At 35.4% G+C, this 135,433-nt stretch overlaps 8 protein-coding genes across 14 annotated transcripts in view; 4 read left to right on the forward strand and 4 right to left on the reverse strand.

The window, feature by feature from the left end:
* The window catches only part of LOC128243181 (uncharacterized), a 10,317-nt gene extending 7,055 nt beyond the window's left edge, over positions 1 to 3,262 (forward strand). Inside the window, exon 8 of the mRNA XM_052960781.1 lies at positions 1 to 3,262. This exon is cut by the window's left edge and continues 998 nt beyond it. The gene's annotated coding sequence lies outside the window, so the exon portion shown is untranslated.
* Positions 3,263 to 11,835: 8,573 nt separating this feature from the next.
* Positions 11,836 to 19,753, forward strand: LOC128244898 (uncharacterized). 2 transcript variants are annotated; one of them, XM_052963017.1, is made up of 8 exons: positions 11,836 to 11,890; positions 12,256 to 12,344; positions 12,707 to 12,781; positions 13,403 to 13,472; positions 13,660 to 13,755; positions 15,923 to 16,024; positions 16,308 to 18,482; positions 19,589 to 19,753. In XM_052963017.1, the coding sequence occupies exons 1-8, from the start codon at positions 11,851 to 11,853 to the stop codon at positions 19,672 to 19,674; spliced, it is 2,733 nt and encodes a 910-aa protein (XP_052818977.1). In that variant the 5' UTR covers positions 11,836 to 11,850; the 3' UTR covers positions 19,675 to 19,753. The 2 variants fall into 2 exon arrangements, with proteins under 2 accessions (XP_052818977.1, XP_052818978.1); XM_052963018.1 differs by having other exon boundaries at positions 15,926 to 16,024.
* A 4,368-nt stretch (positions 19,754 to 24,121) lies between these two features.
* On the reverse strand, positions 24,122 to 68,533 carry LOC128242920 (uncharacterized). Of its 3 annotated transcripts, XM_052960355.1 has the most exons (27): positions 68,418 to 68,533; positions 62,283 to 62,378; positions 61,667 to 61,857; positions 59,108 to 59,217; positions 58,254 to 58,337; positions 57,406 to 57,525; positions 51,025 to 55,157; positions 50,463 to 50,546; positions 49,412 to 49,637; positions 48,384 to 48,596; positions 46,996 to 47,190; positions 46,131 to 46,312; positions 45,651 to 45,864; positions 45,242 to 45,364; positions 44,425 to 44,544; positions 43,980 to 44,168; positions 42,277 to 42,435; positions 41,128 to 41,328; positions 40,681 to 40,859; positions 37,096 to 37,255; positions 31,822 to 32,064; positions 29,141 to 29,264; positions 28,693 to 28,926; positions 28,019 to 28,153; positions 27,237 to 27,421; positions 26,441 to 26,783; positions 24,122 to 26,199 (listed from the first exon to the last, which is right to left on the reverse strand). In XM_052960355.1, the coding sequence occupies exons 2-27, from the start codon at positions 62,369 to 62,371 to the stop codon at positions 26,171 to 26,173; spliced, it is 8,265 nt and encodes a 2,754-aa protein (XP_052816315.1). In that variant the 5' UTR covers positions 62,372 to 62,378; positions 68,418 to 68,533; the 3' UTR covers positions 24,122 to 26,170. The 3 variants fall into 3 exon arrangements, with proteins under 3 accessions (XP_052816315.1, XP_052816313.1, XP_052816314.1); XM_052960353.1 differs by having other exon boundaries at positions 26,441 to 27,421; XM_052960354.1 differs by lacking the exon at positions 68,418 to 68,533 and adding an exon at positions 68,239 to 68,300 and having other exon boundaries at positions 26,441 to 27,421.
* Positions 68,534 to 71,846: 3,313 nt separating this feature from the next.
* Positions 71,847 to 92,651, forward strand: LOC128244618 (AKT-interacting protein-like). Of its 3 annotated transcripts, XM_052962632.1 has the most exons (11): positions 71,847 to 71,896; positions 78,446 to 78,604; positions 84,748 to 84,886; positions 85,697 to 85,865; positions 86,195 to 86,259; positions 86,733 to 86,833; positions 87,249 to 87,337; positions 88,055 to 88,153; positions 88,781 to 88,888; positions 89,309 to 89,369; positions 90,085 to 92,651. In XM_052962632.1, exons 2-11 carry the CDS (start codon positions 78,575 to 78,577, stop codon positions 90,196 to 90,198), a joined length of 975 nt encoding a protein of 324 aa, XP_052818592.1. In that variant the 5' UTR covers positions 71,847 to 71,896; positions 78,446 to 78,574; the 3' UTR covers positions 90,199 to 92,651. The 3 variants fall into 3 exon arrangements, with proteins under 3 accessions (XP_052818592.1, XP_052818590.1, XP_052818589.1); XM_052962630.1 differs by lacking the exons at positions 71,847 to 71,896; positions 78,446 to 78,604 and adding an exon at positions 82,101 to 82,699 and having other exon boundaries at positions 89,309 to 89,397; XM_052962629.1 differs by lacking the exons at positions 71,847 to 71,896; positions 78,446 to 78,604 and adding an exon at positions 82,101 to 82,699.
* Positions 92,652 to 93,889: 1,238 nt separating this feature from the next.
* LOC128242117 (uncharacterized) lies at positions 93,890 to 96,478 on the reverse strand. The gene is made up of 3 exons (XM_052959158.1): positions 96,079 to 96,478; positions 95,746 to 95,886; positions 93,890 to 94,769 (listed from the first exon to the last, which is right to left on the reverse strand). The coding sequence occupies exons 1-3, from the start codon at positions 96,335 to 96,337 to the stop codon at positions 94,576 to 94,578; spliced, it is 594 nt and encodes a 197-aa protein (XP_052815118.1). The 5' UTR covers positions 96,338 to 96,478; the 3' UTR covers positions 93,890 to 94,575.
* Positions 96,479 to 100,163: 3,685 nt separating this feature from the next.
* Positions 100,164 to 107,782, forward strand: LOC128242507 (uncharacterized). Its single transcript, XM_052959677.1, has 4 exons — positions 100,164 to 100,528; positions 103,347 to 103,487; positions 104,330 to 104,621; positions 106,996 to 107,782. Exons 1-4 carry the CDS (start codon positions 100,285 to 100,287, stop codon positions 107,048 to 107,050), a joined length of 732 nt encoding a protein of 243 aa, XP_052815637.1. The 5' UTR covers positions 100,164 to 100,284; the 3' UTR covers positions 107,051 to 107,782.
* A 3,898-nt stretch (positions 107,783 to 111,680) lies between these two features.
* Positions 111,681 to 118,467, reverse strand: LOC128242282 (uncharacterized). Of its 2 annotated transcripts, none has more exons than XM_052959375.1 (4): positions 118,328 to 118,467; positions 114,593 to 114,842; positions 113,876 to 114,016; positions 111,681 to 112,487 (listed from the first exon to the last, which is right to left on the reverse strand). In XM_052959375.1, exons 2-4 carry the CDS (start codon positions 114,828 to 114,830, stop codon positions 112,021 to 112,023), a joined length of 846 nt encoding a protein of 281 aa, XP_052815335.1. In that variant the 5' UTR covers positions 114,831 to 114,842; positions 118,328 to 118,467; the 3' UTR covers positions 111,681 to 112,020. The 2 variants fall into 2 exon arrangements, with proteins under 2 accessions (XP_052815335.1, XP_052815334.1); XM_052959374.1 differs by having other exon boundaries at positions 114,593 to 114,854; positions 118,328 to 118,458.
* A 6,856-nt stretch (positions 118,468 to 125,323) lies between these two features.
* Positions 125,324 to 131,350, reverse strand: LOC128242603 (uncharacterized). The gene is made up of 3 exons (XM_052959826.1): positions 131,040 to 131,350; positions 129,133 to 129,279; positions 125,324 to 127,955 (listed from the first exon to the last, which is right to left on the reverse strand). The coding sequence occupies exons 1-3, from the start codon at positions 131,269 to 131,271 to the stop codon at positions 127,567 to 127,569; spliced, it is 768 nt and encodes a 255-aa protein (XP_052815786.1). The 5' UTR covers positions 131,272 to 131,350; the 3' UTR covers positions 125,324 to 127,566.
* Positions 131,351 to 135,433: the final 4,083 nt, after the last annotated feature.

Consider the following 135,433-nt stretch of genomic DNA (forward strand, 5'->3'; position numbering starts at 1 on the left):
TTCAGCTTCCCGCAATAACCAAATGTGACGTCACAAACCACGTGGTATATTCACTCTATGTGTACCAGCTTTAGGTGGTCTTCTTCATGGTAAATCTGTTGCAAGCACCTCGTGGATAGACAATCCATTACATTTGAAGGCATGACTAGCAGAAGTAGTTCTTGAAAATATGACTTCGTACCTTGCTGTTGATTTCACAAATTGTTTGTTGCAGTATTTGTTAAGTATATCTTTAGTGATCTTAATATTTTGCTGTCAATGTTATGATGTAGATAAAAGTAAGGAATGATATTTTTATGCCCCCGAAGGTGGGCATATTAAAATCGCACCGGTCCGTCTGTCCGTCCGTCCTTCCGTCCGTCCGTGTGTCCGGCTCAATAACTCGTGTCCGGGCTGTAACTTTCCCTTGTATGGACAGATTTTAAAATAACTTGCCACATGTGTTCCACATACCAAGACGACGTGTCGCGTGCAAGACCCGTGCCCCTACCTCAAAGGTCAAGGTCACACTTGGGTCTTTATTCACAATGGAGTGCTGCATATATGACATAGAGTATAGGTTGTCGTGTCCGGGCTGTAACTTTCCCTTGTATGGACAGATTTTAAATAACTTGCCACATGTGTTCCACATACCAAGACGGCGCGTCGCGTGCAAGACCCGTGCCCGTACCTCTAAGGTCAAGGTCACACTTAGTGTTTATTCACAATGGAGTGCTGCATATAGGACATAGAGTATAGGTTGTCGTGTCCGGGCTGTTACTTTCCCATGTATTGACAGATTTTAAAATAACTTGCCACATGTGTTCCATATACCAAGACGACGTGTCGCGTGCAAGACCCGTGTCCCTATCTCAAAGGTCAAGGTCACACTTAGTCTTTATTCACAATGGAGTGCTGCATATAGGACATAGAGTATAGGTTGTCGTGTCCGGGCTGTAACATTCCCTTGTATGGACAGATTTTAAAATAACTTGCCACATGTGTTCCACATACCAAGACGACGTGTCGCGTGCAAGAACCATGCCTCTACCTCTAAGATCAAGGTCACACTTAGAGTTAATTCACAATGCAGTGCTGCATTTAGGACATAGAGTATAGGTTGTCGTGTCCGGGCTGTAAATTTCCCATGTATGGACAGATTTTAAAATAACTTGCCACATGTGTTCCACATACCAAGACGACGTGTCGCGTGCAAGAACCGTGTCCCTACCTCTAAGGTCAAGGTCACACTTAGTCTTTATTCACAACGGAGTGCTGCATATAAGGACATAGATTATAAGTTGTTTTGTCCGGGCTGTAACTTTCCCTTGTATGGACAGATTTTAAAATAACTTGCCAAATGTGTTCCACATACCAAGACGACGTGTCGCGTGCACGACCCGTGTCCCGACCTCTTAGGTCAAGGTCACACTTAAGTGCTTATTCACAACGGAGTGCTGCATATAAAGATATAGTGTATAGGTTGTCATGTCCGGGCTGTAACTTTCCCTTGTATGGACAGATTTTAAAATAACTTGCCACATGTGTTCCACATACCAAGACGATGTGTCGCATGACAGACCCGTGTCCCTATCTCTAAGGTCAGGGTCACACTTGGGTGTTTATACACAATGGAATGCTGCATATATAAGGACATAACAGTGTCGGTTGTCAAGTATGGGTGGTATTTTTTATGTTTAGAGGCAATTTAAAATAACTTGCCATATGTATTTGACATGTAAAGGCAAAATCAACTTTTCATGTACTGACCTTGTTCATAGGTCAATGTCACAATCGGGGGCATTCGTCACATACTGTGACAGCTCTTGTTTCTTGTGTATATTACTTCTGCAACATTTTATGTTTAATGTGCTTTTATCACCATAAATTGTTGGTTTTTAAGGATGCTTTATATAATTTCTTTGAAAAGAACAATATTGAATATACAAGTGATTTAACCCACTCCTTACAATTGAATGAATGTGAACACTTGGAATGCAGACATGCCTTATTTTAGTGTTATGGTCCCTTTGATCTTATTTATAAATGTTATATCAATTGTCAAACAGGTGTACTCATGTTTTTCTGATATTGTTCAACTAGTATGTTTTATTAAAATGGCATTATACTTTTAATAGGATGTTGATTAGTTTTAGTTTTTTTACCAATTTAATTTCAGCATTAAATGAAATCACGTTATTAATTAGCAGTTAAAATCAGTGTTATCGTTCTTCTAAAATAGTCATTGTAACTGTTAATATATATATATAATATAAATATTTATGTAATTCACCACAATTTGATCACTTTTCAAATTGAATTGTTGTTCATTTTATTCTGTAATCTTCACTTGGTATGTCGTCTTAGTTCGGTTTAGATTGTTGCTGGTTTGCCATATATAATTGTGGTCCTTTGTGTTGTGTATTAATCTTTTACCTGTCCAATACAAAAGCGATTCGAAAGTTTCCTTAATAATTATTATTTGCTTTAAATTGTTTATTCTTTCAATAAAAAGTCGTTCCATTTTGTACAAGAAGCTTACATAACAAGTGCCATGTTGGTTAAGAAAGCCAATTTGAGTATACAATAATTTATTTGAACCAATCTGTTGACAATTGAATAGATAATATTATTAATATTTTTTTTATAAATAAACCTGTTCGGAAATGTATTCCACAGTATTTCAAAAAAGGGAGGTATCTGTGTTATTCTATAAATATAACAGCGACCATTCGCAGTTTAATATTAATTATAATGAAGTCGTTAGAAAGGTGCGAACGCCGTCCATCGGTGACTTTTTCAGCGATTACTACTACTACAATAAACTTCGTCCTATAATTTATGGAGATTTTTAAGTTTGTAGAAAATAATTTACGGATGAAAAGGTCCTATCGAATATCATCTGATGTCCATTTATAATCCTTCATTGTTATAATATAGAGTTTTATAATTCTTATCCTTCTTCCAACATATATTATGGAAGTGGCGTGTATTGATCAATACAGACAGAACCAAGTGAATCCACTTCCGAAGGAGCGGACGTCCGCGACATCAGACGAATTGGTAATAAACTGTTAGAAGTTGTTGACACTTACAAAAACCTTGGTCATCTTTCAATCTAAAGGCGATTTTACAAACAAAGCTAACGCATTGGCGAAGGGCGCCGGAAGAGCCTAGGGAAGCAGTATTCATAACACCATTCATACTTTGTAATTTTATAATATATGTGTATGATCATGTTTGTATATAGCGCATGTCACGTCAATAAATATTTACTAACTTACCTTCTTATATTACAATTACCCCTTAAATAATTACAGATACCAAATCGTTATACAGAAAGTTTGTGTTTGTTCCAGCACACAACGCTGCTAATAGTATTGTAATTGTCTCTCGAGCATACTTTGTAATTGCTCCAATTCAAGAATAATAATGTACTAGTACTTACATTCCTTGCCAACTGGTGTAATTAAACACCATACTGAATCCAATGCTCAATTCCAAGTAGTGTCAAATTCCTAGCCAACTAGTGTAATTAAACACCATACTGAATCCAATGCTCAATTCCAAGTAGTGTTGAAATCCTAGCCAACTAGTGTAATTAAACACCATACTGAATCCGAAGCTCAATTCCAAGTAGTGTTGAATTTCTAGCCAACTAGTGTAATTAAACACCATACTGTATCCAATGCTCAATTCCAAGTAGTGTTGAAATCCTAGCCAACTAGTGTAATTAAACACCATACTGAATCCAATGCTCAATTCCAAGAAGTGTTGAATTCCTAGCCAACTAGTGTAATTAAACACCATACTGAATCCAATGCTCAATTCCAAGTAGTGTTAAATTCATAGCCAACTAGTGTAATTAAACGCCATACTGAATGCTCAATTCCAAGTAGTGTTAAATTCCTAGCCAACTAGTGTAATTAAACACCATACTGAATCCAATGCTCAATTCCAAGTAGTGTCAAATTCCTAGCCAACTAGTGTAATTAAACACCATACTGAATCCAATGCTCAATTCCAAGTAGTGTTGAAATCCTAGCCAACTAGTGTAATTAAACACCATACTGAATCCGAAGCTCAATTCCAAGTAGTGTTGAATTTCTAGCCAACTAGTGTAATTAAACACCATACTGTATCCAATGCTCAATTCCAAGTAGTGTTGAAATCCTAGCCAACTAGTGTAATTAAACACCATACTGAATCCAATGCTCAATTCCAAGTAGTGTTGAATTCCTAGCCAACGAGTGTAATTAAACACCATACTGAATCCAATGCTCAATTCCAAGTAGTGTTGAATTCCTAACCAACTAGTGTAATTAAACACCATACTGAATCCAGTCCTCAATTCCAAGTAGTGTTGAATTCTGAGCCAACTAGTGTAATTAATCAATCTATTATACCATTTTGAAATAAAATATTTTTACATCAAACACGTCTGATGAAGATGCTTTGTGTTTATTTCTTCAGCTTGGGAAATAGCGGGACAAGCGGGATGATTTTAACTTTAAAATTGTAAACATTTCTTCTTTGGACGGCGATGTTTTAATTTACCAGACATACAGTATATTTATTTATTCGCAAGACTATTTCTTAAAACCGACAAACCTTTTCACAATACGGTCTTCTGACGAACCATTGTCAAAACATATTTTTTGAAAACAGGTTTGACGAAGTGTTTGGTGGAACTAATCACTTTATCAAACCCCGGTAATAAAATGAAGGCATGGCTCTTTAAGCGGCATAGACTGCCTTTTGACTTGTTTTATTTAAAATGGTGTAGTTAAAATGGTGTTCCTAATTTTATTTTGTGTTCTTTTTATATTTTCATTTTTTTTCCTCCTGGTTTGTACACTGATGCATTAATTATTAGACAAGTTTAAGACATAGTTTTAACCTTGAATTTGCTAGGACGTGCTATATCAGATAGCTTTCTTTGAATAACTGCATCGCACCTTTTAAGAGTTAGCTTTCGATCCGCCTTAATTCATTCTTCTACATGTAATGTTTGTATGTAGTGAATGAGTACTCGAAATTACTTTATAAATTTATTTGTTATATTTACCATATTTTTTACATTGGTTAAAGCTGGCTCTCATGGGGCTTATATGTTTAATTATTGATAAAAGTTGGGACGAGTATAAGGCTACGGAAATATAAAGTACTTTGAACCCTAAGCTGGAAAGCGTTCCATTGAACTTGAGTTTCACTGACCCTTTCAAGGCGGTTCTCCCAAAATCTCCTGGAAAGCTATGTCGGTGCGTTTGGGGCCTGTTTGTGGTGTTTGTAAGTTTGTGTCTCACGTTTCGTCTGAACCATTACCTTCTGTCTCCACAAATGCTTGCCATTGGAATGTTTGGGCCAGAACCTTGCATCTCTACAAATGCTTTTCACTGGAATATATAGGCCTGTATCGTGTGTGTCTAAACGTGGTTGTTATTGGAATGTTTGGGCCATAACTTTGTGTCTTTAAACACGGTTTTCATTTAATATATGGGCCATAACCTTGTGCCTCTAAACAAGGTTGTCATTGTAATGTTTGGCCATTCACTTGTGCCACTTAAGAGGGTCGTCATTGTAATGTTTGGGCCAGTACCTTGTGCCTCTAAACAGGGTCGTCATTGTAATGTTTGGGCCAGTACCCTGTAACGGTTGTCCTTGCTATATTTTGCCAGTACCTTGTGCCCCTCAACACTTTTGTCGTTGTAATGTTTGACCAGTACTGTGTACCTCTAAAAAAATGGTCGTCATTGTAATGTGTATGCCAGTACCATGTGCCTCTAAACAGAGTCGTCATTGTAATGTGTAGGCCAGTACCATGTGCCTCTAAACAGAGTTGTCATTGTAATGTGTTGGCCCATGCCATGTGCCTCCAAACGGGGTTGTCATTGTAATGTTCGGGCCAGTACCTTGTGCCTCTTAACAGGGTCGTCATTGTAATGTTTGGGCCAGTACCTTGTGCCTCTTAACAGAGTTGTCATTGTAATGTGTGGGCCAGTACCTTGTGCCTCTAAACACGGTTGTCATTGTTATGTTTTGGGCCAGTACCTTGTGCCTCACAACATGGTTGTCATTGTGATGTTGTGGCCAGTACCTTGTGCCTCTTAACAGGGTTGTCATTGTAATGATGGGGTCAGTACCTTGTACCTCTTAACAGGGTTGCCATTGTAATGTTTGGGCCGGTACCTTGTGCCTCACAACGTGGTTGTCATTGTGATGTTTGGGCCAGTACCTTGTGCCTCACAACATGGTTGTCATTGTGATGTTGTGGCCAGTACCTTGTGCCTCTTAACAGGGTTGTCATTGTAATGATGGGGTCAGTACCTTGTACCTCTCAACAGGGTTGCCATTGTAATGTTTGGGCCGGTACCTTGTGCCTCACAACATGGTTGTCATTGTGATGTTGTGGCCAGTACCTTCAGTACATTGTGCCTCTCAACAGGGTTGTCATTGTAATGATGGGGTCAGTACCTTGTACCTCTCAACAGGGTTGCCATTGTAATGATGGGGTCAGTACCTTGTACCTCTCAACAGGGTTGTCATTGTAATGATGGGGTCAGTACCTTGTACCTCTCAACAGGGTTGTCATTGTAATGTTGGGCCAGTACTGTGTGCCTTTAAACGAGGCTGTAATTATAATGTTGGGACTCGTACCATGTGCCTCTAAACACGGTCGTCATTGTAATGTTGGGGCCTGTACCCTGTGTCTTTAAACAAGGTTGTCATTGTAATGGTTGGGCCATACCCTGGTGCCTCTCAATAGGTATGTCATTGTTATGTGTGGGCGATTACCATGTGACTCCTAACAGGGTTGTAATTGTAATGTTTGGGCCAGTACCTTATGTCCCTACTCAGGGTCGTCATTGCAATCTTTGGTCCTGTACCTTGTGCCTTTAAACAGGGAAGTCATTGTAATGTATTGGCCAATACCTTGTGTCCCTGCACAAGGTTGTACTTGTAATGTTTGGGTAAGTACCTTGTGTATCTAAACAGGGTGGTCATTGGCATTTTAGGGTCATAACCTTGTAACACTTAACACGATTGTCCTTGTTATCTTTTGCCAGTGCCTTCTGCTTCTCAACACGGTTTTCATTCTAATGTTTGGCCATATCCTGGTGCCTCTAAACAGTGTTGTCTTTGTAATGTTCGGACATTACCTTGTGTCTCTAAACAGGGTCGTAACTGTAATGTTTGGGCCATTAACTTGTGAACCCACACAGAGTCGTCATTGCAATCTTTGGGCCTTTACCTTGTGCCTTTAAGCAGGAGAGTCATTGAAAATTCCGGGCCATTACCTTGTGTCGCCACAAATGCATGTCATTGTAATGTTTGGGCAAGTACCTTGCGCCAATCAACATGGTTGTCATTATAATGTTCGGGCGAGTACCTTGTGCCACTCAACATGGTTGTCATTGTGATGTTTGGGCAATTACCATGTGACACTCAACATGGTTGTCATTGTAATGTTTGGGCAAGTACCTTGTGACACTCAACATGGTTGTCATTGTAATGTTTGGGCAAGTACCTTGTGCCTCTCAACATGGTTGTCATTATAATGTTCATGCCAGTACCTTGTGCCACTCAACATGGTTGTCATATGTAATGTTTGGGCCAGTACCTTGTGCCTCTCAACATGGTTGTCATTATAATGTTCGGGCGAGTACCTTGTGCCACTCAACTTGGTTGTCATTGTAATGTTTGGGCAAGTACCTTGTGCCACTCAACATGGTTGTTATTGTAATGTTTGGGCAAGTACCTTGTGCCACTCAATATGGTTGTCATTGTAATGTTTGAGCAAGTACCTTGTGCAACTCAACATGGTTGTCATTGTAATGTTTGGGCCAGTACCTTGTGCAACTCAACATGGTTGTCATTGTAATGTTTGGGCAAGTACCTTGTGCAACTCAACACGGTTGTCATTGTAATGTTTGGGCAAGTACCTTGTGCAACTCAACATGGTTGTCATTGTAATGTTTGGGCAAGTACCTTGTGCAACTCAACATGGTTGTCATATGTAATGTTTGGGCCAGTACCTTGTGCCTCTCAACATGGTTGTCATTGTAATGTTTGGGACAGTTCCTTGTTCCTCTCAACATGGTTGTCATTATAATGTTCATGCCAGTACCTTGTGTCACACAACATGGTTGCCATATGTAATGTTTGGGCCTGTACCTTGTGCCTTTCAACATGGTTGTCATTGTAATGTTTGGGCAAGTACCTTGTGCCACTCAACATGGTTGTCATTGTAATGTTTGGGCCAGTGCCTTGTACCTCTCAACATGGTTGTCATTGTAATGTTTGGGCAAGTACCTTGTACCACTCAACATGGTTGTCATTGTAATGTTTGGGCAAGTACCTTGTACCTCTCAACATGGTTGTCATTGTAATGTTTGGGCAAGTACCTTGTGCCACTCAACATGGTTGTCATTGTAATGTTTGGGCCAGTACCTTGTGCCACTCAACATGGTTGTCATTGTAATGTTTGGGCCATGTACCTTATTCCTCTCAACATGGTTGTCATTGTAATGTTTGGGCAAGTACCTTGTACCACTCAACATGGTTGTCATTGTAATGTTTGGGCAAGTACCTTGTACCACTCAACATGGTTGTCATTGTAATGTTTGGGCAAGTACCTTGTGCCACTCAACATGGTTGTCATTGTAATGTTTGGGCCAGTACCTTGTGCCACTCAACATGGTTGTCATTGTAATGTTTGGGCCAGTACCTTGTGCCTCTCAACATGGTTGTCATTGTAATGTTTGGGCAAGTACCTTGTACCTCTCAACATGGTTGTCATTGTAATGTTTGGGCCAGTACCTTGTGCCACTCAACATGGTTGTCATTGTAATGTTTGGGCCAGTACCTTGTGCCACTCAACATGGTTGTCATTGTAATGTTTGGGCCAGTACCTTGTGCCACTCAACATGGTTGTCATTGTAATGTTTGGGCAAGTACCTTGTGCCACTCAACATGGTTGTCATTGTAATGTTTGGGCAAGTACCTTGTACCACTCAACATGGTTGTCATTGTAATGTTTGGGCAAGTACCTTGTACCTCTCAACATGGTTGTCATTGTAATGTTTGGGCAAGTACCTTGTGCCACTCAACATGGTTGTCATTGTAATGTTTGGGCCAGTACCTTGTGCCACTCAACATGGTTGTCATTGTAATGTTTGGGCCAGTACCTTGTACCACTCAACATGGTTGTCATTGTAATGTTTGGGCCAGTACCTTGTACCACTCAACATGGTTGTCATTGTAATGTTTGGGCAAGTACCTTGTGCCACTCAACATGGTTGTCATTGTAATGTTTGGGCAAGTACCTTGTGCCACTCAACATGGTTGTCATTGTAATGTTTGGGCCAGTACCTTGCGCCTCCCAACATGGTTGTCATTGTAATGTTTGGGCAAGTACCTTGTACCTCTCAACATGGTTGTCATTGTAATGTTTGGGCCAGTACCCTGTACCTCTTCACATAGATTTCAAGTGTTAGCATCTAAACACGGTTTTCATTCTTATGTTTTGCCAGTACCTTATGCCTCCTAACAGGGTTGTCATTGTAATGTTTGGGCCTGTACCTTTTTTCCTTTCTACATGGTTGGCATTGTAATGTTTGGGACATTATCATGTGCTTCTAAACACGGATAGTATTGAAATGTTTGGTACATAACCTTGTGTCTCTAAACAGGGTTGTTATTGTAATGTGTGGCCATTACATTGTGTAACAAAACAGGTCTGTTATTGAAATGAGTGGTCATTACCTTGTGCCGCTAAACCTTATACCTCTAAACCTTTTGCCTCTAAAACCTTGTGCCTCCAAACAGGGTTGTTATTGCAATTGTTGGCTACTCGGCTTGTATCTTCATTGCATTACCTCTTTTTAAAAGGGTATTTCTAAGTAATAGTGTTTATTTTTATTTTCCTTGATCATTGAGTCGGTAAACTGTGCACAGTCCGGCACCGACTTTGTTATTAAGAAGGCAAAACATAAATACTAACTGTCTTAGTTTTGAGCGCGAAATGCCTCCATACTAGCAAGCGCATGAATAACCTAAATTATAAAAAGAATGAATGGCTAAATATAAATTTGGCGCTTGTATTCTGCTTATTGCATTTCTGGTGGTTTTGGTTTCGTTAGGGCTATTCTTAATGATTAAAGGTTAATCTGTCTGGTGATATCATTGGTGGAGGCATAAGTCTGGGGCTGTATTCAAAAAGCTTCTTAGTGATTCTTTTTTCAACTTATTGAAATACTTTGAATCTTTAACACTGAATATTATGAATACTCTCTATTTTTCATCAGATTTATTCATATGCCTATATTATTTGGAACTTTATTCTTGCGTATTTTCAAGATTTTTATTTAGAGGGGAGTTGGGGCATAAACACATTCTTAGTTTCCTTTAAATTTATCTTAGAAAAAAAGATTGTGTTCACTAAGATGAATTATTAATCTAAGATACTTGATGAATACGGCCCCTTAACACTCGGTGCTCCTTCCGGTGTTGTCAAACCTGACCTCAATTCCTGTATTTGAATATATTTAATTGTTTTAGAAGCGCACAGTTGACTACCTCATCTGAAAACAATAGGCATATCATATCTGGTATGTTATTGCTTATTAAGATCCCAGCTTTAAAAGTGCATATAACTAATTAGAAAGAAGACAAAGATTGTTGATTTTGTCTTGTCCCCTTTCCTTATTATAATTTTGTGGAAACGGATTAGTTACACCATCTGGTGTCATAACACATAAATTTAAATTCAAATACATATAAAACGTAAATCTTCTGAAAACAGAAAAAGCGCCCTCTATTGAAATATGTTTATGTGCCATGGCTTATAGACGAAACATAAACTTTGCAAAACATGCCTTCTGTCTCTTTAACTTCTGTCTCTTTACTCAAAATGTAAAAGTTAAGATTAACATAACTGTTCTACTTACGAGCAAAGCATACTACGATATTATTTTGTTGTTGTTGTTTTTTCACCCGGAACCAAACTATCGTTTTCACTCTTTTTCCTTTTTCTATAATTAACCTACCTTTATATTCTTTAAATAATCTCCTTTCTTAGCAACAGCTTTAAATATTGTTCACATGTATATAACTGAATATATCACTTGTTCAATACCATTATGTGTATACTATTTACTGACGTCAATATGTATACAAAAATTGATAAAAAATGAAACACGATAGGCACATAAAACAGCGTGCAAATTGAATGGCTGGTCTGCACTGGTACGAGAGACGAAAAAAATTTTGGTCACAACTTTTTACGAATTACTTATCATTTGGAACTCCTCGGCCATTCTTATCGAAAACAACCTCGGATGTATGTCAGTACATCAGTAGATGTAGTTCGTAATTTTTTTTAATTATATGATTAATGAAATGGAGTGTTTAAGAGTTGTATTTAATGATCCAAGTTTAATTTATTGCCAGTGAAGTATATTATTGCAAACACAATGAAGATTCCTTATAGTAAAGTCATAAAGTTGAACTGCTAAATAAATTACTACGCGGTCTACTTGCAGCGGACTTAAACGTACCGCTTTTGAGTATGTATCCAAATACATCCGAGGTTGTTTTCGATAAAAGTGGCCGAGGAGTTACGAATGATTACTTATTTGACGATCCGTTTACGTTCTTGTTGATTTCGACGTATCTACAAGGCTAGCCCCTGCATACATCACTGAGTTGTTGAACAATTTATTAAGGTGAAATAATAAGTGTACAAATGCATAATAGATTAGGTATTTGAACTTATTAAATGACCTACAGTCTACACACAGGTTCAAGACACTATTTTCGATAAGAGATTTATTTTACAAGCTCAAAATAGGACAGGAGCTTGTCGTTATTATGACAATGTGTTGGCTGATACTTGTTTTTCTCAGCTGCCGTAAGTTTCTTAGTTGTTTCCTTATTAAATATTTGTTCTCAATGAACACGGATTAAGTGTTTGTGTCAAGGGGGGGAGCAGGCTCCTATTTAAGCTAATATGATATAAAAAAAATTAGCAGAACTAAAAGTACATAAATATGCATAAAACTCTTCACTTAGATCAACACAATGTGTGTTGAAGGGGCTGAGCATCAAAACCTCATCGTTTGTTGATGTATCTATTAGAATGCTACAATGTTATCAAATGTATATAGGCGGTCATTTTGGCTCCCATTTAGGTTTAAGGCAGACCATATTTACCACTTTCCGCAAACACCGAAGCCCGCTTTTTAGAATTTAAAAAAAATAGAGCGCCTTTTGCAGTCCGGGCTGCAGCGTCCCTGGAATGTCGGCAGTGTAATGACGCCCTGACTTGGACTGACTGCTTGGCTCCGGTGCACTGTCATCACGAGGTAGGGACTACTTTACTGTGCAATTTATTGTATAGGACGTATTAACTGCACCGATTCATTAATGCTATTAATACACAGTCGATAAAAACATTAATTAAATTGAACAACACTGCCAAAAACTATCGTTGTGCATTTAATACACGGTACTTCCCGGTCAAGGTTCAAACACATAAGATAAAAGAATATTACCCTCAATATGACGAGTTAGTGTAACAAGTCTAGTCTGATTCAAAGCAATGTTGTTTTTATACAAATGTATATAAAATGGACACAATATGCATCTGTAGCAATCGCTTTTGTGTAGCCTAAGAGTGCTTTGTCGAGTACTTCTTCTGGCATTTACAAAATTAATGTACTTTTAGGATGAGTGCATTATGACAGTGACACTGGAACATCACGGGAACGCCTTCTCTGTACACTGTGGTAAACTTGACCACGTATGTTACACTTCGATTATAATATCAAAACGATCTTCATAATTGTACACACATATTACTATTTTTAATTACTAAGTATACTAACTCTGTTAAATGTTAACACATTTTCGCTTTTCATATATGTTGTTTTTTCAGGTGCTAATGTTGCAAGGGCATTTTCTTTCTAAGTTTGAACATAATACACTATTATCCATGACATCACGCAAAACGGGTTGAATGTTTAAGTGTGGACTACTCTTAACGTAATACGTCATCAAGTTATGTGTATTATTTATATATTGATTTATAACTGACTTGTTTATCTCATTGATATTAGAGTAGCATCGAACAAACGGATATATTTTGTAACGACCTCCATTACAAAAACAACTGGGAAAGACAAACCAGCAAGAAATTTAAAACAACAATACACTGTTTTTACAGTTTACCAAAAGTGATTTTAAATAGATAATGTGCAAAAGAAGAACCTGATATGACGAATCCTGTCCACAAGCTTACAAGATACATTTACTGATCCTGGTACTTTATAATGTCCAAACAATTTTGCACGGTTAAAGTATTGAACGCTGTAATTGTTGCCACAACAATTTTACGTTGAATGTCTTTACAATCCACCCGAAGGTTCACCACGAAAAGCACACAGTCTGTGTGGACTCCTGTAACACGCCGGGCTGCGAACACACCCTATGTCGTATGTATTACCTCTCTACCATATGAAACATATACAAAATAAACTTCAAATAACCTCAATACACATACTATATTTTATAATAAAGTATTGTTGATAATGGTAATAAAAAATGGCTGGACATTATTTGAAAGTATATGGTCCTAAACAATTGCGTATCCTTACCATCATTGAATTGTTTGAAATACAGCTGAGTGGTTAATCGAAGCATCACTTGGGCAAGGCCACAATGCGCACGTCCACAACACACATGCCCCGAAAGAGACCGTGGCACCAACTACAGACGGTAGGTGTAGTTCATTATGCGCCTTACGCTCTTTCATATCAGACGACGTTACTATGTGTGCAGTACTTAATTTTATTATATACCCGTCATAAATCCACACGCAATACATATCGCAAAATACGGTAGTCCGTATTCCTCTCCAGTGCAATACGGCCGTCATAACAAGTATCGTTGCGCGATGTTAAAATGACATCATAAAACAAAACACTGCGTCGTTAAAATGACATTTACCATGAAAACATGTGGCTTTTAAGTGATCTAACCGGTAATGTATATATTAAAAGGGTTATTAGTGCTGCGTTTTGATCCGGAATGTTGTATTCGACCGTCGAGGATTTTTTCAGATTTTGATTATACTCGGCTTACGCGTGAAATCCGATTCTGAAAAAATCCACTCGAGTCGAATACAACCTCCCGGATCAAAACGCAGTACAAATAACCCTAATATATATGTTTGATCTTTTACTCATGCGACAGAGCGTTTAAATATCGATATTTCAAAACATGTATCTATCTGTAACAAGTGGTATATATACACCTTATGTAGGGGAAATGATATTCATTAATCATTTACAGCTTCAAAAACAAATTTGATATGGGTAAGGGTCTGGCTTAAAACGTCAAGAATTTTAAGTTATTTCTATATAAAAACAGCATCTGTAGCAAAATTCTAGGATTGTACCATGTAATGGTTTTGAGGCTATTTGGATATACTATTTTATTTGTCATAGATTTGATCATATACATATCGAGGGGGTGAAAGCGAAAAGGTTCTAAGTGACATTAAATAAAGAAGCAGATAGAACCTTATTATTAAGTTATTTTATTGTATTAGTAATTGCCGTGACAAGCATAGGATGTATTCAGTGTTGTTTCAATGTTATGCGTTGCAAGCAACATATTGAAACTACTCAATGCAGCCGTAATTAGCGGTTTAATAAAAAAAGATGACAGCTTTGTTGAAAAATGGCTTATGTATGGTTCAAGATCCACTTCCATTCACGGACTTGAAGAAGACATCCTCTTGTTAGCCAGTACCGCTAAAACATGCAATTCCACCCTTTCATTATGTACAGCGATCAACCACCATTATCACAATGGCAATTTCATTGAATATTACAAGTATCAAAGGTCGTTCGTCGTGGATGGGAAACACATCAATATACTTCGTATACTACGTCTGGACTAACTGATTGATAACATTTAAGTCGCTAGTATTAACATATTTCTTTGAATGGACTTCTGCACGCGAGTTAGCATACATGTATGGGCTTGTAGTTGTCATCAAGTGGACACAGTAATCAAAAGTCTGTGAAAGTGTGTTGAAGGGGCGAGGCATGAATCAAAACCACATCGTTCACTGATGTATTTATTAGAATGCTACAGTTCAACGGAATAAATATTTGCTCCCATTTAGGTTTCAGGCAAACCATTATTACCACTTTCCGCCAAAACCGAGATCTGATTTTTGAGCATGTAGTTGTCATCAAGTGAACACAATAATCAAAAGTCTGTAAAAGTGTGTCAGTTTTAACATTTAACACCTACTCCATACTTTTGTTAATGATTAAGCTACTAACATATCTACTTACATACATATCGCTTTATTGGAAAGCCGAATATTCGTAAAAAGTGTGAACCTATCACTTATATGACTGACATACTTCAAAGATATTTTTGTGAATGCATAACGGCGAAAAGACTACGTTAAAACACCTTTGGAGTGCTAAATCAGAATGCTCAAAGATGTTAGCGCGATACGAATTGGGCTTATGATCGAGCTTATTTACATTACGCCTTTTTATTTACATAAACCGAACGTTCACTTTAGTTCATGAAGCGTCAACTTGTCTGTAAACAGGCAGATCTAACGACAATCATGACATCTTTCTTGTTATACTAACGTTGTACATAGTAAACCGTTGACGGGGAGGTCGCTTTAAAATGTTTACGAACGCAACATTCAAACTAATACAATTCATGGAATTTAAATACTTCCGACCGCAATGTTTCCAGGCAATTGCCATGCCACCACGGTGACTAAAATGAGGTTTAAAAGTTTCCCCTTACAATTCAGTTGTTTACAGTAAAACGTTATAACCAACAATATAAATAATCCAATACAAGACTGTAGCTTCCTCTGTTGTATTCGTTGTTATATCGACAGCAGCGACACCGGCCCAAACACAAGCGATGACAACGACGGAAACGACCAAAACAACAGCTTCCCGATTGCAAACAACGAATGTTCAGTACATTTTAACAACTGGTAAACAATATGTGTTTATGAAATAAAACTTTTTGTTTTTGAATGCATTCAATTTCAAAATATCAAATTTCTGGGATATTAAAATAGACACTGGAGATATTTTAAAACAAACATGTATCCATTCAAATAGTCCGAAGATATTTTGTCATACAAAACGAACTTAGGTTTAACACATTTCCCCCACTTTTGATGACATTTGAATAAGACAACGACTTTGATGCCATTTAGTGTGTGCACCACACGTGCATTAATTACAGTTAACATTGTTCTAATTTATTTGCAGACAATCAGTGCACCGACCACGAAACTGACATCTTTAAATGTGAAATGTTCAACCACACATACAACGCATGTCAAAGCAGCCAGTTGTATCTAAAAAGCATCGTACTTTCAAAATGTCTGAGGTATTGTGGACTTTGTGATGCCATTAAAATAGACTCCAAGCAGCTCACAACAATTTCCAATCCTGGTACGACTACACAGAAATACACATTCGAAACAACAACAGAAAACTACTTCACTGATACCACGAGAGTAAAGTACAATTTTGACACTACGACAGGGAATTACTTTCCTGATACCACTACCGAAAATGATATTTTTGACACTACGACAGGGAACTACTTCCCCGATACCACTACAGAAAGGAAGATTTTTGACACAACGACAGGGAACTACTTCCCCGATACCACTACAGAAAGGAAGATTTTTGACACAACGACAGGGAACTTCATTCCTGATACCACTACCGAAAGGAAGATTTTTGACACAACGACAGGGAACTACTTCCCCGATACCACTACAGAAAGGAAGATTATTGACACAACGACAGGGAACTACTTCCCCGATACCACTACCGAAAGGAAGATTTTTGACACAACGACCGGGAACTACTTGCCCGATACCACTACAGAAAGGAAGATTTTTGACACAACGACAGGGAACTACTTCCCCGATACCACTACCGAAAGGAAGATTTTTGACACAACGACAGGGAACTACTTCCCCGATACCACTACAGAAAGGAAGATTTTTGACACAACGACAGGGAACTACTTTCCCGATACCACTACCGAAAGGAAGATTTTTGACACAACGACCGGGAACTTCTTCCCCGATACCACTACAGAAAGGAAGATTTTTGACACAACGACAGGGAACTACTTCCCCGATACCACTACCGAAAGGAAGATTTTTGACACAACGACAGGGAACTACTTCCCCGATACCACTACCGAAAGGAAGAGTTTTGACACAACGACAGGGAACTACTTCCCCGATACCACTACCGAAAGGAAGATTTTTGACACAACGACCGGGAACTACTTCCCCGATACCACTACCGAAAGGAAGAGTTTTGACACAACGACAGGGAACTACTTCCCCGATACCACTACCAAAAGGAAGATTTTTGACACTACGACAGGGAACTTTATTCCTGATACCACTACAGAAAGGAAGATTTTTGAAACTACGACAGGAAAATATGTTCCTTACACTACCACTGAAAATATCTTTTCGGACACTACGACATGGAACTATCTTCTTTACGGCACAACTGAAAAACACTTTATTGACACTACGACAGGGAACTATGTTCCTCACAGCACAACTCTAAAGAGTTTTGTTGACACAACGACAGGGAACTATGTTCCTTACAGCACAACTGCAAATAACTTTTTTGACACTACGACATGGAATTATCTTCTTTACGGCACAACAGAAAATAACTTTTATGACACTACGACATGGCACTATGTTCCTCACAGCACAACTCAAAATATTTATTTTGACACAACGACAGGACACTATGTTCCTTACAGCACAACTGAAAATAACTTTTATGACACTACGACATGGAACTATCTTCTTTATGGCACAACAGAAAAAAACTTTTATGACACTACGACATGGCACTATATTCCTCACAGCACAACTCAAAAGAGTTTTGGTGACGCAACGACATGGAACTATCTTCTTTTCGGCACAACTGAAAAGAACTTCTATGACACTACGACATGGCACTATATTCCGTACAGCACAACTGAAAATAGTCTTTTGGACACTACGACAGGAAACTATTTTCCTTACACGACTACTAGAAAATACATGTTTGACACTACGACAGGCAAATATGTTCCTGACACCACAACTGAAAAGAACTATTTTGACACTACGACATGGCACTATATTCCTTACACAACAACTGAAAAAGACTTTTTTGACACTACGACAGAAAACTATTTTCCATACACGACTTCTAGAAAATACATGTTTGACACAACGACAGGCAAATATGTTCCTGACACCACTACAGAAAAACGAACCACAAGTGCAACACTGAAAACAACCTCCCGGCTTCATGGTTCACAGACATCTGATTATATTGAGACCGCAACCTCCGCTATTCGAGACCAGACTGCTGCTAACACCCCTTCACTACCAGCCGACGGGTTCGGTAAACCAAACTATTCTTCATAGGTTTTTAATTAATTGGTACATTTTTACATTATGTTGACCTTGCATATCGATTCCCTTGATATAACGATATAACGATGAGGATTATGTTCAGTTCGTTTCAAGATGGTGTTGTATGCAAAAAGTTTTGGACCGGAGTATATGATCAGTAAATAGTTTTTGTACGAATCGTGTAACCCCAATGTCGTCTCTTCCAATAGTTGAGGTAGGATTTTAAACTCTCACAGGACACCACCAGCACCCATTTGTATAAATCTTGGACAAGATGTCCACAGGTTATCGTTTGGCTCGTTTGCACATTTAAAGGTTAATAGAAGTTATTGGATAACTCCTGGCCAATCAAAAAGCGTTTTGGCTAACTTTGACCAGACCAAAGAATAAACCAGCTTTATACAATTGGTTGCAGGCAATTAATAGTGTGTGTGTACCACGTGATAAATTACGTCATATATGCTACGTCAGAAGGCAGTATTTTAAGCAAAAAGAAGATTTTAAACCAAGATAACTTTTCTTTTTCCTCACCATTTTAAATGAAACAAAGGACAGTCTATGACGCTAAAAGAGCCAGTCTATGACGCTAAAAGAGCCACGCCTTCGTTTTATAACCGGAGTTTGATAAGGTGATTAGTTTCATCAAACACTTCGACAAACCTGTTTCAAAACTAATTTATGACAGTGTTCCATCAGGCGGCGGTTAAATGTAAGAAGGTTTGTCGAAGTGTTTTAAGAAACTAAATCCTCAATCAAACTCTGGTAAAAGACCGAAGGCGAGGCTCTGTAAGTGACTGCGCAATTTTTCATTTAAAATGGTGAAGAAATTGTAAAGTTATCTGTGTTTAAAGTCTTCATTCAGATCAAAATAGTGCCTCCCGGCGTAGCATTTATGACGCAATTTATCACGTGGTATACACACACTGATTAACAGTGTGCTGGAATGCACTAATGTGCAGCCACCTTGGCATGATGCACCATCACACTCAGTGATAGCTAGCCAAACTAACGCTACTTTGTTAAATACTACGTCTGATGCCCCGATTACCACTACAAGCCGCTCCAAAGCTCCAATATTCACTGTTTCCTCATCAGAAACTTCCACAGCCGTTGATTCAACAACACCGTTTCCTTCGAAATCAACTTCAAGCTCCGACAAAACGACGACAGACACTCATTGAAGATGGCGAATTCAACTGTAATCAGTGACAGTCATTGGGTTTCTTCGAGCCTAGTTCTTAGACGATATATATTATAGGAACCTAGTCGTGAATTTGCTTTATCGTTTTTTAAATGAATAATAAAAGAAAAAATGGCATTTTTACTCCTCTCTATATATAGTTCTTAAGTGAAAGTGGTCGTATCACTGCGCCGAATCCTCAAGTTTCTTGCATACCGGACATGTGTGTTCGTTCAATTGGAATTGGCTTGTACACTGGTATTTGTAAAATACTGTCGGCCGGATCCCTTCGAGAAATGTTGATATATGGTCAAGTATTGTCTTTGAAGTCCACAAGTTTGAAATGCGTTACTAATGCGATTCAACAAAGGCTTAAAAGTGGTTGGTAATGTTACTAATGTTTTCAGTACATGTTTAAATATCCGTGGGTTTAGTTTGAGCCGCTATTGGCGACTGGATATGGTATCAGCTTTCTTTTTTCTTTTCGCGGTACCGGCATGGGTTCGCTCCCCACTACAAACAGAGTTTTTAAGTACCTCAATAATAATTGTATTTTATTCTGCAATCTCGGCATCAAAGAGTAAAATAATTATAAGTTTTTAAGTGCTTTTAGATGCATTACCGGTGGAATTATGAGAAAGGACATCGGATGGGGTAACTAATTCGTTTCCATGTAATATAGGTATGAAACAGTGGGACTGGCGAACTTCGACAATCCTGTCCTCTTTTTAATGTGTTGTCAACCCTTTTAAAGGATAATTGTTGTTCTGGTATCTTCATAATCAATAAAATACCAGATACTATGTGTTTAATGTTTGCACATGAGGAGGACAACTGTGCAGAAACCGCTTGTAAATTAAAACAATTTAATATAGTGGGTAACTTTTCCTCAAAGAGAGGAATGGAGATCAACATTGAGCATTGACAAGACCAAAATAACTGCTTTTAGAAACGGTGGCCATTACGAAATAATGCAAATTGTATATTCGTGGTATAAACGCTAAAACAACATCTGTTTATAAATACCTTGGGCTACTGTTCAGTCCACACATGTCTTAGACACATGTTCAAGAGGGTTTGTTTGTTTATTTGAGTTTATCAACGTCTGCCCGCGCCCATTGGCTGCATTATGGCTTGAACCCGCCGTAACGCCATGACAAGTTAAATTGTGTTTTAATATGCCATGATAAGTGACATGAGATAGAAGTGACAGCAATTCGCAGTGAAATCCAGACATTGGAAGACTTGAAGAAACAGAGTGAGATACAAGAGATCCAGGTGCGATACCCTAGCTCTTTGCGAAGAGACCTCTTGATTCTTTAACGTGCTCGCACCGATTCACGGGATACAACTTTCCTGGGTTGAACCAGTACTGAGTACACCATTTTTTCAAGCACTACCCTTTAATTGCCGAGCGCCATGCTAAAGAGGGTGGTGTGTAAGCTTATTTATACTCGCACTCCGGCCCATTTAGCGAATGCCCCAATAATAGTGTTAGTCATGTAAGGTTTTTGGAGCATTCTTAAGACTGACAGCTCAAGCTTAAAAAGCTAAGGTGTTGCCATTAACCTACTATTTCAGCCCATGAAAATGCAGATAGGCAATCAACAAATAATAGGCTTAATCATTAATAATTTCAACTTACGCGGGTTTTTTAAAGGTCCGCCTAGTGCCACATGTGTCAGCCAATGGGATTGCATTCTAAGTCAGTAAGATGAACTGAAGTAAAATCTTACTCATTAACAATGGGCAAAGTGTGAGCGCAGCCAACGAACCCTTCTTAATCATTATTTTTTTCCTTCATGTCATCGAACAAATAAAAAATGCATTCGGTTATATTTTCAAACAACATAGTTGTTCAAGGTTCATCCATCATCAGTGCAAAAAAGCTGACGGTAAAGTATCATTTAAAAGTTACATGATGTTAAGTTTGAACTTTTTTCACCGAGAGTTTTTCATAGAGGCATATATATGTTTTTCTAGAAATTAATAAAATTGCTATATTGTGAACTTGTGTTCTATTAACTCATTCAATATATCATATCATAATTGTAGCGTCATTATGACGTTATTAAAAATGTTATCCATGCAAAAATAATATAATGGCTTAACAAAATAAATAGATCATATGAATAAGCTTAATGTTAATATCAAAAAGGCACTAGCACATCTCTGCATCTTAAAAATGGATGGCTTACTTAAATTATTTAACACAATGATTAAAGCTATATTATATTTCTGGTCCCTGATCTGGGAGTATGAAGTCTTAATATTGTATTACAAACAAATTTATAATTCGCAGGAAACATCTTTGCGTTAATAGAAGTACTAATACGAGTATGGTTCTTGGAGAGTGATAAAGATTGTTTATATTTTTTTAACTGTACCAGATATATTAAGGCTGTACTCTAACAGATTAACCGTTTTGACAACTTTTTAATTTTTTGTCCTAGAATGAGCCAAATTTTGCGCAAGTGTCTGAAAACTAGTGATATAAACCTTCTGAAAAAGATCAGATCGCAGATTTTCATAACGATAAACGTAGCTTTAAAGTTTCTATATTGTTTTACGACTGCCCTATAAAAAGTTACCTAGACAATGTTATACTCAATCCTTAAGTCTTCAATTACAGTATGGCATTCGTGTATGGCTTTTCAAATAAAAGCCTATTTTAAGACATGGGTGATGTAAATATTTTTTTACTATTAAACAGACTTGTTGTTTTAATCAGTAAGCTTGAACATTGTTTATATAAAAGTAAGCCTGAATCTAAACAGTCGAGGTCGGTGTTACCAATATAGAAATTTTAAATCTTTGTCAAATGCAGAACGTTATCTGCTGTTTCTGTACAGGCTTATGTCTGATGCCTCAGACAATGGAAGCGCCACATTTAGAACAGCTCTCACGAAACCGAAATCATCATCCATTAAGCAGATTTCAACAGTCAAATTTGTAGTTAGTCATTAATTGGTTTTGTGACAACTGTTATTTAGAAGCTTGCGCATCTTCTCTGGCTGGTATAGAGGCATTGTGCGCTCAACACTATAAACGTTTGCATTTATCTTTAGTATTCTAAACAATTAAGTACGCACTGAGCTGTGCCCGGCCTGTCGACAAAATAGCTAAAACCCAAAATAAAACCATTACTTCGAAATTCTTATCAGTAATTTTGAACTGAAACTGGCAGACAATATTACACAAAAAATATAATAATGTATATTGTGTGTTACTGTGTATTGTCAAGACACTGAAAATAGTTTAGTTTAGTACCATGCAATATTCAAATGTAGAACATATATGTACGAACACAGCACTTATTTTAAGTATTCTGCGGGGACAGATTTAAATAATTTGTATAATGTTTTGAAATCAAACCATTTTACTGACACAACTTTTCCTGTATATGTTTCATTTTGTATGCAAGGATTATTCCATAAAAATCTACGACACACTCCAGGAAAGCACTTGGACCATTCCGCTTTTAAGCTTATAGCAAACAAAACAAGAGCTGTCAGAGACAGGACGCTCAACTATTTCGCCTTTTTATGTTAAAGGATTGCAAAATTTTGGGAATACATGTCTAAAGTTTCAATACAATACACGTTGTACTCGCCGAGATATTGACTTAAATGCGGTTACATGCAAAACCTTAACCAGCATATATCTTAGTCAAATAATAAAGGGCCATAATTTGCATAAAAAGCAAAATAGAGTTATCTCACTTGGTTATTCAAGTAGGCTGGATGGTTGAGTACAATTGTATAGTCTCACCATGCCAGGGTGATTAGTACAGCTCTCCTTATTCTTCTAATACTAAATAGTCCAGCTAGAAAGAACAGGATGCTCTCCCTATAAAATTTATTTCTTTTGCCTTCCTGATAGGGGTTGAATGTTAAATGGAATAGCCCTTATGCTTTTTAGGTCAGTAACATTTACAACCTACTAAACAATTGACTACTGATCATTTATAATACCTGACTGGCAAAGTTTTCCCAATATGGTATATAACCAACTTCTATTCTTCCTAAATATCTTTTTTATATATCCTTTATACAATAACTTGTGCTTATTTTGTATCTATTATATATCGTGCCTGAACTATCGAACCTATAACTAAATACACAATCCTTAGTTCTGTAACATTCTTTCTCGCATAAAACATATATATCGTCTAACCGTCAATCATATGCAATTTGTCTGGTAAACTAAGTAATTTAATTCCTACAGAGAACAACTCTAAAAGCTATGCTTTCATTCCAATCTATTTCAATAGTACCGGTTTATACAACTTGTTAGTGTGCATATTGTGTAGTGTGTTCGTATCAGTTGAATAAGATATGTTTAAAACTTGACCATGTTTGCATGTGCAGTATTTACCTATTGTTATGCTTTTCTAGTACATTGTAATAGTTAAATCCAAGGTTAGGGGCAGTGAACAAAACAGGAGATCATCAATATGTTTTATATCAAAATAAACAATCATTTGTGTATAGTAACAAACATGTCTAGGCTACTAAATTAAACAAGTGAGTGAGAAAGTCAACAGAAATTGAACAGTATACATGTACATTTGTATGCATGTATTAACTACGAAAGTGGATTTTTTAAGCAAAACTGATGACATCAATGATTTTGTAAAAAATAACATTTATTTTCAAAAAATAATTTCGTCTTATAACCTCCCAGAATTTAATAGCAGAATTTAATGTTAATTTAAAATACCTTTTTTTAAACCAGAGTAAATATTTAAAAAAAAGCATTGTGATTGATTTGTGCAGAAAATTGGCTAAAAACTAAAAAAGCAAAATAAATAAATCATCTATTTCCACTGGCATAATCTTAACAATACAATGGATTTAAATTAATTACCCTTAATTTGTGCAGAATATCATTATGGTCTCAAAAATCTTTTTTTCAATTTCCAAAAAAATAATTTAAATGAATTTCTGTATATTTTCAATTGGTCTTTTATGACAGACTTGATACTTTTTATGAAAGCCACTTGTGAAAAATGCAATGCCTATTTTAATATTTAAAAAAATAAACATTTTCATACAAATATATAAGTGATAGTAATAGGACTTATAGATGAACAAGCTCAAAATCTTACACAAGTGCTTTAAATGGAATAACAATCATTTTTTATTAAAACCCTGGCTCCGATTTCTTCCCTTATAACATGATTAAGCTAAGCTCACTAATTTTGTTTTTCTATAATATGTGTAATATTACTTCTAAAAGAATTCTTAGACGTTAAAATGGAATTATCGTTATGATTATCACAAAAAAACATTTTTCAGTAAACAAATTCAAGTATGTATTGGGGCCTGAATATTAAATCCAGAATTTTAGCAAGTAGAGAAATCATTTAACTGGCAAATTTCAACAAACCCCTATAGGTATAACATGTACATGTTTGATATACAACATAGTGTATATATTTGGTGGTAAAGCAGCAAATAATCTCAACCAAATTGAGCCCACAAACCAAGCGAAGTTTAAAGAACAAAATGAACAACAAATCAAACTTGAAAAGTAAACAAACTGTGGTGAAATACAAGTTAAAAATATTTTTAACAGTTTTCAGAACTAATTCTTAAGTAAAATAAAACTGATTTAACTGGTTATAAACTTTTTAAAAAGTTTAATACTGAAATTAAAATGGACAAAAACTAAAACTAATCAATATTCTGTTAAAAGTTCTATAATAATATATCTAATTTAACATTTAAGTTAAACAAATATGGCAAAATAGGAGAGGAGTTTCAACCAAAATTTTGGGAAAAAATGTATTCCATAGCTTGGAAATAGGGCCTCATATCAGTCCAAAAATATGCGTAAAGAAAGCCCTGTATTGCTGAGGCATTACACACAAGAAAAACCTTCTCACTTAAAAGAACTTGAAAAACATTTCTTGCTTCCATATACATGGAAAAAAATATATTTCATAAAAATCACAACATGACTAGCAAACAGATTCATAAAAATATAAAAATGAACATCACGAAAAAAGAAATGTTAATTTATGAAATTCTCTTGATTTTGGAATCATATTATTATGAACACAAATATATACACATTAAACCACTACAATAAACTTAAATGTATTGCATAATTTGACTCTGAACAGGTCATGTATACAGTGGATATGGCAATTCTGTTTGCAGACTCATCAAGCTACAACGCCGTGTTGCCTATAAAAACTGCTATTGCTTGTCATGCTTCAAATTGTAATAGATTGTCCGACCACAAGGCACAAACAATGCATTTACAGTCTGACATAATCCATCTGGCTCGTGCACAGCAGCCACATATCACCGTAGTCTGTAGTATCACAAGCATTCAATAATCACACACATACTACATTTACATCGTATATTATTAGTGTCTATTCCATATATTTTATGATAATTCACGTGCCATATTGTTAATGCTGTTACATTCAATGATCAGTCATGCCTGTGTCACAAATCATGCTTTTTTCTTCTGCGACTAGTTCAATCATCCTCTGTCAAATCTATATAAACTGAAAGAAGGCCAAAGAAAGATGAGATGGTAGCGTTGTAATTTCTATTTCTTTTTCAAGTATCTTCAACCTCATACATAAGCAAGCAGTCTTTAAAACAGTCCATATGTAGCTTTTTGTTTACTTCAACCCAACAAACTATGTTCAAATATGTTTGTACAATGATTCAACATGTATAACTTGTTAAAGCTATGTGAACGTTCAATTATCCCATCTAATATGTTCAGCTTAATTCACTTACGATACTTATTTGCTCTTTTGAGCCTTGCAGAGTATCCTGTGTCTGGTGGTTCTGTTTTCACAGTGACAGTTGGTGTAGTTTGTATGGGCGTGGTCATCTTGGAGAGCAACAGGCTGCTCATCGTCCCTTTCCCCTTCCCTGGTCCCTTGCCTTTCCCTCCACTCGGAGCAGGCTCGGTACAGTACATGTTAGTAGATTGTGATCTCCCAGTTGAGAAAAGGCTTGGTACTTGTTCACGAGAAGTCTGCAGGCTGGCAATGTGACTAGATGGGGCTTTACCAGACGGAACTAAGATGACCTTAGCCTGGTTGTATGCGCTGTGATTTTCCTTCCCTATTGACTTCTGCAATGAAGGATTGGTACCTTTAATACAAAATGTCTGTGAGCCCGCATTGGCAGTTGTGTTTTCCTTGTCTTGTAAAGGGGCAGTATGTGCAAAAGTTGTACCTGTGTGACCAGTGCCCACACTGCAGGGCACAATTATCTGTTGTCCATTTGGAAGCTTGTATAAGATACCATACTTCTGTTTACCAGGATTACTATTGGTCTGTTGCTGTATGCTATTTACACCAGGTTTTGATTTATTTACAACAGGAATACTTGACATAGCACCTGGTACTTTTCCATACACCTGAGTAATCTTAATCACACCGGAGCCTGCATTACTGCCAGGCCCACTTACAATGTTTGTATTCTGATTCAATACAGTCATTTGTCCAGTGTTCTGGTCTACATGAAATCTGTCCCCTATGTTTACTGGATTACATAATTGATCAGGAATTATTGTTGGTATTACATTTGCTGGTGGTCCTGAAAATGTGGCTGCTGCATGAGATACTGTCTTATAATGTAGGAGTGACTTGGCTGCAGGGCTAGATTTGACAACTACATCCATGGGGCTGACTTCCAGACGACCCTGATGAAGGTCATTCAGAGTCTGTTGTCCAAATGTCATTAGAGATGCATCAGTGCTTGATGTGTCTGAAAAGAAAGAAAATTTCAAATGCAATAGTATTCAGATATAAAATTAAAAAATATCAAAACTGAAACAGAAACTTTCTGAAACTAAACTGCATCATTGAAATAATACCGATAAAATAACAAACACATACACATTGAATTTAGTCCAACTCTTATATGATTAACTTGGTCACTTTATCTTCTATTCTTGTCAAAGCCACATAGAATTTCATCATCTAAGTCTGTTATTTTTTATATATTTATGTAATTCAATGTCTTTTCTTGATAACCCCACTGTGATAATTAAACATACTGTTTAAAAGTCTTCCTTTGTCACTCAATACTTTATTTCAAGGATGGCAATGAAAATAAGAGTTTTATTTAAAAAAAATAATGTGATATCGTTAACATACAATAAATAAATGTTGATTGACAAAGCTTTATCAATTCATACATATTGTTTTACAACTGTATTTCTTAATTTAAATTTGCATTTCATGACCATATAAATATATCTGTCTGTCTGTCTGTCTGTCTGTCTGTGTATCTGTCTGTCTGACTGACTGTCTGCCAGACTGACTGACTGACTGAATCTTTCACTAGTTCAAGACTAATCACCTGCTGTCTGTTTCTCCTGTTTAATGTGGAGTGTGTGGACACGGGAAACAGTTTCCATGGTTTCCTTGAGACAGTTGTTGCTAACAAGCTCAGTCTTCACACGCACACCCATCTCGCCATATCGCTCATGACTACCTGTGGGGTTAAATGGTATTGGAGAAGTAATGATTATGTTATATATATTTAAGAAATATAACACACCACTGAGGCCATATGAAATTATAAGGACCGGCCAGTCAGCCAACAAAGGTGTATATGGACTGAGGTGTAAACTGAGATCCTTCATCTTCGTCGGCTAACTGACCGGTCCTTATGCCATATTGCACGCAGTAGTGTGTTATATTTCTTATATTATATTGAACATTTTATATTACTATTTAATATTTTGAAAGTGCTATTAATGTATTTCATTGAACAAAGCAATTTATGTCCAATTGCGACAATTATTAGCATTTGTGAAAATCACATGTCATACTCACCATTTTTATGACGTCAGCGGTCCATATTATTTTTTGGTGAGGTCTGAACCGGCTAAAAATATGATATGGAATGCTGACGTCATAAAACTTGGTTTTGGATAAAAATACACTGATATATGGACCGATCGACTTTATATGTACATACAAACGACACATTTATGTAAGGTATTATATATATATATATAAAATTTTTACCATAAGAAGTGTCTTCCTTCTTGTAAATGGTCTTCGAGAATGTCTGCCACTCTGGTTGCCTAGTAACTGTGAAATCCCCTGTTACGCCAGCCACACAGGTAACACTGCCGGACCCCTGGGCAGCACCACCAGGTTGTCTCTGTGTGGGGGCAGGGATTATGTGCCTCTCATCTGTGTTCTGGATACCAGCTTCTCGGTAAATAACTCGCATTTTGTCTGTGAACTCATCAAGAGCTGAAATCGAACATGTTAAAACCTAGCTATCAATTTGAATTACTTATTACTAATTTTCTTTTAAAAATGTGAATCAAAGATCAGTTGTAAATTCAAGAAACCTATGTTGTGTATACAAACTATACATGTATATGGAATGCATGTATTTTGCACTGAACTTCTAACCGACTGATAATTTGTGTTTCTTCATGTCTAAAATGCTGAATTTTCTCACCTTTTGCAAATGCTTGTCGCACAACATAGGAGTTAGAAGGATCCTCCCAAAGGGGCTCGAAAGCCCGCCTCAAGTCTGTAATGAGACTGGCTACCACACCCTTCACATACTGAACTAGCTCCGTCTGGAACAAGAGTATTATATTTTTAATATAATATAAATGAAAAAAAAAAATCATACGGTTTGATGAATAATGTTGCACTGTGTAACGAACTCTTATGTCAATTAAAGTCACACTGTAAAAATAAATGAGAACAAACAACTGGGCCTAGTAAGTAAGGCCATTTTTGGTCACAGACTTGATCAGGGATGGTGAAATATTCTTGTACATTATTTTATATTTAACAAGCACTATGAAATAAACACAAAAACTTGTTTTTCTTTTAAACAAGGGACATAAATCCTCAATAATCTAGGTCAGACCTTGCTATACTGTAACAGAGTTTAAACCTAACAAGAACCTGGCAGTCTCCCCAAAATGCTGTCAGACTAGTAGAAATAATACTAGAGCAGTCGTAAGACATCGCGCTCAACTACGCCGCTTTGACTAAGAATACAATAAAGATGTAATAATACCAAATTTGGTCTCTTTATGTCAAACCTAACTAAAATTATTCGATACATAAGGTGACTTTGATGCTGCCCTCCCACCAGCCCGCCCAAACAATGACACAAGTCATTCAAATAACTTGATTTCCCATTATGAAAATATGATTAAGAATATATACAAATATGCCTTTCAAAGGAAATTTAATTTTTTTTTTTTAAATTTCAAGGGCCATAATTTGCATTTAGGCTTAAAATGGAGTTATGTTTCTTGTTGTAGATGGTTGTAAATAATTTTGAATATTATTTAGTGCATTTAATGAACGGTATAGAAGTTTTTTTATTAAAATCCCAACTTGCCCTTAACTTTTACTTGCCTAAAACTTTAACCTAAGTCAATCAGGGGCCATAACTTGTATTAAGGATATGGAGTTATGTAACCTCATTGGGTGATGGTCCTGAACAATTGTGTGAAGTATTAAGTCAATTGAATGAAGTGTATAGAAGTTATCAAACAATATCCCAACCTGCCCTAAAACTTTAACCCAAGTTCCATAGTCAATCAGGGGCCATAAATTGTATAAAAGATAATATGGAGTTATCTAACCTCATTAGGTGATGGCTCTAAACATCTGTGTGAAGTATTAAGTCAATTGAATGAATGGTATTAGAGTTTTAAGTGAAAACCCCAACTTGCCCTAAAACGTTAACCTGCCCTAAAACTTTAACCTAAGTCAATCAGGGGCCATAACTTGTATTTAGGATAATATGGAGTTATGTAACCTCGTTGTGTTATGGTCTTGAACAACTGTGTGAAGTATTAAGTCCATTGAACCAAGGATACAGAAGTTATTAATAAATATTCCAACTTGCCCTAAAACTTTAACCTAAGTTCCATAGTGAATCAGGGGCCATAATCTGTGTAAAGGATAATATGGAGTTATCTAACCTCATCATGAAATGGCCCTGAACAACTGCATGAAGTATTAACTCAATTGAATGTAGGGTATTGGACTTTTAAGGCCTAAAAAAAAAATACATTTGGTTCGGGTTACCCGACCCTACCTACGGAATAGGCGCCGACCCTACCGTTTTTATAGTCAGTTTGAAAAAAAAAATGAAATACTAAAAAAAAAAAAAAAAAAAAAAAAAAATTTCGTTTTTTTTTTTTAATTGCTTTTTAATATTAAGTTTAAACCTTAAATGCTTGTACAGAATATAGCTTTAAAACCATTCTCCAATGATGAAAATTATATTCTTAAATAAAACCTAATAAAAAAAAAAAAATAAAAAAAAAAAAGCCTACCTACCCTACCTATTTTTTTTAAGGATGTAACCCTAACCAAACAATTTTTTTTTTAGGCCTAAGTGAAAATCCCAACTTGCCCTAAAACTTTCACCGGACACCGACACTGGGGCGAGTAGTATAGCCCACCTATTCTTCGAATAGTGGAGCTAAAAACAGAAGTCTGACGCCTTCATTTTCCAAATTTATATCTGTTAAATTCTTTTTTTAAAGGCACCATGGATAGGTTCGTTAGAATACCAATTTGTATTAGCTCAGGTGTAAAATGCAGCCACCAGTAAATGCAATTCAGCCACTGTAGAACTGTTGATCGCTTTACGTTACCAAGTAAAAATTTAAAAGTAAAACTGAAAGTTAAAAAGTAATGCAAACAATGTACACAATCTCTTAATATGAAGCAACAAGCACTGTGGAATTATGCCAGCAGTGGTTTCCAGCCTCTTCCTGCATTTTTTTTTTATTAAATCAGATGAAGAAGGAAACAACCAAGGAAAAAAATATTAACGAAACAATTATGAATGGCAGTCTGAATAATTTTGGAAACAAGAATTCATGCGGCATACGTACTCTGTCAAAGTTAATATGTCAACCTGCATATTTTGGAGGACTCCTTAAACTTTATCATGTTAACAGTCCAATGGACTTCTAATCAATGGTAGTTTGGTTTAAATACATGAGCGTATTATCATTGGCACCGTGAATACCAAGTTTCATCTGAAAATCTGGAATTGTTTTAGAATAACAGCCAAGGTTAAATTTTATACACAATGACTCAGACACCGACAAGACCAACGCTATCACAGTAGACAGTAACATCCACAATGTTTACCTGCAGATCCATCAGCTGTTCCATGAGCATATGTGTGGCCTCATCAAACATGGAGGCTCGCTTGTTGTCGATACCCTGGGCCATGTACGTCTTCATACGGACAAACATCCCGCTCCCAGACTCAGCTGCACACTGCCCATACTCGTCAAGCATCTTTGTCTGGATGTGTGGCGTCACAATGCGGGAAATGTCCCGCTGCCGAGTGGTGACAATGTCCTTCAGGTAACTAACCATCTCGGTCAGCTAAAAAAAATACAGGGGTGGTAAACAGAACATAAATGTAAAGGCGAAAATTTCCCTCTGCTTTGAGTAACTTAAGCTACTGAAAAATTCATAAAAACAAGAGGGCCCTGAAGGCCCTGTATTGCTCACCTGATAAAATTCAAGTGTTAGAATTATCAGCCTTAGACCACAATTTTAAACATGGTTCATACAGACTTGTCATCATCAAATTCCAGGACTTTTCCAGGACTTAAAATATTTTTTCCAGGAGTGTATACCGTGTTCGATTTAAAGGTGCTAGTGTTGGTTACTTACCCTGCCTAACATTGTTTAAGAGCTGCAAGCTGCTTATCAAGCTCTTGCAGCTGTTCTTGTTTCTCCTTTGCAGTGATCTTTGATGAAACATTGTTATTTTGATCCCTGGACATGTTATTTACATGCTTATCTCCCTTCGCATGCGATTTCAGTGCAGCTTCTCCCATATTTGATATGTCAAACAGTTTATCGCAAACAATACAAAGCGCTTTTGTTTTGTCGGCCTTAAATGGACGAAGCCATCGTCTACAGTTTTCATTCGCCTCCCATTCACTTCTAAACACACATTTTCCTCGCGAAGACATTTTTATCGGATTATCGGAAGTACACAACCGGAAACATGCTATTCTGCGCGCGGCACTATAAAGGCAGTGTTAAAAAACGGGTTTAAAACAGGCAAATCACGGCACTTTTTACGGCGTCTATTTCGTCGATGAAATTTGACTTCCGATGGTCAGCAATGTAAATATTCATGATTATTTTAAATAGACAGTGTTTGTCCGACCAATTTCAAGGAGAATTATAAATTTTCATGGGAAATTTTTATTATTTCAGGACATTTCAAGGATATTTCTGACAATGTCATTTTCAAGGAGTTTTCCTGGACTGATGCCGAATTCAAGGAGTTTTCCAGGACTTTTCCTATCCTGTGCGGACCTTGTTAAAGGATCATCTTCATTTCAGCTACTTTAGATCATATAAGCTAAAATAAGATGGTGAATTGGTTATATGGGCTTAACCGCATACCAAATCAGGTTATAGGAATGACGTCACCATTACGTCATATGTACTTCCGTTGTGTGGAAAATTCTCAAAAAAAAAAGAAAAAAGTTGTTATGATCAATTGATAGACATGTTTTCACATGCTCAATACACTGTAAATCAAAACTATCATTATTCCTGAAACTTTTCTACCTTAAGTATCTATTCTTGCTTGATTTATCATTTAGAGTAGAGATTAAAGCATAAACCGCTGCCCTATAGTTGAAAGGTCATTTTGGAAGATCTGTCATGGCGGACGGTGCAATTTTTAGAGTTTGTTTTTCAAGTGGAGTGATTTTTCTTAGGAATAACTTGACCCCCCTTTTTTACTGGCTTAAAAGGTAATTTAAAGCTTGTACTTTAAGAATATATGTGGTTATCATAGCCTGCATTCGCTCGAAATGCCTTTAAATGTTGTCTAAAAATTATAATTTTACATTGAATTATATAGGGAATAACAATGGTGGTGTGTAACCTATATGGTGCCAAACAGGACTAAAGATTTGGGTTTCACATCTCATTCACTTCCAAAGATTATCATGAGGTATGGAAACAAAACATTTATACCTGCTGGAATTAAACAAGAGCCGTCGTAAGACAGCGCGCTAGACTACGCTGCTTTGACTTACAATACAATAACGATGTATTAATACCAAGTTTGGTCTCTTTATGTCAAACCTAACTAAAATTATTCGATACATAAGGTGACGTTGATGCTGCCCTCCCACCAGCCCGCCCAAACAATGACACAAGTCATTCAAATAACTTGATTTCCCATTATGAAAATGTGGTTAAGAATATACAAATATACCTTTCAAAGAAAATAAAAAAAAATAAAAAAAAAATTCAAGGGCCATACTTTGTATTTAGGCTTAAAACAGAGTTATGTTTCTTGTTGTAAGTTGGTCACAAATACTTTTGAATTTTATTAAGTGCATTTAATGAACGGTATAGAAGTTTTTTTTATTAAAATTCCAACTTGCCCTTAACTTTTACTTGCCTAAAACTTTAACCTAAGTCAATCAGGGGCCATAACTTGTATTAAGGATATGGAGTTATGTAACCTCATTGGGTGATGGTCCTGAACAATTGTGTGAAGTATTAAGTCAATTGAATGAAGGGTATAGAAGTTATTAAATAATATTCCAACCTGCCCTAAAACTTTAACCCTTGTTCCATAGTCAATCAGGGGCCATAATTTGTATAAAAGATCATATGGAGTTATCTAACCTCATTATATGATGGCTCTGAACATCTGTGTGAAGTATTAAGTCAATTGAATGAATGGTATTAGAGTTTTAAGTGAAAACCCCAACTTACCCTAAAACTTTAACCTGCCCTAAAACTTTAACCTAAGTCAATCAGGGGCCATAACTTGTATTTAGGATAATATGGAGTTATGTAACCTCATTGTGTGATGGTCCTGAACAACTGTGTGAAGTATTAAGTCAATTGAACAAAGGATGTAGAAGTTATTAATAAATATTCCAACTTGCCCTAAAACTTTAACCTAAGTTCCATAGTCAATCAGGGGCCATAATCTGTGTAAAGAATAATATGGAGTTATCTAACCTCATCATGTGATGGCACTGAACAACTGCTTGAAGTATTAAGTCAATTAAATGTAGGGTATTGGACTTATAAGTGAAAATTCCAACTTGCCCTAAAACTTTAACTTTAACGCTGGGGCGAGTAGTATAGCCCACCTATTCTTCGAATAGTCGAGCTAAAAATATATTACTTAGATCCTTCCTAGTGACCAAGTTTTTTTTTAATATCACATATGATTTTTTTAATATCATGGATGACCCAGTTGCAAACCCAGGGTTCCCGCTGGCGATCACCATTGTCGCCATTTGCGACAAAATCGCAAAAGTGGCGACAACTTTTCAAATTTGGCGAATTTATGGCGACAACGATTTTTTTCTAAAATATTTTCTTAAAATGACGTAAGTGGTGACCATGCGGCCTGCATGATAATCGATTCTGTCACTGTCATAAATCAAGCGCATCTGCTGGTGCGACAACAAAAATTAATCCGATCATTAAAGCAAGCAGTCACGGCCCAGTCAACACCTCGCTAATTATTGCAGAATTTTATTGCTTTCACGGATAAACAATGACATCCTTTAACTGTTATGTTTAATATTTAGCTCAACAGCCTTGTTGTTGCGTAATTATCGTGTTAGTTTTAAATATGCAAATCGTAGAATTTTATGTTGTCGGAAAGTCACTTGATATGCAAATTTCGTAATGACGTTTACGCGCTAAAAATAGACTTGCTTTCGGTTTTGTCGCAATTTGTAATTGCTATAAATGCAGCATTCTAAGAGTTCAAAAAGTGTCAAAAAGATTAACAGAAATCAAATAAATAGGATTAAACCCCATTTGATAAGGCTTCTAATATGTTGGCTGGAGTAAAGAGTAGGTAGACAAATTTCTATTAGGAAAGTTATGGCCCTAGTTTGACAATGTATATTTCTTTGAGTTTCCATTTATTCTAAATTTATCTCATAATTTCACAAATGTATTCTTTTATTGTATGCAGGCATTAGACTGAAATCAACATATTGATGTTTATGTCACATTTTTTGCAATATTTATTTATTTATATACTAGTCCATATACAATGAATTTTGTCAACAGAATAACAATTTGCTATTAATATCTTGTGCTTCATGTACAACAAAATGTTATGATCTGCACGACAATGTGCTAATTAAATGCAATTTAAGGCTCTTAAAATGCTTAAACCCCATGAGCTTCAGGGCGCTTCGCCCCCTTGGCCCCCACAAGGGCGCTGCCCTGGACCAGTAAGGGGGCCTATCGCGGCCCCCTTAATTCCCCGCGAAATAGTGGCGACAACTTTTTAGAACCCAGGGGGAACCCTGCAAACCTGACCTTGCTGTAATAAGTACATTCTGACCAGGTTTTATATAGATCAAGTAGAAAATATGGCATCAACTAGGTGTTTTAATAATGTTTTCTATGATTTGACTTCATGACCTTTTTTTTGAACTCAGGATACCCAGTTTCAAACTTGACATAGACTTCACAAACACAAACATTCTGACATAGTTTCATGGTGATCAAAGAGAGAATGTAACCTCTACAGTGTTTTCAAATTTTTTCTATGATTTGACCTAGTGGCCTGGTTTTTGACCTTTAATTACCCAGTTTCAAACTCTACCTGAAGATCATCAAGAATAACATTCTGATCAAGTTCCATGAACATATGGTCATAAATGTGGCCTCTAGAGTGTTAACATGCTTTTCCTATTATTTGACCTGGTGACCTAGTTTTTGACCGCACATGACCCAAGTAAGTTTCATGAACATACATTCTTAAACGAGACCTCTATAGTGTTAACAAGCTTTTCCTTTAATTTGACCTGTGACCTAGTTTTTAACCCCAGATGACCCAATATCGAACTCGTTCTAGATTTTATTGAGGGTAACATTCTGATCAAGTTTCATTAAGATTGTGCCAAAATTATGACCTCTAGAGTGTTAACAGTCAAATTATTGATGTTGGACGACTACGACGACGGACACAGGGCGATCACAATAGCTCACCTTGAGCACTTCGTGCTCAGGTGAGCTAAAAAATAGTAGAAACTAAACATGCAAGTTCGAATGAATTTGTCAGGAGTCGCACAGCAGGGGATTATCATGCCAAACATTCCTTAAACTAGGCCTAACAGTTAACATTTTTTATCTAAACAGACTGATGCGAAAAGAAAAATTTACATAAAGAGCCTTCTTATTGGTATTGTTTGGATTTTGGAACGAGAAAGCAAGGAACATTTGAATTTGTGCTCTGTTCTTGAATCTGACCTTCTGACATCAAACCAACAGTATATCACTCGGAGAAAAAGGAAAGATTAGAGACACCAGGCAGAGGCAGTTCATATCTCAATACAACTTATCCTTATGTTAAATAAGCATGGAGAGACAAACTAAATGGTAGCCTACCTTATTCTGCGCAGAGCCCATGACCTGCTTAGCGAGGCGGTCAGTCCGGATGGCAGCAATCCCAAGTAACTCAAGCTGCCTCTGTAGTCCATCAGTGAAGTCCTGTATAAGGGCCATGAGGTCAGTCTTCAGTCCCTCCATCACCCGCCACAGCATCCCACTGGATAATTGCATACATACACATGTAACAAAATGTATAACAGCTAATAAAGTTGCTTAAATCAAACTACGGTCTGATCACATTAAGTTATTTAACAATCTGATTTTATTCATTTAACAAGTGAGTATTGACTTAACAATCAAATCATTAATCATCATCATTAAGATGTTGTTTTTTCTTATTTATTTTCAAGCATAGAATAGAACAAAATTCAACACAAAATAAGGATCAACGATTGCATAATAAACAAGAGCCGTCGTAAGACAGCGCGCTAGACTACGCCGTTTTGACTTAGAATACAATAACGATGTAATAATACCAAGTTTGGTCTCTTTATGTCAAACCTAACTAAAATTATTCGATACATAAGGTGAATTTGATGCTGCTCTCCCACCAGCCCGCCCAAACAATGACGCAAGTCATTCAAATAACTTGATTTCCCATTATGAAAATGTGGTTAAGAATATACAAATATGCCTTTCAAAGGAAATTTAAAAACAAATAAAAAAGTAAAAAAAATCAAGGGCCATAATTTGTATTTAGGCTTAAAACAGAGTTATGTTTCTTGTTGTAAGTTGGTCGCAAATACTTTTGAATTTTATTAAGTGCATTTAATGAACGGTATAGAAGTTTTTTTTATTAAAATTCCAACTTACCCTTAAATTTTACTTGCCTAAAACTTTAACCTAAGTCAATCAGGGGCCATAACTTGTATTAAGGATATGGAGTTATATAACCTCATTGGGTGATGGTCCTGACCAATTGTGTGAAGTATTAAGTCAATTGAATGAAGGGTATAGAAGTTATTAAATAATATCCCAACCTGCCCTAAAACTTTAACCTAAGTTCCATAGTCAATCAGGGGCCATAATTTGTATAAAAGATAATATGGAGTTATCTAACCTCATTATGTGATGGCTCTGAACATCTGTGGAAGTATTAAGTCAATTGAATGAATGGTATTGGAGTTTTAAGTGAAAATCCCTAAAACTTTAACCTGCCCTAAAACTTTAACCTAAGTCAATCAGGGGCCATAACTTGTATTTAGGATAATATGGAGTTATGTAACCTCATTGTGTGATGGTCCTGAACAATTGTGTGAAGTATTAAGTCAATTGAACAAAGGATATAGAAGTTATTAATAAATATTCCAACTTGCCCTAAACATTTAACCTAAGTTCCATAGTCAATCAGGGGCCATAATCTGTGTAAAGAATAATATGGAGTTATCTAACCTCATCATGTGATGACCCTGAACAACTGTGTGAAGTAGTAAGTCAATAGAATGTAGGGTATTGGACTTATAAATAAGTGAAAATCCCAACCTGCCCTAAAACTTTAACCAGACGCCGACGGTGGGGCGAGTAGTATAGCAGTGTACGAAATTCGGATTTGATTCCAAATAGGAAATTTTACTAGCCCAAAACCAATTTCACTAGCCAAAACTTAAATAATATTTATAAGTATCACTTGTTCATAATAATTTTTGGAAGTTTAAATACGATTCCACAACGATTCTGATCATCTAATCCAGCACGCTCATACAGTTTCAATAAATGTTCCCCAATCTAAACAATGCTTCAATAATAAATTATAGTCAAACATATATTAGTGTTGTCATCAAAAGTTCAGTAACTAATAAAGTTTTCAAAATGGTGATAAAAAGAGAAAACTTATTTTCTGAACATATCATTTATTATATGGAAAGAATTATGCATGTACTTTCAGTTCCGTTATCCAATGCATCCTTGTCAAAACCAATACCCACCAGCGATTGTGCAATGACATTTTTCTCTTTTCAACTTTCGGTTTCACTTTCAAGTTTCGGAAGAAACAACAAAAATTTATCGATGTTTATATTGCCAATATTCCTATAATTGTTCTTTAAAATAAATGGCAAAGCAATTCAAAGGTATAAAATAGAACCTTACTGTACTGTACACTGACAACGATTTAACTATATCCGACAGTTTTCCTTTCACTTTGATTAAATTTGTCAGGAAGTAAACAGGCACCTGTTTTCTGCGCATTTAAGACGATGTTTGTAGAATGTTTTTTTTTCTGTTTGCATTAAAAGCTTAAAAATCTTTCTTTTTATTTTAGCAAATAAATAAAATATATTTAAACCAAATAAATACAATATCAATGTTGATATTGTTATTTTAGCATTGTTGATTTGCATAGTTATCGAAGTTGTCGAAACTGCCGATGTTATCCGTTAATTTACATATGGGCGGAGTTATTGACATCATCGAGTTTGACTGCTGCTATAAATAGACACACTTACTGGTTAGAAACTGATCGATAATAACTTGTCACTTCAGGCGTTAATTAATTTTGACATGTGTTTATATTCATTGATTAAATAAACAAACATTCAGCACATGGCTTGAGCCCTGAATCGCAGAGCAATTAGCTTTTTGTTCATCGTAAATTTCGGCAAATCCGACTTCGCCGTTGTCAAGGCGATTTAGTCGCTCCAGTCGCCTTGAAGGACGCATTCCTGAATAATAAAGTTTTGCGTATAAAAAATACGATGTGTTACGCGTTTAATTGGTATGTGTTTTTTTTAAATCACATTAGGAAAAAACGGTAGCCCGGTCGGGCTAGTTTCTGTGGAAAATCGGTAGCCCCAGCTGAAAAAATGTGTACTAAAATTAATTCTATGCTATTAATAATCATACAAATTATAAACATAATTATAAGCAATACATAATGTACTCATTCTTTAATCAGTAAGAAGTTACAAAGACACTTGCCAGTAAGCTATACAGTCAAAATTCACAGGGCTTTTTATGCCCATTTTGGGAAAAAGACCCTAGACATTTTGGGAATATTTGTGTTGCGAATTTAGAAATTTTAAAGCTAAAAGAACAAGTTTTTCAGTCTCCTGCGAATCAGGAAATTATTAAATATTAGTTTCTTTCCGTTTCAAAAGACCTGAAACGGCTGAAATATCAATCATTGCGGTGTAAATACCGGTATCTATTGCAATAAATCATGACAGTTACATTTCACACTGATGTCTAAATGTGATGAAAATAAGTGATTTCTGAAATCAATTATCCCCAATAGTTTGCAACACATTATTTATAAGAATGTTGAACAGTACAGGTAAAGATTTTCATAAAAAAAAACAAAAAACAACCTGACAATTGGGAAAAATATCATATATTTTGCTTTAGGGATTGGTCTGATAGTCGGACCCGTGGGTACTAAAGAAAAAGCCCTGGTTCACTATGTCAAAGTCTTTGGGACCTCAGGAAATACTTTGAGAAAATGAATATTCGATATAACCGAAATACAAAAAGTGAATAACTAAACCAAAAGAAATCGAAAAAAGTTGGACTTAACCAGAACATTGAAATAATAGAGTTTGACATAGCGAGTTACAACCCCATCAGAAAAATAAAGTTTACACCAACCTGAATGCCCTGTCCCAGACAATGGTCATGCTCCGATACATAGGTTCAGCAAGGTCCTCATTGAAATCAACTGGTCCAAATGTGGGTGAGGTATACACTCCATTCCGACGGGTGGTGGCTTTGTAAGTCATAAAATGAAGACCTCCTTCACGCCTGTCCTTTGTTTTATCTCGGATGAACTGAAAAACAAAATATTAATGTCACGCTTTTGTTTAACAGAAATATCTTCATTGTCTGCTTTTTGTTCAATGTGACCTTCACTGCAAAAAATTAAAACTTTAAGAGATTGTTTCCCCCCCCCCCCCCCCAACACATTCTCAAATGATTTATCTGCAAAAATTGTGTTTTTTGGTTTGTTTGTTTTTTACTGTCAGAAAGAAACAACTGCTATTTAAGATGTATATAAATATTAGTTTTGTTAAACTTGGTCAAGAAGTTGGTACATACTGGCGCGCCCCACTTGGCACATGTATTGTTAGCCTCCGCAGAGGCAGTGGACGCTCCCTCCTCCATCTTTGGTCTCACACTGCCGTCAAATATCCCGTCTATGTCGGCAGACAACTTCTGTAAAACGGGACCCAGGTTGGTGTCAAGCCTCTTCAGCTCATTCTCTATGGCATACCTGGCATCTTGCCCACCTCTTGCACACTGGTGAAAAAGACAATAATTTGTTGACGGGGATGCCATGTTGACTTTGAATTGCAGACAAAAATACATGATAGCTGTACATAAGTTTCGCGTTTTATTTTATTAGTGTAGATCTTCTCTTTATAATTTCTTTAATACCCTTTGAATTATTATTTCTTATTTCTGTATTTGTGTTCTTTTCAAAACATTATATTCCCTTAAAACCTTGACAAGAAGCATTCTCCATTCGAACACCGCACACTGAATTGAATGCTAGCTCTGTATGAATTAACTTCCGTGTAACGTATTTTGGACATTTCGGATAAACAATGCATTGTATATTTTTTTCAAACAGCCACAATATTTGCTGGAATTGAATTAAATCATTTTGTTTTATTCTTTTATCAAATTTTGCACTTGAATCGTGATCCAGCGATCTCAGCACTGGCATGTATTTGTGTCGAATATTTTGCTATGACTCGCGATTACTCAGGTACTCGTTACAGCCCTACTACACTCAGGTAAAGCTAACATAACCTTTGAGCATATATGCAGACGAATGATTGTTGATTCAAGGCAGTGGTTGAGCGATGAACTAAGAGGTTAAGAACCAGGGAAATGCATGCAACACATGATATAATGACCTGCATCTTGCACCTAACATGTTGTCTTTATGTTCCGAACATCTGTTCCATGTTAATTCAAAATATCCCCATGCATGACAAGACCAACTATTCTCTATGTACATATATGCAGCATCTTATTATGATAAATCTCAAAGTGTGACCTGGACCTGAAGGAAGGTGGGACTTGCACACAAAATGTCAGGTTATTCAAAACCGCACAGAGCATTACATTTTTAATAATTCTTATTTCTGCATATAGTAAAACCTTTAAAACTGAAAGAGGTTTAGTTTGCATTTCATACATAAGCCTGTCCTCCGCATACCAAACATGAGAATGCCTTACTGTATTTTCCCCCTCTGAGGTGTAGATATGCATGTCAAACACGACCCTGCCGAGGTTGTGTATGAGTCTATCCACAGATTGACGCTGCCGTATGCTCGTCATCTCATGTACGTAGTTTCGCAGGGCTGGGATCTGGGTGTCCGTCAAGTCACTGAACACCTGCAAGTCAGGAATATTAGATGAAACTGTACGATCCTGCAAGTCAGGAAATATTAGATGAAACTGTACGATCCTGCAAGTCAGGAAATATTAGATGAAACTGTACGATCCTGCAAGTCAGGAAATATTAGATGAAACTGTACGATCATGCAAGTCAGGAAATATTAGATGAAACTGTACGATCATGCAAGTCAGGAAATATTAGATGAAATTGTACGATCATGCAAGTCAGGAAATATTAGATGAAACTGTACGATCATGCAAGTCAGGAAATATTAGATGAAATTGTACGATCATGCAAGTCAGGAAATATAAGATGAAACTGTACGATCATGCAAGTCAGGAAATATCAGATGAAACTGTACGATCCTGCAAGTCAGGAAATATCAGATGAAACTGTACGATCCTGCAAGTCAGGAAATATTAGATGAAACTGTACGATCATGCTAGTCAGGAAATATTAGATGAAATTGTACGATCATGCAAGTCAGGAAATATTAGATGAAACTGTACGATCATGCAAGTCAGGAAATATTAGATGAAACTGTACGATCATGCAAGTCAGGAAATATTAGATGAAACTGTACGATCATGCAAGTCAGGAAATATTAGATGAAACTGTACGATCATGCAAGTCAGGAAATATTAGATGAAACTGTACGATCATGCAAGTCAGGAAATATTAGATGAAACTGTATGATCATGCAAGTCAGGAAATATTAGATGAAATTGTACGATCATGCAAGTCAGGAAATATTAGATGAAATTGTACGATCCTGCAAGTCAGGAAATATTAGATGAAATTGTACGATCATGCAAGTCAGGAAATATTAGATGAAACTGTACGATCATGCAAGTCAGGAAATATTAGATGAAACTGTACGATCATGCAAGTCAGGAAATATTAGATGAAACTGTACGATCCTGCAAGTCAGGAAATATTAGATGAAATTGTACGATCCTGCAAGTCAGGAAATATTAGATGAAATTGTACGATCCTGCAAGTCAGGAAATATTAGATGAAACTGTACGATCCTGCAAGTCAGGAAATATTAGATGAAACTGTACGATCCTGCAAGTCAGGAAATATTACATGAAATTGTACGATCCTGCAAGTCAGGAAATATTACATGAAATTGTACGATCATGCAAGTCAGGAAATATTAGATGAAATTGTACGATCATGCAAGTCAGGAAATATTACATGAAATTGTACGATCATGCAAGTCAGGAAATATTACATGAAATTGTACAATCATGCATGTCAGGAAATATTAGATGAAATTGTACAATCCTGCAAGTCAGGAAATATTAGATGAAATTGTACAATCCTGCAAGTCAGGAAATATTAGATGAAATTGTACAATCATGCAAGTCAGGAAATATTAGATGAAATTGTACAATCATGCAAGTCAGGAAATATTAGATGAAATTGTACAATCATGCAAGTCAGGAAATATTATATTAAGTTCATGATCCTGCAAGTCTTTATTAGATGAAAGTGAATGATCCTGAACCAGAAAATATGAGATAAAAGTGCCAACCTGTGGAGGCCCATCGTCCTTGAGCAGGTTTCTCATCTTCTGATACTCAGTGGAGCTGCAGCAGAACACCCGTAGGTTGTCAGCAGTGCTGCCAATGTCATCATCATCGTCACCGCTGTCATCATCATACAGATCCTCCTCCTCCTCTGGGTCGTCGGTGACCAACATCCCCGCACGACGCTTCATCTCCTGGAATGGATGTGTAAGAAGGTCAACATATAAGGCAAAAAAAAAAAAACCTGTGTTTCTGGGGGCCTAATTTCATTGATTTTGGCATTCACTCTATGATTTGGTTTCAAATTCAATTGCAATTTCAAAATGTTTTTCCTAAATTGAGTTGAGATATAATTTCTAACATAATGTTACATATTGGTACATCCTTCTCAAGCATTTAATTGACATTAAAAAGTCAAAATAAAAAAATAAGACAACACATTCAACCTACTCGTAATCCTGCCTTGAAGTCACGTTTGATTTGTGAGCGAGAGTAGTCGTTCCTGGCCAGAGCACAGATGGCGGCTATCATCTTCCTCTCGATGTTTAGTGTCTTATCCAGGGACAATATCTGGATGGGAAACCAGTTTTAAATCATAATCCTACAGTTCTTGTATTTGCTGAAGGAATTAAATTTTTTCCCCCATTGCATTACTGCTTTAAAGTGGCCTGCTTTTGTGTATGTATGCATCAACAAGACTTTTAATATGTTACGTCTAATAGCAATATGTACCTGTTACCACATGCATTTCGATTTAGATATAATTCTGTAAAGGAAAGTATTTGAATGGGTAATTGTATCCATAGCGAAAATTCCCATAACCCCTGCGCTCAGAAAAAAATAGGTTCCCTTTTCACGCCAAGCTAAACTAATCTGTCAACAACAACAAATTATAACAGCTTAAGTTACTTCATATCATTTCATATTTAGAAAAAAACCTTTAAAGACCCTGACAACTTCTATATGGCTCTTTGTGAAAAACTTGCTATGAATGTAAACTACAGTTAACATATCAACATCAGTCAAACTAGTTTCAGGCCCTTTAAGACTAAATTGTCACATTCTATTAAAGGCTGTAGTTTGCTTTAATCCATATCAATACAAACAAAGCACGTAATGAATATCTATGGAATTTTATAAGGGCTCATTTTACAGGATTGATGATAAAAACAATTAAGTAATGTGATCATTTTAAAGTAATGTGATCGTTTTAAAAGATTAAAATGTCTAATAAAAGTATTCACAAATATTCTTTATTTTATTTTACCTTCTGACTGGCCTCCTGTTTCTGGTCAAGCAGTTCCTCCATCCGAGCCTTGTGTTCCCCTATCAGGGCCTCCTTGCTTTTCAACTCTTCCTCATACTCCTGTAGGGCCTCATGCTCCTCAGTCTAAAACATTTATGTCATCTACATGTAGCTTGGTTATAAACCTGATGTCCCCATCCAGCGCCTCCTTGCTCTAAATTTCTTTTAATACTCCAGTAGGCACAATTACATTCCCCACTACCAGTACAAATGTACATGCAAGATTGCTCTCACAGAACTTTTAAATATAACTATGATCAAAAGCATCTGCTTTAAAATATAACATCATTATATCCCATTCAATCACACAGATTTATCAAATATCATGGCAGTTCATAATGATACACACAAACAAGTTACATAACTGTACCTGTTCTTCTTCTGCTGGTTCAAGCAGGGAGCCAATCTCAGCCAGATTGAGCCTAAGTTCCTTGGCCTCAGTGGTCAGTGCCGCAATACTCTTTTTCAGTCCCCGCACCTCATTGTTGCCGTTAGCAATCTTAAGGTCAAGGTCAACCTTTTCTGCCTCCATGGTTTCGACTTTATCTTCATATTCTTTAGTTTTCTCTTCAAGCTTCAGTGACCTTGAAATATTGATTAATAAGCGATTAAGATCCTGCAGATGACATCTCACATGTTTATTTATTCTTAATCCAAAACTTAATTTTAAGTAATTTTATACAAGAAAGCCAGTCATACTTTGAGCTTTATTGATAAATATTGCATTTGTCTTTATTTATAAAAAAATGAATAATCTACTTTGTAATTTCGATTATTAAATTCTTTGATATACATGCAAGTTATTACTGTTTATGTCGCAATAACAACCAATCAAAATTGAAAATTCTACCTTATGATTTCTGAGGGCGTGATGACATCAGTCTTGGTGCATATGAAGGCGATACTCCCGTACTGTCCATCCATAAGCAACTGACGCCTGAAATTCTCCCCAAGCAAGTCTTTGGCCGTCTTGTCATCGATTGCTCTGTGGATACTGGACACAACCCAAACTGCCGTGCAGTTCTTCAGGTACTGTAGAAGACCTTACATTATTTTGGTTGAATATTTTTTAATGCTTTCTAAAGGTTTAATGTCATAATATAACGGGATTGTGACACTAAAAAATGAAGAAGTAAGGTGTAAGAAAAAGGCAGCAGGGTGCTGGAAAAGGGCTGCAAGGTGCCCCAACCTACTATTTAGGTCTAGCTGGATAGAGCACTGCAGGATAAAAATACAATTTAACTTTCAAATGTCTGCAATTCGCGCTATCATGTTCTAAGCAAAAGCTTGCTTGCAGACTTTGATTGGCCTTATACCTAATCAGTGGTCAAATTAGAACAGGCCCGCAAGCCCCGCACTGGTAAAATGTCTTTCGGGCTTGCTCAAATTCTGAATTTTATATAGCAGGGCTTGTTCAAAAATTTGATGCCAAGCAAAAGTATTAGAATTCGGGCTTGTTCATCCAAAAGTCTAATTTCGATGACTACCTAATATTAAATATTGCAATCATTAAACAATGTTGGGAAAACATGAGGTCGGATATATCCATTTAATAGTTAAATCACCAAATGAACTCCTATTCCTCAACCATTCAAAAGCGGTAGCCCCAAAATTTATTGATGATGTCAAGTTGAGTTAAAATGTGTGGTCTGTGTTGTTTGCACATTGTGTATACACTGTTTATCTAAAAGAATTAGTATCATGGATTCCCTAACCTCTCTTGCAATCTTATCCCTGGCAGCGTTCGAGTCCCTCACCCCCGGCAGATCAACCAGCGCGGCCCCACTACTGCACACATCACACTTGGGCATTCGTAGTCGTACATGCTTCACTATCGGCCAATATTGACCTCCAGCACCGGGGTCCTGAGTCTCTATGTACTTCTCAACTTGGCGGCGAAATGCTTCAGGCTGAAATTTAGAAGTGATAGAATATATGGATACAATCATAAAATGTAAATTATGAATATACAGGAATGTGAGTGGATTGGCATTGTCATACATTTGGCAATAAACAATTAAAAGAGACAGTGGTGCTAATGTGAATTTGAACTATATAATGAGCAAGAATGTTTACAAGTTACGGAGCTACAGATAAGGGTCGTAATGGATGTAAATACACTTTAAAATTCAGCCATTACAACATAAATTCAAAGAGCTGTTCGTACCAGTACGATTAAAATAAAAGATTAGGTCGTAACATTCTTCTGAGTATTTTTGACCGTTTTTACGATAGCCGCTTTGCTTAAAACTTTTGTCCGTTTTTACACTAGGTGTTTTGCCTAAATGTTAAACTGGTTTGTTAAAATTGTTTCACTATCCTACGCAATGTTTGTTAGGGGACGTAACCAATGCATAGCGTTTTATTTAATCAATTATATTCTGTGTAAATCAAGTCTCCAGTAAACATGTCTGCTCGAGGCTGTTTTCCAGCTAAAAAAGCTCCTTTTCCCCCAGAAAAATACGCTATTAAACTTTGTTACCAGAGAAACTACTGAATCCACTTCATCTTTTGTTAAAGCAATAATACATGATGTTATTTATGACACTGTTATATTTGTGTTGCAAATTCAAGTAAAAAGAAGAAGCATGTTGGTGATAAGTTGCATGAAAAAACTGAAAAGGAATGGTTGTCGGAGTAACACTTGAAACATTTGACACCAAAAGAGCCGATCAGCCATGGCACGCAAAAAAGAAGAGACGAACCAAGAGATTTACAGAAGGTTATAAGCCAAGAAAGCAAATTAGTAAAGATGTTTAAATTAATCAGGACTTGTGAATTTAACATTGAAATTTGTGTAAGTTCTTATATATGTGATATAAAAGTTCATTAAAAATAATAAGTCATTCATATTTGTATTTTAACATACCAATTCACTTAAGAAATCTCCATTACACTTTAATGAATGACCCAAGGGTGTACCATACACTTTACTAGATTGCATAAGGGTGTAAAATACACTTGAAGTAAAAAAGTTATCTGTAGCTATGAAGTTACTAGTATAAGAGGTATAGTAAGTGCATGAAACTGCCAATCATTAAAGGTTAACTGGATATTATAGTAAACAGTTTTGTATTTTCATCACACACTCTTTATAACTCACATTATTTGCCTTGATCACCCTGACCCTGCCAAGCCAGTTGGTCACCGTGATGATTCTGGACAGGATCTCAAAGGAGTCAATCCTTCCATAAACAGCCTTCACCTTGCAGTAGGAGACGTACGCATCTGACGCTGGGTCAGGCACATTCTTCTTGATTTTGCCGTCTAGCCCTGTGAGATCTTTCAGCAGAATCTGTAGCTCATCGAACCATTCCTAAAACACATTTTTACCGTCAGATTTAGTGGACTTAGAAACAGAAGTAAACATAGTAACATAGTAAGTTATGTATTTTCAACAAAGAAAACCAACAAAATTTATTTACAGTCTACCAACCCAGCAATTTTTACGAGATATTAAATATTCCTTATTATACAGATTTATATTGGCGAACAAAAAGATGTATTAACAAAGAATCTGGTTAAAATCATATCCTCAATATACACTCTGCCTGAGGACCTGATGCTTAAGTATAGAAGGTAACAATCTTATGATCTTTCTGTCTGCCAATCAAAGGTCCACATTAGATATCATTTGTTGAAAATGAGCTTGGAGTCAATATATTGTTTTTGAGATTTAGACCTTAGACATTCAAGCCAACTTTACAAATAAAAATTTGTGTAATCTGAAACAGCCCAGCTTGTAGCGCAGCTAACTACAGAACATATGCATCATTACATCATAGAATCAAACTTTGCCATTACCACAATGTTTTTTGTCAATTATATATATTTTATTGTTATAAATCATTAAAACAAAAAAAATGTCAGTCAACATTTGTAAGTACTTGTGTCTTGTTAACAAAAATGTAAAATGAGGGTGCCAACTATGTTTCTTTGTTGAATTAACTCAAAATGGATGAAAATGAAACACATCAGGTATTCTTGTAAGCCGAGACTTAAAATTTGATATCAATTTTTAAATCTAGATTATTCCTAATATAAATTTCAATGGGTCTTGCCACAAGCAAGAAATATCGTACACATTAGTCAGAAAGATTAACAAATAAACAAAAACAATCGTGCAACTACCTTTCTTTGCAGGAACTCAATGTCTGCCTCGAAACTGTTGCTAGTTGTATTCTGGACAACCTCTACCACGACAGCTGTACACGCCCGCATGCCCGAGGTGGGCAGGACACTGCGGTGGTCAAGAACTGCGTTCATCAGACTGGACTTTCCCGCCCCAGTGTTCCCAACCACAGCTATCACCGTCTTCGGGAACGTCAGTCTCTTCTCAACGTCAGCAAGCTCTTGCCTGTATACATTTCATGGCATCATAATAGCAACAGTGTAAAGTTGTATAACTGACATATCAGTTCATCTGCCATATTATCTTAAAACATTTCATATATTATTTGATGAACAGGGTTCGACACTATTAAACTAGAATTCCCAGGGATCCTGAATGGACATCAACATTTGTAATCAAATGTCCTTTCCTGAGGTCAAGTACCCAGTAATTTTCATTAATTTGTCCTAGTAAATTTTACAATTCTTTTCACATCAAGTATGGTGAAGGGGCTCTTTGATTCTTTAATTTTAAGTCAATGACATGCTGTGAACCCACCCAATGGGTTACTTACACATGATTAATATGCATGATTGATACTCATAGAATTTCTTCCATGTTAAATACTCAAAGCTTTTTAGACACTGTTTAAAACATATATATATATTTCTCAGCATCAGCCAGTTACAATGATAAAGAGTTAAAGAGCCTTTCCACCATTTCCTTGCAAAACAGCAATCATGACCCTATGTGGATCATTTAGGGATGTTTCAATTTACAAAACTCTATGTATGCAGATATACAGCTATACAGCCATGACTAAACCGACCAAATAATTTGTGTCCCCCATGAAATTTGTTTTATTCCAGATCAAGGGACCTCTTCATTATCAAACACTAATGAAGTTTCAATGAATTAGTGTTTAATCAATGGAAAACAAACTTCAAAGTTATTTTCATTTTAATGAAAAATTAGAATGAACTTGAATATCTCTTCTGGTGCTAAGATATAATAACAAAAACCTCTCCCTAAAAGCAAAAGATTTACTGTAATTATGATTTTTCTACAAACCTCCATGCCTGCACTCTGGGATGGCTGTGCAGGGTTGGCTGTCCGTCAAACATTTCCTTCAACTCAGAGATCACTGTTCTGCAACTGCAAACAGATATGATTTTTTATTAAAATGCAGTTGTTGTTTTTATAATCTCACAAAGTGCAGATTATAAAATATAAAATACAAAAGTTCTAATTACTTTCTTATGTTCATAGAAAAAACAACAGATAAAATTCCAAATAAGGCCTAAAAAAATGGTTTGGTTATGGTAATATCCTTTTAAACATAGGTAGGGTAGGTAGGCTTTTTATTTTTTATTGATTTTTTTTATTAGGCTTTATATAAGAATGTTATTTTCATCAATTTTGTTTAGGTTTTTTTTTTTTTCAAAATGACTAAAAATGGTAGGGTCGGTGCCTATTTCGTAGGTAGGGCCCAATAACCCAAACCAAATGTTGTTGTTTTTATCCAAGACAATAAATACTTTGTGTTTTAAATTAGTGAGCTACTTGTTGACTTTATCATAAACTTGCATGAATATCAACTTATAAATATAAACACTAAACAATGGCCCATTACCTGTTTACATGCCTATCCACATATGCCAGTTCCCTCTGGGCCTCGGTCTGGTGCCTGTTGTATATCTCAATCTCGGTACTCGGCCCTGCGGTGGGGCTGGAGCTCGGGTAGTCATCTTCCAGTCTCTCTTCCTTAAGCTGCATCTTGGCTCTCAACTTCTCCAGCAGGTCCTTTGCTTTACTTCGAGAAGAACTTGGTCTTGATGTGTCGCTGGCCTTGACCTTTAGCTGTTCCTTGACCTCTGAGACTTGTGTCATCGACAGATCATCCAGGTCCGCTGTCTGTGTGACATCCAACAGTTGCGTGCACAAACCACTCGGAGAATCGAATGATTTATGATGTTCTTTGTCTTTTCTTGTTATGACAATAGATTGTGGAGATTTAAATTCTGTAATTGATTTTAAGCTCGACGTTTTTCTTGGTGTACTTTGTTTAACTGTAGACTCATTATTAAGTCTTATTGCTTTCACTGATTGACTCATTTCCTTATCACTTTCATCACTGATGAGTTTTCGTTTTACACTCTTATTTTGCTTATCACCATTATATTGCTTAATCTCTGTAAACTCTGAATCAGATTCTGTATCACAAAAATCAAACGCGACATCCATATTACTTTCTTTGGCTGGAGGCTGTTGGATCTCATCATCATCATCATCATTCAACACATCAAGGGGACTAGCTTCTTCTTCAGTTCCACCATCTATATCACTATCACAGGAATCATTATTTTGCTGCGGAGTTCTATCACTATTTTGCTCATGATCTTTTTCAATTGTGGCTTGTTCTTTACTTCCCGGCTCAAAATCAATCTCGTCAAAGTCATAGTTTGTTGGAATGTCATCATTCTCATCATCAGAAAATTGACAACTAAGAACACTTGTAGTATCTTCCAAATCTATTTTCTTCACTTTAATAGGTGTATTTGAGCTAATTCTGTCAATGACTGGAGACTGTGTTTTCTTAGAACCATGACATTCAGCATCCATACATTTGAGCACAGGGGACATAAAGGTTGCTTCTAGATCAACTGCTGTTCCTCTGACTTTGGAAGGTGTTTCGGATACAGGTTTCAGCCAACTGGTATGCATGATTTCGTTGTCACTATCCATATCATCGTCTGTGTAGCAAACACTATCTTCAACTTTGTCAATAGCTGTATTAGATATGTCAGTAGCACTTTCCTTCTCATGATCATCCGCTGCACTAAATTCGTTCTCAGATTCATCACAAATGTTGTCATCTGTCTCAGCATCATCATCTGTCCCTGACACACTTTCACCTCTAAAAATATGAGAGGCTACCTTTTCTTGCTCTTTCATTTCACTTGCATCAGAAAAGGATACTTCATTCTCAGTAACACAGGTTGCAGTATGAGTGTCATCCTTCTCTTGTGATACATTTGATAATGCACAGTTCTCTTCAGTATCTATACTTGTTGCAGCGCTAACATAGCCATCTTTGTCCTCAACCGACTCATCTTTTTCACATAAACTTTCTGACATAACTTCATTTTCTGAGTATTTGCCATTTGTATCTAGGCATACTGAATCATTCTGATCTTTGGGAGTTTCAACAAGCTTTTCATCATTGATTTCCTGTGGGTCTATTGTTTGGTGGACTGGCTCTCCTAAATGACTGTGTTCTCCAACTTCAAACACTTCCATTGTTTCTTTAACAGGTTCAATGCAATCAACGTCTGACGGCAAATCATGTCTTGAAGACTCCTCACCACCTTCATCTTTACCAATCTGTTGATATGAGCCTTCCAGGTCTGTCAAATAAACATCAGCTTTAGCTTTAGAACTGCTTTTCATTTTGTATGATACATGCGATGCCAATTTTAAGACTTTCTTTAATCCAGTTTTAAGATTGTTAAAGGTATTCATGTGACTAGTTGTTTCCTTCTCCTCCTTGTTAGAATTTTCTCCAGTGCATCTTCTTTTTCTTTCAGTTTCATTTCCATAATTTTCGGCAATTTCGGCTGAAATATGTCTTTTTCTCTCAATCATTTGTTTCTTAGGTGTACCATTGGTTCCAACATATGTTTCTACTACTTTTTCTTCAACACTTACAGTATCTGATCTGGTGTCTTCAGCACAAATTTTCTCTGAATGTTCCATTTCATTATCACAACTATTACTCATTGTGTTCACATCATCACTTTTACCATCACAATGACTAGATTTCATGTCAACTACATTGTCAACTAAACGAATGGTTTTCAATTTAGAGTTTTCATAACTATTCTCTTCTTGTTTGTTTTTATTATGACAACTGTTACTCTTTGAATCAAAGTCTTCATCACATATTTCATTACAGCTATCAAAGTCCATAGCTGTGTCTATTACATTATCAGCATACATTTTTAATTCTGTATCTACTTTAGGCACTTCATGACTGTCATTTAAAACATGTTCATTTTTAGACTGTTCTTTAGCTTCATCAGCCTCAGTGCTTGGACTTATGGCACAGTCTTCATCAGATTCTTCATAGTCAGACTTTTCATCATACACTTCACTTTCATAGTAATCTTTTTCTTTATCTGAGTAGTCAGAAGCATACCCACCCTCGTCACTCACTTTTTCATCTTCATCATCATCATAGTCATATACAATTGAGTTTGACAGCGTAAGATTATTGTCACTAGTTTTTTCTACAGAATCAGCAGTCGTAGGCCCAATGTCAGGTAATTCTGTTAAATCAAATGCTGAACCTTGAGTAGACACTATAATACAATCAGAATTGTCATTTTCTTCCGACTGATTTTTTATCTCCACTTTAACATCATCTGTATCTTTTGAAGGTCCAGACTCCTCCTTGCTTTCCTGCACATTTTCAGGAGCTTTATGTTCAACAAAACACTCTAGATTTCCGATTGCATTATTCTGTTGAACTTCAGTAGATTCATTTTCATTTCTCTTCACCCTGTTTTCAGTTGGACCACCTGAAGTATCTTTTGTAAATTTCAATGACACACCTGTCTCAGAATTGCAGACTTCTTCATCTTTTGATTTACAAGGACCACCTGCTTCTCTTTCCTTGTTTTCATCTTTAAAAACCGTGGGTTCCACATGTGTATTTTCAGACATTTCTATCACTTCCTTCTCAGAACTATCATCATCTACCTCTCCATCAACTATTTGCTCCAAGTTGGCCATATCTGGGTCAGACTCAACACATGTATAGAAAGTGTCATCAGTTTCTGAAGCATCTGTCTTTTCACCTTCAGACATGCTTTTAACATGTTCTTCAAGGCAATCAGAAAGTGGGACCTTTTCATTAGCAAAGGCATATTCTTTATCTACTACAGCCTTGCCATCAGATTCTTTCAAGTTACTGTTTTCAGTACCAACTGAAATGTTATGCATTTCTGTTGTAACTGTCATTTTAAACCCAGACTGTTCATTATCATCAAATTCTGCAGTGCAAACACCAAGGGGATTTTCTGATTCAGAAAATTTATAATTGGTTTCATCAGCTAATACTTGTACTCCAATATTACCTAAGAATGGTTGACTAGTTTGAATGCAAGCATCTTTTGAAGGAGACACAAACTGAACCATGACTGATTGTGATGTTTGAATTGAAACCTCTTTTGTTGGAGACTTTAACTTGCTTTTGTTTGCTACTGGACTGTTTGTAGGTGTAACAGAAAATGATGAATCACTTCCAGAGACTGCATCCTTTATTGCACTTATTTCTTTCATTATAGAGTTAAAGGCACCTTCAATATCACTACTCTCAGCATGTTTGTCTTCTAACACTTGCGTTGTACCTCGCTCACTCCTTACCTTCTCATTTTCTTGGAATGGCAAGTCATCATTATTGCTTTCAACCATCACATTACAGTTTTTTGGCACATTTATGATTGCAACTGCTCCAGTTTCACTCGGATTCTCCACTCTGTTGTTAGGAGCAGCAGCTTCATTAAGATCAGTTTCTACATTTTCTTGATTACCAGTAGCCGTGTCGATATGCTCTGTATTAACACATACAGCATCAACTGCAGTTGCTCCATTCTCGACACATTCAACATTACCCAGTCTCCCACAAGCTTTATCATCAGGACTTTCATTGGCAGATCTTTTATGACTTCTTTCAGTTTCCTGTTTTTCTTCCCATGAGCATTTCTTTAAAAACACAAAAAGAATTATTGATTTCAATTAGTGAGAACTAAACACAGACACCAAAATGAGACTTTTTAGAAAAACAAGCCTCTAAAAAAAACACTGAAAGTATGTTAGTGTATAAATGAGTATCCTATCTTTAAGTAATATAACGTTTCAATAGGTGAGCACCAGGTCCTAATTTCTCAAACATTTCTAAAGCTAAACAGGAGTTAGTAGCTTATTTCAATTACCGGTAGCCAAAATACATACTTAACCTGAATTTTAATAAATGAAAAATATTTTATTGTGGTTATCATAAACACGAGCTGTCACAGTATGTGACAAATGCCCCCGAAAGTGACATTGACCTATGACAATGTCAATACATGAAAAGTTTATCTTGCCTTTACGTGTCAAATACGTACGGCAAGTTATTTTAAATTGCCTCTGAACATAAAAAAATACCACCCATACTTGACAATCTACACTGTTATGTCCTTATATTCAGCATTCCATTGTGAATAAACACTAAGTGTATCTTTCACCTTAGAGGTAGGGACATGGGTCTTGTAGGCAACACGTTGCCTCGGTGTGTCAAACACATGTGGCAAGTTATTTTAAAATCTGTCCATACAAGAGAAAGTTACAGCCCGGACAGACAAACTATACTCTGTGTCCTTATATGCAGCACTCCATTGTAAATAAACACTAAGTGTGACCTTGAACTTAGAGGTAGGGGCACGGGTCTTGCATGCGACACTTCGTCTTGGTATTTCAAACACATGTGGCAAGTCATTTTAAAATCTGTCCATACATGAGAAAGTTAAGGCCCAAACACGACAACCTATACTCTATGTCCTTATATATGCAGCATTCAATTGTGAATAAACACCTAAGTGTGACCTTGACCTTAGAGGTAGGGACATGGGTCTTGTACACGACACCTGGTCTTGGTATGTCAAACAAATGTGGCAATGTATTTTAAAATCTGTCCATACAAGAGAAAGTTACAGCCCGGACACACCAAACTATACTCTGTGTCCTTATTAGCAGCATTCCATTGTGAATAAACACTAAGTGTGACCTTGAACTTAAAGGTAGGGACACGGTTCTTGCACGCAACATGTCGTCTTGGTATGTGGAACACATGTGGGAAGTTATTTTCAAATCTGTCCATACAAGGGAAAGTTACAGCCCGGACACGATAACCTATACTCTATGTCCTTATAAGCAGCACTCCATTGTGAATAAACACCTAAGTGTGACCTTGACCTTAGAGGTAGGGGCACGGGTCTTGCACGCGACACGTCGTCTTGATATGTGGAACACATGTGGCAAGTTATTTTAAAATCTGTCCATGCAAGGAAAAGTTACAGCCCGGACACGACAACCTATACTCTATGTCTTTATATGCAGCACTCCATTGTGAATAAACACTAAGTGTGACCTTGACCTTTGAGGTAGGGGCACGGGTCTTGCACGCGACACGTCGTCTTGGTTTGTGGAACACATGTGGCAAGTTATTTTAAAATCTGTCCTTACAAGGGAAAGTTACAGCACGGACACGACAACCTATACTCTATGTCTTTATATGCAGCACTCCATTATGAATAAACACTAAGTGTGACCTTGACCTTAGAGGTAGGGACACGGGTCTTGCATGCGACACGTCGTCTTGGTATGTGGAACACATGTGGCAAGTTATTTTAAAATCTGTCCATACAAGGAAAAGTTACAGCCCGGACACGACAACCTATACTCTATGTCTTTATATGCAGCACTCCATTATGAATAAACACTAAGTGTGACCTTGACCTTAGAGGTAGGGACACGGGTCTTGCATGCGACACGTCGTCTTGGTATGTGGAACACATGTGGCAAGTTATTTTAAAATCTGTCCATACAAGGAAAAGTTACAGCCCGGACACGACAACCTATACTCTATGTCTTTATATTCAGCACTCCATTGTGAATAAACACAAAGTGTGACCTTGACCTTGACCTTAGAGGTAGGGACACGGGTGTTGCACCCGACACGTCGTCTTGGTATGTGGAACACATGTGGCAAGTTATTTTAGAATCTGTCCATACAAGGGAAAGTTACAGCCCAGACACGAGTTATTGAGCCGGACACACGGACGGACGGTGCGATTTTAATATGCCCACCTTTGGGGGCACAAAAAAAAGTATTACGCAAATTATTGAAAACTAAAAAAAAGCAAGCTTAGCTTAATTCTAAAAGATATTGGGGGCAGATGATAATACAAACCAGTTTTCTGACATCCTCTGGTGTGAAGGTCTTGGTAGCATGTCTTGTTGTTCGCCATTCTCTTGCTGATGGACACACCTTGTTCTCAGCTGGATTGACGGGCTTCTTGAATGTACCTTCCTGCCGGGGGAAACTGGGATATACAGTACTTGTATACAATGTTCAAAGAAAATCTATATATATAATATAATCAAAGTTAAGATACTATAGCTACTAAAGCTGCAACAATTCACTTAAATCTTGATTTGATTTGATTCCAATATCAACCATGGCAATTCGATTATTTTCAATTTGATTCATGTTTCACTTATTGCTGTATTTGATATTAAGTTGCGTTTTGTATCAGTCCCTCTTGGAGCTCGAAATCTGCGCGCTCTCTTGATTTGAGTATTTTAGGGGCATCTTTTTAATGAGAGAGACACCATGTGACTAGGCTACTAAGAATGAAACTCTATTATTGATTGGATGCCAGATTAACTATACACCAATCGCACACCGTTTAACGAAATTCGACATGTTTAGAATGCGGATACAAAGGGTCATCTTGTACATGTATGTTTAATATGCGGATCGAATCGAATTTTGGGGTTTCCGTATTGTATCATACCGGTTTTTTTATGCATCTGAGCGAATCGTTGCACCTCTAATAGCTACCAATTATTCTTAGTGATTTCATATCCATAGATCAATGTTTTCCTGCAGTTAAATTATTTTTAAAAGGATTTATTTTAGTGACAGCATGAAAATGATTATAATTGTTGAGATGTTTAACAGTTTATTAGCTAAAAATAATGGCTGGCACAAATTAGAACTAACAAACTGACAACCTTCTGAGCGTGTGACTATACCTGAGATGAATGTGCCTGCTGCAAGGTTGAGTCTTCATGTGCTGGATCAGACTGGTCAGTTTGTACACAGCAACATGCCTCAAACTGGAAAAGTTTTCAAGTGAAACTTTCAAGCCAACATAACAGCTGATTTGCTTTTGTTTACATAAAGAAGAACCTTTTACTAGGGTTTTAGCTTAAGAATAATGGACGGGAGCTGCACCCTGCTCTTTTCTGCTGTCCTAATGGAGACCAGCATGTGTACCCTGCTGCCTTCCTAATTTAATGCTTAAAATAATCAAAATTTTCATTCGTTTTGATTAAAGCTAAATATGTATATTATAAATTCATACAAACTTGAATTATTTGGCAGTTAAAACCTACCGTTACTTTAATTAAGCACAATTCCATCTAGTTTTTGTGAAATTCATGATGTTCAAGTTCTTCAATGCCAGATACAAAGTGCCCTTACCCCTAAGCACCCTGTCCTTTTGAAAACCTGGCTAAAGCCCTACTTTAACAATAACATAAAACTTAATCTTGGAGCAATGGGACTCAACACCATATCACTGTTAGATCATGTAGATCAACTCTAAAACCTATAACTGCAAAACAACCACCAGACATGAACAAGTACTTGTACAGAAGTCCAATTTAGCACAAGCCCTCAAGCCCTGCACTGGCAAATTGCTTTCAGGGCTTGCTTTAATATTTGTTTTTATATAGCAGGTCCTTTCAATAAACTTGATGCCAAGCCTTAGTGTTAGATCTCAGCCCTGTCCATGCAAAAATCTGGATTCACTGTTGACTGTTCTAGTTGATTGCTGATAATAATGTGACAATTACCATCACAATTTCAAGAGTAGATTAGTTACCATGAACTGGTGTTCGGAATCTGGCTGACGCACCCTCATCCCAGAGGGCAGCCTCACCCCCGTAGGATGGCCAAACGTTACCCTATCACCCTCCCGCAACACACAGAATCCTGAAAGCAGGAAATGAAACATATCCAATTTAATACACAAAATCATACTAAACTGTCTGGAAAATGGAATTAGCCCAAAATTAGGCAGAACTCTATGAAGCCATTTTATTATCCTGACTTCCTCTTCAAAAGGTTGATGACTTCCAGTAGGAATTGAAAGTATTAACTTCCTTGCCTTCAATTCTGAAAGTTTTTATTCCAAACATTACTTCCTTGCCTTTAATTCTGAAAGTTTTTATTCCAAACATTTAAGTTCAAAGTCTCTCAATTACTTAAACAAGAGCTGTCACAGAGACAGCGCGCTCGACTATTCCGCCGCTTTTTAGTGTAAGGATTGAAAAGTTTTGGCGAAACATGCATGGATCACTGTTAGATTAGATTTCAATGCAATACATGATGTGCGGAGATATTAACATAAATGTGGTTACATGCAAAATTTTAACCAGAATTTTTAAGTGTAATAATAAAGGGCCATTATTTGCAAAACACAATTATCTAACTTGATTATTCAATTAGATTGGGTGGTTGAATACCATTGTATAAACTCTCAATGCAATACATCAAGTAGTTGCTGAGATATTATCCTATGTGTTCTAACATGCAAGACCTTAACCAGAATTTCTAAGTCGCATAATAAAGGGGCAAAAATTATATAATATGAAAGATAGAGTTATCTTACTTGATTAAATAAGAAGGTTAAATGGTTGGGAGCATGTGTGTAAAGTTTCAATGCAATACATGATGTATTTGCTGAAGCATTGACTTAAAAGTGGTTACATGCAAAACCTTAACCAGAATTTCTATGTTGAATAAAACAGGGGCCATTATTTGAATTTAATGCAAACTAGAGTTATCTTACTTGGTTATTTAAGAAAATTGGATGGTTGAGTACCATTTTATAAAGTCTCAATGCAATTCATCCTTTAGTTGCTGAGATATTAACCTATGTGTGCTTACATGCAAAACCTTAACCAGAATTTCTGAGTCGAATAATAAAGGGCAATTTTTTAGATTAAATGCAAACTAGAGTTATCTAACTTGGTAAATTGAGTAGGTTGGATGGTAGAGTACCATTGTATAAAGTCTCAATGCAATACCTCAAGCAGTTGCTGAGATATTAATTTATGTGTGCTTACATGCAAAACCTTAACCAGAATTTCTGAGTCGAATAATAAAGGGCAATTATTTAGATTAAATGCAAACTAGAGTTATCTAACAGGGCTTTTTCTATAGTACCCACGGGTCCGACTATCGGACCCATTCCCAAAGCAAAATATAAGATATTTTTCCCAATCTTCAGAAAAAAATCCCAATCCAAAAAAAAAAAATTTTTTTTTTTTTTTTTTTTAGAAATTCTTTATACCTGTGGTTCATTTTCAACATTCTAATAAATTACGTGATGTGAAGTTTTTTTGGTACTTGAACTCAGAAATCATTGATTTTCATCACATTCAGAGATATGAAATATCTGTCATGATTTATTGAAATAGATATTTACACCCCAAGGATTGATATTTCAGCCATTGTGGGTCTTTTAAAGAGAAAATAAACTAATATTAAATCATTTCCTAATTCACAGGAGACTAGACAGCTTTTTCTTTTCACTGTAAAATTTCCCAATTTCCGCATTTTCACGACGCAAAATTTCCTTAATGTCTAGGGTCTTTTTCCCAAAATGGGCAGAAAAAGCCCTGTCTAACTTGGTAAATTGAGTAGGTTGGATGGTAGAGTACCATTGTATCAAGTCTCAATGCAATACCTCAAGCAGTTGCTGAGATATTAATTTATGTGTGCTTGCAGCAAAACCTTAACCAGAACTTCTAAGTCGAATAATAAAGGGTCATTATTTGCATTAAATGCAAACTAGAGTTATCTAACTTGGTTAATTGAGTAGGTTGGATGGTTGAGTACCATTGTATAAAGTCTCAATGCAATACCTCAAGTAGTTGCTGAGATATTTACTTATGTGTGCTTGCACGCAAAACCTTAACCAGAATTTTTAAATCACTAACAAAGGCCTATTATTGGCATTAAATGCTAAGTAGAGTTATCAAACTTGGTTAATTAAGTAGGTCAGATGGTTGAGTACCATTGTATAAAGTCTCAATGCAATACCTCAAGTAGTTGCTGAGATATTAACCTATGTGTGCTTGCACGCAAAACCTTAACCAAGGGGTGACGCCGACGCTGACGCTTGGGTGAGTAGTATAGCTCTCCTTATTCTTCGAATAGTCGAGCTAAAAATCTTCAAAATAAACAAATATTCTGTCAGATCAAATTTTGGACTAATTTGAAATTAAAACAAGTCAATTCTACAAACAAGTCAATTCTACAAAAGTGGATTCAAACAAAACATTTTAACTCAGGAATTACTGAAACTCCTGACTTAACAGGGCAATCAGTCTCTCATCTAAAATAAGATCACAACTATAGTTGACAAGGTGTGTACCTGATATCTTGATGTTGTTGATGAACACTCCATTGAGGCTGTCATCATACAGTGTATGCTGGTTCCCTTCCTGCCTCACCACCCTGGCATGACAGCGAGATAGGCAGGCACTCTGTATGTAACTGCTAGAGTCTATCACATAGTCGACCTTGTCCACACTTCGCCCAATAATGCATGTGACTTTGTTAAAGCTGAAAGGCAAGACTCAAGTGTGTATAAAACTATATCACAAGTTCTTTAAAGCATCAAGTCCCTCATATATATTACATTAAAATATAACAGTGGTTAAAATTAGCACAAGCCCACTGGTAAAATGCTTTCTGGGCTAACTCAAATTCTGGATTTTATATAGCAGGGCTTGTTCAAAAATATGTCAAGCATTAGTACAAGAATCTGGTCTTGTTTATCCAAAATACTAATTTCCATGACCTAACTAATGTGCTTATATGCGAGGTCTTTATCAGTAAATATTTTATAATGGAATAATCTTCATGAAAAATTTTAATAACTCCGCGAGTGTCAAGATTGAATAATACAATTTATAACAATCCGCCATGTGACCATATACCAGGTCAGAACTTAGAAGAGTAATTCTACATAAGCATGCTTAACTTACTCCATAACATCAGCAACCCCTGATTTGGAGGCAGCTGGTCCAATCCTTCGCAGATGAAACTGCCGCAAACCATGGCTATTCTTTGTCATTGTGTATCTGAAATTGGAGCACAAATTTGATGCCATCATTGATATGGCAAGTTAAAAGTTAATTCAGCAAAATCAGTTCAGCAGACCAGATCAAAATAATTTAACGACAGATGTTTGTAAACTAGAGCTATCACTGAAGGTGATTAATACCCCCGAACGCCGCCCTGATATGAAATTGCAGTCAACTATTTGGAAAGCCAACCTATAAATGACAACTTTATTTTATGGACTATCGTCAGTTTTTTTCATTTTTAACAATACTACACTGATTTCGAAGCACTTGAAAGTTTTGAACATTTATGCAAATGTCAACAAATAGCGTATGTTCATCATAGTTTTGATACTTAACACTCTGTTAACAAATATGGAACAGTTACTGCAGTGCTCTTGTGGGTTTAATGCACTTTATAATATAATATAGTTATGAGTGGAACTGCCAATGAAACTATCAAATGGTCTCTGTAGTATGTCGGGATAATATTTAAAGCTCTGCCAACTAAATCTCTATTCACAAATAATTCCATCTACAGTCAAACCTGTATTAAGTGGCCACCCTTGGGAAATGATCAAAGTGTCTGCTTAAGACAGGTGGCCACTTAATCCAGGTTTGACATTTCGGCCTTTAGCTTTATTCAGAGATGGAGTATGTATCTTAACCACCACCTCACACCACAATCAGTAACATCTGTATCAATATTATTGAAGAAGGCTGAATACAAATACATTTGTATAGATAAAATAAATTTATTTCAAATTTGTAAATAAAATACAATAGATAAATGTTGATACAAGGCATAAACAAAACACACCACATATCAGTCTACACATTTCACGCTTACGCTTAAGTAAGAAGTTGATTCGAGTCCTTCCACAGTTAAATTTCTTGGCAACACTTCTTGCACTACGGCCGTTTTCTAATAACTTTATAAACTCGACACGTTCTTTTAGAGTCAAACACTTTCGATTAGTCTTAGTTTCAGCCATAATCAAAGGTAAAAACATATCAAGAACAATGCATTGTAAATATCAGTTCGTAGAAATATAAATCCGTGCACTTTAAAAAATAATATTAAAGTGCATAAAAATCGTAACTCGTTTAACGCCTTCGAATGACAATGCAAACTGTGAACTCATAAAACCGATGTTTTTGTCGGTATTTAATAATTATCTTCGTAATTATTTAATTATCTTATTAATTGTGTCAATTCTGATCAAAACATTCGCCGACGTGTAATAAACATGATTTCTCGATGAGTAAACACGCATTGCAATCGTGTGATGCAATATTCATTTTCATTGGATGACGGAGATTCCCGAGGCCGTCGTTCTTTTCCGTAAAGTTTTATACGCAATTAAAGCTGTGTATTGGAAAAATTTATAAGCGGAAGTGTCAGTGACAAGGGATTAGTGGCCGCTAATTAGTGTTTATATGGCTTCATGGGGACAAAAATTAGTGGCCGTGGCCGCGTTAGACAGTTGGCCGCTTAATGCACGTACATTATATAGTAAAAACGTACGGGGGGAATTTGAAGTGGCCCGTTAAGGCAGGTGGCCATTTAAAGGAGGTGACCTTTCAACCAGGTTTGACTGTAGTAGTTTTCAAGTTATTGTCCGGACAAAAGTTTGACAAAAAACACAGAAAAAGGCAATAACTCTGTAATTTGCTAAAATAGTGTAATGATTTTTGTACACTGAACTCCTTCTCATTGTGCTGTACCATTGTATAAAGTTTTATTACATTCCATCAGCTAGTTTTCAAGTTATCCTCCGGACAAGAAAAAAGTAACAAAGGGCAATAATTCTGTAATTGGCTGAAATAGAATTGCGGTTCCTGTACACTGCACTTCCTCTCATTATGATCTATCACTGTATGAAGTTTTATTAAATTCCATCTATGATCTAATAGTTTTTAAGTTATGCTCCGGACAAGAAAAAGTAACAAAGGGCAGTAGCTCTGTAATTAGCTGAAATAGAATTGCCGTTTCTGTACACTGCACTTTCTCTCATTATGATCTATCACTGTATGAAGCTTTATTAAATTCTATCCAATAGTTTTCAAGTTATGCTCGGGACAAGAAAAAAGTATTAAAGGCCATAACTCTGTAATTAGCTAAAATAGAGTTATGGTTCTTGTGCACTGCACTTCCTCTCATTGTGCTTTACCATTGTATGAAGTTTCAATAAATTCCATCTAGTAGTTTGTAAGTTGATGTCTGGAAAAAAAATTGACAGCAAAAAAAAAAACAAATTAAGGGCTATAACTCAGTAATTAGCTAAAGTAGAGTTATGGTTCTTGAACACTGCACTTCCTCTCATTGTGCTTTACCATTGTATGAAGTTCCAATGAATTCCATCCAGTACTTTACAAGTTAAACTCCGGACAAAAAAAATAACAAAGGGCAATAACTCAGTAATAAGCAAGAATAGAGTTATGATTATTGTACACTGCACTTCATATCATTATGCTCTACCATTGTATGAAGTTTAATCCAATTCCATCCAGTAGTTTTTAAGTTATGCTCCGAACAAGGTAAATTGCAACAGACCGACCGACAAACCGACCAACTAACCACAGGGTGACTCCAATATACCCCCTTCAAACTTCGTTTGTCGGGGATATCAACATGTACCGTATGCCCAGGGCTTTCAACATGGTCCAAATCTAAGAGTCAATAACTAATTTTCAACAGTCATGGTCCATTTTTCTAGACCAACACCCCTTTTAAGTTTTAGAATAGTAAAAGGTGCCGTGTCGTTTATGGCCCATAAACATTTACAAAATGGCAGACCGTTTAATCGAAACGGTCACGTTATTAAATATTCCCAGTATCTTCTGTGTCGGGTGTAATTGGCGGTGTCGGAGTCTGAAGTGAGGCAACATTTCACTAAACTTGAAAAAGATGGTCGTACGAAGATTCAGTGCAACTTCTGCGGAAGGTTATTGTCGACAATGACAAATCATATAAAACACATCCAGTTATCTTAATATTAAACAATAAACTGTTGCAAATTTTTGTAATTTAAAACTTTTCAAATATAGTGCTTCTATGACTCCTTATCAGATATACACAGCACGATTGCAATAAATATCAAGTTGTTTACGGTTACCTTAGTCAGATTTGGAATTGGGTGGTGAATGTTTAAACCAGCTGTTTTAGTTATTTAAATTTTAAAGTTAAATACTACTACTAACACTTCCAGAACCACTTTAACCACCACCACAACTGGCACCACCACTGCAACCACCACTAAATAATAACTAATACCAATAATATATTGAATGATGATCATTAATCTGCTGGTCTGCAAGCAATGACAGAACAATGTACCACATGGATTTTCACATTCAGTTAGCAACAAACAAGTCGCATCTCTGTTATCCAACAATGCCTAATTAATATTTACTTGTTCATTCTTAAGTTGAAAGCTAAGCACAGTTTCATCCAAACGCAATGGTACTAAAATGACAAAATATGTTCACAATTTGTCTATACGCAAGAAAGGCAATATATTTTAGAACCTGTGTTATATAATATTACCGCATCAAAGCGGTTCCCTCCAAGACTTAACAGGGGATCAATGGGCTCATCGTGCGCAAGTTATTGAAGTTCATAAAGTTGAGCATTAAATAATCCCACATTTTCAGTCTACAATTTTGCAACTTGAGACAAAAGCAAATTCTGTGAACAACCATATTGTCTGTCAGCATATCACATTTGACGCAACGTCTCGTAAAGTTGTTCGAAACGTGTTGACACATTGTGCGAAGTATTGTGCAACACAGGGGAGATAATCTAGGACTATTTCTTGACACTTCCCATAAGGTTGCTCCAGTCTTCTCCCTTAGTACAGTGCAAACGAATGGGCTGAAACTGGACCGATTTAGTCTTCTATACTGACTTACGAGAATTGGATTTTTGACGTAAGTATCAATGATTGCTTTCCACGTATATTGTGACGGAAAGGTCCCGCTATGCATGTAGTTTAGCAATATATCTAGAAGTCCGTATTTCGATAACAGTCTGTAAAAATCTGGTATACAGCCACGAGATTGGTTATTATATCCAAGGTACGTACACAGTCGTATGTTGAACACCTGTTTAGCGATATATGTATTTCGGAGCCGACATAATTGCCCGAAAAATTGAAGTTTTCGCAAATCCACATATGTTTCAATGGGTGGAATAGCTAAAGCACAGAGTGACCAGTCTGTATTGCTGCTCTTATGGGGTGATTGCATATATTTAATGCAAAATCGGTGCGCTCTTTCTAGTTTCAGTAAGTCTGATGGCGATATGAATGACCATAATTCACACCCATATAAAGTCTTCGGTATGACAATAGATGCATATATTGTCTTTGACGTCAGCGGGTTAAGAGTTTCAGGATGTAAACCACTATTACAAATGCTGATGAACGTTCCCTTCAGTTTGGTACATGCGTCACGAATAATATCCGAAGTATTTAGATGCGCGTCACATTTAATTCCCAAATGAGTATAGTCCTTTGCTTCATTTAGAAGTTTATCACCAAGTTTGAATGTTCGTCTACTCTGTATGTTCTTACATTCATTAAATACCAATATTGAACATTTGTTAGCATTATATGTATATCTCCACTGTTTTGAATACAACTCGCAAATGTTTAACATGGAATTAAGTCCACTGACAGAAAAAGAGATAAGCACTATGTCATCTGCCACTGTTGGTGATCCGAGTTTCATGTCAAACATGTATACAAAAACCATGACCGCTATTTTGTAGAGTGTTAATTAGTTCGTTGATGTATAGGAGGTAGATCAACGGCGAGGCCTTGCCCCCCTGCCTGGTACCCTGCCGGACCGGAAACCACTCGGAAATATTGCCCAGGTAGCGAACACAGCTAGTCATATCTCGGTACATCGCTGCATAACTTAATATGGAAGTGGGGTCCATCTTACACTCCTTTAATAGTTTGTAAAGGATTCCGGTGTGCAACACGGTATCGAATGCTTTCCTACAGTCCATAAACGCTGCGTACACCATAGACCCATGTTCACGTGCAATATGTACGCTTTCACGAAGGACAAATGACGTCATGGAACACCCAAGACCTTCCTGAAAAACACCTTGTTGTTTATTGATGTTTTCCATAATACACTCTTTACTTCGCACTAAGAGTATCTGTTCATACAACTTAAATAGAACCGGAGAAAGGGTAATTGCTCGATAATTGTCAGGATTATCCTTCGGTTTCTTCCCACCTTTATGTAGTGCTATTTCAGTGAATTGGGAATGTGCCCGTTTCTAAGCATCCACCTAAAAACGTTAGCAATAGTGTGGGATAACGGTTTCGTCGCATGAATAAGATGTTCGTATTGTATGCCATCCATCCCAGCAGCTTTACCACGCGGAAGAGCGGAAATGACGTCATAAACCGTATCCGGAAGTACTGTAGCGTTACGATCTGGTTCCAGTGAAGCGATAGTATCCTGAACCTCAGCCATCACCGACCGTTCCCAGTCGATGTAGTCGTCTGCTTTGTCCGACGGCGTGTATAGATCCCGGAAATAGTCAGCCCAACCATCCGTTATCACTTTGGGATCTCGTACCATAAAATCTGTCCATACAAGGGACAGCCCGGACACGAGTTATTGAGCCGGACACACAGACGGACGGACGGATGGTGCGATTTTAATTTGCCCACCTTCTGGGGCATAATAAAACAACATCAAAGGACTGAATAGTCTAAAATAATAGACGTTGTATATGCGATTCCTAACGTCTAAATGGGTTTGTGAAAAAACGGGGGTTTTGAAAAATATTGAAATTGTATTTAGAGAAGTATTTTATGTTTGAAATAGATAGCAAAGGTTTATAATCATTTACCATGTAAGTGCAAAGATGTTTTGCACAAAACAAGCTTTAATCACAGAATTTACCTTTTCAACAAAACGAAACTTGACTGACACAGACAACAATTATGCCAAGCGTAACAACTCGGCCATGACGAACATCTGTGGGAGATATTATATACATCAAATACAAAGAAATCAAATCAAACCTACCACAATCAGTTATTGATTTCAAGCTTTAGTTTTCGCTATCATCATTACTTTATTTACAAAACCCATAACCTGGAAGTTGCGTCAAAGTTGGCGCAATATTTTTCCCACCATTGTCGGAAAGTAATTGAACCCAAAGAAAAAATCCCTAGTCATACCAAGGGTGCTAAAACGCGGTACCCAGTATCTATATTGGAAACAGCCGATATCGAAGGTTATGATACCGAATTAATATGTTGATACCTGTTTTTTTGTCACAGTCGGTACGGGCAAATACAATATTCTCTTGAAATCCCGGTATCGATAGGCCCGGTCACAATAATATTTTATGACTTTGATTGTGTTAAAACCGAATAGTTTGTTTGGATAAACGAAAATGGTATATAATTAACATGTATTAATGGGTTGACAGTCCTGTTAAAAGTATTAACACACTGTTAATCTTATAATTCACACGATATTATCAAAGTTGATATTTATACTTGGCGTGATTAGATTAATTTATTATTTAAACATGTAATGCATAATTTCTACAATTGTATGTATACAATTTAACATTTGTGAAACCGAAGCAATATGTAGGCATTAATGTCCTGGTACGCTTGTTCAACCCCCTACACACAACTTTGTTCAACCCCCTACACACAACTTTGTTTACTGTTGAAGGTCTATTTTGGACGTTATTTTTTTCTTACCAGCATTTCATTGGCCAGACGACCATGTTCTAGGAAAATAGTGTCTTGATTTCCATACAGGTCCATAACATTTGGGTGAAATGAACTATGGCTGTCTTTCAGGACTTTCATTCTGAATTCCTTTCTTTTCCTTCAATATTCTGCGGTCAAAAACGTGTAGACAACAGCGATTGTGCTGTGCCCCTTCACTACAGCGAATTTTGAGCTACGGAATGATTTTTTTTCTCGCCAAAATCCAGATTTTTACGTTGTTAACACTAACGTCTAGTTATGCAAGTTCTAGATGATCAGATTTTAAATTCTATTCAGAACTTTTACATTTAGAACAGCTCATAACCATTCTTATGTGGAACTACATTCTCCATTTTATTTTATTTTTTACTCGTATAAACCTCGAAAAATGAAAAATAAGAAACCATACTCACTGTTTACATCCATATTCCACTCATTGGCACTATAACGAAAAAGACGCGTTGGAGCATTTTCAACACATAACACAATGCTATGGCTCCAATTATTGCCCGCCGTAATTAGAGGAAATGAACAAAGTATCCTGGCAAGACAAGTGCAATCTCATTAAGTCAGACCCAGTCACCTGTGCAATTAAGGTGCTTTGACTTTAGGGTGGAAACTTTCATCAAGCATGTGTTGAAAAACAAATTTGAACCAGTTGGTCTACTGGTGCTTAAACCCGGTACCCGGTACCGCCCGGTACGTTGTATCACTTTCTGATACCGACTTAAGTATTACGGGGATATTATTGTCGATTATTGGCGAAAATAAAATTATTTTGAGCGAAAATAAGCAAAAACATGTCTGATTATTATCGATTGTTTAATATATCTTATTTCTTAATATAAGGTGGTACTCGTCTTCTAATTCATTAGAATCACAAAGACAATGACGCAATTTTATTTTTAGTCTATCATAAATACCAGTATAAAGCATTATTAAATAATTCGAACTTATTCATAATTTTGTAAAAGCAATTGTAAGATTTCTTAACGCTATATAGTCTTATTAAGAGTCGACTTCAAATGTGGTGAATAAGTTTTCTATACACATTTTTACAGTTCACCAGACCGTGAACTCTTCATTTCCCTTCTATGGCACAAATAATAATATATATATATACAAAGCAGTGTCTTTGTTTTCCAAAAAGAGAGGAAGAAGCCCCAAACTCCTTTCACGTGGCATGCGTCAATGATGAAAAGTAAGAAAATGCGATCATTTTAGCATTTCTGCCTGTTTCAAGTTACCTTCTTGCATCATTTGAATTAAAATTGCTATACCATACATTTTTTTCGGATAAAAATGAACGCTGCTCAGGTGTGCGCTCTGTGAAGGAGATGTGCACCATTATTAATCCAACTGGTACCTTTGATAGCACTGTGTAATGAGGCATACTTTTCTTATACTAGTAGCTCATAGTCACAATTTGTTAGTCAAATTAAGTACGGGTCCGAATGGAAGTTTAATTTACATGTATAATTTATTTATTTTATATTTACAATATCATAGCACTGGAAAGCCATGAAGATTTTTTTAACTTATAGACAACTCCCCAAAGCTGTTGTATAGTGTATGAAAACAGTATATAAAAATCATCCACGACCTATTCTCGAGATGCACCGCCATATTGTGGATGCCTTGTTCTCTCTCTGAAACATGATATTGCATTTGAGCTATTTTAACTGTCATTTTTACCAAACACAATACTTAACACATATCGTTAGTGACAAATGAAGTATTCATTAAGATACACTGATCATTCACCATCTGACCATTGCTTCTTACCTTGACTCCGTAAGCGTAGCCCAAACTGGAAATGAGCACATTTGATCCCCGCTGACTACCGCCATCTATTACGGTCCAAGTTATGCCGCGGTCCTCCAAGATAGTCTCCGTCAGGGCCCCATAGTGAGACTGTTCTACTACTGGGACGACCTCGGTTAGGTTCCGGCCGATGACGTCAAAGGAAATGTTGTCTATGTGGCTGTCATCGGTTCCAGTGTAGAACGAGAAGTAAAACTCATCAAACGCAGGGGAATTCAACACCGGAAGGACATGGTCGTCGATGTCGGAAAGCTGAAATGTAATACGTTATTACATCGGAAACCAACTTGATAGTTTATAAATCAAATATGGATATAATCATTGGCTACTGTTTCGATGCTACGTGTCATCTTACCTCATCTCTATAAAAGCCATAAGACAAATCAATACGCACATAATGAACGTATAACAAGGTCATGCATAACTTAATTACTGGCTTAAATGATCTAGACATATACTGTACGGAAACTGAAACTGACAGCTGTTTGCATAAGCACATGTTGCAAAAATATCTTTTATTGTTTGACATAAAACTAAATGGGTTAGTTTGTATTAAGTTTGTGAATAGCATTGTACCAATATTTTTAATCAAAACTACAGAAACAAACTAAACGTACGCATATGCGCCACATATCCCCAACGTACGAAATACCGGTGGTTACCAATTACCGGTGTAATATATGAAACCAGTTTAGGAATGTTAGAAACCATGGGTTAAAAATATAGCCAGTCATATTTGTGTTTGTATCGGTGAGAATTCAAATCTTAATACAAACTTGTAAAGGCGAGGTATATAGAATATTTTACGACATTTTTGTTTCAAGATATATATTTAAATGTAGCAAATGGTGTTGTGTAACCTTTGATATGTTTTTTCTTTCCTTTCAAATAAATTCGTTGGGTTAATTTTCTGACAGGTAGGCTCTGCCTGGACGACCACAAAAAAATCTGGTAATTTGCTTCAATTTTATCATGATATACTTTCTTCCGAGAATGAAACAAAAATACCTCGAGCTATTTTAATTCCAGTGAATTTGTTTCTGTATTCCAATTTAGCAAAGTTGTTATTTTGCAATGCACCAGGGGCAACGAACAGATTAAGGAGGGGTAATCCTACCTAAAACTAGAGTAAATCTGGGATGATATGTGCACGGACGTATGTGCACCCGGTGTTGGGCTATAGTGCACCACTGCCTGACCACTAGCATTGCGCTCAAAGCAATTGGGTTCTCTATACACATGCAAAATGCTTTTAGGGACAAACTGCTGGTAAAATCGCTGCAAAATGCCCCTGAACCCTGGGGACATCGTAGGTAAGGCCCATTCTCCTCTTTTTTCGGCACAAAAACTAAACCACCACATTCATTTGACACTGCAAGCCACCTGGAAGGTAAAAACACAGCCCTTTACCTGCCATCCCTGGTATACCCCCTCACCTGGGGGGTTGGCTGGTGCATTATAGGGCTGGTCCTGAGATTGTCACAGTTCTGATAAGAAAATTTGGAGGTGGGGGGCCTAAAAAAAACACGATCCCAATGTTCCTTGAAACAGACTTTAAGCGCCAGGGGGAAAAACTTCCTCATAGTCATAACCAAATTAGTATCTGACAAAAAATAGTGTTTTTATTGGCAGAATGCTGTCCTTATAACCAATTCATTAACATGTTTTTGAATATCACTGTATCACTTAAATGCGTATGAATGGCTTCAAATGCAGAAATTTCATTTGAAAAATGGATTAAATCAGTCATCATCATCAAGATTTTTTATCGATTTCATAAAAATATATTTCGGCAGTTTCAGCTGGGATACAATCCCTACCCTTTTCTGCTGTTTTCTGTCTTTTCCTTACTATATATATATATATATATATACTGACTGTCTACAGGACTGGTCTGTTAAATGTTTAAAGTAACATAAGAGTTGGCCTGCCTGTTACTGGAAACTTAACCTGTCAATATGACTTGGAAGCCTAAAGTTTTGATTTAGTAGCTTGGAAATTTCTGTGAGCTTTTGGACATTGAAAGTACTGAATATTGTTTTTGCCGAGGGACTTGTCTTCCTATCATGATAGTGGGAAAATGTGGAACGAACGTCGCTGTGATAAACCAAACTCATCAGAGATTTTAAATTGACAGGTTTAAAACTGCTGTAACTCTTCAGGGCAATATGGCATTGTTATCAGGTTTTGCTTAACTGATTAACAACTGTCTCGCAAAAGTCTATTTTCAAACAGTAGAATGCTATAAGAAATAGACAGAGAAAGTAAAAGGCTGTACAAAGTTTGTACATCAATTTCTCTACCCAGAAACTGTTCAGAGGTTCAACTTCCTGATGAAATAATGTTTTTTAGTTATAATGTTAATAACTTAATATAAATTTTAATTTATCTCATTTTCAATTTCCAGCCTCATCACTTCTATGACAAATAAGTCATGGTCCTTTTATCGCAAAAAATCACCTAATTGGTCAAGTTTGTTTGAGTAATTTTCATCAAAATTTTACCAAACATGGTAACAATGTTTAAAACCAAATAACATCTCAGATCTTATGTCGGTCAAAAGCTATTCATAGCTTATGTTAAACTGTTGATGATAGTACCCGACAATAAATAAATATTGACTTGACTTGACTTGACTTGAGATTGGTTCCTTAACTAATGATTGCTTATGTCATTTCTTAGTAGTTATGACTATCTATTTTCAAAATTTGACCAAATTGAACTTTAAATTTTCATAATTGATCATTGCAAATTATTCAAAAACTCTGTTTTATCAATCATGGTTTATTAATTGAATGTCGCAAATAACTAAAATCCAGAAGTCATGCTCTTTGTGAGAGTAACTGCATGGATCATTCTACTGTAGAACATTGTGTGTAGTTATTCCATTTGAAACAGAACATATTCAACATACCAGAGTTTATTAGAGAGCAAATCAGTTTTTGTCTGCATGTTTATGAGAATTATATACTATATATTATAACTCATTTTCCATATCAAAAAATTGTTAATATATATATATAAAATATTCTTACCTTTATGCTGATCGGAGAAGCAGAGCTGGCTTATTGCATACATAATTCATGAGGTCTTTAAACTATGGTATCAAAATTTGATCAGATTCACAAATCTTTCTTATCCAACTTCTATCAAATTTCTAAACTGAATTTCAAAATGCTTATGGTCGTAACAACACAGACAAGTTATCTTTTGGGTTGTTTATGTGCCTAAAGCTTCTTTATCTCTGGTTGACGAGTAGAATTAAAAAGATAATAATTGTATTTAGATCAATATTATAATACAAGAAAAAGCATTATAACTTTTTTAAATTAAGCTATATACATTTTTCATAAACAAGAGAAAACAGTGGTCATCAGTAGTGTTGAGCCGATGATCAATTATAATTGACAATTGATCAGAAAGGCCTATGTCGGCGACAATCTATAGTGAAATTTGAACAATTGATTATAGAAACAAGGGGCGTAACCGCTACCGACTAATTTTCTTTTTCTGGTTAATGCTAGTTAATGTTTAAATGTTAAGGTGTTACTATGTTTAGTTATCTAGTCACATTTTAAGCAAGCCAGTAAGTCACTACAGTACTTTATTTCAAATTTTCTCATGTTCATACATGCCTTATTTTCTGGAGACCATTCAGGGGGATTTGTTCAAAGGGCTGAAAATTCAGGGGGATTTTGGTTGTATTCAGGGGGATTTTTTAGCAGGTCTAAGTTGGCGAAATTTTAAAGTATTTTTAGACGCAAGTATGAAAAAATGTATTCACATATAGTTTGCTTTGAAAACCTATAAACTTTTTCATTATACAGAATTATTTTATGTCATGATTTATCATATTTTTATGATACACTGTCATGTCATACTGTAATGCACTTGCAGAACAAAATATGTCATTGGAAAAATATGTTTTCGAGACAATTAAATTAAATTTACCTTCCTCCAAAGTCTTTAAAAAAATTGTGCTTAATTCTATCAGCTTTGATGACTTTCAGACAATAAGAGAATAGAATAAATATTATTAATTTCTTCCTTCCAAAAGAGTAATATTTCTTTGCCTTTGATAATTACTACAAATTAATTGATCACTTGTTGTAAAAGTTTCCTTTTGGAGAGTTTCACTCACATACTGTGGTTTCACTTTGTCATTATTGCCTGATGTAAAATTTCCATTTTTTTTTTTTTTTTTTTTTTTTTTTAAATTCCGGGGGATTTTTATCTCCTGCCGGGAGACCGGGGGATAGATCGAAATTCCGGGGGATTTTTCCCCCCGCCGGGGGATATGGCATGTATGCATGTTTGTGGTTAAAAGGTGATTTTTAAAACATGTTACCATTTACTTCTTTCCATGTAAGAATTTCAATTTCTCAGTTTTCTGAAAGAATATGTTCTTGTTAAACATAGAAAATTCAATTGCTTGTTGAACTCGATACTGACTGATTAGGCCTAATAAAAAAATACATTTGGTTCGGGTAACCCGACCCTACCTACGGAATAGGCGCCGATCCTACCGGGAATAGAAAAATTAAATTATTTTTCAATATGTAGTTTAAAACCTTAAATTACTTGTACAAATGATAACTTTAACACCATTCCGCTAGGACATTCTTATAAAAACCTAATAAAAAAAAAAAAAAGCCTACCTACCCTACCTATTTTTGAAAAGGATGTTACTCTAACCAAACAATTTTTTTTTTCTAGGCCTTACTCAAATGAAATTGATATATTTCTTGGTTATTATTTTACACATGTATACACTACTAAATGTAAGACAAAAACTAGAACCTGTGGTCTCGTGTTCTGTAATAGTAACTTGTTAGCACTAAAGGATAGCCGCGTTCTGAACAAATAATGTAATTTATACACAGGAATGTACAAACAATATTGTAAGGGAACATTGGTGCTTAAAACTGGTGCATGTACTGTATCTGTTACATGCCTTAAATATGATGATCAAAGATAATTAAATAATGATTTAATCGATTATTAATCAATCATTGATCGGTTTCATAAACCGATTATCGATAGTATAGAAATACTGTATATTCTATTCTATATAAAATTAAGAATTTGAACAAGCCCGGAAATCGTTTTTCAGCCACTATCCTAAGTTTTGTTGTTCCCTGTATTAGATGATTGATTGTAAAACCAAATTGTTCAGAGGATGGTTATATGAACCTGTAGTTTTACACCAAATTGAGACAGAGAATTAATGTATGCATTACTTTGGTATATAATTGTTAATTATTTACCCCTGGGGGAGGATGTTTGTGTCTGTATTATGTACAGTTTAGATTAACGTTTCATATCTTCTGTATATCTCATTCCCCTGATCACTGATAAAATGCTTAATTTTGATCAGATATAGAGGACCCTCTAGAGATATGAAGGAAAAGAATTTGAAGGAATGTCAATATATCATCGACAAAGACACCTTTCTGTGTAATCAGAAAGAAAAATATATAGTTTATCAGAGTAGGTCGACCGATTTAAATCCGTTAACTTTATTAATAAGTGGACGGTCTTTGTAAACTTTGAAGTTTGAATTTTGTGAATTTAGTGAAGGAATTGGAGCCATAAAGTCAGTGTTATTTGTAAGGAAGCTTTTCAACTTAAGAAGTGTTTATTTTGTTGATTTGTAATGTTGACTTATTATGCAAATTTCCATATGTATTGTAATTATTGTGAATTTTTGCACAGTCATGAATTCAAAATAGTTTACATTCTAAGTAGCTAGTATATATATACTAGCATTGTTAAATTTCTAGTTGCAATGAGAGTTCAAAGGCAAGTGTGTAGATCCCATCAGAGTTTAAAATAAAGGTATGATAAATAAGTATCTTTCCATGTACATACATGTGTAATTGTTTGTGCAAGCATTAAAATTTAATGTTGTTTTTAAGATTTTTCTTATTTTTATTTCATTTCAAGATTTGTTGTACATTCGAAAAGCAGATTTGTGATGTTTTTTGTTTTTGTTTTTTTATTCAACAATATATAATATACAATAAACATTATACATGTGTAACATACAATAGTATCAATCAAGATACATTATATGAATATTATAATTATGTATTTATAACTTTGCTAGAATATCCATGAATTTTAATTTTAACAAATTTAGAAAAAGGGAAAAAGGCATACCAAAAACATGCAAGTATATCAATATCATATTGATAAGATTTGGAAAGAAGTAAACTAGTTTAATACATGAATAGTTTAGTTTAGTTTCGTTTAGTTTAGTTTAGTCAAATGTTTATGGAAAAATGAATTTAAATTTTTTATTTTAGACAAAATTTTCATATGGCTTACACATAAGCAGTGTCATGTAATAAATTAAATCTTACAAATAATATTGTTATCAATCATTAATTCATTGTCTAGCATGGACATTTGTTTAAAGTCAGTCAAGTTCATATTTATTTACTGTTGAGTACTATGATATAAAACAGAGTAAATTAATCTATATGTAGCTTGTGACTGACAGAAATAATCCACATTGGTTTAGAATTGAGTATCGCCATATCAATAATTAAAAAATTAGACAAACATTCAGGTGCTCCTGTTTTAACAGTTGGCTTAATGCTCTGGGTAGTTTTATCTGTGACATATTTAATTAAAAATTGCCAAAAGAGTATGGTATGTTATTATATAGGTCTGTTTAACAAACAGTTAAATGTAGCTTTATGTATGGGATATTGCTGTGTCATGTTTATTGAATGAAAACCGTCACAGGAGGATAATGGTGATTACTAAATGTAATAACCTGTTACCATTTTAACATTAACGTAGTATTATCTTTTTAAGTGCCTCGTAGTACAAAAAAACGTCACAAAACTCAATTACTTAACATTTTTTCATTAAAAGCTTACTACTTTGTATCATGAAAGTTAGTTAGGATTGATTACCATACCTTCTGGATGAAGAAGTGCTAAATGGAGCATATGATGGTATAACCTATTACCTACAGACAGTAATTCATGAATTAAGTGAGTAAGTAAGGTCTTTCTGTCTGACTACTGGAGGATATTTAACTGAGTGTTTAGTTTGAAATATGATGCTGTTGCATAATACATGTACTGGTATGTGTTGTTTCTCTGGATTCAATTTTATTCATGTAGCCTTATAAAACCAACATGAAAACATTTGCTACATACCGGTAATCAGTGGTCGAAATAAGCTGAAGCCCGCAAGCCCTGCACTGGTAGAACTGGGCTAGAATTCTGGATTTTAAATAGCAGGGTGTGTAGATTAATTTTTTTAATGAAACACTATTATGTAAAAATCGGGCTTTTCATGCAAAATGTCAAATTTCAATGTCTATATAATATGGGAATGCATGTGTTAAAAAGTATAAAAAAAAAACTATGTACCAGCTGCTGGTAATATTATTCAATATTCTCACAGCTTTTGTTATAATTTGGATATACATCAATAGTGTTTGACAGTGACCTAAAATGTGTTGATATTCTGTATTTTCAGAATAAAACCCAGTGGTTTCCAGCTGTTCTGATCAACGTCTCAAGGTGCACATTGTATGGAACAATGTGAAGGACATTTGTAGGTCAAGGTCGCAACTGTCAGGGTCAAGGTCACAGCTGCAAATGTGTAATGACAGAGGCAAGAGTCAATGGGATACAGGTGAATGATATAAAAATAATTAATGGTTAGATTAAAATGATTTATTTGGCAAAGAATTTGATTAACATTGGTACAACATTCTATCCTTCACTCTTGTTGGTACGTGAGAATGTGCTATTATGCTGTGGGGTGTGGGAACAGAGAACCCATGGGAAACCCACATGTAGGGCTTGATGACATTTAGCAACCACACTCACATAAGCCATGGCCTGGAATTGAACCCTGGACATGTTGGTTAGACGCTTGTGCAGAATAATAGACTGCTTACTGGATATTTCCTTCATTGATTGACTGTGCCATGCTATTGTAATTAATTGAAACTAGGTTTTTAAACTGAAGTTCCCCTCCAAAATGAAGCATGCTATTGTATTCATTTAAGACTGAAAGGTTTTATATAGTGGGTGGAATGTAGGTTATTTTGTATGTATAACTAAGTATGAAAATATTAAAGTGTTGTATGTAGAATTTTTAAATATTTTATTGAGAACTAGTATTAATTGATGTCTTTGCAAGCATTTCAATGTTATATTATTGGTTTTGTAAATTTAAGGGGTACTTTGAACATGAATGTCTTTTCTTGCAAGGACAATTGAAAATTATAAACAATGGCAAAAATGGAACCAGGGAATATTATAGTGATCAGGCAATTTTTGACAGTGGGTGGGACAGCTGTTTTGTTGTATATGGTGGTTGTATGTTGTCATCTGTGGCAGGTGGCAAATTTATGGCCCATGGGGTATCCCTTTGTGTACTGATATGTCTAGACCATATTGGTTCTGGTGCTTGTTCACTGAATAATATATCATGTATAATAATTGAGACATATTAAAGGTAGATTTATAATTAAATACAAATTTCAAATGAAGATAAAGACATTTTCTGTAAAATTCCTTTTTTAAATTTAACTGAAAAGGACATGAACATTTTTTTCACATTTCTGCATCACATACAAATTGAACAATATAAAAGTTGTTTTACATGAAGTATGATATATCTACTTAAGGATGGTTAATGGGATAGTCTGTGGTGTAACTAAATCTTCTCATAAATGGACAATAGGTTGACAGGAAACTAATGTTGGACAACAACAATTGTATAACACCAGCCATTATACAGCAGGGCAGGTGTTGGCTTTATTGTGGTCATTTCTGATCAGATATTGACCTCTCATCCTGGTCAAGTGTTTACATATGGCTCCAGGGTCCCAGGTTTGTGATGCCTATCTGTGAAGCTTAGCCAACAGGGACCAGAGGATGTAACTGATAGCTTAACACAATATTATGTTCCAGTATTACATTGGTGATTTTGTAGTGTGGATTATGGTTTATCTCTGACTGATGGAGTTCTTGTATGGATAATCTGATCTAAAAAGACTTAAGTTGCGATAAGAATCTTGCTGGCCATTTGCAAATGAGAGCTTATACTTTTTATTTATGTTTACTCCATCCTTCTATGAGGGTGTTGATAGAAAAATCATTTATTGTTAAGCAAAATAGCCAAAAGCTGCAAGGTTCACCAGAAAATTTACAGACTTGATAATTCAGTACACAGTGTTTCTGGGATTATGTAATTAACACTTGGATTTTGTTAAAAAATAATTTAAATTAATTCAGTAATTATGTGTTTCTTTGTGTCAACATTCAGACACTAGACAAGATAAATGAGACATAATAGAGACCAACTGCTAATTGGTAGAAATAATTGGTGCTAATTATTGACCTTTGAATGGAGTGTGCTGTTTTCACAGTTATTCACATCAATGGTTGACCAATGAATGCAGCCATTAAAGGACAACAATTTACCAATTATCAGGATGTCAACCTCATGTGTTCCTGCAACAAACAATAAACAATTGGTGATGATGAGAACATTGAGATGTCTCAAAGTGTCCATCATGGATGTCTGGGAAAACTTAGTATAATTATCCCCACAATCTTGATGTCTAGTTTAATGTGCTATCTATTGCTGTGCTTACTGTATTAAACTCTTCATTGACTGAGGAATTACATTACATTACAATACTTGGACTTGGATTATGGTTATATTGTGTTAGGCAATTTAGTAGTGAAAGAGTTCTGTGCTTTTACTTTAGTGCTGTATTCTAGCCGGATACTCAAACATTTATATGACTGTGTTGTGGTTGCAATGTGAATCATGTGTCAGGAACGTTCTGTCGAGGATGATGATCAGTCTGTGTGGAGTTTACTAGACTTGGGGCCAGGGTTGCTTAGGGAACTTGCGGGACTTAGTTTGCGTTATTTCGGGGCTCTTGCCCTTGACGCCACTTGTTTGTCAATGTTGGTTGGTGTATCCATGGTTACCATAGTGACAGGTGCAAGGAAAAAAGATAGTTGGGTGGTAAAGTTCAAGGTGAGTCAAAAAGACATAAATTCAAAAATATATATTGGGGTATGTACATTGAAGGACCTCGTTAAGCTTATTTGTTGTTTTTAACAAAGATAGTCATTTCTCCCACCTCAGATAAGTAGATCCAATCTTATCTTGCCCACGGGCGAAGATAAAATGCCCTAATGGGACTTCTTTTAATGGTCGCCACATTGTAATTACCTCCCTTGTTGAAGACTGGAAACATCATGGAAACCTTGTCTTGTGGCAATATTTAGAATGCTAGTTAATTATTTCTCGCTTCAAATGTCACCATAAAACTGTTTTCACGCACCTTTATAATACTTCATAATGCTTCACTTTCCTTAGAACTATTTTAAGACTGATTTGACCATTAACATACTATGAATCACAGCGTGCACATCCATGACAACCACGAATTATCGCAAATCTATACGCAATTGTTTTCACTAAGCACAAAATAGTTCCAGCAAAAAAATACATTCTAAATTTCTAAATGAGATGGGAGAAAAAGCATCTACCATAGCCGCTCGTGTAAGATAGGTTCATCCGACCCTCGTGAAGGGTCAGAATGAACCTATCTTACATTCTCGGCCATGGAAGATACTTGTAATAGGGTGTGATTGTCCGTAACCTTGGCCAAAACCAATAATAAATAATTTTACCTTAATTCATATTTAATTCTGTTATCTAATATTCAGGGAAAGCTTTTTCTGGGATCATTATTATTCTAATATGTTTCAAGTGTTAACCTTGTACAATACCATAAGATTGACGAGTCCCATTACTTGTCTGAATAATATAAGAAATATTGCTTGAGTTAAAATGTATGCTGTTGGAAAAAATGGTTCTTTTGGAAGTAATAATCCACTTCCATATATATTATGTCTGTTAAATTTAAGGAATTGCGTATACTTGTATAGATGTATTGTCTATACATGTTCATGTTACTGACTCACAATGAAGTAAGTAGACAAAGGTATTGTTTTAAAATATTATTGACTTGTAACGTGACACCAATTTCAAAGAAAGGTGAAATGAGTGAAACAATCACGTCTAAAATGGTTAAGATTTTTGCCTTTCTGTCCTTTCATATACAATATTAATTTATTTCAAGTCCTGACAGAATGTTGAATTCTACTAAAATATACTGGAAGAGCGTGTTTATGAAATATTGATGCTCAAATTGATCATTTAAGATATTGTGATAATGTAAATTGTCTGAAGTATGTCTGAATTGACTTTTGTTGATGGAGTATTATTTCTTTCATTTGTGTTATTTTTGTTGCTGGCAAAGTTGGCCTGGTATTTATTCAAAGCTAGCCAGCCTAACATAGATAATAAAATGGAATAGAGGGACACAGTTGACTCAGACCAGAGTTAAAAAATGTGGATACATGTATAAAATACATATACTTTTTAATAATGAAAATGATGCAACAGTTCATCAGAATTGATAGTTTATTTTTATTACAAATTTGAAATTTCTGTTAAGGATTTTTTTTCTATAAAACTTGAGCAAAACATGAAACCCTCAAGACTACGATGGAAGATTTTCCTCAAGCTCTGATAAGTGTGTTAAATGGAATGTTGAAAGATGGCCACAGTTTGACGTGGCGAGTTCATGGAATAAAGGATAAAGTGGTCATGAACCTGATGTGGATAAATTCTTCTGCATCTCAGGGTGGGGGAGGGGGTTCAGATAAGCAAGACACAGCCTCGTCATGTGTAAGTAGATTTAAGCAAAATTATTGAAGTTAGCGGTAACCTTGCCCAAATCCCCTGTATTTGAGCTCTAAAATTTGTTTTTACTAATCTTAAAGGATTATTGATCTCAGTCTAGACAAATTCTTAAGATATTGTCATCGCTCAGTGACGGTGTCATATAAATCTCAAAAGTAATTAAGCTCTTCAATAAATATTTCTGTTAAATTTGGTTATCAACAATTTAGTATAAATAAATGACATAACATATTAACTTGTATTTTCTTCAAGAAGAATTAATTTACATCTCATGGACCAAAAAAGTTATCTACCTGTGTATAAGTACTCAGATATATGTTTATTGTACAAATTTTGTCTGAAGCTTCCGGAAGGAATTGAATATAACTTCATAAGTTCTTGGATAAAACATTTAATCTGTGACCGGCATCAAATTTAAGAAACAAAAAAATGTTCTAAACCAATCTTGAAAGGAAGAGGATGGAAACAGTTTCTGGCATAAATATAAATAAAATGTGCAAAGATAGGAGCTGTCATCGAAGTTTGACTTTTGGATGAAGTCAGAACAAGCCAGAATTCTTTTGAATTATTTTACTATTGCTTGGCATCAAATTTTTTACAAGGCCTGCTATATAAAATTCTTAATTTGAGCAAGCCAGGAAGACATTTCACCTGCAGTGAAGGGTTTGCAGGTTTGTGTGAATTTTGACCACTGTAAGAGTGGACCTAAATCTTCAACCATACCATATAACAGTTATGTACCTTAGTTCTTTGAAAATTATGATCATGATTATAACTTGATTGATGACTAGCAAGTTAATATTGATAATTCACTTGTCACACAACTGTTTGAAGAAATTTCAACAAATTTCATTGACAAATTATATATTGATTATTATAAGTTCATGCATTACAAACAGTTTAGCTAAAAATTATAAATATGGCTTTGAATGAGTTATAAATGTTACATAGAAATTATTATAAATCTCTCAATTGGATGAATTTGAAATATTTGATGGACATTCGATAAATCAAAATTTAATTATATTTGCTCAGGGTGAATAGGCTTGTTCGCTGTGAACAATAGGAAACCTTGATCATAAACTTGATTTTACGACTGTATGATTTTGAGAATCAGATAAACATTGATGTTCAGGGTGCAGACTTGTTTGAAAGTTTGATTGACATTCAACAATTATGGGTTATTTTGAAAACTGTTTTGACAAAAAGGCAAACAGAATCTTGTTTGATTTTTTAACACTTCTTTTATGCACTAAGTAATACATGTAATATGATATTACATCGAACTAGTTTATGAGGAATAAGTAACAATCATGATGAAGAATATTAATGGATGCGAGGATATGTAATGAATACAAATGAGTCTGTTTACCATATAAACCTGGCGTTTGACCGCAGTTGGAATAATGCATTGGGTTATCATTGTGAGATTAAATTATTAAATTTGTGTGCTCAAATGAAAGTAGGAAATGTATTATAAAGATGAAATGATAAGATAATAGGTTGCTTCTTTGCATATTACCATCATCTGCATTTTGAAATATTGATGTGTTATATTTTTACCATTATAAACTGAAGATAAATTGAAGGAAAACAGACATTAATAGAATATTGATGAACTTTCTTTCATTTGTTTATAATGGTAAGAAAGGAATTCTTTGTTTGTGTTGTTTCTTAAGTGTTGTGAAGGCACTATTTGTATTTGAAATTACACCATTGGTTATAACATCGATTATATTCCACACTGTTCTTCAGATTAAGATTGTGAAGTTGATTTTCTTCAGTAAAACTTTTATTTCATATTCAACCTTAGATATGAAGATTTCATCTGCATTAACAGTAAAACTGAAAGTGTAATATGTATATAAAATTCCCTGAGGAATGATTACAGAGATGAAGCTATTATTGACCAGTTTTAAATGCACTGGATCCTCATGTAAAAGAGCAAGAGTGCTGTGGTCCGATGTGGTATGTTTAGACCTAGATTAAATTTCACGCTATTTTTCACATGTATAATATGTTTTTATTTTCAGAGTGCTGAACACTTGCCTCATACATCGTGTGACCAACTAGTAACCACCAGGCCACCATCGTCCACCCTAGGGGGACCTTCTAGACCTCTCATAGACACCCCACACAGCCAAACACCAGAGTTAGAGCCTGGGGCATCAGGTATTGTATTTATATCTCTGTCATATCTCAGTAGTTAGACTAAATTTATGAATTTTGATGAAGGTATTAGCGCGAAATATTTCAATAAATGAATATTATAAGATGTGTAGTGTCCAATTAGCCACCTCACCTACTGTCACGTCGCAAACTTTTGTATGAACCAGTAGCTCTTAAAGTACTGTGATTTACACAGTGAAGGTATTTGCACTAAATATTTCAATAAATGGCCATCATAAGATGTGTAGTGTCCAATTACACCACATTTATGAATGTCACATCACAAGAATCATGTATGTAGTATGTTTTGTACATACACACCTGAAACTTCATAGTTAGTTATTGGCTGTTGTGCACCTGCTATTTAAGTCATATTTCACTCAGGTTTACGAGAGTTATAACTCTTGACTTAGTTAAATAGAGTGAAAAAAGTTTCATGTAGCACCAACAGTATTGCACATGTGCTCCTTAAACTTCATACAAATGTTGTTCAGCATGGGCTACAATGCACCAGATATTTCTTTCACAACATCTCAGGCTAATAAGAGTCTTACTATAATGAGTTATGGCCCCTTAGAAAAAATGGCGTAAAAGTTTTTTTTAAATATAGCATACACACATGAAACATCAGTTTGTCAGTCTGTATTAGCTGTGTTGCATACATGCTACATCTGTCACCTTAGGGGTAAGCAAGAGTGAGCCATTTACATGAATGGATTTGCAAGGTCTTTAACAATGTCAATAGGCAAATCACCTTTACCTTTATGTGAAATAAAATACTTTGTTTTACCGTTATAACCCGCCTCATTGCAGGTTCTGTGCCAGCAGCGGGAAGGGCAAGTCGTGAAGGGAGGAAACTTCTGCCAGCAATTCCAGACGCAGAGACAGAAGCAGAGATGTCAGCTAGTGTCAACACAAAGATCATCGCTGGTGGAAGCGGCGAGGGCCAGATCAAGCTGGAGTATACACTTATGAACGAGTAGTAAGTGAAGAATTAGAATGGGTTGAAAAAGTTCATTTTGAATTTCGCAAGTAAACATAGATAGCTAGGTCTTAAAATAGATGAATCATCGCACAAGAACAACAAATGGCTGCTTCACAAACTTACATAAGAATTGCTCAAATTTTAAAGTAAACCGTCTTTAGTTTATTTGTTATGTGAGGAAAAAATTTAATGTCATAAGCTGAATAAATTCAGATCATGCTTAAACATTAACCTTGGCCATTACACAATATCTGTTGAAGATTTTGGTTATAAAATATACATATTCTCGTATGATTTATTATTATTTTCTCATGTGTGATTTTCAGTAACATGCTGCACAAGCAAAAGCTGCCAGGCATTTATGTGATACCCTCAGCCCTCTCCCCCCTCAGTAAGTAGCATGTTTATAAGATTAAGACATTTATGTGATACCCTCAGCCCTGTTTCTCCTTAGTAAGTAATGTGTACAAGAATAAGGCATTTATGTGATACCCTCAGCCCTCTCCCCCCTCAGTAAGTAACATGTTTAGAAGATTAAGACATTTATGTGATACCATCAGCCCTGTTTCTCCTGAGTAAGTAATGTGTACAAGAATAAGGCATTTATGTGATACCCTCAGCCCTGGTCCCCCTCAGTAAGTAGCATGTGTAGAAGATTAAGACATTAATGTGATACCCTCAGCTCTGTTTCTCCTGAGTAAGTAACATGTAGAAGAATAAGGAATTCTTGTGATATCCTCAGCTCTGTCTGGTAGGAATCCACTGCATCGAATACATATACTTTATATTTAGGTTGACGGTGATGTAATTTCTAAAGTTTTTGAACAGTGAAATAGTTATTTTATAAATGTGCTGTATTTGCAGTCTGGAATGCTGTGATATTTATCCGTCAAGGGCTGTACCAGGGCGCTGTGTTCAGATTCAACCTCAACATTCCTGAAGCCTACCCCAATGCTGAGTGCCCTGTAAGTAGTTTAAGTAGTCTGTAAACAGCATTGATGGGGCTATGTTTGTATGTATGTGACTGTTTTAAGATAAGAATGTACATTTTCTCATTGAGAATGAAATCTTACAACTCAACAGCAGATAAGAAATATTTCCTGAATTGTTATGTCAATTCAATTTGGATTACTTATCAGCTATGATAATTCTTACTGTGCTGTTTTATGATTTATTGTCAGTTTGATTTAAAGCATTGTTTAAATAGAAAGCTGTCTTGTCACCATGAGATTATTGTATTGAAATACTGCAGCTGGTTTCCGTTTAAATAATTGTTGCAATTTGAAGCAGGTTGTTCAATGATGAAAAATGATTTAGCAATTAATTGTTTTTCATAAAGCTGTTAAGCTGATCTATAACTGTTATGTTTCTGTGTTATAGCGAGTGTTCTTTGAGTTCCCCGTCTTTCATCCAGTCGTGGACCCAAAAACTGGCGAGTTGGATGTGAAGCGAGAGTTTAAGAAGTGGAGGTAAGATTGGATGTGATTAGAAAATATTGTTATCCTATTTTCATATCATACAAAATTAGCTAACGTAAGCACACATCCCTTTGGTCTTAAATAGACAAGACAACAAATGGTACTATTGCAAGAAAATAGTCAAAAACTTACATGAAACTGAGATTGTTGTATACCAGGCACTGAATCTTACTCACTGATGTATCCCTTTGCTAACGAAACATCACGTCATGTATCTTCTGTTGTATTTGCTTTTTTTTCAATCGAAATATACTGGGTTTAATAACTACGTAAATCCCAGTAAATTCAAAAATAGCTTTGGTTTATGTACCTGTATTTATCTCACGACTTCCATATGCCAAATATACACACGATAAACTGGGAAACCATTATGCATTATTTTTAAACGGAATACTTTTAATGTTGTAAAATCATGTATTATCGGCATAGTACTAGTTTGTATTGTTTACTGTAAGCTTGTTTTGAGGAAATACTGAATTTGTTGATTTTGGGACCACTTTGTGTCTAGTCCCTTAAATCCTTTCCATTTACTTTCAGATGTCTTATGAATATATTTCCCTCAAGATTCAGAATGAATGAGATAGGAATTTTTCATGATTTAATAAGGATTTCCTCGCAGTGAAATTACTGAAAAAATATGTTAAAAGATAACATTATCTTTGACATATATAAAGGACAGATATGAAAACATGTCCCCTTCTATTTCAGACGGAATACCCACTTCCTGTGGCAGGTGTTGATGTATGTGCGGCGCATCTTCTTCAAGATTGATTCAAAGACTCCCTCCAATGTCGAGGCAGCTGAACTGTATGTATTGAGAGCATAGCTTATTTTCTTTCAACATTAATCAAAATTTATACAAAAAAGTTTGGAAAATATTTTGTAGTATAGGGGGTAAAAGTTATGACAAGCAAGAAATATTGTTCACATTTAATATACATATTAATGACACTATTTTACTGTGGGCTATTCATTTAAACATTTAACCCACCCCAAAAAGGCAAAATTACAATCTACAGGGTAGTTTCTGGGGCCCTTATTCCCTAATGTCCTGAGTCTAAGGCTCAGACTTAGAATAGCAAATTTTAATTCTGATGTAAAACTGCTATTCCAGAAGCAAATATGATCAAAAGTGCTCTATTTATTACAAGTTATCCTAGGTACACATCTTTTGTCAGAATTAGTTACATTTTAGTTATTTTGAAACTTTTAAGAATTCAGTTGTCTGAGTCTGAGTCTCAACCTTAGACTTAAAATGTAAATGAATACAGCCCCTTGTTCTTTAATGGCTAAAACCAGTTTACAAAACAGCAACGGACAATTGGTCCAATTTGAAGATGCCTTCCTTGGAGATGTTAAAATGGAATAGCCCTCACAAATTGAAGACTAAACAATGGTTTTGTTTGATATTCATATTCTGAACTTTTCCTGCAGATATGAGCACAACATTGAGGAATATCGTAAAAAGGTGGAGTGTACCATACAGCAGAGCAAAGAGGTCCTGCATAACCCCACAGAGTCACGAGATGATCACATGATCAGGTATGGACATGAGTCAGAGGTTATAAATGGCTAGTAGGTTCTTTAGACTTGGTATGCTTTGAGCAATCATCCTGTATATCCCTACTTAATTACATGTAGAACAGGTATGCTCTTACAGATGTGAAGGATAATACCATACTGTCATGTAATTGTGCAAATTTAGTGGCATTGTACATATGAAAGCAAGGTTGACTTAATATATAACCTGTACAAACCAGCTTAGTTCTATATTGCTTATGTGTCGGTCGATACATCCAAACATATTATTTAAAGCCATTAGCTCACTATATTTCTATTTTAAGATTAAGTTCTTCATTGTCACTGTTTCTAAATCTTGATTGCAATTTTGGTAACTGCGCTGGCAGTAATTTAAAATTGCTGACGTTTCTCATGATAACATTTTTTGTTGAAACGTTGCAGGTTCTCCCCCTGGCAGCCAGGTGTTCACGACGAAGCCAAGTCAGATATGCTCACACGCAAGGTAAAGTCAACACCGAAGCAAGTGGCAGGTAACTCATCAAGGATTATCTCCCTTTAAAAGCACAGATATGATTTCGGGCACAATTCCTGACCCCTCAGAAAGCCTTACTTTGCATTAATTTTGGGTTTCCTTGCATAACAGGATAGACTGGAGTTTTTTTTTAGCATCCTTTTATATAAAAAAAATCATCAAGGATTTGGTTATCTCCCTTAAATTGCACAGATATAATTTTGGGCACAATTCTTGCAGCTTTTAAAAGCTTTTTAAAGCTTTACTTGCGCTACTTTTGGGGTGTCCTTGCATAACAGAATAGACAGGAGTCTTTTTGTTAATACAAACCATAAACACTCTTGAAGCACAATGCTAGTATATGGTATTGATGGAGCTTTCCTTTTGACCCTCGATTTCCTGCTTTACACATATAATCATTCTTGCCACTTGCATTTTATATATCTTTTTACCATTTATTTTGAAATTATTGCTATCATTAAGTTTTCTATTCTAATGTTCTATTACATCTTTAAAGTTTAAGTTGAAAATGTAATCAATTATAAGTCTTATAAAATAAGAATTTCATAAATTTATTTAATCATTAACTTATTATTGATGAAATGAATAGAAATAAGAAGTAATATTTTCGTATATAATTTGTGGTAAAATATGCTCATAAATATGCTCATGGCCATACTTGACCAGATGTTTGATGCTATTGCAGAAAAACCGAAGTGACCTTGAGACAGAGCCCCACAAAAAGAACGGGCTCTCCTGGATGAACCCAGGCTCAACACAGATCTTCTCACGGGACGATTCATCTTCCTCATCAACCTAGCATACACCCAACTGAGCCAAAATGCCAAACGCAACTGAAACGCCCGGATAGGCCCGGAGTGATAGGGTTTAGGCTTATGTGTTATGCTAGCATTACAAGTACATACATGGGTCACCAGTGTTGATACTGGTGACTAATATGTCAAAGAACTTTAGGTTAATACCATGACATGTTGCCTTAAACTTATTCCCTGTAAGGGATAGAGTAATTATTCCCTGACCTCCAAAGTGTGTGGCTTGTGAAAAATCATTGTTCCATATTTATTCCATTGCTCCGTGGTGAGGTTAGTGAAACTAGTGTAATCTGTGTGTTGACCAGATATATCCAGGATTTCAAGGGGATGATTGTGATTGCCCTGTCCACTGACAAACACTTAAATGCATGTGGATTAACTTTTGGGAAATGTATGGACCCTATTGAGAAATGTGCTGAATGTGAGGACTGGGCTCTGGTGTCAGAAAAACTTTTGGGAATGTATGGACCCTATTGAGAAATGTGCTGAATGTGAGGGCCTGGCTCTGGTGTCAGATATCAAACTGGATGTTTTGCTTGAACCAAGACAGATATGTCTTGCAGCATTGTGCTATTTATAGTTACTATAGTGAATCATGTTGCAGTGAAAATATAATGTTCATTCATTGAAGTAATTGGATTGATTAAAAAGTTAGAAGAGAAATTTATAAACAAAATATAATATGTTCAATTACATTAAAGCTGCACTCTCACAGATTTACCGTTTTGACATTTTTTGTCTTGAAATGAGCCAATTCTTGCGTAGATATCAGCAAACCAGTGAGACTGCTGACAAAAATCAAATCGCAGATTACTAACGGTTAAAGAAAAATGTATAAAACATCAATTTTTGTACTAATATAAAAATCTGTGAACTGATTTTTTTGTCACCAGTCTTATATTACTGGTTTCATGCATTTTATCGTAAATAAGCTCGTTCCAAGACAACAACAAATAAAAAAAGTTGTCAAAACGTTCAATCTGTGAGGGTGCAGCTGTAAGGTTTAATTGCGAATCTTTTTTAAACATTCAAGTTCTCTAGTTATAAAACAAAGGGAGATATAAGACATGGTTGCCAAATATTGCCTTTATCTCCTTTTTGTTTGTGCCATTAGTTGCTGCGAAGTTTTTTAAAGGCTTACCATATGTTAACAAAAACTGCATTGTGTTGGTAATTAATGGAATTATGTATTTCGAAGAATCCACATTTGGTTGAATCAGTATTTACATGAATAATGAGCAATGAAACTGTAAAATAACAAAAAATAAATAATATCTAATTGTAATTTCAAATATTATAGAGAACAAATCTAATAGTATAAATTCTACATAATGGAATAGAGACCCTATTCTCTTGTGGATATTTTAATAAACAACATATAAACTGATGCTTATAATAGCATTTCTTTTTTCATTTGAAGCAGTTGGTATTTTAAATATATTAATGATAGAATAGTATGCACACTTTTGGGGTAAAAAATGATAAATCTTGTCCTTGAGGCTGTGTTTTGAACATTTTTTCTCAAGCAACCTATTACAATTATGCAGAGATTACTATATCATTTGTAGTCCTTCGTTAGTTAGTATACATAAATTATTTAAAATTTTGATTGGCGTTTGTGGAGATTTCGGTATAATGGTGACGTAAACAAGACCTTATATTCTAGTAAAACAGTGTGTGTAAAGAATAAGGTGGCATTAAGTTATAAAAATAAGAGCGAAAAATGTAAAATTTTATGTAAACAAAATCTGTGAAAAGGATGACTCATGGACCATAATTGAAACTAAATGTGTACATTATATGGCAATGTGTAGTTTGTTTACGAAGTTGAATACAACGAAATCCACATAATTATTTTGAAGTTGTTTTTTTTAAATCTGATAAAGTTATAATTTTAAATCTATTTAATCGTTTCCCTTTTATATTATTTAGAAATTGGCAACTGTAACTTGATTAAAAGAATCAGATTTAATTTAATGAAAATGTAACACTAAATACCTGCGTTTGGTGTTTATCAAAAAAATAATGCAATGACTTATGCTAGAATATAGAAAAAATAATAATGGTATGCATTTGTAAAATCATATGATATGATTTATTTTCCCTTATCTAATTAATGGAAATTTTTCAATTTCATTTGTAATCCAACGATTGAATTTACTTGTTGTGAATTATAATATGACGTTGTATGATGATGACTTTGTTCTGTGCAATATTTAAACACTGTATGAATTGTTTCCTGTTATTGATATTGATAATTCCATTCTGCATGCCCTGGTATTTTGGTACATGTGTTAACTATACATGAAGCTCAAGTAACAGTAAATGTAACGCATGGAGAAATATTTGTGACATGAACATAACATATATGTTGCTTTGTGTATTTGACAGACATTTCTGTGTCAATTAATTATGCAAAAAATGAATTACCACAATGTGAGGATTTGTGTTGTTTTCTGTGTGTTTGAAACATTCTAATGTTCCTTACATACTTGGTCACAACTTAGAGGCTCATTTTAAAATAATATTTACATTGGCCTAGTCCTTTGTAAAGATAAAACTCATTCATATAGTAACATTCATATTATATAACACCAAGAAATAAGACGTCATTGTTTATGTCATTATTATCAGTCTTGAAATTAGACTTTCGGATGCACAAGCCCGAATTCTTATACTATTGCATGGAATCATACTTTTGAACAAGCCCTGCTATATAAAATTCAGAATTTGAGCAAGCCAAGAAGACATTTTACCAGTGCAGGGCTTGCGGGCTTGTGCTAATTTCGACCACTGTATTATGCTTCTATTGGATGAGCAAAACGTTATTTAACCAATGATATATGACGTTACAGATTTAAGTTATTCCATTATACAGATGTACGTTGTTGATTACATTTCTGTAAGAACAAATACTAAATTGCAGGTGTAATTGCTCATTTATGTAATGATAACTAATTAATCCCCCGCCACGGAGTGGGGAGGGGATTATAGGAATGCACTTCGTCCGTCCTTCAGTCTGTCAGGCCAGCCGTCCGTCCCCCAGTCCGTCCGTCCATCTATCTGTCTGTAACATTTCGTGTCGGGCTATAACTTAATTATGCATTGATTGATTACCATATTACTTGGTACAAATGTTGTCCTCATTGAGACCATGTGCAGTGACCTTGCCACGAGTCCATACCTTAAAGGTCAAGGTCACACGAGACATTTAAAGGACAGAGTACACATGCTTGTGTCCAAGCTATAACTTACTTATTATGCATTGATGGATTACCATATTTCTTGGTACAAATAATGTCCTCATTGAGACGCTGTGCAGTGACCTTGACCCAGGTCCATACCTCAAAAGTCGAGGTCACGAGTCATTTAAAGGTCAGAGTACACATGCTCGTGTCTACGCTATAAATTACTTATGCATTGATGGATTACCATATTACTTGGTACAAATGTTGTCGTCATTGAGACGATGTGCATTGACCTTGACCCGGGTCCATACTTCAAAGTTCAAGGTCACACGAGACATTTAAAGGAGTACACATGCTCGTGTCCGCGCAATAACTTACTTATGCATTGATGGATTACCATATAGCTTTAAATAAAGATTCTTGTCTTGTTGTATTTCTTTATCGAAAATACTTAAGGCTTGCTATTGCATCGATGTTATAAATCAAGGACTCATTTTCCTTCTTTTTTTTAGCCAAAACCTTGACATTGATCTTACCTACACTACACACAATATGAATAACTTTAACAAATATCCTTTTATAATATGTTCATATATATAGAATATTTAGGTTACCGATCAAACAACTTGTATTTCCTATATTCCCACTCTTGACCCGTGGTTGTGTACAATTTTGGTCAGATTCAACGTACCAATCAGGTTGCGAGAAAAACAAAATATACTAAAAAACAATGGCGGGTGATAATGCCGTCCTTTGGAGTGCCTTGTTTAAAATATAAACAGAGGTTTTGATCGTTACTGTTTTTGCGTTTTTGCTCGTCATGGAAATGAAATTTGCATTCCTGCCATACTGCGTTCTAACAGAATACAAGCAAGAAAATGTGATCAATCCTCAACTTAAATGGTTTACTAGTATCTGAGTCTAAAAGATCTGCTTTAAACCTACAAGCTCTATCTGATTTCGAACTCCTCGGGGCGAACGCCAACAGTGCAACACCGTTGATAAATGTTAAGCAGCCGAGGGTATTGAAACCTGACATGCACTTCTACTTGTAGCTTTTTGCCCGTTTAAGTTGCAGTTGATTAAAACTCGTTTGAAAAAATCTCTGTAATGTGTTCTTGTACACACCATACAATAAGTGTTTTGCAACATCTCTAATATGTCACCCACAGACTTCTACTGTTCTTGTTTATCCTTAACCACAAGTGTCCGCACATGGCCTATTATGAACAAGGGCGCCAACATCAGCAAACACGCGCCCGTGGCAAAGACGACCAGGACGTAGGAATACCCCAGTGTCCAGTTTATTGGGGACTTGTCCTCGAGCAGTTTTACTGGAAACACGATGATACTTGCAAGTGAGAGGCTTCCTGAAATACAGAAACCGTCCTATAAAAATTTCAGACCATCTACGTAAGGGCATATAAGGCAACAGCCCTATTTAGTGTATGTTTGTTCAATATGATAAAGAGTTTTCTTCGTTTCCGTTGATGCATTTTTTATTTAAAAGTACTGTAGCAACGCTCAATAATTAGTGAGAGGATAAATTGCAACGATAAACAGTAAAGGATATTTGTTGAATTCATTGTAAGATCATTCTTTACTTTTACTGTGACCACAAGTGACAACATACCTCCCTGTTCGCTAAGGGAGATTACTGCGTAGGAGATTGAGAAACATACGAAATTGTTATAGTACCGTGTACCGTGTAACCTTTATCTATTCGGGGAAAAGCATTCGGAGTTCCTCGGCCATTTTTATCGAAAACAACAAAAAACGTTCGATCTGGATAAATACGCGTCTTACTCAATGAGTTTTTAACGGTAGGAAATAAATAACGATGTTATGTTGAAAACATTTGTTTCTGGCTCTGTTTCTTTTATCCTCATTTTCGAAATATTCGTGTATTCGTATTTTAACTACTTTTTTTACAAACACCATCTTCTTTGCATACCCTTTTTTTCTACCCGTGGGTGGCCCCTCACGCAATGTTTCGATCGAAGATAACATAGAGTGGTATTCCTACTCCGGCTTGTGGAAAAAAGTTCTCTTTTTTAAAAAGTTTGTGTATACTATATACGACCTTATCGGGTCTAAGGAACTTAGACAAAGAGTTAACCTTGTTTTCAAATAGGACTACAGTATATTGAATGAAAAGATAAATAAACATACTAATATTCGTAAACCAATAAGGGAAGATAGTCCACAGTATATAATACATTGATGTTTTCTATCACTATTTGAAGAAAATGTTTTTTTGCCGAAATTAATATTATGTTGGAAATGTTTGACTAGTTTTTACACATTTGCTTTTTGAATACGGACCATGAAGTCAAAACAACAAACCTGCAGCGATCACTAGCACAATGGTCATCACTCTCATCTTTGGCCGTGGTTTCCAGCATATGAAGATGAAAGTTGTCACCATCGCGAACACCAAAAGACTCAGGGACACAGCAGCGAAAATCCGCACCGCATTGTGCCATACTGTTGAAATAATTTGAATGTTATCATAGTTAAACACTTTGAACAAAACATAATTTGGGATTGATTACTATAAATATTGATATTGCACCAACAACAATGACAGTAGCAACATTATCGTTGTTGATTATTTATACCCTACCTATTTTTGAAAAGGATGTAACCATAACCAAACATTTTTTTAAACAATGTTACCTTCCAAAGTAATCCCAAGGTGCCCTTCCTCGATACTGGTACACGTGCAGATGTTCAGCCCGTCAGTCCGGACCTCGCAACCACAGACTGTCCACAGGCCCAGGTTCACCTCTACACTGACCTCTGATGACACAAGCACCCCGTATGCCCAACTACCTGAGAAGAAGCCCACTATATACAAGCCCAGGGTGACGGTCAACACAATAGTGCCCGCGACTGATGCCCAGTGGTCACCGCGAAAATTGCAGTCCTCTCGCATGATCACTCTGATACATTCACATCCATCCACTCAGAATTCAGCGTAAAATAAGTTTGTGAAAACCGCGAATATTTCAAGTATATTCAGTTAAATATGTTAAAGTGAATTATGTCATCATGTTCTTTAGAAGTTTAGTTATTTGAAATGAAATACTAAAAGGAAAGCAGACCATAACATTTTGAAAGGTTTCAATATAAATTAAATATGCAAATAAATATCCATCCATTGCTCGTCGCATTGATGTTTATTGAATGAAGCTCCCATTAATGGCTATGAACTTGAACAGATATACTTAAAGATGATCGTTCAATTTCCATGCTGTCTCCTACATATTTTCTCTCCAGTTGAACTGTTCCGAGTTATTATACTTTTTCATAAATCCAATATATTGCATTGATATAAGGTGTTTTACTTGTTCTTTTTAAACATGAAAGTAATAAAACACATTTATTTTTTATTTATTCGTTATATCATTTGTAATTAAAAATCAGCGCATCGTTCAAATTATAATCACATGAAACATTTGCTAAAATTTTCATTTGATACTAATTAAAATAACATAAATGTATGATTAGTTATTTTACATTATTATAATATAATACTGAACAATAATATGAATTTAACATGCGGCTCTACAAACCTATCTAAATAAGTCTGCGAATTGTCATAAAAGAATTCAATAGTCTTACAAACTTCTTCCATATTATTTTTCTCTTCCATTCACCTTTCTCGCATGGAATTATTTTTCTGTTGCATAAGAATTCTTCAAACCAGTCCCCGGTATCAGTTAAAGGCCTAGTCTAAGCCTTCTATAAGTGTAAAAAAAATGTAGAGTACACAACCTCTGTTTATTGACCTTAATCTACTTGCCTTGATCCTTCTTATCAGATCTACGATCAGAGTGTCCTTCTGTGCAGTTTTAGAAGTTTTATTGTAGAAATGGACGTAAATGGTCAATAAACGAATACACAGGAAATTGGCCCCTTCTGTGACACCAGTGCAATTAGCAGGAGATGCACAGCAGGGGATTATCGTGCCAAACATTCCTTAAACTAGGACTTTAAGATCGTAAGGCTTAAGGTATTGGTTTTCCAGGCGCAACCCCGGCTAGGTTTTAACTGAGTTTCAATAAATATCGTAATGTGTACCTGTCAGAGCAGTTCTTAACAGCTTAAGTTTTACGACTCAGATATCTTATTGAAACATTCTCGTACACCAGAGTGATGTTGATATGCGTACCAAATGTGGTTAGATTTATCATCATTAAACCTTATTCGGAACTCCTTGGCCTTTTTTTATCGAAAACAACCTAGGATGTATATGGACGGTTTACAATGTCAGAAATCGGGTATTTTTTAAGTCCGCTGCAAGGAGATCGCGTAGTAATTTAATTCAGCAGTTAAACTTAATGACATAGTTAATTATGTTTCCAATAATACACATCACTCGCAATCGATTAAAACTGAATTTTCTGCAAGTGATCAGAGAATGATTTACTTCTATTATTGATTTCACAATAATTTTACTCCTTTTTTTAAATAATCTCCACCCCCCCCCCAAAAAAAAAAAAAAAAAATAATAAAAAAAAAGAAATAAAAAGCTAAATAAAAACAAACAACAAAAAAACACACACACATCACAACAACACATATTATGTGTAGATATTTTGTTGATTGGGGGGGGGGGCATTGCTTTAAATGTAAAAAAAACAGCATGCATAGTCTAGTCATATTCATACATACACAAAGTATATCAATATGTGAGGTATAATCGCATGGTACGAGTTAAACAAATGTTATACATATGCAACCAATCGTTATTTGAGATATTTTTATTTTTACATTTGAGCGCTTAAACAACGCCATAAATAGGTCAGTTAATGGTGATTGGTTTTTCATTTCAAAAGCCTATACAGTATATATATTTATCAAAACTTAAACATATTAAGGTTATTCATTTCCTCATGAATATAGTTGTAATTAATAACAGTGTGCTATTGTTAATAAAAAAAACAAGGTATTTTATGAGAAAAACAAAAATAACAGACAAATGTGTATCATACGCGTGCATAAAGATAATCAGTTTAACAAACACTGGCATAAATAATCCCTAAAATATCCATTGGAATAAGTCATATAGATACCGTCCGAGCTTCATATTGAATGTATACATATGTAATTGGAGAGTAACTACATACAGGATACATATCCTAGTGCATACATGGTCACAGTGCAAAATGAACGTACATTTATTTTCTACTTTTAACCCACGCCTATAGATACACGTGGCATAATTAATATTAATTTGTATGCTCACCGAATGGAGACTATAAAATATAAGCACCGCTTTATCCGTCTGTCTGTCCGTATTGACTTCAGACTTCATATACAAATATGTCAAATTGAAAGAGAAGTACTGTATCCAGGATCCATTTACGCTGTTTTCGGTACTTTTAGAATTATTGCCCTTTAAGGTAAATTCCTTTTCTATACTTATTTCTTGTCCGGATTTTAACTTCAAATGTTTATGAGGTTATGACTTAAAACCTCAAACATAGATATATATTATTAAGGAGTGCATTGCACAGGAATTATCATTCTGTTTTTAGTATTTTGACAATAATTGACCTTTGTTAATTTTATACTTATGTTGTATTTTTGTTTGGAGCAAATTAGTAAGATTTCCCTGTTTTTATTTCAAAGACATAAGATTCTTTTGCATCTATGTTGGCGCGGGATATGGCAGTCTTGTCCTATTTTCACTTTTTTTTCAAAATGTGCGTCTGCTCCTTTATTCCGCAAATAGTAATAAAGATGCACGTTTACTCCCAAATAAGATTTACCACAATTAAAACAATTGTTTTAATTTACCAAAAAGGATAAAACAAATGTCGCAAACAAAGGTTCTTATGAATGGATACCGATTTAAATTTGAAAGAAAGGTGCAGAAAACACGGTTGTTCTACCTTATAACATGATAGAAGATCACAATAAATCTTTTAGCACTCACCAATCATTTGAAAAAAAAAATGCGTTTTCAGCTATTAAATTATTAAATTAAAGTTCACAATCTTGTTATCAGTAATTAATATTTCCCATAAATGCATTATTTAGTAAGTAGTTGAAGGTTTATCACTCAAACTTGATGTTTGTTATACATGTGTATGTATTTGTTATACATGTGTATGTATTGAGTTTGAATGAGAGTGTAATTTTAATAATTTAAAAATCACTTAAAATCACGACCTCTCAAAATTGATCTAAAATGTTGATCTAAAATGTTGATCCTGGAGCTTCTGTCCACAGCCAACTCCTTTGCAATATACATAACTGGTAATTTAAAAAAACTTATTTCTTTTCCGAATGTGTAACATGTCGTGGAGTATACCGCGTTTCGAACGACAGGCATTCAAGATGTTCAAATGTAAAGCACCTGCCACATTATATTGAATTAATTATATTGATAATATACATTCAACATTTACGTGTTCAGTAACGATTGATATAAAATACTATTGTTTATGTATATGCTGATTTATATGTTTCAGTGTGATAAAGAAACTAATATGGTTATATTATAATATACAGACGGATACATATGATTTGTGTAAAGATAAAATAATATTTAATAAACTATGTCAATACGTAGAGGTTTTATATCTCCCGTATTATGTATTAAAGACCGAGATAACATTGACCTTGGGTAGTATTCAGTATGTAACTTAAGTCAATCTTATGGTCAGACATGATTGACTTCATTCACTCTATTGGATCAGTTATAAATAACAAGCAATCTGATTAGCTACATCGTTCTTAGATCCAGTTAAGACCAGTATAGAATACCAGCCCAGAGCTGTTTTATTTTAAGGATCAATTTAACGACAGATAAGAGTTCACTTTTTATGACATACAAAAGAAACGTAGAAAGAGAACCTCAAACGAACAACTATGGGAATTGAAACGAACTTCCGTTCGGCTAACGTGATTACCGTTGTCGCAACAGGCTCTCTGATTGTGACCACCGTGATATTCCTTGTGGGGTTTTCTACCGCGAACTGGGTAACAGCAGTGATTGGTGAACACAGGTTTAACGTTGGGCTCTGGAAATCATGCTACTGTAATTATGGTTTTACACCTAAATTTTGCATTTGCGGAAACATCGGTGAGGAAAATGGCGGTGTTCAATTAGAAGGTATTAGATTTATATTAATTCTTTCACACATATATATATATGGATCTTTTATACGGTTAACGATGTAAAGTTTTACATGTATTTTAACCTACTTGCTAACGATGCTGTTTTGATGTGCCCAACTCTACACGCGATACAATCAATGTTAAAGATTTACAAATATATTGTAGGATATGGGATTTAAATGTAATTTTAAGTAAGTTAAGCCATATTGGAGAAATTTGAAAGATATGACTTCACATTTAATAATAATAATACTCTCGAATCAATACGTTGGTCTAAGGCTTTTCAAAAACGGCAATTGAAACCATACACAAAAAGTTAAAAACACATGGCTGAGCATTCGCGCTTTTCCCTCCATTTAAGTAATTGTATACAACTAACCAAATACAAAAGAAAAATGAAAACTGTTAGATACTCTTGTTAGATCTCTACTTAATTATGGGGATGAAATATATGGATATCACGATACAAAGGATATCGAGCTCATCCATTGTAAATTCATCAGAAAGTACGAACCTCAGTACACTTTACGGCAAACTAGGTCGTCGTTTATTAGAAGTCAACATAAGCCTATTTTTCTCAAATGTTGGATTTAAATAATTCAGTAAAATGCACATTCTCTCGTAAAAAAACATAAAGTATGTCGATGAAAGACCTCGTTACAAATAATGATAATAATAAATCCAACGGACCAAATTGGGCCTTTCAGGTAGGAAAATATTAGAAAAAAACACGGAATGGCTGATTACTGGCAAAATGTAAACCGTATAACAATAAACAATTAGTAGAAATCTAATACATTTAAAATAGCATTAACAAGGGTTTTGATTGTCTTCATAGGACTTCATGTTTAAGAAGGGTTGATATTTCAAAATCCCACGAGCAGACAGAATATGTACACACTGTAAACGAACGTGATAAATATTTGTATACCGCTTTTAGATAAGGATGCGCACGGGCTATTTCAGTAATGTTATGTTATGTTATAGACAATGTGCCATGTGTATGACTTATTTGTACGTTTCAAGTAGAGTTTATCCTTATTATGTATTGGGAGTTGTGTATGCAGTTACAGACGAATGACCGATGTGTGATTGTTTCACAACCAGTTAATTCAATTAACAAGTACCAAGGAGCCAATTATGTTCGCTATAAACTACACCTATCTGTTCACTACTATGCTTAAGATCGTAACGCTGCTAAGCGTTATTCCGTTTTTGGAAACTACACCTATCTGTTCACTACTATGCTTAAGATCGTAACGCTGCTAAGCGTTATTCCGTTTTTGGCGTAAGAATATCGCAAGGAAAATTATCGCACAAATCATGCCCGTAACTTTACCGCTAAACCCGATCACTCTTAAGCAGCGTGAGTTGAATGCCTCAGATATCTTACTGAAACGGTGCATACAGGATGCTTTCTTAAAAGGTAGCATTGTTTTTTTCTGGCCTGATCCATCCTTGACAGGTGACGTTGGTATACGGTCGTTGAGTACGTGAAATTCGTATTTTAGTTTCATTCGGAACTCCTTGGCGATTTGTATCGAAAACAACCTCGGATGTATTTGGACGGTTTACATGCTCAGAAATCGGTATGTTTAAGTCCGCTGCAAGTAGATCGCGTAGTAATTTAATTTAAGCAGTTAAAATTTATGACTTTACTCTTGGGAATCTAAATCATGTTTGAATTAATACACTTCACTGGCAATCAATTTAAACTTAGATCAATCAATACAAGCTCAAGCACTAGATTTAATAAATGATATAATTCAAACATTTACGAACTACTTCAAGTGATGTACCGGCATACATCCGAGGTTGCTTTCGATAATAATGGCCGTGGTGTTCCGAATGATTTTAGTTTATATGTTATTTTTGTTTTCCATTGATTTCAAGTTGATGCGTTCTCCGATGAGGCTTGTATTGTTTAATTTAGTAATCATTGATAAATGTTCGGACAAGCTGTGGTTATGGTCATGCTAACAAGTTAAAGCCCCACGAATATTTCGAAAATTTCCATGTTTCAAACGTTTAGTTTATCAGGTTATAATGCATTTTTACTTTTCAATAATTCACCGAAAAGCATAAAATAAGAAATTTCTCTTGTTAGAATTTTAAATTTCCGGATGTATGAAATGCAAACATATCAATATATTTTCTGAAAAAAATAAATAATTGATTGGTCATTCCACGCTCTGTTTGATCGTGCATTATCTCACAAATCAATTTATGAAATATGTGATCAAATATTTGACATGTTTTTGTAAAAAAAAATGTAATTTGTGATCGTTGTGGTCAAACAAGGCTGTGCGTATTGCTAAAATCATTGAACAATACAATGAACGAGCAAGTTTTAAAGCTGCACTTTCACAGATTGAACATTTTGACTTTTTATTTTTAGTCTTGGAACGAGCCAATTTATGCGAAAATGCATGGGAACCAGTCATTAAAGACCGCTGACAAAAAAAATAGATCTCAGATTTTTTTTTATCTAAGTTCAAAACTTGATGTTTTATGCATTTTTTAAACCCTTAGTAACGAAGCCATAACACATTTATTTTCAAACAGAAATAGGCAAATATGCGATCTGATCTTTTGCCAGCAGTCTTCTATCACTGGTGTGCAGATATTTACGCAAAAAAATCTCATTCCAAGACAAAAAATAAAAAAAAGTTTTCAAAACGGTAAATCTGTGAGAGTGCAGCTTTCAGTATGAACATGTATAACTAGTACAATATATACGATACAATGCATGTCTGTAAAACTTTCTTTCAGGCTTATATGATGATTATTACTAACGTTTTCATTTTTTACAGACTGGTATAAGGCGAGTCGCGCATGCGCTGTGATCGCTCTGATATTCTTATTTGCGGCCATGGGCGTGAGTGTTGCGTCCATATTTTTGTCCCAGAGCCCCTATCTACGAATGGCATGCATCGCGCTGGTCCCGTCTGCAGGTATTGTTTGTGCACTTCGAGTGTATGACGGTTCATCATGAGAAGTAGTTCCTTATATAATTAAATAAGTGTACATGTATTAATTTTTTTTTTGTGTTTTAACGTGCATTTTGTATTACTAAGTTTAAATTGATTGACATTGAAGTGTATTAGTGCATAAATAATAAAGACTCGCAATAGTAAATTCATTTAGTTTAACCGTTATATTGAAATTACTATTACTATTATATTGTAAACTGTTCATATACATATCCGAGGTTGTTTTCGATGGAAACTGGCCGAGGGTTTCCGATTGGTTTTGTTGTTGTTTTTCAATAGAAACGCTTAATAAAAATCGTCACCCTATTAGTCTCGCCTCTCCTTACATTTTTTATAACTAATATGTTCGAACAGATCAAAACATTGTGAGTATGGAGTTTATACTGTGTCCATGATTTCGCATGTCGCCAATCAGATTTTTAAACGAAAATTGAAATCATATTCGAACGTTCCACTGGCTGGCCCCAAAAGCGATAATCGATAATCGGCCCGGACCGCAAAACTGGTAACCGCCGAGTCATGCAAATAATCGCGAAAACCCACTTCAATATATTGTAAAAGAAGTATTAATACTTTGTGACTAATAAAATCGGTACATATTACATTTTTTTTCCAACTCGTCAATAATTTCAAAGTAATCTTTAACTATGGCTCCATGGCCATGCACACGGCCTACTGAATATTCCCTTTAGCCATATAGTATCTTTGAACTTTAAATGATCGTTAAGGAGTATATGGAATTCAACGTGCTAACTTTTACGCAGCATATATTATTGTGCTATGATCATGCTTTTCCATTACAGGTGTTATGATCGCCATAAGCGTGATAGTGTACGCCGTGAAATTATTCGACAACCCTTCTAACGATGTATTTGCCCTTGCATACTCCTTCCATCTCTGTGCCGTGACGGCCTCCATTTGCATGTTCATTTTGACACCCTTGTATGGCATTGGTCACGTCCGTACGAAGCCAGGAGTGTCCAACATGGCACAGCCGGGCATGGTCATACACGCGCCAGGTCAGGCTTACGTCGTGAATAACCAGACAACGTTCCCTATGACGTCACATCCACACCAGTCACATACCAACCCAGCGTATGCTAATATGTCTTGAAAATGACTTAAGAATGTGTTGTTGATATATCTCATTGCAACAATAAGTGTGTTTTTAGAGAAGATTGTATACTAGTGTGTAGAACCATATGTTTCACATGTTAAGTCATTCACATCTGTGAAGAATTAAACCGTATTGTACAGTGCACATCTGAAGTAAAACTTTAAAATTTAGTATATTTCTAATATAAGAAAACCTTTGTTTTGTCTGATAATCTACTTTTTGAAACGAAAACGTTCCTTATTTTGTTTACTCATGAACCTCAAGTCACACTAAAATACACTTATACTGGCCACCGCTACGACCGTTGCAACCGCTTCTGCCATATTTGGAATTAGGGTTTAATCACCGATAATTCAGCGACAGGATTTGCAACTTGTCACTGATTGATCGGTGTCGTTTCGGCAACTGATTTCCGCAGATACAGAAATAGGCTTGTGACTGGTTGAGACAGTTTGGTGGCTAGTCAGCGGATCTTTATGGTCGTTTACTAGCTGTCAATCGATCACCGATCAAGCATAATGCATACCTGGTGCCGTATTGAATAAGCAATTTAGATTGAACTTAAATTTAAGATTAGAAACTAAGTGGTTTGATTGGCCTGTATATTCATCGGACCAGTAGACTGAATAAGGGCCGATCAAAACACTCAGTTTCTAATCTTAAATTTCAGTTCAATCTAAGTTGCATATTGAATACGGCCACTGAATCAATCACTTTTTTACGAATTGTGAAGATATAATTAGCCGAGGAGCTTTATTCGCTACGAATAATTTACATAATACAAACAAATATTCGTTTGAAACAAAACCTCTTGGTAATCAAATCGGTCAAAGAAAACCGTTCGGGACCGTTCAAAAACCATGTATCGGCCTTCGCGAAAACTTTCATACAGCTCTGAAATCTCTTTGCATTTTTTTCTCGTCGCGAAGAGGTCGCAATGTTTGTGTGACCGAGCCTTAAGTGACATAAATCTTGACATTAGGCCTAAAAAAAAATATGTCCGTTTCGGGTAACCCGACCCTACCTATAAAAATGCTCCGACCCTAACTATATTTTTCCGTTTCTGAGCAAAAAAATAATATTCGTTAGCGAATATATATAGGGAATTACGAAGGGCGGACAAATGCAGATTTTAATCAGAATTATTGTTTATATGATAAAACAAAGTCAGGCAATGACAGAAATGTAGGAAAGACTGCCATGTGCAAGAAAACACTCTGAATTTACGACAGATTTTGAAAGAAAATAATAATAAAATAAAAAAATCCCTACCTACCTTACCTAGAAATTTTGGGAAGGTTACCCTAAACAAACTTTTTTTTTGGCCCAATTGATAAAAATATGCGCCATTGAATCTTCTTAGCCCGTCTATTCATATCCAAAATCGTTTTGTGGCATATTCTACTAAGAGTATAAGAACATATTTTATGAATTGAGTGTGACTTTGTATCCTTCCTATTGGGCATCACTATCATAACTGTATTTTGAGCGTTCATTTTTACCACAATTCAATTGATACAACCGGGACAAGTTCATTATAACAAATAACAAATACCCTGTATGAAGTGACAGAAGCTGAACGAAAGACATGCATCGTATAAACAACAGAGGTCTGTTTTATGATACACCTAAATATATCAAACCTTTGTGTATGTGTTGTTAAGATCAGTTTTACTCAAAGGCCCAGGGGATCTCCCGACTTATCAAGCGATATATTGCCTTCTAATATCATAAACTTATGTCAACCTTCCTTTAAGAACCCAAAAAGGGGCATTTTCAACGTTTTGGGTTGGCATTTGAAAACATTAAGTATGTTCATTCAAAAGTACACATCGATCGATAACCTGATACCCCCTTCACAGATGACTTGTTAGATGATGTTAACAATTTATTTAGCTCTACAATCATCGTTAAATTGTGATTGTTCAGACACAGCTATAAGTATCCATATATAACGCTAAAAACCAGTCTATAGATGACAATTTTTGAGGGTTTAAAGAATCTCTTTAGAATAATTATGTTACTAAAATATTGAACTATTTCTGTTCCTAACCAAGTCACAGTTCTGATGTTAACCTAGGTGAAATATTCGTGACACAGTTAACATTTGTTTTTACTCCCTTTAACATGTTTTTTTCCGGGCGGGAGATAACAGAGCATTTTTAAAAGCCGTAATACATTATCCATTGATCATCAAAGCTTAATACGCATTTCAACGTCACACATGTTCTCTCATCCAAAAATGCACCAGGAAATGAAATTAAATTAGAGAAATTTTCCAGAGTTTATGGTTTAAATACATAAAATGATTCGAAAAACAATAAATATTGAATGGTTATCTCTTTTATTTAGAATTGTACCAGAAGAGAAGATTAAACATATCACGGACGCTACAATTGATATATAGATGGCCTAAGTTTCAGACTATTGTATTCAAGATTCTGAAAGAGAGGACAGTGTAGATAACTCAGACTAAAACATTGACAAACTGGAAATAAAACATTGGCGAACTGAACTTCATGTTTCATCCTTCTGTGCAACATTTCTATGGCATCTGAAAACATCTGAACGATACTACGCAATAGGTTTAGTAGCTTTATCAAAACGTTCCAATTTATGTTCAGGTATTATATTTTTCAAGATATTCAAATGGTACTTTCTTAATTAAATATTGCTTATATATTCCAATAAAATAACAAGAACGTTTTGGTAGCATTCATAATTTTTCTTTTATACGAGCACCTTTATTTGTTCTTTGCTGCCCTCAGATTTTCATTTATGACAATATACTTCTTTTTTATATCTCTTCAGCTGAATGCGTACAAAGAACTTAAACAAATCCTGGGCATACTTCCCCTTTTTGTTATTCACAAACACAGTAATAACGGTGATAGAAAATCCCCATGAGGTACATTTTCGAACACTTCCTCTAGTTCATTCTGGTGCTTTGCATTTGAGTACACGTGATTATACACATACATGTATACTGTGTATTGGTATTAAATAAGTACGTTATAGATTTATAAATACCTCGATATTGCTAGACAGGCACAGTTTTACCAATGACATTGTTGCCATGCATTCACTTTTTCTTGTATTTTCTGTGTTTCTTTTCTTCAATAAACCGATACAAACCGAGTAGCAGATTTTTTTTATATATGGCTGTTCCCGATGCTGTGGAATCGGTTAATGGTATTTTTACTGGGCGGTGAAACGTTGTCCTGACTTAGCTGGTCAGACAGTGCACTGCTGCAAAGGAAAAAGCAGCTGTTTTACTACAACGGAAAATAATCCGTAATCAGAAAGCAGCGTTGAACAACTGACTTTAACTTGTTGTAAACAACAACAACAGAAAGGACTACTGCGATTACTTATTCTAGCTAGCTAAGCGTTTTATGCAGTCTTGTTATAGAGAGCAGTTGGTTTTTAAAATGCCATTAAGTATGTGATTTATGATTTTCGTGAGATATCTGGGTGATCGAAAAGCTTAAAACATGACTATCTGTTTGACCCGTCTGGTGACCAAAAAATTCGGAAATTGATACTAACAGATGGTGGAATTTCAAAATATGTCCCATGATATTAATGTTTGTGACACGTGGGTGGCCGTATCCTCTCAATTATGGGACAAATGCCTTAATTTGCAAAAAAAGAAATCACATGGCGTCGTAAAACCATCTCGACTTGAGCGAATACCTTGGACAAAGAAACACAATTTTCCTGCCAATAGCTGGACATCACTGTTTTGTTTTGTCTTCTTGTTTTAATGAACTCGAAACGAATGACTTCCATTCCTCTATTTTAATAAGTGGGATCCGTATAATCAACTCGCGTCAGACAATCTCAAGGCCATGGAATTCAAAAGTATTCCGTACACCTTTCTCTTCGTTTATGGTCACTCCAAGTTCAGGACAGATTTTTGCGTAAGATATGGCAATGATTTGTCTCAATTTCACCATTGAAAATAAAGTCGTCTGTATACTGATAGATTTATGGCAGTGCTGGCTTTTTGTACATTCAATGATTAAACAATGAGAAAACCTCGTAATAAAAAGGAGTGCAATAAACATCAAACTGAATGTCAATAAAAACATGCACTTTCCCCATGTCGTTTGGTGTTACGTGCAAGAGCCAAAATGCCGATTTTACATGTTTTAGTCAACAAGCCATTTGACCCTAAATCATTTATCATGTCGACAACTTTATCAAGGACGTATAAAACACAGTTGTTTTATCGTCTTCAATACCCCCCTCCCTCCTACATTTATATGTAATAAGATGCACACCGTCTGATTTAGACCCCGTCCGATTTATAATCCGATTAGACAGTGATAAAAAATAATTGTAAGTATTCGCTTAGTTTGTTAAAAAATAAAGTTTTTTTTAAACCAGACACAAACTCAATCGAGAAATTTGAAGATCTGGTGAAAAGAATGGCTAAATTAAAGGTCCTATCATCTTCTCTGCTTGAATTACTTTATTTATCTTGTCAAAAACGATTGCTGCAGCTCATCGTAAATGATTCCCTTCAAATATTTTCGCTTCCCGGGTTAACCTATTCAGACCGTGTTCTTTCAAATGTGTATGCTTTACATGTATATGCGAGTCTGAGATACAAATTTTGATTGCGATTCGACATTGACCGGTGAAAACCGGGAGCTTTCAACCACAGATATTTCGTCTGCCTGTTTGCGAGTTGCGGAAGCGCTTTGTGGGGACTGAGCGGGTAACCCAAGGTTGAAAGCAAGCTGCGCCACTAGACCCTCTGCCATTGGAGGCGCATGACCTAGACGGATGATAATTACTACACATCAAACAATTATGTAGAAATTCACGTACAATTTTGTTACAATATGGCAACATTTCGAGGGGTGAATGCGAAAAGGTTCTAAGTGAGAAAACACATAGAATGAGATAGAACCTTTCGCATCCACCCATCGATTTGCTGGTGGTGTATTTGCCTTCATTGTTTGTGACAGCACACGATTGGCCAATATGACCGTACCTGCAGGATGAAGGTTTGTTTCGCCGGCTGGTGACGTGCTATTCGGTGTGCGCACTTATTTGTTTACCCAATTTAATGGGCTCCACTCCATACCTTGCAGAGTAGATCTGACGGTGAATACAAGCATTTGTTTTCAAAGATTATATTTTGCCGGTCTACGTGACATTGTACAGTCGTCTATTCTTCACAGACCGCCCTGTCCTCTGCGCGTAACTATGATTGTAAGTTAAGGGTGCGGTTATCTGGAGGCATTTGAAGTTTACGTCATGAACCAGGATTTAAAATAGATGTGTAAACAGCTACCAAATCGTATTGATAAATAGTCAGTACACAATTAAAAAATGTATGATAAATAATAATGCTCTATAAAATGTTTAATTCAGAACAAAAATTTGCATAAGAAAGATATTAGACTGGTTGGATTGAAAATATCTGCATTCGTATTTATAATCACTAAACAAACATAAGTTTTGAGGAATTAACCTTTAACTTCTTACTTAATAATGTTTTTTATGGAAAATATCAAGTACTGATAACAAGACTGTAGTCGTGTATTTAATAGCTGGAAACTCACCAATATTAAATAACTGGTGGATCCTTAAAGATTTACTGAGATCAAAGATCGTTTCCGTAACAGCGTTCGGGTGATAATACTAAAATCGCTTCTCGTATTTTTATTTCAAATTAGCAGGCAAACATATCTAATTTTAGCCTGTCGTATTTCAAACGGTATTCAACCAACCTAAATGGTGTGCCAATTCTAGCGAGTTCATGCGAAAAGGTTAAAGTACTTCTTGATTTGATGTCACTTAAAATCTTTTCGATTTCAACTTTCGAATATAACTGAAAAGTGTATACTATTAACCTTGTTTGTAAATCGTTCTAGGAATTCTTATCATGATTGCGATTGTCGTATTAACCACTGCATTTGCAATGTAAGGAGATGCGGCTATGATTCTTTCATGAGACAGGTCTATGATTTATTGAAATTGAGTGATATTGGTATACTAATATATTATATAAATTCTTGCTTTCGCCATATTAAAGCACAACACAGACATTCAAAAGTTGGAAATCGATCAGTTTTACTCCCTGCCATGAAATTTAAATGTTGGAATAAAGAGTAGTTGTCTCACAATGTACAACATATGACTGAATTGTGAAACCCACGCACTTTTAGAGAATCGCGCCGTTTAATTTACGAATATAGTGGAGCAAGTGCGTTCAAATTCGAGAATCGAGCCTTAGTACTCACGAATATAATGGAGCAGGTGCGTTCAGATTCGAGAATCGAGCCTTAGTACTCACGAATATAATGGAGCAGGTGCGTTCAAATTCGAGAATCGAGCCTTAGTACTCACGGATATAATGGAGCAGGTGCGTTCAAATTCGAGCTGAAATCAAATGTATTTTTCAAAAAATATATAGTCAAATGATCTTAATAAATATGCACAGAACCATTAAATCGATATTTTTTGTTGCTATAAATTGTGTCATTAGATCCTAAAGCCCCAAGAGGTTTCTCGACTACCGGTTCGTGGATTGAACTCTTTCAATTTGTCAATATGATGACTTTCATAACATAACGACGCCATTCTCAGCATCATAAAAGGTACTGACTTAAATGTTGATAAACGCACATTCCGTGCACATCAAGGTTTTAAGAAACAATATGGATATTCTTTAAAAAAAGCACTTATTGTTTCCTCAAAATAAAGCTATCGTAAATGCGTAAATATCGTAAGAGATGTTATTTATTTAGAGACGCAAACTATTTAGATTATCAGATCAAAGGAAAAAAAGTTGAAGAAAATATAGAACAGAAAATCCAGGGGCGGCTAAATATTTTGTTCATAATTAGCACTTAGAAAGGGCTTTAGACAAAAACTACCGCCAAGGTTCCATTTAGTCAGTTATTGGTATTACGTAAAGTTTGCCTATTCAACACGTGATTGTATATCAATAGGGAAAACACCAAATTAGTTAGTATTTAATGTTACTCTACTAAAATCATCATCTGGCCAATGTCCAACTGCAGCTGATCATAGGTTTGGGAAGCAAAGGCAAACAAGAACTATTACTCAGTTTCTCACGCCAAAATTGGTTTCAAATTTCAACGCAGTCTGGCAGTTTGATTTCAGCGGCTTGTCACTTGATAATTAAATTGGATTGTTCCTCACGTAGGCAGTGTTTGATTTGAGGGGGGTTAACACCGACACTATTTTTTTATTTAAATTTCAAAAACTCTAAATCTTTTTTTTTTGCAAACAGGAATACAAGAGTATCTTAGTCATAATGTATCAACTCTAAAATAGCATTTTGCAAGGACATTCAATTAAATAATGAGCTGTTTGTGATATCAATAGCTTGTGTTATATTGCAGTGTTCGCATCGCCGTGGTTTCCGTATTCTGGTGGATGTGATGTGATAGGATTCAGAACGCCATGACGACCGTATCCTGCCGGATATGACGTAATAGGATATGGCAAGCCTTGGTGACCGTATCCTACTGGATGTGAACTCATTGGATACATTACTCCTGTATAACCGTGTTCCGTCGGATATGACATCATAGGATATGCCATGCCTTGCTGACCGTAACTGGGTGCTGTATGACCAGGGGCGCTGATAACAAAGCCCTGATGTGCGATCCCAACCGCTGCCAGGTTTGACTGTGTTTTAATGTGCCCCACGACAAGAAGTGGAATCAGTATGACAAAAATGATCACGACGACAGTAGTGCATAGGTAATAGGAGTACTGCAAGTCGTAAATGTCGTCCCCTCCACCCTCAAACAGCTTGACACGAAACAGAACGATGGCAGTCAAAATAAAAGCACCTATAACAGTAAAAAAGGAGCATACATAGCATAACAAGTTATAGGATAATGAAGGAGCATACATAACATAACAAGTTATAGGATAATGAATTAAAGATGCAATACTACATTATGTTACCAGCTATCGTGATTTTTCTAAGACCACCATTGGTGTGCCGGGAATATTGTAATGGCATACTGCTTAATTGGATAGTGTTATGCTTTGTTCTTGACAGCCCTAGTGTTCTACATGACATATAACATAATCCGTGTTTTAGAATGTGGTAGCCACAATCTCAGGCATCCACTAAAATGCAATGATTTCGACAAATGTCCAGTTATACTACAGAAATTCATTCAAATTGAATTCATTTGAAAAATAGTAGATTTGTTTCTTTGAAAGGATATACATTCTCATCATATGACTTAAACAGTACATGACATGGAGGTAATCGTTGGCATGCATTACGTTGATAGAATGAATCATTCCACTCTTTTACATACATATTCGTGCCTAAACTATTTTTAGACATGAGATAAGTACAACATATGTTCCTACTGGAAAGTACCCCCAAAAAATGCGTTTGCATTTGTCAGAGCCATTTTGATTATGGGTGAATACAAATATATATGCCGTCTCCTTTTTATGCGAGGTGACTGGTTTGACAACTTCGCTAGTTGTGTGTCCATGACTATATGACATGGATGGCGAGTGAGATACTGGTTGTATAGACCACTACGATGTAGGGAACGAGATATTCATGTCAGTTATATCGAAAAGAAGTCCGAAAACGCCTTCTACGTCCATTTACAAGTTGCATCGGTTTTAATTTTGTTTGCTTTAAAACCGGGCAAAATAGGACAAGTCTAGCTTAAGCGTCTTATTCAATGTCCAGGATCGAGATCAAATGCGGAGTTGTGTTTATGCTCATTGACTAACAAGAAAGCACTCAAAAGTTATATTAAGTATAAACAAATTATAAAGTTCGACTTGTGTTGATGTTTTCAGATTTTGATTTCACTCGAATGGCGCCTCGAGAAAAATCCGAATATGCAAAATCTTCTTAAAGTGACACTCTTATTCGTAATCAATGCATACACATTTATTAAAAACATAAATTTTAAGTGATAAATTTTCAACTTCTTAATGCATTTATCGAAAATATTAATTACTGATAACAAGATTGTAACTGTGAATTTATTAGCTATAAACCCCAATTCTTCTATCGTCTCATAAGGTTTCTAGAAAGGCCGTGTTTTCGACATTTATGTATTCTTTCTGATATATTTAAACAATTATATTAATTGTGGTAAATCTTATTCGGAAGTAATAGTGAATCTTTAAATCGGATCGAAACGCTGTCAAACAACACTTGTCTATTTTTAACAATGAATAGAAAAATACATACCAGCAAAAATAGCGAATGCAATGCTTGCCAATCTGATAGACGGTTTCAAAGTTATAAACATTGACATCATGGTACATCCCATTGTCCAAATAAGGAATAAAAATGCGATGACTGCGCATGCCCGAACTGCCTTGTACCAATCTGTCAATGGATTTACATGAGCGATTATTTAGCATCAAACAATTAGTGATGAACAGGTGTATATAATGATTTTATCCTTCATCGCCAATTTTATTTATGCACCAGTCAATTGTAACCACGGGCCCCCAGGTCCGGGGAATAGCGGGGACTTTGACTTTAGGTCCAGCCAACCCCGGCTAAAATTCCCGCCCTGCGGGGACGAACAGATGGTAAAATCCCCGCTAAATGCCCCCGAACCACAGGGACCCTAGGTAAGGCCCATACCCCGCTATATTAAAAGCGAAGACAAAACCACCGCATTTACCCGGCACTGCGGGGTCACCTGAAAGGTAAAAACATGGCCCATTTCCCCGGCTATCCCCGGTAAACCCCCGGACCGGGGGGGGGGGGGGGCGTGGTTACAATTGACTGGTGCATTACAAATAGATTGAAAATGTCCCTGTGGTGTTAATCAATAAGAAAAAAATATAGGGTATATAATATAATATATAATAGTAATATATTATAATAAAGGAACTATTTTCCCTCAATACAATACATATAAGTAAACAGTAAAACAAATAGTTCTCTATGTACCTGGTAGATCGATATCATCCTTTTCAATCAGGTCGGTACAAATGCAGGTTTTTGATCCAAAACTACCGTTTGAGCACAGGCATATTTTCCAAAGTCCTTTTTTGATTGATCCAGTTTTGGAATATGCCCAGCCATTTGTGGCGAACCCGACCACATACAGTAGGAATGTGACCAGTAGAACTACTGCTCCTACTTGTGTTGCTACGTGGGAAGCACGGAAATTGATTTCAAGTCCCATTTTTCCGACTCTCTGTTCACAAACCTACAAGAATCTAACATTTTATTTAAAATTCCAAAATTAAATATCTGACAAAGCCGAAATTGACCAAATAGTAAGGGCATTATGTTATTTTCAAAAGATATTGTGGATCCTGTATCTGCGTAAAGGTTATTCAATAATTGTACAGGGCCAAGTATTGTATCCATCTCAGGTATGATGTATACACTCTTACATTTTCAATGTATAGCCTATAGGCACGAACATGAAAGGAAAATATAAAGTAAATATTTATGGATTGATAGCATTTAGTATTGCAATATTTTTATGCAATATGGACGCAGTGGTGCAGGCTAGCATTGCTCGCTTGTAATACTGCATACACAAAAGAAAAATGCGATCATTACTTATATTTTTGTTTTAAACAATTATTCATGCACAACGCTTACTCCGCCCATTCTTAATCATTATAATGCTACTCCATGGAATCGAACTATTGCATGTCCGTCAAGTGTTTTCTATACCAATGACCTGGGAGGGGGGTGGGGGTTCGGCGATGTTCTGAACGGGCGGGGGAAGGGTAGGTGAGGAGGAGGAAGAGGAGGAAGGAGGAGGTAGAAAAAATAAGTACGAGGTAAAGGAAGGGAAATGTGAGATAGAGGAGGAGGAGGAAGTGATAAAATTAAAAGCGGCGAGTTCGGAACACGAGCGAATACAACAGGCATCTTTTCGGTGAGTTTAAAACAGATAACAGACGAGAGCGACGAAAGTCCGCCGTCCATGACACGGAAAAGGAGGTGTGTAGCATGATGATATATCGGGGAAAGACGAGGAAGAGAAGGAAGCGTGGTAAGCGAGGGAGAATGAGGAGAGGAAGGAAGAATGGTATTCGCCGCAAAGAACCTATCCCCCGGTCCTCCCGCTAGTCAGGCTGGTCTCGTGAAAGCTAATAGCTTTCTATACAATGTATTCATCTCAACACTGTTCAGAAAATACGATTCAGATATCAAGGAGAACGCCGTAGAATACGAGTAGCGAGGGTCGAGTCAAAAGGTGGCGGAACGTAAGGTCATTAACGGCATACTACCGGAAATGAGAAAAGCGGCCCTGCAATATTTAGTGGACACCGTATCACCAAGCGACAGAATCGATAGCAGCCCGATTATACGTCTATCGTGTACATTGTTGGCGGATTAAGAAGGGTTAACGTAATCAAGAAGTCCAAAATAAATATTTATGTATCTTTTTATTCCATATATAAATCTCTAGAAACCACCGGAAAACCTTTAATAAATGAGTTTTCTCTCAATAACAACAATTAAAAAAGAATATAAATATTAAAATTTTAAATGTAAGATTTTACTTTTGTAAATAAAGTGTATGCCGTATGCGCGCTCGTTTATACTGCATGGACGTATGAAAAATAAGAATCAATCCTTATCGATTCGTGTTTTACATATGCACGACCCAGGTTTCTTGCGAAACTACGCCTACTGAGGTCACGAAAGGTCGACCGGTTCATGCAAAATGAACGCAAATATCATCGTACAGAATATCAACTGCGAATGTAAGTGTAACTGAATATAACTCATCTAACTGCATTTAATGATTATTTTCATAGTCAGGTTGAACAAAATCCTACAAATATTTTTTGTTCTCGGATTCCAATCTCCGACATGTATTTTGATCATTTCGAGACACCTTATCAATATCATTTTTGTAATATCGCGTAGTCTGAGTTTTCAAGAGGGAAATACACTTCACCTTGTAAAATATCTTCTTAATCCCCGTAATCTTTTCCTAAAACTTAAACCAAACTGCGAGTTTACAATAACTGATATATTTTTCGCCTATAACTTCGATTCAGCAAATTTCAAGAATAAATAATAGAAGTTATGAAATGGATCATTAAATAAGAACATTTGTTTAAACCAATACAGTTCACGATCCATAAAAATATGATAACAAAACGTTTCATTATTGGTTTTGTACAAATTGTACATAATACATACTGCATTTAAAATAAAACCTAGATCGAACGTACTCATGTACTTCCATTTTATTGAGTAAATCTGTTCCGCTTTATGGTATGACGCCGTTCAGAACATCGCCGTGTGTACAGTGACTATGGCGTAAAACGATGACGCCTTTGTAGATAAATCGTTACATAAATTAAAATGAATAACCAATGAATTTGAACGTTGATAAATCGTTGCTCTATACCCGACGCGTTCACAAGGAGTGGTGGGCTTATCATCATCCTTTAGTAAGGAGCGGCGGGCAATGATAACCAGTCAAAATGGGCCGTGCGACACGAGATGATGGTGACGCTATTCCTCGTCCGAGTGACGGGTTAATACGGCCAGTTATTAAGCATGTGTCGAGCCTCACGAGATGATGGTGACGCTATTCCTCGTCCGAGTGACGGGTAAATACGGCCAGTTATTAAGGATTGGCCGCGCCTCACGAGATGATGGTGACGCTATTCCTCGTCCGAGTGACGGATAATTGTGGCCAGTTATTAAGGATGGGTCGCGCCTCACGAGATGATGGCGGCGCGACACTTGCTGCGGACAATTATAACCATTTATGAAAGACGGGCCTCTGAGTAACGAGATGGTGGCAGTAGAAACTTGAAGATGTCATAGAGGTGGCAGGCAATTAGAACAAATAATAGGGATGTGTCTCGGGGCCGTTACTAAAAGTAATTGGATGACGCGTATCGTTGAGCGATACCCGATGACGTCATTAAGAATGGGACGCCGTCCCTACTTAAAATGATCGGATTACTCATTGCGCAAAACCCGATGACGTTTTATTGGCGGCAGAGCGGCAGGCAAGTTTCCCAGCTGCTTGCTCTATACTACTACTACTACTACTACTTCTACTACTACTACAGTGTGTGTATACCACGTGATAAATTACGTCATATATGGTACGTCGGAAGGCAATATTTTGCTTAAAATGAAGAATTAAATCAAAGATATATTTTCTTTTACTACACCATTTTAAATGCCTTCGTTTCATTACCGGTGTTTGATTAGGTGATTAGTTTCCACAAAATCTTCGACAAACCTGTCTCCAAAATAATATTTTGACAGTGCTCCGTCAGACGGCCGTATTGTGAAAAGGTTTGTCGAAGTGTTTTCCGAAACTAAACTCTCAATCAAAATCTAGTAAAAGATAAGCGGCGTAGACTTTGCTATGTTTCATTTTAACTGGTGAAGAAATAGTGAAGTTATCTTTGTTTAAAGTCTTCATTCGAAGCAAAATGTTGCCTTCCGACGTAGAATGTATGACGCAATTTAGCACGTGGTATACACACACTGTACTATAAGGTAAGCGAATTACAACATCAATTGAGAAAAAAAAGCAATTACGTTTTTTTTTATATTTAAAGACTATTATATTCAGTAACTTCACAAACCGATTTATTAAAATAGACAGTGATTGATTTTTAACTGTCGTTTTGGAATGGAACAAATGTATACTCTCATTTCTCTTTCAAAACATCTCACCTCGGGTTGTTGAATTGTTCTTGTTACCTTCACTTCTGGCAGTACACTTCAAGTTAATCCTTCATTTAATTGATTCCATATTGCATAAACATATGGAAATAACTCAATTATAATTCCATATACACCTTTCGAATGTCTACGCCAACAGAGTGTCAATACATTAAAACAACACAAAATGTAAATTGCAACGATGGCAGATATGGCAGAGTAGATTTCAAAGGACATTACGTGATTAAGATAAGAATGTCTATTAAACTGAAACATATATATCTTATCAATAAAATACAAACACAATACAAGTTTTGCATGCATGAAAGAAAAAAACAACACAATATCATCAAAACTAGAGATTATATTAACAGTAATGTATAATTTGTAATGATGTCTTTAAAACTGATTTTATACATTTAATCTCTTCTCTTAAAAAAACAGATACAGTTTCATAAACACCTAATCTTATTAACTGAGGTATATATAAGAAACAGGAGGATCATGACGGTTCTATTTCGCTTTACAGGTACATGTGTTTCATTGTGACAGTAAGGCTTCCAAATAACGCACACTACATATGAAAAGAGATATATTTTTTAACATTTCTTAAAGTGACACTCTTATCCAAATTCAATACTGATAAGCCTTAAACTTCTTACTAAATAATGCATTTATTAAAACTATTAATTACTGATAACAAGATTGTAACCGTGTATGTAACAGCAGAAAGCGCGAAAAATATTAAACGATTGGTGAGTGCTAAAAGATTAACTGTGGTCTGACATAGTCTCTTAAGGTAGAAATACCGTGTTTTGTGTTTTGTTTTCTTTCAAATAAACTCGGTATCCTTCATAAGAACCATTGATTTCGACTTCCATTTATCCATTTTGGAATATTTAAACAATATTATTAACTGTGGTAAATCTTATATGGCAGTAAGAGTGCATCTTTAAGCTTTGAACTTTTGATAGAAAAAACGTAGTATCTGTAGCAGGCTTTACTAACATTTGACCCAGTGACCTAATTTTCGACTCTTGACATAGATTTAAATATTTTGATCGAATTTCACATGGCTGTGCATAGTAAAGAAATGCACATCTAGAACGTTAACAATGTTTGACCAGAGTTAACCTACATTTTAGCTGACATTATGCATAATTATTCTTTCACTTGAAAATTTAATTATTCTTACCAAGTGTCAGAAACTGGGTTGAACATATGCCATCCTTAGTGATCACACTGGCGTTATCGTTCGCCAAGGGTTAAGTTATAGGTGTTTTTCTCCAGGACATATTGTTGTTATAGGCTGTAGGCCTCAAACATACATACTTAAGTAACGCAAATCGCAACAAGACTAATTTTGTTGCAAAGCATCAAAGACGCCGCAAATATTTTTAAAAATGACCATAAGGAAGCAGATGCAGTTCACTAGTATAGCAAGTTTGATGAACATTGATACAAGCATTATTCAGTTATTGAACGAAATCAGATTTACAGCTCAAGGTCACGACATTGACCTTTGGAAAACTGACTTCAAAAAGGTTATGGTGCTGGTCGTGCTTTTATATTCAATATTTATCAATAATACAATGGTCTGAATTAACCAACTGTACTGCATTGAGACGAGTGTTAGAAGTACAACAGGGCCCTTATTACAGAAGTATCTTACATCAATTGTAGATAGTTTAGATTTATCATAAAAATAATAATGATATATTTCCAAAATCACATTAGAACTTCAAAATGTTTCAACTGATTTAGCATAGGAAATAATAAAAAAATCATTTATTTATCTAAATTTAACAACAACAATCCCTTATATTTAAAAACCCAGTCCAAGTATATTTTAGCAATGTAAACTTATCTGTAAATGACTTCCCTTACCATTTTTTACATTTTTAACCCCCAGTTTGATAAAAAAAAATCATATTAACAAACATAAATAAACCGAAAACATAGTTCAAATATAGCGCGCACAACGTCACACTGATATGAACATACCACGTGACTTTCTTAATGCAACTGGTAAACAAATTGATCAAACTTACACTGTTATTTGTATGAAATATTTCAACTGAAAGCTAAATGATATAAATTTGAAGAAAAGTGAGGTAATAATACAATGCTACGGTCATGCTTATCATTTAAAATCCTACATTATTTTATTGACATTGTTATATGTAATAAATTGTCATTGAATTTTCAAGTTGACCCATTTATTAAAAAACAGGTTATTTTTAAATGGGCAAAACATCCGCCGAAATTTTCGCTCTGAGCTTTGATGAATCGGTCCTATATGGGCAATGTATCGCTGGCTAGTATGGAGACATTCGCACAAACACTAAGTAGCAATTAATTAATTCTGTTTTACTTAACATAATCGATGGATGACCTTTGTCCGACTTATGCAGCTTTTAAGGTTTTGAAAGCAAAAATAAACATTAATGTGACTCACTGGCGCGCCCAAATGTTACGGTTTCAGACCAGTGTGGCAGTTTAAAGTTCAAAATGACCGGGGCTTTTTTAAACGTGATACTTACATATCTTTATGATTTTCCTTAAAGATACACTCTTACTCCCAAATAAGATTTACCACAATTAATTATATTGTATAAATATTCCAAAAGGATGAATAAATGTAATTCATATAGTTATAGCAAGTTTTAGGATACTGAATAAAAAATGCAATACTACATAGTGTAACCAGCTATCAGGATAACATTGTCTAAGATCATGATCATAACATTATTGGCAACCCGGGGATATTACTTCGGCATTATGTTACGGTCAGTAGGTCAAAGGTCAAGGTAAGAGGTCAACGATTGAAATGACCCTTTGTCATGGCTGTATTTTGACAATGCATTAAATGATTTTCAAACAACTTGTCATGAAGGTTTAAAATGATGAGGTGGCGTGTCATGCACAAGACTTATGTTAGAGGTTTAAATTAGTCTTGTCCTCCTTTATCTTGACCATGCATTTTTTTAAACAACTTGCCATGAAGAGTCACCATAATGAGATGGCGTGTCGTGCGCATAACCCAGGTCTTTACATCAAAGGTCAAGTTCAAGGTAATAGGTCAAAGGTTGAAATAATCCTTGTTCGGGCTGTATCTTGATAATGCAGTATAGGGTTTCAAAGAACTTGCCCGAGAGGTAAACCATGATAAGATGGCATTTCAGCGCACAGGAACAAGGCCTGTAACTCATAGATTAAGGTCAATCTCAGAAGTAAAACATTAAAATGATCCTTGTTCAGGCTGTATCTTGACCCTGCCATGTAGAATTTGTGTTAAAAAATGACATGAAGGTCACAATGATGAGGCGGCGTGTCACGCATTAAACCCAGATTTGTACCATAAAGGTCAAGATCACGCTTAGTGTTCAAAGGTTGACCTCAAAAGGTCAAGGTCGAGGTTAGAGGTCAATTGTTGAAATGATGTTTGGTGACCATGCACATTAGGATTTAAAAAAAATGTCATGAATGTTTATCATGATTAGTTGGCGTGTAGCACCCAAGACCAAGGTCTATACCTCAAAGGTCAATGTCTCGCCTAGAGGTCAAAGATTGATATTATATTTACCATTCACCGAGTTGTATCTTAACCATGCATAATATGATGTTAAAATAAAGTGTCATGAAGGTTCACAACGTTAGGCACCGTGTAATAGAAAAACAGGTCTGTATCTCAAAGGCCAAGACATGCTTACAGGTCAAAGGTTGAAATTATCCTTTTATGGGCTGTATCTTGACCATGCATTATAGGATTAAAAAACATTCCATAAAAGTAATACATGAAAAGCGGCGTGTCATGCAAAAGACCCATGGCTGTTTTCAAAGATCAAAGGTCACAATTAGAGGTTAAATTTCAAAATGAGTACTGTAAATAGGACTGGTCTTGTCGTAACCTTATCAGGGCTGTATATTTCACCATGCATTATTGGATTTTCAAAAACCTTGCCACTGAGGTTTACCATGCTGAGGCGTAGTGTCACAGTTCTTCATATTGTTCATCGCCATGCTATTCTGCATTGCAATCGCATGGAAAAGCAGTATGTCTGTGTCAAGGCTCTTTCAATGGGCTCGACATGACGCCATTTGGCGTCTAGTTACTTTTGAGAACACAAGTGAGATGCAGCATGGTTAATATAGAATTCGGTAATGTGGTCTGCAGAAATTTTATAAGACATAAATGAAGTGCCTGGCAGAATTCTATCAACATGTGTGATTTCGCAGAAATTGCATCCAGTCATCATCAGTTACCTTGTCCCTGGGCATAAATCAAGTGTCTTTATTTTAAATGAGAATTTGTTAAGTATAAATTTTGAATTTCATTACAATGCATGCCTTAGCTATTGTCATATTTCTTGCTGAACATGGACATTTTATTTCAACAATGACTATTTCACCATTGTCACAAACGATCGCATCTGGGTTGGCACCGACAAAGGAAAATGTGTTTTTAACAACAAAACCGCATCCATGAAAGTGCCTTAAATGAAATATTTCTTTAGCTATGTAGACTTTGCATATATTTTTAGTAACGAAAACAGTGCTTCTTTTCAGTAAGATAAGTACATATCTAAAATCGGAAGCTGTTAAACGAGTTTCCCTTTCTCGAGGCCATATATCATTTGTGTCTATAGTTCATGATCGTTGGGGTCTTGGCATTTCATGTCATCATTGATCTGTATTATCATTGTACAACATCTGGCACAGGTGTCTTATTTAGGTTTCGAGTTTGTAAAAAAAAATTATATTTAAGCTTGCACAGTTATTTGTTTTTCTTTTTCAGGGTTGTGTCCACTTGATATGTTTGGGTCGACAGTAGAGACCGCAGAGCTAAAACAGAAGGCGGCCATTCAGGATGACGAACTATAAGAGAAATGTTTCATCTAAAGACAATAAAATAAAACAGCTAAAATCACGTTCATGTAGAAGCAACTCTGTTTTGAATAGTGCGCGCAATGTGAAAAACTTGTCCAAATATTGCACTTTGATAACATACATAAGATTTATAGCCCTTCTCAATTAATTAGTTCCTCTAAATTATAACGTGCGTTATGAAGCTGGACGTAGAGATTTGAAGTCATTGCAACCGGAAAATGACCTTTTTCTTCCTATTTGTCAACGAAGGCATGTTTTTCGTATTAAGGACTTATCAGTAAGATTTGGATTAGGTATACAGCCAACAAGTGACGTTTTTAACACACGCATATTATGTACATGAAATTGTGCCTACTTACATATTGGTCATATAGAGACAATATATAATAAAAATACCATCAGAGTAGAAAGAAGAATATCAAATCTTTGATAACTATTGATTGAACAGAAGTAAAAACACAAAGTCCATGTCATGCGCTCTAGGTTTGTAAAGACAAATGTACTGTTACTCTTTGTCAAATACAACTTTAAAAGCTTTGATTGGATGTGATACAAATGGTTGTTTAATTTTTGTTTCAGAATTATTCACATGCTCAATTTCAGATAAAGCATTGACAGAACTGTCTGTTTTTTATGATGTATTGAAAATCAAATATGGTTGGGTTAAATATGAAGATGCTGGAATGCTCTATTGATAGAGAAATTTCTGATCTTGGTTTAAAACTGAACATTCCACTTTTTGCTATTTTGCTAACAGTTAAATGCTAGCATCAGATACTTGACAAATGAGATTGCTAAACACAGAGTTCATATTGAACTTTCAATAAGTAAAGTTAAAACATACAAGATGTTCAGTCATCGTATACCAACTTCTCTGTTTCAAACATGAGTAAAATTTGGTCCGTGTGTTGTTACCTAACATTTTTTCAGTGTTGTTTTTAAAGAAAATAAGTTAATTCGAACAGCTTAACAGCTAATATTGGATCAATATCTCTTAATTAAACAAGTATGCACATTTCTTTAGCATTCTGTTTTATATTTTGTTCATTTTTTGTGAATAGTAACTTAAAGATAGCATAATCATGGTTTTCAATATGATTGACCTTAACTAGCGTAATAACCTGGTATGCCAATTTGGTTATCACCCAGTGGAGTCGATACACGTGGCGAATGACTATCTATTAATGGTGTGCCTTTCTATTCAGAGAGATGTTCAAAGTCATATCCATTTTTTGGAAACCCTATATTGGAATGCCATGTACGGTAATTGCATTAGTACTGCTTTTGGTATTTTTCCAGTACGAGCCTTCCGATTTCAGATCTCATTATATTGACTGTGTATTAGTGTTGTACCGATGATCGATTATAATCGACAATTTATCGGAAAGCCCTACGTCGGCGACAATCGATAGTAAAATTTGAACAATCGATTATAGAAACAGGGGACGTAACCGCTACTAATTTTCTTTTTCTGGTTAATGCTAGTCAATGTTAAAGTGTTTATGTGTTACTAACTTTTGTTAAGTTATCTAGTCATATTCTTATCAAGTCAGTAAGTCACTACAGTACCTTACCACAAATTTTCTTTGTAATTTAATTTTTAGTAATTTGTAAACACTGAAAGACCGCGTTTTGAATAAAAAATGTAATTGATACAAAGAAATGTACAAACAATATTGTAAGGGAACATGGGTGCTTAGAACTGACCCGTACATGTGCTGACCAAAGCTAATTAAGTGCTGATTAAATCGATTAAAAATCGATCATTGATCGGTTTCATAATCCGATAATCGATAGTTATTTTTCTGTCCGATTCCCAACACTACTGTGTATTGACTGAAGGCAATAGCTTGTATAAAATTATGTTAACGCCATGAGGTGAATTTCGATATTTATGACACAACAGTTTGTCAAACGTAGCAACATTTAGAGGTCAGCTATACGATGTACAGTTTACGCCAAATAATTATGTACTATGGTTTTATTCACAGAATGTGGCGTTGCATTTGGGCCAAATGCCATTCAATGACGCCATTTCCCAAGCATGCCTATTGACGCCTTACCAAATATTGACCGCTAATGATCTCACAATCGGTTGTGTATATTAATCCACAAAGAAATATTTTGATTCTTTATTCACATCAAAGAAACATAGTGGTACACACTGTGATTATGGAACCTATATATATAAACAGAACAAGACAGAATTATACGTATTATCATCTAACTTCAGCAAATATAGCTCAGCGTTATAAACACAAACCAAATATAGTACATACATGAAGGAAAACATAAATTATTTTGAAATACGAATAATATAATATTTACAAACATGTTATATAATATTTCCAAAACTTAATATAATTCTTACTTAAAGCTTCTTAGTGATTGTTTTCATGTTGGTAAAAAAATCGAAATTTTAACAATGAATTATTAAAATGTTATCTGTTTTTCATCAAATTTATTCTGATGCATTTATTATTTTCAAATGTTCTTGCGCTTTTTCATTATTTCGGTGTAAAAACATTGTTAATTTCCTTCAAATCCAACTTGATATTTTTTTAGATGAAATTTCCACTAATATACTTTATAAATACTTCTCCAGGAGTGTATGGTATTTGACGATGTCTTAAAAAGTGATTCTATATATTTGAGTCTCCTACCTTTAAGTCTTGAACAGAAAAATATCTCATTAACATGGGTTTATTATCAGAAACAAGAGAATAATGGCTGTTCTATTTTGCTTTCTCGCAGGTGCATTAGTTTCAAATATGACAGTTAAGCCTCCCAAAGGACGTATCCTACCTATTATCAGAAACACATTTCTAACTAACATTTAATCATTTATTGGATGGAAACTTTTATCTCCAACAGATTTTACCAACATTTGACCGAACGACCTAGTGTTTTGCCCTTGGCATAGATTTAGTGGACACATTTTCTTGCTCAACTGTACACAATGTTACAAGCTTGGCACATAGACTTTAGAGGGTACAATTTGTTACTAAGTATTATCTTATGTGAAAGGTGCCGTATTACCTTAATTTACTTAAACCAAGTTGACTGAATTTGAAAATGACCAGCCAGAGTCAAAATAAACAGAAAACTAGAAATAATAACTAAATAATAACAACAATAGTCAATTTAATTTGGTAAACTTTCCAAAATATCATAAAGGTTAACAGAAAAATGTATAAAAAATGCGGGTGCTCAAAGCAGACAAAGAAAACTAATCCCAAAAGGGTGTGTGAAATTGCGGTAAAGAAAAAAATTATCAAGGGCAAGACAAGTCTAAAGAATGAAAGAATGAATATAAATAACAGCCATGAATTCTGAATGGCGGTCAAAATGAACAAGTTAAAAATGAGATTGAGAAGGGCAAGTCCAAAGTGCCACATGCTCGTGCTGTTTAGGCCCTACATGAATTGTAATGGTGAATACTGGTGTTAAAATTGAACTGAGGTCATTGTCATCAATTAACCACCATCGACCCAGAGGGTCAATATGACTACCTGGTCAATCTCTCATAGACACCCAATAGTGCTGACAAATCAGCTAGACAAGTTTGTGGATATTAATCCTTCATGGTAGAAGTCAAAATAGTAGGTATCTTTAGAATTCTTCAAGTTATTATAAAAAATGAGAAGTAATCTTCAGAGTTCTTCAATTTGTTATCAAAACTAACGAAGTGTTAAAATGCTGCATTCCTCTGAGATTAAAGTTGGTTGATATTCTTCTAAGCTTCTTTAAATGTATTGTCAGTATGACATTTCTGGAGCAGAGTGATGTCCACAGAGATGCAGAGCATCATATACTAGGAAATAATCAGAAGTGAAAGAGATGCTCACACTTGTTTGGCTAACAATGCTTGCCCTTAATCGCAATGAAATAAACATGAGATAGTCACTAAATGAATATTTCATAATATATCATGAAATAACAATTAAGGATTCTAATAGTAGAACTAAAGAGGCTCTAAATAGGGATTCCATAAAATATCAACATCGGAAAGTGATCAAATTAACGCCAGAAAGTGATCAGTTTAACGTCAGAAAGTAATCAACTAATCATGCTGTGAATAAATATTTATCTGATTGGTACAAAAATGTCCTGACAAAGAACCAAATATTTCCAGAAAATAACCTCGTAAAATATTAAGTCATGGAAAGCAGACGTATCTTAGTCATACTGTACCAATGTCAACTAGAATTGCTAACATTGTCAGAGTCTTTCTTATAATTAACTATGGTCCAGGATTATGAAGTGGTCATGGCATCCGTTGCTGGATGAAACATGGGAGTGTTTGCTACGCCGGTATTTCCGTGTCCTGCTGGATATGACGTAGTAGGATTCAAGACGCCCTAGGGACCATATCCGGCCGGATACGACGAGATAGGATATGCAACACCTTGTGGAACGTATCCCACTGGATGTGAGTGCATTGAATGGATTGCACCGGTTTGAACATAAGCTGTCGGATATGATGTCATAGGATATGCCATGCCTGGTTGACCGGGCGCTGTATGTCCAGAGGTGCGAATAACAAATCCTTGTTGTGCGATCCCAACCGCTGCCGGATTTGACTGTGTTTTCATGTGTCCAACGATAAGAAGTGGTGTCAGAATGACGAAAATGAATACGACGACAGTAGTGCATAGGTTATAGGAGTACTTCAAGTCGTAAAGGTCCTTCCCCATACCCTCAAACAGCTTGACACGAAACACAATGAGGGCAACAACAATGAAAATACCTACAACAGCAAGATATAGGAAAATGAATTACAGATTCAATTCATAGTGTAACCAGCAAAAGTGATCAAAACTTCTTATATATGACCATGACATCATACAACTATGGCTAAACGGCTTGTTATCTCACACAAGTATCATGTTTTGTTGTCATAATTGTAAGATTATCTCTTAGCTCTGATATGTAACTGCCGTGTATTCGAGTGATGGATTACGCGTTTCTGATTGTTCAATACATCGTTTAAACGAGATACGTAAATCGTTTTAAGAGGTACGTAATTCATTTAAATGAGATAAGTAAGTCGTTTTAATGAGTAACTCAGTCGTTTTAAAGAGTAACTAAGTCGTTTGAACGAGATATGTAAGTCGTTTAAACGAGATAAACAGAAACAGGTATGGCACCTCTATGCCACCGTACTGAAGCATTTCAATAAAATGTGTACAAGGGGTTAAAGTGACCGGTTCGAAAGAGTGAAAGAATAAAAATAAAAATAACAGGGAATGGGAGCTTATCGTGAAGGTACTTAAAAGTCATTTTAAAATGTCGAGTAAAATTACAGAAATTCGTTCAGAATGGATTGATTTGGAGTAAAGCAATATTTTCTATAGAATAAATATCCCGATCTTCTACATACATTTATTATGTTGGTGTAAATAATTACACTCAAACAAATTGTAGCTGGACAAGAATTTACGCATACAAATCGCAAACATGTTACATATATCGCCAAAACTGCAAATTATTTTCACATAAAGCTTCTAAGTGATTTTTTTCAACTTGGTAAAAAACATATTTTTAACAATGAATACTTAAAATACTCTCTGTTGCTCATTAAATTTTATCTTATGCATTATTCTTTTGACATTTTCTTATTTTTCAAATTGTCGGTTTGATTGATGGCTACAAATGATTTATCCAGTAAGGTATATGATAAAACTTGATTTTTTTCCTGGTTTTTTAATCTAGAGTCATATTCGCTTTCGTCGCTTTTCTCGAGATTTTGTGCATTTTCTGAATTTAATAGCGCCACGTGAAAAACTCCAAGCTGCAAAATCGACTTCAGTCGTAAACAACATACGTGATGAAAACGCTGCACTAAGAGCCATGTTATCCTATTGTATAGTAATGTCGTCTCGTTTTATGACTGAACAGAAAAAAAATACATCATCTCAACATACCAGCAAAAATAGCACATGCGATGTTTGCCAGTCTTATGGACGGTTTCGAGGATATCAACAGTGACGTCAGTGTAAACCCAATAGAACCAATTAAGAACAGCAATGCGATGACTGCGCATGCCCGAACTGCCTTGTACCAACCTGGAACTGGATTTATACTAGCGATTATTAGGCATTAAACAATTATATATATGGTAATGAAAAGGTATATAAAGGCAGAATAAAATTGCAAAATTACCTGAGTTTTACAGTATTATTAATGATAATTTGTTAACTAGTAATATGCTATAACTACATGTATAAGTAAATTAAACGAAATTATTGTTAATATTTCGGATCCACTACTGATTAATTACTTTGTAAAAGGAAAATATACACTGAGAGGAACTAAAGTGAACATAAGTTTAGTTATAATGCTCAATAGTTTGATAATGAGCGAAGAAAAGCAAAACATGTATATGTGCAATCGTTAAGTTAAAATTCGAATAAAATCAAACGGCGTCGCTTTGAGCTAACGAGAACTTTTGACAATCTACGCCATCAAAAGCCTAAACACTTTTGCAAACATGTTATTAAGAAAAGGTATGTTGATAATGATATTTCTAGGGGACAATTTTATGAATGTTTTTTTTTTTAATCTGACTAATATCATTACAAATATAGATAAAGAATATGCTGAAAACTTTTGTGACAAGTTTGATGACGATGGTTGTATTTTTGAAGAATAAGATTTTCCAAAAACCGTTCGAGAAATTAAGTATGTCATAAAACAATTTAAAAAAGGCTTTGCGGGGGACAAGTTGCTTAACGAATATTTTATCGTATTATGCCTCGCATATGGTTGATAATTTTAACGGTTTTTTGGTTACCGGTTAATTTAACCGACCAATGGATTGAAGGTTTAATTGTGCCTAGTTTTAAGAAAATGACCACAGTAATGTCCATACTTATCGGGGCATAACCCTTGTAAAATGTTGTGTTTTTTTTCAAAAATACTTGCTGGTATTATAAATATACGAGTCACTGATTTGGCAGAAAGCAATGATGTCTTAAGTGATGCACAATTTGGATTTCAGAAGGGAAGGTTCACAGTGGATGCTATGTTTGTTTTTAATGCCGTTATTAATAAACGAAAAAAGTAAGCAGTATGTGCATTTATGTATGTAGAAAGCCTTTGATAGCATTTATAGAAATGGGTTATAACTCAAATTGTACACTATACATTCTTGGAAAAGTTTTGCGCAAGGTCAAACTTAGTGTTAGAGGCTGCAATTCTAACTCAGACATTTTCGAATGTTCTATTGGTTAGAAACAAGGCGAAGTTATGTCGCCTTTACCTTTGTTTTTGGAATATTGAAAAGTTTTTGATGGAAAGTGCTAATAGCGGTATAACAATAAAAGACATATCCTTTATATCAATGTTGTTCGCTAGTGACATGATTATTTTTGGTAAAAAATGTCGAACACTTGCAAAACAATCTTGTTCTTTTATACGAATATATGCAAAAATGGGGTTAAGAACCCTGATACGAGTAAAATTGTTGTATTTTCAAAAAGAGGTCCGGTCAAAATTTATTAGAAATGATTGTAGGATTATAAAACCCTAGAAGTTGTAGATTATTCGAATTATATAGCCTAAGTATATATGCTATATCACCAATAATCACCAATAATTTTAATTATATTTACCATGCAACAAGACACTGTATATGGTTACGTTACTTTAAAATATGTTTAAATCTTCTTGTATCTATTATGAGTAAACATGGCATTGCCAATTTCACTAACTAAAGATTGAACAATGTATTTCTTGTTAATTAATTACACTTATTATGGTGTACGCCTAAAATTAACATATTGATATTTTTCTTGAAAATGATTTATTCTTCCAAATCAGTGACCAGTACCTTGTAGCGCATCGTCGTCATTCAGGTTGGTACAAACGCAGGTTTTCTGTTCTGAAAGACCCCTTAAGCACAGGCATTCTTTCCAAAGTCCTTGTTCAATTAATCCAGTTTTGAAGTGAGCCCAACCATTTGTGGCGAACCCGACCACATACAGTATGACTGTTACAAGTAGAACCACTGCTCCTGCTTTTGTTGCCACGTGGGAAGCACGGAATTTCGTTTCAATTCCCATTGTTTTTACACTATATACCCAAACCTACAGGAATATAAACTTCTATAATGACCCGAAAATAAAATATCGTAACTTTAAAGTGAAAGGAAATACCAGACAAAGGGCGAAATTGGTAAAACGTAAACCTTGTGTAGCGTGGTAAGCAGTTTAAAGTTTCAAATTTCGTTTATTTCAAAAGATTTTCGCTGACCTTTTATCTTCGTTTTCAATAAATGCGTAAGGCTTTGTTTTTTTCCATCTCAAGTTTCATATGTGCTTTAAAGGGACTCGCTCGTGTTTTGGACCAACTATTATTTCCCCCTGGTATGCATATGAAACCTCTTATTGTATCATTATTTAACTCTACCATATCAAAAGTGCAGAAAAAAACAATTTAAGTATAAAATATATTTTGGTGTTAGTGGGGTGTGAACCAAAATGAATAGAAACCGACGTCTTATCCATGAAGGCCATTAAGACGTATACAGCTGTAGATGGATATTTAGAAGTTATAACAATACGTTGATAACACCACGTGAAAATGTCGATCAACCTATCTCGTAAGAACGAAATACTAAACGCCGTCAATATAACGCGATTGAAAATTGTGCTTTTCAAGTACAATATTTGAACAAATATTAAAATTTGCTGAAGGTTACCAGATGTCAGTATCTCTATTTTAACAAACCAAAAAAATTTGCCAAAATCTATTTCGTAATAAAAATGAAGTGTATTTTACAAAGCATGAGCGAGCGCCTTTAACATATATATGCAACTGCAATCAAATACTAGTCAAAGTAGGTACGGTAATTAGTATATTTCAAAACACAAATTGTATTGCATGTGCAATGTATAGCCTTTAGGTTCGAGCATGGTAAGTTTAACAGATCTGTTCGTTTGTTTATCACATCATATATGCTAAATTCAAAATAAATTGAGAAACTTTTTGATAAATCCCTTTTATGTTTTGTATTCATAGATTATTATATTTCAGAAAATTCACAAACCTACTAATTGAAACAGACAATAATTCGTTTTAAAGTGAAAATCTTATTCAAAATCAATACATACACATGTATAACAAACACCAACTTTGAGTGATAAACCTTCAACTACTTACTAAATAATGCATTTATTGGAAATATTGATTACTGATAACAAGATTGTAAACTTGTATTTAATAGCTGAAAACGCAAAAAAAAAATTAAATGATTGGTGAGTGCTAAAAGATTTACTGTGATCTTCTATTGTGTCATAAGGTAGAACAACCGTGTTTTCTACACCTTTCTTTCAAATTTAACTCGGTATCCTTTATGAGAACCTAAATTGGTAAATTAAAACAATTGTTATTATTGTGGTAAATGTTATTTGGGAGTAAGCGTGCATCTTTAAAGTGTTGTTTTAAAATGGAAAAATGAAAACTCATATTTACAAACATCTCACTTTTTGTTGTTAAATGTTTTACTTGTTACACACCACTTCAAGGTACTAGAAATCCTTTCTTCATCTAATTTCAAATGAGGAAATAACTAAATTGTATTGTTTTCTTTAAAAAAAATACCCCAAGAGATCTTCTTCGCTTTGCAACGACACAAATACAACAACAACAACAACAATGATGTTTAAAAACTCGCCTCAAACTAAAAACTCGGTACCAGGTTGTGTCTCTCAATCTGAAACACGACAAGAAGACAAAACTGTAAGAAACCAACTTCTAGGTTGTGCGCACGAGAGTGGTCATCTATTCTTAAGCCCGTGTGGGTGTAAATTACTGTCGGAGCGCAGATCTTACAGGTAAGTCATAACCTTCTTTCGTCCTAACCAAAATTGGTTGGACGATGGATGAAAGTTGCTTAATAAGGATAAAATATAACTTTTATCATAACTATAGCCCATCATTATAAACACAAAACAAATACAAAAATAGTGCATGCATTAAAGAAGGATAAGACAACGGTTGTGAACGTTACGCATGAGATGAACTCTTGGATATAAAGCTCGTCAGATTAGGAAGAATCTTCTCGTCTACGGGATACCAGATAACCAATCTGGAAATGCTGAAAAACATGGCGTGCACCGCCTACATAATTTTATATGTCCGTAATGGATGGTATATTTAACCAAGGTCATACAATTTGACTACTCCAGTTAAAGAAAGGCGGTTCGAGGTAAGTCGCTCGAGCGGGACGTTAAAACCCCTTTAAAAACCAAGGCCGTGTGATCGGAATACAGTCTTTGTAGGAATATCGCGACGTCAGAAGAGCGTTCAACAATCTCATTAAGGATGCCGAAGATCAAGAAAAGACAACAAGAAACACAAGGAACACACTGAAAATGAAACACACTCTCAACATAAAGTTTATAAACGGCCAACTATGTGATACCGTAAAAGTAGGTCGAACGTAAGACTCTTTTCCATGAATATTAATGGTCTTTGGAGAGAAATCTTACATACTAAATCTGTTAAAGATATATCTAACCAATATGACTTTTATTCTATCAGAAACAATGACATTTTGAAGAAATAAAATAGTGTTGAGAGTTTTTCTCGATCCGGTAAATGCTCTGCTATAGGGGATATTTATAGTTTCACAACGCGTTTCTAGAGATCACGTGCAAGATAATGTAACAAACGTTGACAATCCACGTCTTAAATCTTTGTCATGGTCACTGCACAGCGAAACTACATGGTATTGATCACGTCTCAAGTGATCAAAAAAACTAAACCAATGAATCATTTTCTGATCATTTGGGTTTATTTTTTACCTTTTATAAAATAAGACACAAAACGTAAACGTATATATGATATTGCTGTTAATACTACACTTAAACATATAAATTGGGGCCCACCAACAGTTGAGGAATTAAAACTAAGAATTTCAGTGTCTTCACACAGAGAACAATTAGCAATGCAAATCGAAAGATTGACTTCAAAGAATGATATTGATAATATAACGGATTCATTCACACATCTAAAGCAAGATTCTGCTTAGTGTATGTTTGTTGAAAAGAAAACCCCAGAAATTGACAAAATACTTCATCTGAATATTATGCCGTGTAGTGTATATGATATATACAGCTGTGTTAAGGAATGAATATCGGGGATATGAACGCATTAGGGCTAGTCGAAGTGATCATGGTGTCCTTCGGACTCCACACACTTTGGCCAGCCCAACTGCCTTCATACACCGATAATGACATCAATCCCGCGATTAATTCCTTAGTAATGCTAATTAAGTACTAGTTCGAAAATACCGCGCCAATATCCCTTTAGACCCCAAATTCTCTTAAGTCTCTTAAAGAAGGATAGAGCTAAATCCACTATTTTTGTTTTTTCGATAATTAGCAAACTATAAAATAATTTAAATTTTTATTCTTTATATAGGAATAATCGATATGATAATTACAATAAACCATATTTCACTTCACAAAAGTATATATTTTGGCTAATTAAAATAAGATATTTAAGCCTGTTAAAACATCCCAGCAAAAACTCTTTGTTGATAAACAATTTTGAATAATAATTTTGAAGTGCGAACGTGTTTTTTTCTTTCAAATAACAGCGAAAAGAACGTCGTCAACCTCACGCACGGACCGGCGCGCTTAACATTGTGGGCATTTTGCTAGAGTTGGAAGGGCACTATACATTAGTTTCTGTCTTTTTTAATAGGCAATGCTATTTTTGACACATTATTCCATTGTTATATCCATAAAATAAAACAAATCAATACCAGAATAGCCATGAACGTCATTCAGGCCGATCTGGGTGTTAGCTATTCGAATTTGAATATGAAGAATTCAAAGACGGTATCCAACACAGAATGATGAACAAATATGGTTAAGTTATATTTAAGGGATGAATAGCGGGATTTATGTCACTATCGGGGATATGAACGCAGTTGGGCTGGTTCAAGCGTGTGAAGTGCAAGGATTCCACGCGTACATTAACCAGCCCTATTGCATTGACCTACCATATTTGACATACAATGCACAAGGAAAACCAATTGACCAAGTTTAATTATCATTAGAGCGAAAACGATCAAAAGTTAATTTGCTTTGGACATTTTCAAAACAAACACTTTTATGTTGTAATTTTATTCAAGCATGTGAACAAGAAGAGCATAGTGCATTGATCTACCTTGAACCTTATGACCATATATGAATAAATAATAAGATATTAATT

Source organism: Mya arenaria, chromosome 8 (assembly GCF_026914265.1).
Source record: "Mya arenaria isolate MELC-2E11 chromosome 8, ASM2691426v1".
Taxonomy (NCBI): Eukaryota; Metazoa; Mollusca; class Bivalvia; order Myida; family Myidae; genus Mya; species Mya arenaria.

Coding starts and splice junctions, on each gene's coding strand:
- LOC128244898 (XM_052963017.1), top strand. CDS start 11,851: ATGACAATGTGTTGGCTGATACTTGTTTTTCTCAGCTGCC. Junction 12,345..12,706: donor CGGTGCACTGTCATCACGAG/GTAGGGACTACT, acceptor ATGTACTTTTAG/GATGAGTGCATTATGACAGT. Junction 13,473..13,659: donor CTGCGAACACACCCTATGTC/GTATGTATTACC, acceptor TTTGAAATACAG/CTGAGTGGTTAATCGAAGCA.
- LOC128242920 (XM_052960353.1), bottom strand. CDS start 62,371: ATGACAAAGAATAGCCATGGTTTGCGGCAGTTTCATCTGCGAAGGATT. Junction 58,338..59,107: donor ATTCCGAACACCAGTTCATG/GTAACTAATCTA, acceptor AAACTTTTCCAG/TTTGAGGCATGTTGCTGTGT. Junction 46,313..46,995: donor GGGATAAGATTGCAAGAGAG/GTTAGGGAATCC, acceptor GGTCTTCTACAG/TACCTGAAGAACTGCACGGC.
- LOC128244618 (XM_052962629.1), top strand. CDS start 82,517: ATGGAAGATTTTCCTCAAGCTCTGATAAGTGTGTTAAATGGAATGTTG. Junction 82,700..84,747: donor AAGACACAGCCTCGTCATGT/GTAAGTAGATTT, acceptor TTTTATTTTCAG/AGTGCTGAACACTTGCCTCA. Junction 89,370..90,084: donor CAGATATGCTCACACGCAAG/GTAAAGTCAACA, acceptor ATGCTATTGCAG/AAAAACCGAAGTGACCTTGA.
- LOC128242117 (XM_052959158.1), bottom strand. CDS start 96,337: ATGCGAGAGGACTGCAATTTTCGCGGTGACCACTGGGCATCAGTCGCG. Junction 95,887..96,078: donor CCTTGGGATTACTTTGGAAG/GTAACATTGTTT, acceptor TTATTTCAACAG/TATGGCACAATGCGGTGCGG. Junction 94,770..95,745: donor TGTGCTAGTGATCGCTGCAG/GTTTGTTGTTTT, acceptor TCTGTATTTCAG/GAAGCCTCTCACTTGCAAGT.
- LOC128242507 (XM_052959677.1), top strand. CDS start 100,285: ATGGGAATTGAAACGAACTTCCGTTCGGCTAACGTGATTACCGTTGTC. Junction 103,488..104,329: donor CGCGCTGGTCCCGTCTGCAG/GTATTGTTTGTG, acceptor TTTCCATTACAG/GTGTTATGATCGCCATAAGC. Junction 104,622..106,995: donor CAGTCACATACCAACCCAGC/GTATGCTAATAT, acceptor TCTTTTATTTAG/AATTGTACCAGAAGAGAAGA.
- LOC128242282 (XM_052959375.1), bottom strand. CDS start 114,830: ATGGGACTTGAAATCAATTTCCGTGCTTCCCACGTAGCAACACAAGTA. Junction 114,017..114,592: donor GGATGATATCGATCTACCAG/GTACATAGAGAA, acceptor ATCCATTGACAG/ATTGGTACAAGGCAGTTCGG. Junction 112,488..113,875: donor TGCATTCGCTATTTTTGCTG/GTATGTATTTTT, acceptor TTACTGTTATAG/GTGCTTTTATTTTGACTGCC.
- LOC128242603 (XM_052959826.1), bottom strand. CDS start 131,271: ATGGGAATTGAAACGAAATTCCGTGCTTCCCACGTGGCAACAAAAGCA. Junction 129,280..131,039: donor TGACGACGATGCGCTACAAG/GTACTGGTCACT, acceptor GTATAAATCCAG/TTCCAGGTTGGTACAAGGCA. Junction 127,956..129,132: donor CGCATGTGCTATTTTTGCTG/GTATGTTGAGAT, acceptor TTGCTGTTGTAG/GTATTTTCATTGTTGTTGCC.